This window comes from Cornus florida, unplaced genomic scaffold, assembly GCF_030987335.1.
Source record: "Cornus florida cultivar Cherokee Brave unplaced genomic scaffold, ASM3098733v1 CherokeeBrave_3.0.0_Hap2_Chr11, whole genome shotgun sequence".
NCBI lineage: Eukaryota > Viridiplantae > Streptophyta > Magnoliopsida > Cornales > Cornaceae > Cornus > Cornus florida.
Window position 1 is genome coordinate 79,109,916 of NW_026775581.1, and position 144,179 is coordinate 79,254,094.

A 144,179-nucleotide genomic window follows, 5' to 3' on the forward strand; every position below is an offset into this window, starting at 1 on the left:
TTCCTTGTCTGGGATTTTGTGTGTCCTTTAAAGGGATGAGTTGATATATGATGTTGTCATGTTCAGAAGTCTTGTGACTGTTCTTCTTTCGACCCCAAAGCCTTGTGTAGTGGTGCAGAGGGGACCAGTATTGGTTTTAAGTTAAGTGTAAAATTCAATGGGTTTTGTGTATGATGTTGTGAATGATGAGTACCCTCATAGGGTGGTGATCATTGGGTTTTCTGGTGGCAGAGTGTGGTTGCCTGTTGGCGTCGGTGTCAAAGGCAATATGGTTGTTGAGTTCTGTAATACCCCTAATTTTAAAAGGCTATTCCTGGAATTTAATTTATGGCTTATTTGCATTTTATTTGCTTATTTGCGTAATAGTTTTATGATTTATTTGTTTAATCAGTCATGTTACTTAATCTGTTTTTGGTAACTGTTTATACAATTTTATTTATTTAATTAATTGTGTTTATTTAATTGTTTAATCAATTTTATTTAATGGAAATTTAAATTTAAGGGAATTTAGTTTTCTGTTCTCTACGTGAATTTAGGGTTGCAATTTACATGGGTGGCCGACGTAGGTATATATCTTAGGTCGGTTTATGGGCCGAGATGGGCTCTGGCTTTAAGGTTACAAGGATTAGGGTTTAGAGTTAAGCTTATAAATATATTACGTGCGGTAAGCTTAGGGTTTGGATTCATAGCAGTTACTCGGAGACGTGAATTGCATTCTGTGAAAGACACAAAAATTGTGAGGTACAGGGGGAGAACAGAGGAAGATAGGAGGTGTCTCTGGGTTGAACCAAGTTACTGGGGAAACAGACTTGCAGTTTAGGACACAAACATATCACCACAGAAGCTGAGAATTTAGAGTTTCAAGTCTGAAACTCAAAAGCAAGTTCTTCTCTTTCTCCTTTTCTTTGGCTCGTGTTCTGTGCACTTAGATAATCTCTAGGGTTTAACCAATCAATAACCGGAAGATATATGTTTAATATATGTCATGTGAATGATCTGTTATGTTGAAAAATCAATCTGTTACAGTTCATGCATGTCTCGTTTCAGTTTTCGGTTCTATAAACATGTTGCTCTGTTGTAACTTTAGTCTTTCGAATTGCTTTTAAATCTCTGTAAATGAACCATGGGAATGTTATTGGGATTGATATAAGATCTTTAGGTTCAGTGGTAAAGGGGAACAGAGGGTTTGGAAGAGAACTGAAATTTTTCTTAAATTAATTTTCAGTGTTGTTCTTCAAGCATACCAATTTAATGGCTTCGGTTAATCTCTGTAATTGGTTTCAAATTATTGTAATAAAATCTTGGGGATGCTATTAGGCTTAAATATGACTCTTAAATTAGTTTTAAAACCCAACAAAAAGATTGCAACTGGCCGGAGTTGGAACAAAGGTCAGAACGAAGCTGAAACGGATGGGAAGCTCGCAGGGGGAGAGAGAGCCGGCTCTAGAATACCAAGAGCCGGCTCCCACCTATTTAGAGATGGCTCCAAGGTGGTGGTAGAGCCGGCTCTATGCTGATTTAAAGCCTGCTCTATTTTTCTAGAGCAGGCTCTTTCATTTTTTGATGCGTACAGTGTTTATGGCTACTGTTTGGGCACCTGTGGTTCTTGAACAATTTTAAAAATTTAATGGGCTTTTTAATAAATAATCTATGATGTAATTAAGGTCTTGAATTGCATCAAAAACCCTCTTGGTATTAATGGAATTAACAGTACGCTATTTGACAACTTTGCGTACAGTTAACGGTTGGAAGGAGATTTGTTGATTAATTTTAATCTGATGGTTTAGGGTGCTATAAAATGAGTTTAAATTTATTTTAGATGCACGATGAAGTCTTTTAAAGTAATATATTGGACTTGTGGCATAGTGGGGGTTCTGTGCTAAAGGATACAACAAAATATAAGTATATGACTTAGTACTCTGTTACCGGATGGAAGGAACTAGATCGCTTAGATTAATTTAGCGATTTATTGGACTATAATATTATTATAGAACTAATTTTAAATACATGATAGGGTCATTGTTTTATTAAATTTGAACTATGCATGTGTTGGATGTTAATTGTTAGAATAGTTTATTCTTCGATCCAATTACATGGGTTACTACTGGATTTTAATTGCTAGATTGCTAAGATTCCTTCTGCAATTATTGGATGGTGGTTTTTGGTCTGTAAATTATTGAACTGTTATATATGTTGTAATTTACATGGATATGGAGGATTGTATGTACCGGTATGGGACGGTGACATACTAGGGACGGTTTAGCTCAAAACGCATAAACCTAACCTAATGGATTAATGGAATGGATTGAAAGATATCGAATCTTAATTATGACTAAGTCAGATCAGCTGTAACCAAGTTAGATTTCTTCCTGGATTAACGGATGGTAGTTAAGTCATATCAACTGAATAAGTTGAGTGACTAACTAGTTGGTTTATTGTATGTCAGTTTAATAAATAGCTGAATTACATACCCTGGATTTGGACGGACTTTATATATATATTTATGGTACCACAAGTTGAGCTTGAGTCTCAGACTCGTTGGTTAGGGTGCGTATATGCGGTGGATGCGTAGCTGGTTATAATAGGTTGAGGTGTACCCTGTTAGGTCTAGGTACTCATGCCCACCTTTGGGTGCGTATTCGCATGTTGCCTTCTATTCAGGTTGAGACCCCTATTATAGACTAGTGAATGTCCCTTAGTGTGGATATATTTATACGTATGGACTAGATAGATATTGTGAGGTGTCTACGGTGTATCTGCGTATCGGGTCACTGTATGGATTGTAGTTAGATTAGAACTTGCTCGTGGGTCTGACCCACTCCTTCATTATTCTTTTCAGGTACAGGACGGTTCCAGCCTTAGAGCTTGATCGTGCTTGTCGAGGACAGTCTCACAGTCTCACCTTCATCTGATTACGTAGGACTTCTCTCGATGTTTCTAGCATTATCTATTTTTAGTTTTCAGTTTCAGTTGAACTTTTGGTTAGGGGTCCATCAGTGGATTCCCAAGTTGTTACCTTAAAGTTTTGGAGGATTGGAGTTTCAATTTTCAATTATACATGGAGGGTTTTATTATTATCATTTCTTTCAGCTTTATTCTATCTTTATTGTTTTTTGTCATCTGTTTTTTGTTTAAAATACTTTAATTGTTTGATATTCCCTCGGGTTTGGGCCTGGGCCTGATCAACCCGTGTCTCGGATCTGAGGGGTATCACAAGTTCTTAGTCTCGGGGTTTTGTGAGGTGTTCTTGAAAAGTGTGTGGCTGTGGCATCCTTCTTTTAAGGAGGGTAGATTTCGAGGACGAAATCTCTTTAAGGAGGGTAAGTTGTAGTGATTCCAATTTTCACCATTTTTTTCATTTTTTTCATTTTTTGATTTTTCGAAAGTATTTTCGTCCTTCCTCGTTTTGCGTGTCGAACACCGTGGAGTGTGCCGGTTGTGTCCGAGAGTTGGTTGGGGCGTTTCATTGAGTTCAGGGCTATTTGAAATGTAAGGGTGGTCATTCTGGCATTTTCAGTTTTTCGAGCCGGAAGGTCTCGTGTGGAACCCACTACCAAAATTGTCGAGTACGGGGGCCTTAGTTGGGTCCATTGCATCATATTTATTTTATTTAATGTGTTTTAAGTAATTGTGAATTAGATGTGTATTTATGTGTGTATGTGGTATAAATTGAAAACAAAAGAAAAGAAAAAATGAAGTGGGACCCACCACCCCCTTAAAGGGGTTAGAGACCATTTTTTGGTCTCTTATTTGCTCTCTTCTCCTGCATCTCTTTCCCTCCTCTTCTTGTTCTTGATTTTTTTTTTTCTTTTTTTTTTGGTTCCAAATTTCAATTCTTGATCTCTCTCTCAATATTTGGTATTTTTGAGTGCCGTTTGCGGCAAACTGAAGCTCACGACGAGATCTACGATTTGATCCGAGCAATTTCTAGTTTGGTGCACCTAGGAATTTCGAAATTGGGGCAAGGAATTGGGGATTTTTGCTTAATTGGAGGTAGGGGTTCCTAATCCATGAAATTCTTGTTCCCTTGTGAATTTTTCTTTGTTAATTATAGCCAAGCATGCTTAATTTGAGATGATTTCCTCTAATATGATTTAGTGGTTGTATATGAAGCTCAATATTATGTGTATAAGTTGATTTGTGTGAAATACATGCTTAATTATGATTAACTCTTGAATGATTTGTATATCTATGTGAAATTCTATGTGTAGAGGACATATGTGTAAGTGGTTTGTGAAATTGTTGTGAAAAACATGCTTATGTGGATTTGTTTTCATATATTTTGTGCTTAACATGCTAAATTTTTTATTTACTTGGAAGCATGATACGTTGTTTGTGTTATTGTAAAGCATGTTAGGTGGTTAAGCTTAAATTAAAAGCGTGATAATGAATATTGACGTGGCATGAGATGACATGATACATTCATGCATAAGCATTAGGAAGAAATGGGAAAAAGATTTGAAAAGTAAAGAAAAAAAAATGATTTTTTTTCGTAAATGTTTTGAAAAGTGTTTGCGAAAACCCGGACGCCTAGGAGGCGCCTAGTGGTCCGTGGTGTTAGTGTAATATAGAAGGGAGTATGGTTGAGCTAACTAGGCCGGATGCGAAGCCTTGGAGGTGCCTTGTGGTAGTGGATAGTTAGCCAACCCTCCACGCCTTGGAGGTGCCTTGGGTTGGATTACACTAACGGTTTAGATGTTGAAACGGAAATGTTTCGGAAATGGGGAGCGACATGAGCATGGTATTGCACTTCATTGGCCTACATGGCGTAATTGTGACTTGGATTGTTTGTTGTTGATATTATGGTTATCTTTCTCCTCCGAGTTGTATGATCCTGTTTTTTTCACTCTATTCATTGTTTGGAATTCATGGGGTCACAAGAGGTGTGCCTTAGGCACCTCCTACTGAGCTTTATGCTCACCCCTTTATATTTAACATTTTCATGGCATGGAAAAGAAGTGGCGGGAGACAATCCACCATAGCCTTAACTTGGACTAGAAGATTGTCTAATTTATTATATTTTGGTTTACTATTCTTTTGGATACATATACATATATGTATATTTTGACGTATTTGGAGATGTAATTAAAAATAACCTTATTAAACCCTTTTTGGCGTATTTTTCTTAGAACGTGTTATGTATCATCCAAAAATTTTGTTATCAATGTTGTTATTGTATTAGGTGTTGAAATGTATTTAAACATGTACGTGAGTGTAGTGGTGTGGGTGGTTGTGTATCAAAGTTGGTGTATCTCGGTTTCCTTCAGACAGTGGCATTTTGGGTGAGGATAACCCAACCAGTCAATGTAAAATCCCAAATCCCATACGTCGACCGGATGACCTAAACCAGTCGACGTGAAATTCCCACACGTCGACCGGTATCTTGGCAGTGACCATTTCCACTGTACAAGTCTTTAACCAGTCGATGTGTAGCCTTCCATACGTCGACCGGTATCCTGGCAGTGGGCTTTTCCACTATTCACGTGCTAAATCAGTTGACATGTGATGTATACACGTTGACCGGTTCCTATGTAGTAAACATTTGTGACTTATTTTTCCTATTTTGCCCTTGACCACTCACTCAAGTGTATTGTTACACATTATAAGGTTCCGTAAAATACAAAAATTATATTTTAACCATAGGATAGACTATATTGCCCCGAACTTTATCTTATTTATTATGTGATACAAGTAAATGACTATTTTGTCCTCTGAGTCTCAGACCATTAGAATTGTGACAAATGACCATCTTGTCCTTGTTGGACTTTAATATACAAATTTAACGTGAAAGGACCACATTACCCTTAGACAATTTTGGGTCAGGTAGGTACCTATCTAATGATCCGAATCCAGTGGATTTGGGTCGTTACAATATATATATATATATGTGTGTGTGTGTGTGTGTGTGTGTGAGAGGTGGTTTGAAGGTGGGCTTGAGCCCCCCCTAATTTTTTTTATTTTAGTATAAGTAAATTTAGCCCAACAAAACAAATTAGTAGGGTATTAGTCCTTTAAATATTAGCCCATCCAAATAAGCCCAAGATCTAAGTCACAATTTTAAAATAAAGACCCAACCAAACATGTCCAAGTCAAACAAGCCTTAAAACCCGACCACAGAGCCAGAACACAATTCAGAGAGCTCCCTCCAATATACCTAAATTCCTAGTCTTTTATGTGACCTAGACTCTATCCCTCTAACCCTATTTCAGTATTTTCTCTAAAAATTTTCAACTCTTTCATCTATCAATCCCTATTCTTCGTTAGCTCACCCCCCCAATTGATAATTCCTGAATTCGCCATTGCAAGTTAGCCAACCCAATTAGTACCATACGGGTGGGCTGAGTTGGCCACAAATATGGAGTGCCACGTCCCAATGGTGCTCTTATAGCTTCTGATTCTCTCATGTCATAATGATATCCGGAGACATGATAAGAAATTAGAACCAAAGAACCAACTTCACTCACTTTATTTACGAAAATGCTATACTTCACGGATTTAGATTTGTGATTTTATATAGAATTAAGTGGCTGCTTATTTGTCACGTTATTTGACTACTTTGTGCATTTTAAAGGTAATTTTTTAATATAAGAAAGAGAGAAAAAATAACAAAACTTATCATTATAAAATCGAAACCCTAATATAACTCAATAATTTGAATTCAATCCAGCCTATAAATCTTCATGTAGACTCTTTCTATTAAATTTTTAAATAATTAAAACTAGTAGGTACAATCTTTCTCATAAATAAGAACTATAATTTACATAATTCACTTAAAGCTTACTGTTAAATTTTAAAGAGATACCTAACAAAGATATACAAAAGTTGAGAGAGAAGAATATATATATATATATATATATATATATATATATATAATATGAAAAATATTAGTAAAGAAAAACAAATTATAGATAGAGAAAGAAATCCAATATAATTGTTTGTTGTGACCTTTTTCTTCAATTGTCAATTTGTTTAGTTTGTTAAAATATGACACCCAAATGTATAAAAGAATAAAGTGTAATATGTATTAAAATAGAAAACATTCATGTCTTTTTAATTATCGCTACATCAAATTTAAGATACAATTTTGAATTATAATTCGAGATGTGTAGTGATGCTCGAACGTAATACCTGTGCAATAACCATGCATCACATTTAATTTGAAAATGCAACACTCATGTAACAAGTTAAATTGATATTTACTTTGAGATTACACCACATTTGCAAGTGTTTTATCTTTCATTTTTTTTTTTTTTGTCGGAGAGGTGAAGGTTAATTCTATAATTATATACAATATATTGGTTTACATTTAAATTTGACCCTGGTTAAGCTGGGTAGCCGACTTGGTAGAAACATTTTCATGAGTCGTGTGGGAGCCTGGTTCAACTCGCTCCCATCCTCCCCTTCCTTGTCAGGTAAAAAAAAAAACATTTAAACTTGGCCCCAGAGCATTTACAAAACAATAGGCAAGAGCCCAATCATAACTAAAATTCGAACACATGACGGTTACAACATCTCTCAATCAGCCGGAGAAGCTGCAGCAGACTTGCCCTGCATTCCGATCAATCAATCAGTTCAGGCAATGCGCCTTGCATACAATAACTCTATAGTTAGATGATTTGCCTCTCCAATGCTGAGGATAATTCTGTCCACGAGGATGGAAAGATGTAAGAGGGCACAACGTGTTTGAATAAATAACCAAATGAACATTTGAAGAACAAGTGGTCATGGGATTGAGAGCATGCTGAGCAAGATGCCTATGACTCATGGGTTTACGGTCAAGGGAAGAGTCTGTTGTGAATGGCCAACCGTAGAATAAAATTGTGTTTCGGGATGGTTGTGACCAAGTCAAGTGGTGCCATGGAACAGTTGGGTGATTTTTGGTAGATTGCATTAAGAGTGTGAGCTATGGAGAAATCTCGAGAAGGATATGGAATCCATTTGATTCGATGGCTTGTGTTGGAGCATGGAGATGGGAGGGTGGATGGGTTGCCAAGCTGAGGGAAGATTCTGAGGATTGAAATGACCGTGACGAATCATCAATGAAGGTGCTGAGAGAGGTTTTTCGTAGAGGGCCAAGAGAGGACCAGCGGTCAAACCAGACATTAGTGTTAATTCCATTCCCAATTTATAGCTTGACAAGAGCGCGAATGGCAGGCCTGAGTTGAAGCGGCTTCCTCCAGCTCCAAGAACACTGACCAGGTATGTTCTCTTCCCACATGCTTCTACGTCTAAGAAGATATGTGTTTATCCACTGAATTCAAAGCATATTGTCCTTTCCAGTAAGAATATTGTATAGATGCTTCAGAACTGCACACTCATTCCATGTATGTAGATTATGAATCCCTAGACCACCAGCATTTCTGGGCAAACAAACTGTTGCCCAAGCAACCTTGGCACTCTTTTTCTCCAGCTCACTAAGTGCTTGAGAGTTGAAATATATGATATAGTGTCTAAAAGCTTGAGGCCATGAAGTCTGTTTTCTTGTTAACTAATGCACAAGAAGCCCTTGAAAATGAGGAAAAGACATATCTGATGCGCGTTAATAAAGATGATGGGGGTTGCCTTAGTATTTGATTTGATTTTAGAGACATAATTGGGATTGGTTAGAATTTAGCCAATACCAGCAAAGCAAGATAATATGAATTTCAAAAAAACTGTAGAATCTGTTATAAGACGTAATAAGAAAGTCATTACAATGGATAACGCAAGTAAACAAGTCCTGAAACTAGGGGGAGATGATAGAACAAATGGTTTGTATGAAAGAAAGTACAAGCAGTATAAATGCAGCAACAGTTGAAGCTGTTCTCCATGGAGTACTGAAATAATCATGCTCCAGTTTCGCCTTCCACTTGTGCCGAGTAACCTTGCAATATGCATTTAGTTTTTCACATGTATCATGGAAATAGTAGTTCTCGGACCACCATAACATTTCTGAGGTGAGATTGTTAAAGAGTCCAGCCACTTCAGAGCTATCGCCTAGTAAGTTCTGAATAATTCCCCTCTGTATAAGTAAATCTGCATCTTTAACGGTGTCAATAAGGTTATCCATGAAAAAAACATAATCCATTATGTAACTGTCAAGTGTATAATGACAATGCTCGAGTGCAATGAGGTTTCTCAGTAGAGACTCTGTCGAGTCGTTTATGCTGAAGTGGGGAATTTCCAGAGATCCCATAGTGTATTGTATGTCAAGTAAGTGTTTGCTTGAGCCGCTGTTAAATTTCATTCCTGCCTCCTTGAGCTCTGTCGCATTGCGTATTGTCACAAATTTGACCCCACCTATGGGCTGTGACCTTGTAGATGATGGTAAGTGGCATATTCTTAGCAAATCAAGGACATGCTTTGCTTCAGCTAGCGTTGAGATTGACTGTTGGGTGTTACTGATCAACGTTATATTTTTGAAGTATTTGATAGATAGCCTAAGGAAGGAATGTTGGGGTTTTGAATCAGAGTTGTGAATTAGGTTGAACAAATTCTCGAGCACAAAAAAAGGAAGCTGATTTTCAAGTAAGATTAGGTCTGTACGCACTGCAATTATCATATGTGGCCTATTTAAGTAATCACTTGGTTCGTTCAGCATAGAGAAATTGTACCTCCATAGAATCTCGATGATAAAACTGCCATCCAAAAGCAGCATTTCCACAAATTTATCGCTGCTAAGCTCAATTCTTTCTGCATAATAATCGCGAGCTCTCTGTTCCCATTTCTTTGTCTCTCCCATACACCTATCCAAACTCATCCCAACACGATTTAGGAATGACTGCAAGTATCTCAACTTATGCTCTTCCATAGCTTGTAAGTTTTCTTTGCCACGATGGAATGGGCCGATAGAAACTGCCTGAGGTGTGTAAGTTTTCTCTTTTAATACGCGAAGTCTCTTGGGAACTCTATAGATACAACATTCAGGTGACATAGGAGGCAGGTTCTCCATCAATTCCTTAATCGAAATTTCCGATGGAATGCCATGGTTTCCTGTGTCCGTTCTTTCCATCCTTCTATTTTTCTGGTGTAACTGGAAGAGTAATGAAGAAACAGTAAGTGCATGTATATGTTTTTTACTTTACTCTCCATTAGATGCTAAATGGAGAAATTTTATACAGTAAAATCTTGAATCTTTGTTTTGTTTTTCCAATTTTGTTAAAACTTTTGGTTTCCTATTATTGTTTCCATTTTGTCCCAATTGATTTAAGTCCGTTTCATCCCGTCCACAGCGATCATATTTATTGGCAAAGAACTCAGATATTATTAATAGCTTGAAAATTTATTTATTTAGTTATTTTTGAAACGGTTTTAAGAGAGCAGAGTTAGAAAAAGAGAATTTTTTTTAGAAGAATCCTTGTGAAATACAGTGGCGGTGATAGAAATTTTGATTTGGGGGATCGAACTAGTACCATATAATTAAAATTTGCAAACTTCTAAAGTCAACTGTAATATAATTTTCTGCATAATATTATTCTTATTAATACATATATTTAAGAAAAAACAATTCAGAAATGAGAAAAGTGCAACCGAAATAATTAGAGATGAACATTGATATGAATATATTCAAACTTCTAAAGTCAACTGTAAAAAAATAATAATGAAAAAGTATTAACTACCTCTCAAACTTCTAAAGTCAACTGTAATATAATTTTCTGCATAATATTATTAATACATATATTTAAGAAAAAACAATTCAAAAATGAGAAAAGTGCAATCGAAATAATTAGAGATGAACATTGATATGAAAAGAACAAAGAGAAGAAGAAACAATAAATTATATTTAAGAAACATTTTTTTTTTTTTGTAAAATGAGAAGTTATAAGGAATTTTTAGAGAAGAAGAAAAAATAAATTAAACTATCTTCAACAGTTGTTTAAATATTTAAAAATAAAAATCGACTACTTTGATTCCACCTTGAGAAAGATATATCATTATAATAATATTATGAAGCGAGTTTTCTCATGATAAAAGTCATGAGTTCTACACATTCAAGCACTCGATTGAGATATATTTTTTTTAGATTTGTAGAAAATCAAATAAACTATTTAATATATCTTTCAATCAGTAGTTGAATATAAGGAACTTATGACTCTTGTAATGAGAGAACTCTCTTAATAACATTACTCATATAATAATTAGAAACAAACAGAAAAGTACTTTAGTAACTTAAAGACGCAATACACGTGTATTCGTAAATTTATATGAAATGAAGGACTGATTAATTATAGTAAGGACTACTTTAATAATAAACTTATAGTTTTGTATGACAAGATTTGAGCTTTCAAAAGTAGGCTAAAAAAGTTTGAAATTTTTTATAAACTGTGAGGACTGAGGGACACATGTTATATTTATTTCTAAGATATTTTTGATTCAATTAAATAAGTGTTCTGATTTTTTTTTTGATGGCCTAATTAAAATTTTCTGAGACTTTTAGGGACCTATTTCAAGAACTGAATCAAACCCAACCTCAACAGACATACACAAAAAAAGGATGAGTTATATATATAAGAGGGTAGAACAAAAGCATACCAGATCCTCAATCCTTGTGTATGTTTATGGACTTCACAGAATCATCTCCTCCATACCATATATGACAACATTTATTAAAGGACTTCTTACTATGCCGCAACTTCTGCGCAAGAATTATATATAAGGGTAAAAAAGAGCACAGTTATTCTTAAACCTTATTCTAAGAAACATATTTTTGTACTTTTAGACTAAAGTGAATCAAATTGGTTCTTTTGCTTCTTCTTCGCCTTGAATCCTTAGAGAGGGCAACGATATGTCCTCAAGCAGTAATGCTATGTTCGGAGCACCAAATTAGTACGAATCATTACGTTATTTAATGAGTCTTTTTTATGAAAAAAAATAAATAAAAAATATTAAAAAATAGAGAGAGCAACCCTATGTCCTCGACCAGTAATGCTATGTTTGGAGCACCAAATAATTACGAATCACTATGTCATTTGATGAGACTTTTTATTAAAAATATATATATATATATATTAAAAAATAGAGAAAGGAGCTTACACTTGTTGGATAGTATAAATCTATAGATATATATATATATATATATATCTCATCCACCAATTCGTCTTTTTTAGCACATAATTAAAAACAAATGTATAGATTAATACTAATTATGAAAACTGAGTAACTATTCGAAAATCATGCTTACGCTGTTCTATAACATGAATAAATTGCTTGAAGGATTTACCCAAAAAAATAAATTGCTTGAAGGTGACATCGATCGATGGACAGTCCGAGAGGATTCAAGTATCCACATAGACGTACTAATTGAAATGCTCAAGCTCCTTTTAATGATGGCTACTTTGCAAGATGATGAATTTTGTGTAAAATTTTATATTTTTCACCAAAACTAAAAGCACATAATAAAGGAAAAGAAAAATAGGCATTTCAAGCAAAGAAAAAACACAAATATAACTCAACAAAAAAAGAAAAAAAAATAAAAAAACACATTATGATATGCATATAAACACAATTATATATAAGAGAGTATAATAAAAGCATACCACATCCGCAATCCTTAAGTATGGTGATGGACTTCACATAATCATCTCCACCAAACTATATATAACAACATTGATTTCGCTTTTAAGAAGTTCTTATTATGTCCCACAGCCTTTGTGCAATAATTATATTATAATTTATAATCATATATTATTGTAAAAAACAGAGCTCAATAATTCTTAATCCTTGTTCGAAGAAACGTATAGATTTTTGTGCTTATGGACTAGAGTGAGTCAAATTGGTATTTTTCCGAGAAAGAGAAAAATAAATAATTTTTTTTTATAGACATCATGTGTGGAGGGGGAGAGGGAGAGATAAATAAATGCTTATGTCCGTAAAAATTTTTGTGGGATTATTATATATAAATGGTGCTAATGGTTCAAATTTATCATTTGTTAAAATCAAAGCCTCATAATTTTGAAAAAAATGGAATTAACTAAACTATTGACGTGAATATGAAAAAATATTGTTCGCTCTCACATAGGTATCACTTTTAGGCACATAAGTATCAATGACAAAAAGTAGTACCTGTATGCACAAAAAGTGATACCTATGTACCTAAATGTGATACTTTTGTGAGAGTAAATAATATTTTTTCGTATTTTATTTTTTTGAAATTATGAAATTTTAATTTCATTAAATAATAAATATGTATCTTTAACCATTTATATGTAATAATCCGTAATTTTTTTTAATCTAACTGACATGTTTTTAGTTCCTCCATGATTCATGGGAAAGAAGTATCCTAGTTGTACTGTCATTATATAATTAATCTCTTTTCTTAGTGATTAATTAATACTTGTATAACGTTGGGCATCATTGTCACAAATTATGTCTTAAAATCATATTCTAATTAGGAAATTATTTTTGAATTAAATATTTTTTTTTGAGTACTTGTTAGGATACTTTTGGATGAAAGGACAAAAAAATAATTTATTTGGTTATTTTGGTCTTTGTGTTACTTCACCTCCCTATAGATTTCTGATTCTTTTTGATGATGTAGTTAGTATAAGAAATGGCTTGTTTTGTTTTAAGCATTAGACAAATATTGTTTCTCATTCAAATTTTACCCAATATATATATATATATATATATATATATATATATATATATATATATTTAAACCATTCTTCTAATTATATTCATTATTTGTTACCACATGACAAATTACCAATATTTTTGTGCTGTAAATATAGTTTTGTAAGTAATTTTTCCCTTCGCTATTCCCTTTCTCAGAAAATTGTGCATATTTTGGGGCTATTTGTTAAAAAAATATTCGAAATATGATTGAGTGAAACTAAAGTTCTTATGAGCTTCTGATTCCCTAAGTTCAAATCATAGTGATATTTGGAGGCTTGATAAAAAAAAAAAAAAAAAAAAAAAAAAAAAAAAAAAAAAAAAAAAGAAGAAGCAAAGAATCAACTTCACTTACTGTATTTAATATGTACAAATATGCATTCCCTAGAATAAGGTTTAAGAATCGACGAACACTTCACTCACTTTATTTAATATGTCCAAATATACATTTCTTAGAATAAGGTTTAAGAATAAAGAATGATGTCAATGTACATTGTACAACAAAGTATTAGACACCGAGGTGTGTATATATATATATATATATATATATTTTTCACACTTAATTTTTTATTCTTGATTTTGCATGATTTTTAATAAGAGAAATGACATAATCACTTTCTAAAATTAAAATAGAGAAAAAAAATACATTAATTTATAATAATTGTGGAGTCTCCATTAGTAAGAAAATGGAGGGTGAATATTACATCTTGTTGAGGAGGAGTGGAATTTTCGGAGGACTAGTTTGGCTATATCATCATTCTCTGTTGATGTAATGTGTCACCGTCTTCAATTTAAATGCATAACAAAGTTAATTTTGTACAGGAGATGATCCCAATCCAAAATCTAGTCTCTCAAAATCTAATTTTTTTAAGGGACTTGATATTAACACTTAATTTTTTAATCTTGTATTTCACTTGATTTTTTAATAAGAGAAGTGACTAATTCCCCTTTAAAAGTAGAGTGAAAAATACATTCTATAGTGATTGTGGTTTCTTCAAAGTGCTTTTAAAGGAAAACAGTTATTAAAGTAGTTTATCTTCAAAGTTCAAATACGGTACCAGCAAAGCAAGACAATATGAATTTCAAAACACTGTAGAACCTGTAATAAAAAGCAATGGGAAAATCGTTACAATGCATAATTAATGCAAGTACACAAGCCAGCAAAGCAAGACAACTTCATGATCTGCTTACCTCGTAAGGATACACACCAGCATATTTATATTCATTATATATATATTCCTTCCGTTTTATATTAATAATTTATTATTTTATTTTTATATGTTTTAAATTAATTATTTTTTTAAAAAAATTAAAATATTTTTTTTTATTTTTATTATTGTCTTTTATCTTTTTAAAAATTTTTAAACTTTATAACTATATATATTTAAATTAAAAAAATAATTTAATAATTTTTTTAAAAAATAATACATTAATTATATGTCACTCTTAAAACTCCCACTTCTATCCGTGGACCTATATTGTGGGAGTATATCTAATACTCGTGTATAAATATACTAAATATCAACTCAGAGAGAGAGAGAGAGAGAGAGAGAGATTTTTCAAGGATTTGGGAGATAAAAAGCTGCAGAGTCCTGGACCTCTGCTCTAATATTTGTCTGAAAAGGACCATTTACCCCCTATCCACAACAGTACTCGATTCCTTGCTGCAGACCTCAACTCTGCCAGTATTAAACCACATATGTGGCCTACACCTAATATTACTCCCCTATTTACACTCTGGTCTCACTTCCCACTCACTCTTTCATCTCTCTCCCTATCTCTCTCTATGTATCCATCATTCCCCTATCTACACCATGAGCCACTTCCCCAACATAAAAGTGGTGTCTTCTTCCCCACACCATTTATGCCATCTGCATCAAATTTTGACTCTCTAAAAATTTTACTTTAACTTTTCAAGAGTCACGTCAATAATTTCAAGAGCCACGTCAGCAATTTTTGTTATCTAAAAACATATACTCCATCAGACTCTCCGAATTTTCACTCTTCAAAAAAAAAATTAAATTTTAAGATTAAAAATAATGAATTAGAATAAGAAAATAAAAATTACAAAATCCTATGGGAATAAGAAAATGAAATTTTAATTTTAATTATTTTTTTAAAAAAAAGTTTTACAAAATTGAATTTTTTAAAAAAAATTTACAATATTATAACCTTTAAGGCACTGTAATGCACTGTTTATGACAGTAATTTAAAATTTAAAGCAAATTTTTTTTAAAAAAAATCAAATTTTAAGGAAAAAAAAAAGAAAAGGTTTTTTAATTTATTTTTGGCACAAATAATTTATTTTTTGGACAAACAGTGTCTAAAGAATATCTTTTTTTATTTACTGAATTTTATTTTATTTTTTTAAAAATAAGCTCAAAATAACATATTTTTGGTTTTTTTCAAAAAAAAACTAGGTTGCCAAACAGTGCCCTAAAGGCACTGTTGCAGCCTGAAGTAAAAAAAAAAAAAACGAAGAAAAACCGCTTCAGGGAAAACGTCGTCGCTTTGCTAAGGAAAAAGACAAAAAAAAATTTCCGCGATCGGGCTCGGGCTCGTGGAATACCTCGAGCCGGGCCGCGAGCTGTTGTGGGCCCAGCCCAATTCCGAGAGGCTGCTGGAGTGAGTTTGGTTTGTTTGGCTCGCGGAAAGGGCCTTCCGCGAGCCCACTGCGGATGCTCTTACATTTACATTTACAGTACTCTCCTGATCTGCAATTGATCTCCTCTCTCTTCCCCTACTTCAAAATGCGTCTGTTTCAGTTTCCCGTCTTGGTCTACACATCTCTGATTGCTCTACCCATCACTCTCCCCAACCCTAAAATGAAAATGAGTCTTCTTCGCCACTTTACTCCTATCTCACTACTCTCTCTTCCTGGCCATCTATATATAATCATCATCTCCTTGTAGGATTTCTCAAACCCTAACTTGTTAACAGTTCTCATTATTCTCTCTCTTTCCCTAATCTCTTCTCTTTGCTACCTCAGTGGGTCCATTGTAGAAGACTCTGTCTAACATGTTCAAAAAACTGAAAATCAAGAAAAGGGAAGACTTCCATCTCTCTGGCGAACTCACTCCCTTCACTGAAGAAAGCTTCTCTTTTCAGAGAAGAGAGTCGGAGAAGCGTTGCCGGAGGTGAGGGGACAGCGCTTTTTTTTGGGCATTGAGCTTGAAGGGGTCCTCCTTCTCGAATTATTACAATACGAATTCTCCATCTGAAAGAATCTCGACTTCCAAGGAGAAGGAAGCAATTATCTCGCTCATCCGAGGAGCATTGCTGGAGTAGACGGGGAGAGAAGAAGCTCCATACTGAACCGCTCCCTCGACCGGGGAACACTGCATCTTATCATCTCGCTCATGAGCTACCACCATTCTTCATAGGTGACCACCAACTCAAACTCGCCACCGAACCCTGTTGATTCTGTTGCCGGCTACCCATTACAGCATATGAAGTACTCGCTCCATACTTGCTTTTTGGAGTTGAAAACTAGCTGTTCTTGGGTCCGAATTGATTTCCGGCGATATGGGGTAGTCTGGAATTCGATATTCTGGGGAGAAATCAGAGCGGTCTTGGAGGGTGAAAATTGGTGGTGGTGGAAGATGGGAATTAGGGAAATTCTCACTCCATACAGCTGAAACAGCCTCAGCCTCAACCTCAGCTGAAATTCTCACTCCATATGGTAGAAGGCGAGAGAAGAAGCTTTATTCTCGTCATCTTTTGGCTTCTACTCCAGCAATACTCCTCCTATGAGCGAGAGAATTGCTTCCTTCTCCGTAGAAGCCAGGGGTTCCTTTCATATGGAGAATCCATGTTGGAAGGATTCGAGAATGGGGACCTCTTCAAGCTCAATGCCCTAAAAAAATGCCCTTCTGTCCCCCTCCCCTGCGGTGAAGCTTATCTGACTATCTTCTCTAAAGAGAAGAGCTGGTGCTTCCTTCACTACGTAAGCTGCCAAACGGACCTTGAAGAATACCGTCAATACGCTCTGCTATGCTCTGAAGAGAGGTCAGGTCTCTCTGCAGCTTTTTTATCTCCCAAATCCTTGAAATCTCTCTCTCTCTCTAAATAGATATTTAGTACTCCGTATTTATGTATTGAATATATAATGAATATAAATATGTTGGTGCGTATCCTTTTGAGGTAAACAGATCATGAAGTTGTCTTGCTTTGCTGGTATTGTTTTTGAACTTTGAAGATAATATTGAAATTCAAGTGCATTTATCAAATCATTAGTGGACCATAATCCAATAAGTATTCTTTCAATCTATGCTAAAACACCAATTGTAAATAAACATAAAAATGGTTTAGCAAAACCTAGATGAACTTGTTAATTACCAATGTGATTTGAAAAATGTATTGTCTAAGGAATATTTGTTTCATGCAGACAAATTATACATATGCTTCATGCATATGTAAAAATCATGCTACTTATTTTTCTACTTTCACAGAGGTTTGATGGATAAAAGAAGCAAATATGTAACTTTATCCACTGAAAATTGGTATAAACACATGTTTCTTAAGATAAGGTTTAAGGAATTAATGAGCTCTTTATATAGACTATTTTTTATGATTTATTTCACTTGGTTTGACTTTCTAATTCATGCAGTTTTTAGAAAGTGAAGTCTATGCGCTAATAATAATATTGTGAAGATGAGTGGATGAAGTCCATAAACATACTCAAGGTGTGAGGGTTTGCACGACTTTCTCTATAGTCTATCTCTTATTTTTCTTCATGTAATTCCCTATAATTCCTTGATATGGTTGTAGTTTCTTTTCTTTATTTATTAATTTGTTTGGGGGGAAGATTAAAAATTTACTACCTCCTTCTGATGGACAAGTTCTGGTTGGTTTCTTATTAGAAATTTACACCCTGTTTCTAATGCGAACAATATCTGTTAGCAATTTTTTTCTAGGAAACCTATTTAATTGCTATAAAACCAGTTTTCAAGAACCGTGAATCTCAGAGAATTCAAAAAATATATATTACTATAGAATAATTTTTTTTCCCCCTCCAACTCAGTATTAGAAAATATCTAACTAAATGACTTTTCGTACATTTGTTTTGTCTAAATTAATTAACAGAAAACCATGTAGAGAAAATAAAATTAATCATGCCAAAAAAGAAAAAAGCATAGAAATAGATATGATGTTCTCTCTTGGTAATATATATATACACACACACATTTTTATACTACAAGAAGCAGATTTTTTTTTTTTTTAAATGTTCTCCATCTCCAACTCTGTAATTTTAACAAAATATCATATATACATGACTATCTGACGAAGAAAAAGAAAAAGACTCCCTCACCTGGAGAGAGAGCGCGCAGTTATCATGCAGAAAGCATTAAGGTTAGCAGTGATGAATTTGTGAGAATGATTCTTTTGGGTAGCAGTTTTTTGGAGGCAGCAATTTTGTATGGTGGAAGAACCAGAGGATTACTTAAATCGGCAAATTTATATAAACAATGCATTCAAAGACATGATCTTACTTGAAAATCAGATCCCCTTTTTTATTTTCGAGGGTCTCTTCAACCTATAGCCTACCCGTGCAAGAGAACTTCTCCCTTCCTTGAGCTTTCCATCTTATACTACTCGGATTTTGTTATTTACAAAAATATGAAACCCTCATTTCTGAGTATTGAAGTAAATGTCACTTACCCTCATTTCTAACTCTTAAGGGTTGTAGAGAAAGTCAATTATGTGCCAGTTTGAAATGCAGTGGAGCTTCAGGAGGCATGAATGAAGTTTAAGAAGGGTTCAAGCAATCGTTTCCTTGACATAAAGCTTTCCATGAATGGTGTATTGGAAATCCCCCAGACAATCTTAATCTTCACTTAGAAACCTCACGGCACTTGAGCAATTTTGCCATCCATATGATAGTTACATACTAAGAAGCACAGACATGGATACGGGATATAGATACGACATGACACGGACATGGCGACACGACAAATTCAAAAAAATTAGGATACAGACACGGACACGGCGAATAGTTCTACTATTTTTCATCAACCTCAATGAACAAAATACACAAATCATAACTCATAACTAATAAACTATAAAAGAACAATGTTGCAGAGTTATAAAATTAAATAAAAAAACAAGACATTAGAATAATAACTAGTATCAATTAATTATAAGTTTAAAATTATAATGTATTGATCACATAAAGGAGTAAAAGTTGTTAAATAACTTCACATATTTATACTTTAACCCAATTTTTTTAAAAAAATTATCTTTTAGACCCCCAAAAATAAGACACGCGTGTTGGACACAACCCTTGACGTGTCGGACGCATGTCCGCGGAGTGTCCGAAAATTAAAAAAAAAAAAAAAAAAATTCTAGACACGTTTTTTGGTGTGTTCGACACGTGTCAGGGTGTGTCCGACGAGTGTCGGACACGGATTCTTCGCTCATTTTGGCGTGTCCGTACTTCCTAGGTTACATAATTGATTATATTTATTTCATGGATAACCTAATTAACACGGCTAAAGACGTGAAATTACTTATCGAAAATGGGATTTGTGAGAGCTACCTGGGCGATAGCACTGCAACAGCAAAGTCTCTTTAATAATATCACTAAGGAAGTGTCTTTCTGGTGTCCACGCTATTGCTATTACTTTTCTGGTATAAGTGAAAAATTGAATGCATATTGCAGGTTCTGTCGCACGTGTGGAAGGCAATACTAAAAAGTGATTATTTCAGCACTTCATGGAGAACTGCTTCTATTATCGCTGCGGTTATCTTGGTTGGACTTACTCTTATGCAAACTATTTGTTCTATAATCTCCCTTATAGGTTCAATACTTGTGTACTTTCATTATGCATTGTACTGATATTTCCTGCGCATTTATAGTTCTTACAGATTATGTAGTCTTCACCATTGATATTGTCTTAGTTACGGTGGCATTATCTAAATTTTCAGGCTGTTTGGGTTTCATTGTAGAAAAAATATATATATTATTTACCTTTGTGCATTTTATCTCTGATTTTCAAATTAAACATTCTAACAAATTATGTAATTTTTTAAAATTGATATTACCTCTCTTTGAAGATATGTTGTGTAAAATTATCTTTAGGTCATTGTTCATTCGACAGGAAAAGAAATTAAAATGACTATGATTTCCAAGTTGGGGCTTGAAATTTATGCAGAAATAGCTAAACTAAACTAAAATAAAATTGATTATAGGCTGGTAAAATGACATGTTCTTCAGTACTGGACTAGGCCCTAGACAAGCTTTTGCTCTTTTGAAGCTCTAAATGTGAGAGATTGAAGCGACCAAACATGATTTAGTTGAAGCTTTAGCTTGTTGAAGTTGTAGAAATGAACCATCCATTCCAGATTACTACTGATTATTTTTTATAATCTAGTCCGTGTGTGAAATTATATGTTCTATTTCAAGCTAAGACATTAGATTGTTTCACATTCAAATCTACAACAGTTCTTCTTACTATATTCATTCTTAACAATTATAGAATTAGTTACCAATTGACAAATTATGTGCTGCAAACATGGTTTTTTTAGTAAGCAATTTTTCCCATATTGCTATACTCTTTCTCAGAAAATTATATTTTACTGCTATTTGTTAAAAAAAAATGTTCAAAATATGAGCTTTTGATTCCCTCAGGTCATGATGATATCAATCTCTGGAAGCTTGACAAGGAAGAAGGAGCAAAGGACCAAGGACCAACTTCACTCACTTTATGACAAGGAAGAAGGAGCTTTTGATTCCCTCAGGTCCATTGTACAAATATACATTTCTTAGAATAAGGTTCAAGAATAAAGACACTTCAGTCCCCTTTATTTAACAAGTACAAATATACATTTCTTAGAATAAGGTTTAAGAATAAAGACTGCTCTTTTTACTATTATATATGATTGTTATTCCATACATAATACAGGGTATGGCATGGAACATCTTGAGAAGTCCTCAAGGTGAAATCAATGTGATAACAATAATGTAGTGAAGCTTACTTGGTGAAGTACACAAATATACTCAAAGATTGAAGATTTGGTAAGTTTTTATTTTATTTTATAATATTAACAAGTTTCATCTTATGTCATAATTGTTCAATTCTAACTGTCCAGTTGTATTATCGAAATTCAAGTGCATTTACCAAATCATGTATCCGGTAAGTATTCTTTCAATCTATACGATCCATGTGATAAGCTGAACTTAAGAATAATATATATATATATATATATATATATATATATATATATATATATATATATATATATTGTGATGTTTATCATGAAATATTCACATGTTGAGTATCATTTTCCCTTTTTTATTTTTTATTTATTTTTTATATCATTCCATTTTTGGGAAAAATTAGAAGTTTCCACACATCCTCTTCCATGTAACATTTTCTTCCTGCAGACGTTTTTCTCTATAAACCTTCTTTCATCACTAACACAACTTGGTTTTACTATCATCAGCTAGTGCGATGCATGCAATCTTAATTTAATAAAACATCAATTGATTAAGAAACATAAAATGGTTTTTCATGCGCAAAAACTAGATGAACTTGTTACCAATATGATTTAGAAAATGTATTGTCAAAGAATATATCTTTTATATGTAAAAATCACGCTACTTATTTTTCTATTTTAACATAGGTTTTGATGAGGATAAAAGAAGCAAATTACCAACTTTAATTTATCCACTTAAAATTAGATATAAACATATATTTCTTAATATAAGGTGCAAGAATTAATGAGCTCTTTTTATGGACTATTTATGATTTTATTTCGCTTGGTTTGACTTGTTAATGCAGCATAGAGGTTACTTAGAAAGTGAAGTCTATGCTGTTATAATATTATTGTGAAGATCACTGGATGAAGTGCATAAAAGTACTCAAGGCTTGAGGGTTTGCACAACTTTTACTATAATCTCTCTCCACATATATTTTCTTTTCGTTCTTTAATTTCCCTTTAAATATTGCTTGATATGTTTGTTTAGAATACGTTTTTTCCTCTACCTCAGTATTAGAAGACAGCTAACCAAATGAATTTTCGTACATTTGTTCTCTCTAAATAATTAACAGATGGAAAACCATATTCAGAAAATAAATTAATTATGACAGAAAAGAAAAAAGCATAGAAATATATTTCTCTATATATTCACACACGTCTTATAAGCGTAGAAATATATTTCTCTATATATACACACACGTCTTATACCATAAGAAGCACAATTTTTTAAAAGTGTCCATCTTCAGCTCTGCAATCTTAAGAAAATACCAAATTTGACTAGCTACCTTCATCTTGATGAAGAAATATAAATAGATTTGCTTACTTGAAGATGTATATATTATGGAAAATTAGTATCTCATGATGTATTACTTGCAGCTATACTTAATTATAATCAAGCCAATACAAAAGATAAAAAAGGTTTTAACAAGCTAGATTGAGGAAGAAAGAAAAAAAAAAAACACATTGAAATATTTGTCAAGGTAACAAATGCAGAACGGTTTACTCGTGTGTAATTTACCCAAACCTCAAGAGAGATCAATGTAAGTTACCTCATTTTAAAAGTAGATTCAGCGGAATTGAAGCTTTATAAGACATATTGACCTTTAAAAGAGAAAAGTACATAATAAATTATTGATAAATTTTCTGAACTTCTTTCGTTACCATGTCTTGATGGGATTTGACAATTTTTTCCAAAACATAAAAAATTGTAGATGTTATGAATCGACTCTATGAAACTATCATTACAAATGTGCCTATTTAATAAGGTGATCTAATTCACACTGAGTCAGTACTGTTATTCTTTGGTGGTAGCAGATGTTAAGAATTGGCTGAGTTTAAAAAATATATGTATACATATATATAGATCAATATTTTGTAGGAAAATGATACTCAGTCCTATTGGTTAGGCTGAGGTCATTGATGGCCTAAAATGGGACTTAAAACGGCCGTATTCACTTTAGACTATTGATTAATGTTTCACTTTGACACATAGGCCTAATTAGTTGGCCCGAATAGGATGACTTTTCATAAAGGACAAATGCGTGTTACTTAACGCCTTAATTGCCCTTTTAGTTGCAGGACAACACAAGCTAGGATGGAAAGAATTGTCGCAGAAAGCCATGAAATTGAGATAACAGAACACTATATGTCAGTTGATATTGCAGATGCTGTCCCATTGGTAAATTCAATTAGAGAAAAGACAGATAAACTCTCTCCCATATCACCTGATTGTTGTATCTATAGAGTTCCCAAAAGACTTCGTGATGTAAATGAAAGGGCTTACATACCTCAAGTAGTTTCCATTGGCCCTTTTCATCACAGTGAAGAAAATTTACAAGCCATGGAAGAGAACAAGTTGAGATACTTGCAGGCATTCCTTAACCGTTCTGGATTGAGTTTAGAGAGGTGTATTGGAGTGATAAAGGAGTGGGAAGAGACGGCTCGAAAATATTATTCGGAAAGCATTAAGCTTAGCAGTGATGAATTTGTTGAAATGCTTCTTTTGGACAGCAGTTTCATCATTGAGACCATTTGGAGGTACCATTTCTCATCACCGGAAGAAGCACAAACTAACTACTTGACGCGTCCATCTCTCAGAACTTCCACAGTAATGGACTTGATCTTACTTGAAAATCAGCTTCCCTTCTTTGTTCTTGAAGGTCTGTTCAACCTAGCTTTCCTTGTCACTCCACAAACCCATTCCTTCCTCTCGCTTGCTATCTACTTTTTTCAGGATCTTTGTCTAGTCGAAGGAATCGATCAATCGATCTTAAATTCTATTGAAGTAAAACATTTTGTTGATTTGCTAAGGTTACTTCACTTACCATCATCTCCAAGATCAAAATCATCAAATGGTGGCAAATTTGTGGCGATACGCAATGTGACAGAGCTCCAGGAGGCAGGAATGAAGTTTAGGACGGCCAAAAGCAATCACTTACTTGATCTAAGAAATACCAAGGAAGTGCTAGAAATTCCCCTCTTGACTTTAGGTGATGGAACAGAATCTGTACTCAGAAACCTCTTCGCACTGGAACAGTGTCATTATTATTATGATAGTTACATTACTGATTATATATTTTTAATGGATAACCTAATTGACACTGCAAAAGATGCCGATTTACTTATCCAAAATGGAGTCATTACAAGCTTCCTAAGTGATAGCGCTACAATGGCCGGTCTCTTTAATGGTCTCACCACAGAAGTGGCTTTGTGGATTGATAACTACTACTTTTATAATATATGTGAAAAACTGAATGCATATTGCAAGGTTTCTCGGCACAAGTGGAGGGCAACATTAACCCGTGATTATTTCAGCACTCCATGGATAACGGCTTCTACCATTGCTGCAGTTATCCTACTCGGACTTACTCTTATACAAACTATCTGTTCTCTAGTCTCCCTTTAGTTAGTTTGATCACTGTGCTTGTGTACTTCCATTATGCATTATTAATGTATCCCTTCTATTATGAATTGTAGTTGTTTCTCAGTTTCTGGTTTGAAGAGATTGTGTAGTTTTCAAAATTAACAATGTCTTTCCATGGTGGCACAATCGAATTTTTTTTATTATTTTTAATTTTTTATTATCATAGATAGTATGCTGGAAAACGAATTTATAAGGCAGAGTAAGAGAAGAAAAATATTTAATTTTATATTATTACCCAAGGCTTGGCTTGATTGATATGTCCCTACTTTTTTGATGAGTTGATGGTTGAAGCCTCAATGGGAATATATGCATCTTTAGTATATTTAAGTCATTATTAAAAATAAAAAAAATATTTCATATGTAATTTCTTTTCAGTTTATTTGAGAGACTGTGTTATGATTTTTTTTTATTATTATTTCTAATCATATTTTAGCATGAAAAGAAATATGACAAAACAGTTTTTTTTCCATTTTTATTCTTTTTTTCTTTTTCAGTTCCTTCACCATATATGTGAAATAGAATCTAGTGTTCGAAGATTTGTTACACATTGTACTCAAAACTGGCAGTAATTGTGAATTTGTTGAAACCATCCTAAGCAACCAAAGTTTACCCTAAAGAAAAATGCTGAATTCAGGACTCCATCCTGTATGGAGCTAATTTTTGGGTTGACTTAACGCAATTATGTTATTTTGGGCGGGATTTGAGCAATGGTTTTATTAACCAGAGCAACTTGGAATACAAGATAAAGGGTATATTTTTTATATTTTGTGCTTGTGTGCATTATTAGTTTAAAACCCCATCTCTCCAATTATAAAGTGTATAGTTGGATTTGTATGAGTTTGTCATTGGTGACGACACTTTTAGGGGTCACCAATGAGGTGTGTTGCATCAACACTGTTTGTCCCACGGAGGGAGGGTGGACCAAATGCCCTCCTCCTATGTCCAGGAAAAGGGTCTATGCTAGGACCTTTACTCATGCTGCCAACATCTACATGGTCGGGGGTACTACTGGTGACCTCTGGATTGATGCATGCACCACCACCATGTGAAAACCATGATAATTATTTGAAAGTTTTTGATCCCTCTCGGCGACAAGCTTTGTAGACTGAAATACCCTATGAGGTTAGAATGTGCCCTACAGATGCTACCCAACTAGACAAAAATTCAGTTACTTCGAGCATGATAGCTGAAGCTGCGTCTCATTGGCTTCAAATGAAATATTGTATATATATATACAATTTCGATGATGAATCATGGACACGCCTGAGAGATGAGTTTGGTCTCTATTGCGCCATAACTCTCGTTCTTAATCATGACATCTTGTATACCTATGGCAACGTCATACACCCACGACCGCCCCGAAAAACATTGCCACATCGAACCGGGGGACGTCCTCTGTTATGATCCCAGGAATCCAGAGAACAGACCAAAATGAGTATACTTCTCTGAAGACTCCACAGACGAGGAGTTGGATGATTTGGTTCCCCAACCTGATTGTTTATTTATTTTCTTGTGACGTTCATTATAGTTATACACCCAATAGCAATTACCTGAATGAATAATAATACTTTTCACTTTTATGAGTGAGATTAACAATACTAAACCTTGAGCTAATTTAACCCAACTGCACTAGCAAAATTATATCTAGCTTCACACGATTCAGCAAAGGATTCAACATAGCTTCTAATATATTTGTCCACCTTTTTACTTGTACTAGGAGAATACCACTTTTGATCCAAATACTACTTACTATTTAGCTAGTCTCTCATGAAGACACTGATATATCATTTGGAGTTTTCTTAATTTCCTGTTTTCCTCTCTTTATTTAATTTTCCCCTTCTGTAGCAGTTTGTTTGTTTGTTTTTTTTTTTGTTTTTTCACTTCACCAGTTTTTGTACGCTGCAACTCTTCAATCTACGTTGGGGGGGTTGAAGTTTAATTGCTACTTCAAGCTCGGGATTATTATTATTATTTCATAATTTAATTAATTAATCACTACAAAGATGGACAAAGGGAATTCTTCATAATTTGGTGGTCGTCTTGAATGTTTATGTGTGTATATATACAGTGGCGTAGCAAGGAATTTTCTTCTGTGGGGGCAATCTTTAATAGCAATAATATATATATATATATATATATATATACACATACATATAATTTATACCAAAACAATATATGTAAAAATTAAAACATTGATTCATTATATTTGTATTCAGTACATTCATAACAATTTTTTCAAATTAGTCATTACTGTTTCAAAATTGAGTTCATTTAATTAAATATACTAAAAAAAATCATATTCAATGAATCAATTAAGAATAAAACATGGAAAAAAAAAAAATAACACAGTGACCAGTTCTAATATATCACATATGTAAAAAAAATAAAAATAAAAATCCATAATAACAATTAATCTGTGATTTCATTGATTTGGGCTGCAAATAAAAATAAATTCTAAGTGTTATTTAGAGAATAATAATTAGTAACACGATTACACAACCTAAATTTTGAAAGAACAAATAATGAATCAATTAAGAATAAAACATGGAAAAAAAAAAAAATAACACAGTTACCAGTTCTAATATATCACATATGTAAAAAAAATAAAAATAAAAATCCATAATAACAATTAATCTGTGATTTCATTGATTTGGGCTGCAAATAAAAATAAATTCTAAGTGTTATTCAGAGAATAATAATTAGTAACACGATTACACAAACTAAATTTTGAAAGAACAAACAAGCTCTAAAATAATTTTGATAGTAATAACTAATAAATTTTCTAATTAAAATTATAGTATTAAATAATAATCGTAAATTTATATGATGATAAAATAAAAAAAAAATTAAAAAAAAATCAGATTACCAGTATGCTGCACTGCAATATGACTCTTAGTCATTCTGTCCACCGGTAAATGGTTGCTCCGCTTGCTTTGTTTGAATTCTGAAAAATGTTAAAAATTGAAGATATGATGGAAACAATCCATTTATTTGTGGTAAGTCAAAAGTGTGATAGAATATTAGGAAATAATATAATATTTTGAGAAAGTAGAAAAAAATATCATTTTTTAGGGAAAGTAATAAATTGATAGAATATTTACAATTATGAGATGATTATATATATATATTCACGGTTTTACACTAAATATATATATATATATATATATCAAATTTTAGAGGGGACAATAATACAAAAATAAAAATCTTTCCATATAAAATTAAAAAAATTTAAAAGTTGAGTGGGGGCAATTGCCCCCACTTGTCCCTATGTGGCTACGCCATTGTATATATATTTCGCATCTTGGATTTGGAATTGAAAAATATTTAGTTTGAAGGATGCATGTTGACACCCATTTTGATAATTGGATTTGGGTTGCAATTGGGCTTGGTGAACAGAGACATAGTAATATGGGTCAAGACTGTAAGGCTGGATGATTGACGATGTTTTAGAAGCTTGGGCCATACAAATATTGGGCTGAAGTATATTACAATTGGGTTGGATATATATAGTGGCATGGCTTGGTTGGTGAGAAGAGGTCCGATTAGGTTTATGGAGTATATGGGCCAAACTACATAGTTCGGCTTTGACTGAAGGAAGTGTTGACAACTCTACATGGAATCCGAATGGCATGCAAAGACTTATTTTGAATTAGATGATTGATAAAGTTTGTAATTTTTGTTTCATCTTTTATTTAGGTATAGTGAAGTTTTAAGGTTATCTGTAGTTTAATTTAATTTGAATTGTCGCATAGTTATGATTAGAATTTTACTACAAGTAGAATGCTTGAATTTAGGAATTTGTTTTGTATTTTATTTATAAATAAATAAGGAGGTAAGCTGTACTAGAGGTCCATCACCCTCATAATCCTTTAATTTATTTGTTTGCTTTCTCAAGCTTTTCTTAGAATAGCTTTCTTGCTATTTTTTTTCTATCTCTGTCTCTCTCAATATCTCGATCTTTCTCTCTATCTTCCTCTCTCTCTCTCTCTATCTTTCTTTCCTTATATTTCTTTCTATATCTATTTCTTCCCCCTAAATTGTTACTATAAATTATTTATTGCAAAGTCTTTTTAACTAAGGCAAGTAAAATTCATTAAGGAGTCTATTTGTTCTCTTTCTCCTATAATCGGCTGAAGTCAACCATCCTTAAGAGACTGTAAGTTGACAATTCACAATCGAACCATATATTTGGTTCTGGCACTCCCGCAACATCTCAATTTAAGATCGGCTCAAGCCGGCCGATTTTAGCATCAACATTTTTGGCACGCTCGGTGGGACCCATTAAGTGAGTAATTATAGTAAATATGCCTCCCAAGCTAAGAGGTTCGAAAGGTGTGACTACAGGTGACAATATTGACGAAGAAAACCAGCAAATCGGTGATGTCGATTCTTCTATTCCATCCGACGTCCTTTTGGGTCGGGTACTGGAATCGATTATGCAGAAAATTGATGCCCAACAAGCATAGATAGGTGAGGTAAGGTCCCAGATGAGGGAATCAAATCAAATTTTAGTTTCTCAGATACATGAGATGAGGACAATGACTGGGGAGTTAAATCAAAGGATGTATTCTCAGATGGAGAAGATGAACCAGAAGCTCGAAACTAGCATATCGGCTAATCAAAGCCGACATGATTAAGCCGAAGCATCTCATATTAATGAGTTCATTTTTCAGCGTATGTCGGCACCATTGATACATATATCCCTTCGAACAGCATCAGGAGACATCATACCGCCAAGTACAGCACTTGGCATTACAATCGGTAATGTGCCGGATCTTACAAAACAATTATGTAGTGATCCATAATTAATTGTACATTAATCTCAAGATTTGCAATCATTGAGATATTGAAATGATCTGCAAGGTTTTGTACAGAAAATAATTGTATATACAATATATGATCTACAGCAGAAATGGCTCCCATCAAATTCGAATACAAGTCAACATCCTCAAAGCTGCCTTCGTTGTTGCTGATGTAGCGTCTGCATACGTGCAGCCGCTGATGACATGTAGCGTCTGCATCAAATTCATAAATAGGTTTTGCTCAGCCTTGATACCCACCATCTTAATTATTTGTGGTACCGGCCACTAATATGTTGCCACTCATTCTTCTGTCATGTACGTTGCAATTAATTTGTGGGGTCTCAATCTTTATATCTGTTTGCTCTCTGTGGTTTTAACAAGGCCAACTCATTATAAATAGAGTTCATGTGCTGCTTTTTTTTCTCATCAGTTTTCAATTAACCTTAATTGCTTTGTTGTGGGAGCTGGAACAGGTTCATCTCTCTCTCTCTCTCTCTCTCTCTCTCTCTCTATCTCTTCGTGTTACACTTTCTTTTTTTAGTGACCCTTTCATTTTTCAATTGAAAATCACATTATAGTTTAATCTCTAAGTTTGCATAGTTTAATACTGTTGATTTGTGAAAGAATGTATATTCTGCTATTTTAACAGAACAATTATGTAGAAAAATGAATGCTTGAATTTTTATTTTTTATTTTTTTGGTAAATGAAATTGAATGTTGATTTCTTAATTCGTTCTCAATTCCAACTAGCAGTACATTCTTGGCTGTTTAACATTTTATTGTTGGTTGCTGATCTTTGTTGATCTGCTTAAGTTGATGCTGTTTATTCCTTTGTTTCCAATTGTTTGAAGCCTGTTGCTTCTTTGTCTCCTGTTGGACTTACAAGCTTACCATTCAACTAAAAAAAAATTAAATAAATAAAAAAGCATTCTGCTAACCTTTCAAAAACAAAAAACAAAAAGTTACATTTTTATATTATTTTTAGTTACAGATTTCCAGCTACAGAAAACCATTTTATTCATTCACAACTTTTTTTGTTTTTTGTTTTAATTTTGTTTTGTTTTTTATTTTTTATTTTTATTTTTTTATTTTTTTAAAGAATGTTCTGCTGCTCCATCTTGTGTTCTGCAACCAATTTGACTATATAGGAGTGATATATCCACACTTTGTAGATGAACCGTTAGATTAAATCAAAGTTTACTTATATATTATTTTAATTACAAAATTTAACTATGGAAACCATTATTCATCAAAGAAAGCAAAACTATTTTTAAAATGTTTTCGATCTTGAGCTATGCAATCTTAGAAAGTAGCAAATATATGACTTTATGGTGAAAAACATACATGAAATGGACTTCCTCCTTGAAGATTTATTATAGTATTCCATAATTAGTATCTTTCATGAACTATGCTTGATGAATACTTATGTTGTGTTTGGAGCACCGAATTGATTTTAGATTTTTATTAAACTAATTTTCTTTGAGGAAAATCAACCAATCCAAAAAAAAAACATGTAACTGAAATAATAGGGATACAGCAGCACCATCTCTTAACCCAAAATACATAATACATTTTTTTTTTTCTTTCAGAACCCTATCGAAGGTACTCTGTTAGACATGGCAAATTTAGAATCCAATTTTAAGGAAAATTATTTTTTATGAAGTTTAGAAGGGTACGTGAAAACTGATGAGTAATGTGGAGGCTAATCAATACTGTATACCAAGTCCTAATTTCGCAAATCCAACTCCGGCGTAAGTTTGCGAAAATTGCAGGGCAGAGCCCCTGCCCGAAGGTGGGGTTCCGGGGATTTTAATATCAGTTCTCTCACAACTAACCAAGAAGACAAATCAGTGTTATCATTTTTCTATTGTTTGTATCTATCCAAATAGTTTTTATTTTATTTTATTTAATGGTCCCTCCATCCTCTCCTACTCCACCCCCCCACTCTCCGCTCCAAACACTTAAAACGTAATCTTTATTTTTGATAACCAAAAGTATGTGTGTTAACGCGTGAGATATAAAAAGATAAAACAAATCATGATCGCCTTCTCTTTCCGTGAACACAACATAATCGCTGTAGATTGGAACCCCAAAACCTCCACTACGCATTGTAATATCCATATAATTAAGCATCAAGGATCTGATCTTTAATAAAAACAACCTTACCAAATAATTGAAGCCCAAATCCAGTTCGAGTATCAAGTTTTTTTTTATAATATTAGACATTTTCTTCCTATGGAGGACGTATTATTCTATGACCTACCTTCATCACATAAAAACACAACTTGGTTTTTAGAGTGCAGTACATACAATCTTAATTTAGTGAGATAAAAATGGTTTTGCAAAGACTAGATGAACTTGTTACCAATTTGATTTATAAAATGTATGGTCAAAGAATTATTTGTTTCATGCAGACAAATTATATACGTTTCATGCTGCTAATTTTTCTATTTTCACTGTGGTTTGATCAGGATAAAGCAAATAACCCATTTTGCAACTGTAACTCTGATATAAACACAAGTTTCTAAAAATAAGGGTTAACTGTTTTAACAGACTATTTATGATTTTATTCACTGAGGGTACTTCGAACTTAGAAGCTAGGTGGAGTCTGCGGATATAATATTATTGTGATGATGACATGCCAGCTGGATGCATGAAGTCTCTAAACATACTGGATGGCTATTTATTCTATTTAGGACAACTTTCACTATATATTTTCCCTTAATTGCTTGGTTTATTTGTTTCGATATCTCTTATTTTTTTTGCATTTTAATTATTTTTGAGGAAAGATTTAGGATTTACTATCTCTACGAGTACACCACTTAACAACTTATGTTTTTGAGTTAGATTGCAAAATACCAGACCTATTACAGCTAACTTGTTGACATTATACCTAATTATAAACAAAAATAAATACACAAGATAATAAATTTTAACAACTAGTTAGATTCAGGAAGAAAGACAAAACACATCTAAAAATTTGTAGTGTATTTTTATATATTCATGCATCATCATCCACCACCAAATGGAGCATATATAAAGCAACAATTAATTAATATGTCTTCATTACTGTTGTAAAGCACCAGGACAACACGCGATGGAAAGAACGGACATTACAAGCAGCAGCCATGGGAATGAGAGAGCAGAGAAATATATTTCAAATGATCCGGAGGACATCCCAGTGTTAAATTCCATTAGTGAAAAGATAGATGGTTTGCATCCTCTATCAAATGATTGCTGTATCTTTAGAGTTCCCAAGAGACTTCGTGATGTAAACGAAAAAGCATTTACACCCCAGATAGTTTCCATCGGCCCATTTCATCGTGGCAAAAAACACTTGCAAGTCATGGAAAAGGATAAACTCAGGTACTTGAAGTCATTCCTTAATCGTACTGATGGCATGAGTTTGAAGAGTTGTATAAGAGTGGTAAAGCAGTTGGAAGAGGATGCTCGAAGCTATTATGCCGAAATCATTATGCTTCCTAGTGATGAATTTGTTGAAATGATTCTTTTGGATAGTTGTTTCATCATTGAGGTCATTTGTAGGTTCAATGATTCTGATTTCGAAAAACAAAACGATTACCTGGATAAGCAAATATTCATGAATGATTTTCACCAGGACTTGATTTTAATTGAGAATCAGCTTCCCTTCTTTGTTCTTGAAAGAATCTTCAACCTATCCATCTCTTCTCCCAACAATACAACCCGTCCCTTCCTCATGCTTTCCATCAATTACTTGGAAGCTAATTTTTTTGTCAGTAACAGAGAAGAGCCATTCTCAAGTGGTGAGATAAAGCATTTTGTTGATTTGTTGAGGTTATGTCTCTTACCATCATCTCTAAGGTCACCAGCTCGCTGTAGAGTTAAATACGTGCCAATACGCACTGCAACAGAGCTTCGAGAGGCAGGAATGGAGTTTTGGAAGGGCTCAAGCAATTGCTTGCTTGACATAGCACGTAGAAGCAAGGGAGAGTTGGAAATCCCGCAGTTGACCATATGTGCCTGGACAGAATCCTTCTTTCTAAACCTCATGGCACTGGAACAATTTCACTATCTATATGATAGTTACATAATTGATTATATTCATTTCATGGATAATCTTATCGACACTGCTAAAGATGCAAATTTACTTATCCAAAGAGGAATTTTTGTGAACTGCCTGGGTGAAAGTTCTGCAGTGGCAAGTCTCTTTAATAAACTCACCCCAAACGTGACTTTATGGAGTCAGAACTATTACTTTTGTGATATAAGTATAGAACTGAATAACTATTGCAACGATCCATGTCAGAAGTGGAAGGCGACATTAAGAAGGTGGAAGGCGACATTAGGACGTGATTATTTCAGCACTCCATGGAGTGTTGCTTCTACAATCGCTGCAGTGATCCTGCTTGGACTTACTCTCACACAAACTATATGTGCTATAGTCTCCCTTTAGGTTCAATATGCATACATGTGTCTACTTCCATTCTGTATTGTACTGATTTATTTTCCCAATTACCAGCTAGTTTTAACATATTATCTAATTTATTTTCAAAATTGTTGTTGTCTTTCATTCGGTATTGTACTGATTTTTCCAATTATTAGAGGTTGACCATTCAAGCCCCAATAGAAAATTGTATCGCTGAGTATATTTAAGTAATTATTAAAAGTTTGATTTTATGTGTCATTTCTTTTCAGCTTATTTCAGAGGGTTATTTTATTTATATCTTATCATATTTTAGGGAAATATGAAAAAATTGTTTCTTTACATTTTTATTCTATTTTCTTAATCACATCCTTCGTGAAATATGTAACTCCAAAATTTAAAATTTGTCACACATTGTACTCACAACTTGCAGCAATTGCAAATTTGTTGAAACAATCCTAAGCAACCAAAGTTTAATCTAAAGAAAAATGTTGACATTTTTCTCTCTGGGCAATAGTATTTCGTTTGGGAGGAAAATGCAAGTACCGATCCATGTATGAAGCCAAGTTTTGGGTTGATTTATCACACTTATTTTTCAAATCCTTTGGGGCAAAATGGATTCTGTATGATTTATTTATTTTTTAATTTTTTCCCTGCAGCACAGAGAATTGAATTGTAAAACATAATTTTTTAAAATTCACAGAGCCGAAGAAAAAAAGGAAAACATTTTTGTAGATAATTGGAGTGTTTGAATATCCTTTCTTAAGGTTGACTGGGTCACCGTTAATAACGGCTATTTGTAATGGCAGTGGGCCTATCGCAAAAGGCTTGCCTTAGATTGGGCCTAAAACCTTCTGGTCTACTTCGTTTATCACTCAATGCCATGTTTTGACTGAGTTTATAGCCCATATATAATTGTTTGAATTTCTGGGGGAAAAAAGAATAAAAAATTCACCTCAAGGCTTCGAATTCACGACGCTTTTCAAGTTTCTAACTTGTTTGATGCCAAGGAGAAAAGATTAATGGTAACAAGTTGGGATTGTGACTGTGAACTACTCGTATATATTAAGGAATGGTCATTTATTTTTTCCGTATTTGATGAATGAATAAAAAAAAACTGACCAACAATCAATGGTAACAGTTTTTTTTTTTTTTTTTTTGAAAAGTAAGTGTAAGATTAAAAAGAAAACAAACTGTACAAATTACAAGGGGTATGCCCCAGGATAAGAATGGCCCAGAAAAGAGACCCGAAGCTCAAAGAGAAGAAACAGTTGTGGCCCATTTAGCCCAAAAAGAAGAAACAGAAAGTAACTAGCAACCATGCCCTAGAGATGGATTCAACAAAATCAAATCCCAAAATCAACATAAGAGCTAACTGCAATCAAAATCATGGCATGAATATCAACAACTTGAAGTAATCCGGCACTGGTGGTGCTGCCGGGTTGATCAGGGTGGTGTTTGGGGTTGTATCAGTGGAGAAAATTTTATTTATTTATAATCTAAACCCCTTTTCTTTTCAAAATAATTGCTGGTTAGAAAATAATTTTGCAACTATAGCATTGCTAAACACCACCAAAGTAAATATTCTAATAATTTAATTCTGTCAACCACGATTCCTCTCCTATATATTCGAATAACTTAATTCTTCTGACAACTTAAAAAGAGAGCTTAAATAATAAGGAAAACTAAATAACTTAAGTATTACTACCAATTTCATTAAATAATAGAGGGTATGAGACCTAAAATTCACCAAATTTAAAGATTATTTGCTTTCAATTGAAAAGTAATTGTTACATTTTTTTGGCATATACTATACCTAATGATCTAAATGGAATCTTTAATTTGCATTATATTATGAAATATCAAGCCCACCAAGTTTGTAGAATAAATATAAAAAGGTTAAGCAAATTGTATAAATAAATAATATATCTTTAACTAAAAAAAAAGACACTTGTATAAATAATTGGACTAAATACACTGGGCTTTAGCATTGGGCTGAAAGAAAACAAGGCCCAAAGGGCAAATAAAAGGGTACATAAATGCCAAGGCCCAAAACAAGCAACAAGCATTTGACAGAGAAGATCATTGCGGTTGATATGCCGTGTTTAGCATAAACAATCCCGACATTATATTGTATTCATCGACCACACCCGGAGCTGAGGCTTCAATCTGGACTCTGGAGGGTGCGGAGGAGGGCGCAAATTGCTCGATCCAGTGTCCCAATCGTCATGGGTGGATGGTGACAGAGTGCTTCCATTTGAGCGAGGAAAGTGAAAAGAAAAAATATAAAATACATTTCTAAAGTAAAAATATATTATATTTTTATATTCATGCAATTAATTTTGGCCCTCCAAATCGCTCTTATGGTTTAGTCTTGCAAATCGCTCTTATGGTTTAGTCGTTGCAAATGTTATAGTACAAATTAGTATAAAGAGAGTTCATTTTGAGAGAGGAAAGTGAAAAGAAAAAAATAAAATACATTTATAAAGTAAATATGTAAAATTAATATAAGTTGGAATGGGTGAGCAATGTAGCTAATCAATGATTTCCAAAGTTGATGGCAAAGCAAAAGCAAGTGTGCCCCACAATCATTTAAGCCACAATCGCACCATGAGGGATTTACCACGTCCACTCATTTTTCAGGCATGTTAATTATTGGTATCTTTCAAGAGAGCTGAGTTATTCTGGCGTTTTCTTCTCATCGTTTTTCTTTACCTTGCTTTGTTTTCTGAGAACAGGTTCCATCTCTCTCTCTCGCTCTTCATATTTATCACATCACAATTTGATCCAAGTTAACATAGTTTCATACTGTTGATTTGTTACAGATTAATATTCTGCTAGTTAAACAGAATAATTACGAGGAAAATTGGGTGTTGATTTTTTTTTCTTTTTTTCGTGCATAAAATTGAATATTGATTTCATTCTAGTAATACATATTCCATTAGGAAAATGTTAAACATAACATATATAATTTGTGATTTAATATCTGGAATTAGGTATTTCCAATTCTTAATTATTGGCTGCTTTAACATTCTACTATTTCTGTACAATAAAGGCATGGAATCAAAGTTAAATTTTTGTATTAGTTTAAGTTGCAGATTTTCAACTATGTACAGAAAACCATTATTCATGCACAACCTCCTTTTTCTTTTGCAAAGAATGTTCTGCATCTTGAGCTCTGCAAGACTGCAACCTAGTCAAGTTGTAGCACTGTGATGTGTACTGTAGTCAATATGCTTATATATATTAATCTGGCAATACGAATATATATGTATATTCACACGTGCACACACAAAATAAATAAATAAATAAATAAAATCTTAAGAACAAGATTTGAGTTGGAGAAATAGTACTATATGTATAATATAATTGCTCGGTAGTAAAGTCATTTACCAGAGTTTTTACCTAAAAAAAAAAAAAAAGTTCATTTACCAGAGTATATTTTGTGCCTAATGTGTCTTAATTGCGCTTTTTTCTATTAATGCACTAGGAAATCACATCGATGGAAAGAGGGCACAATAATACAAGAAGCCATGGGATGAATGAGAGAGAAGACTATGCTTCAATTGATATTCAAGAAGATTCTGACATCCCACTGTCTGATTCCATGAGAGAAATGATAGATGGCCTGCCTCCTCTGTCAAACGATTGTTGTATCTATAGAGTACCCAAGAGAATGCGTGAAATAAATGAAGATGCTTACACACCTGGGGAGCTTTCCATCGGTCCATTTCATCGTGGTAAAGAACACTTACAAGCCATGGAAGAGTTTAAACCCAGATACTTTCAGTCATTCCTTAACCGGACTGATCGCATGACTTTGAAGAGTTGTATAAGGGTGGCAAAGGAATGGGAAGAAAAAGCTCGAAGTTATTATGCAGAAAGCATTAAGCTTAGCAGTGATGAATTTGTTAAAATGGTTCTTTTGGATAGCAGTTTCATCATTGAGGTCATTTGGAGATGCAAATTCTGTATCGACCAAAACACCAGTTACTTAAATAGGAAAATTTGGATGAGTAGTTTAGAACGAGACATGATCTTAATTGAAAATCAACTTCCCTTCTTTATTCTTGAGGGTCTCATGGATTTAGCCTTCCCTCCTAGCCAGGGATCCTCTTCCTTCCTCCATCTTTCCATCAACTACTTCGCATATTCTGGTATTATTTTAAGTGACATGAATGAGTCAATTTCGAGTTCTGGAGTAAAGCATTTTGTTGATTTGCTGAGGTTGTGTTACTTACCATCATCTCTAAGGCCATTGAAACCATATCAAGTGCAATATGTGCAGGTACCAACTGCAACATAGCTTCACGGGGCAGGAATGAAATACAAGGGCTCAAGTAGTAATCTCAAGCTTGACATAAGACATGCTATGGGTGTTGGGATTTATATGCCCTGGCATAGCAAATTCCTATCTGGATTGTATTGACATATGTTCCTGACATATCTGAAATATTTATGATTTATATAATTGGTGAATTCAATGTATTATGTTTCGATTCACTATGAAATTGATAGTGTCCATTTAATTACAAGAAATATTTATATATATGTATGTGATGACAATCAATGCATGATATATAAATAGTAATTATAAATTGTTCATAGTCGGTAATTATGGATGGACTCATAATTAATTAAGACTTGAACTGGATCCGCGTTAGGTTGAGATATATTGCGAGAGCCGTCGTATGCAATTACTCCCTATCACCGTCATAGCATTTGACTCTTAAGCATGAGAAAAGTATAGACTCTTTTATTAATTAATAATTACTTTGATTTGTTCGGCGGATTCTTCGGGATCCTTAGACCGACACTTTGGGTAGTTATGTAATTAATAGTTAGAGGGTTATATTTTCAATATTTGCATCATTGCTACTTGTATTTATTTTGTATTGATTATGGTTGATCACAAAGTAAATTCGAAGGCCTTCGTGTGTTTTTAGACAAAATGATTTATTATATATTTATTTATTTAAATTATTATTTTTGTCAAACAAATGTTTTATTGTGATCGAGCCAGAAATAATCAAAGGTACCAAAATAAATATATTAATTAAGTAGTCGGATTGATGGCTATATTTATCCGATAACTAATTATGCATAGAGGGGTCAAAGTGCAATATTGACTTAGAGGTTATTTATTATTTAATTGGAGTTCAATTAATTTCTTTTAGTGGAGTAGAAATTAATTTATGAATTAATTGAATTGGGTCCATGGACCGGGCCAATTATTAATTCATTGTAGCCAATAAAATAATAGGCCCAATGGATTCTCACTCATAGCCCAACTTGATATTGGAATCATATTAGATTTGAGACATATGAATTAGAGATGGAGAAGGATTTGTTGTTTCCTTTTCTTTATTTTTATGTTGCCTATAAATATACATGGTCTATGTATATTTTAGGGGGTGATTTTTAATGAGAAGGAAAAAGGAATTTATTTTCTCTCTCTAGAAAATTAGGGTTTATGGTCTCATCTAATCGAGGCTCCCACAAGCCTAGTTTTCCAAAGTAATTCATGGAGGCTTATGAGTGATTCCTAAAGGCAAAATAATTACCAAGAAGATGGAGATCCAAGGAGAAGGCATCTTGCTAAGGGATCTACAATAAGTGAGAACATTCACTTTAGAGGAAAGTTTTAAAGGTTTACTCAGACCTTTGATGTAAGTATTCAATCCATTAATTGAATGATACATCATATTTTTATTTTTGCATAAAACTTGTCTCTATGTAATGAATCAAGATCTATGAATCAAAATCACTCGAAAAGTTTTTAAAACTTGCACGTTTCCCAACAGTGGTATCAGAGCATGGTTTGATTCATTACTAGAGATCATGATTTTATGAGAATTATCATTCATGGATCCAAAATTATATTCATGTATATTTTTATTGATGTATGTTGATGTATGATTTAATATGTTGATATATATTGATACATGATGATGTATGAATAATTGTGAATGAATGATGATGTATGGTTGGGCCATGGATGAAGCTTATAGGAATATTGAATGTAATTTTATCTTTGGATGAATGTAATTAAGGCTTTGATTTAGCCGTTTGAAAGTTCAATGATGTAATTTATTTTTTCCATTGTATTTCAAGTTGTAAATATTTTTAAAGCCATGTAATATTCATCAAAGGATGCTATGAAGCTTCAAGAAGGTCCAAAAGGGTTAAATTATGCTTCAGTAATTTTCTGGAATTTTTCCGAATTTTTTGGAATTCTTCTGGAATTTTTTGAAGCTTAATTTAATTTTCTGGGATTTTTCCGGATTTTTTGGAATTTTTCCGGCGTTTTTCCGGTGGCCGGAGCTTCGCCGGCGGCAAGAAGAGGCGTCGGAGGTGGCCCGGATCAGGTGTGGCAGCGGTTAGGTGAGCCTGGCGCGTGTTCCACACGCGCCAGGAATGGACTAATCAATGGGCAAGCTGGCGCGTGGATCTCACGCGCCAGCCATGGAGGTTTTGTCCTCCACGCGCGTGAAGGCACGTGGAGGCGCGTCCCACTCGCCCAGGCGCGTGGGAGCGCGTGAGAGCGCGTCCCATGCGCCCCAAGCGCGTGTCGGCCCGTGGGGACGCGTGGGAGCGCGTGCAAAGACCTGCAGCATGCCCCAGGCGCGTGTGAGCGCGTGTGGGGCCCTCCAGGCGCGTTCCAAGGGCTGTTTTGTTTCTCCTGGTGCGTACCAACCTTATGTGGGTGTTTGCAAGCTGATGGAAGATCTTCGCGCAGTGATTAGAGCAATTAAATGTTAAAAGCTGAATCCATTGGCCATTTAATTTGCTTTATCTGTCATTTATTGTTGTATGTGATGCATGAAATAATTAATTGCTAATTATTATTGTTCATGCATTGGATCCATGATATTTATTTAAATGGCTTGATTTATATTAATTAAATTATGAAAATTAATTGGATTAGATTACTAATTAATTTGAGGGCACTTATTGGGAAACGAAAAATTGTTTTTGTAAATTATTTTTAAAGTGTGCTTCAAATTAAATATTAGTGAATCGTTTAAAGTCCAAATATTTTCTAAATTTAATTGGATTAAAATCAAGACGTTTTGCATGCATTATATCATGTAAATGAATAAAATGAAAACCCTAATTATGAATGATTAAAAATTGAGTGGGAGCGGGGATTTTTATACATTGCCCCATGGCCTTTGTTATTAACACCATTGTAATTAGATCTTCAAAAATAAGGCCCCACGCATGATTTGAAGAGTCTTAATATTACAAGAATGGTTATCTCATGAAAATACAAATATTAAATGTTCATTGTAATTAGATCTTTAAAAATAAGGCCCTACGCATGATTTAAAGAGTCTAGATTATAATGACAACATATTTAATGTTTAATTTTTCGTTAGAGTTTTAATAACGTTATACACTCAATCTAAAATCAATAGTGTTAGCTTCCCAACGAAGTGGTCTATACTAGGTGATTTTAGAAAGGCAAGGCATTGTCTTAAGAGATATGGAAATGATGGGATTTGCCCGCCAATAGCAATAATGAACTTCGCCAACCGAATAAGTTATTGGCGTATTGGTTATTCGATTTTTCATGCAGTGGTTAAGGGACCCACATATTATTATTTTAATGGAAGTGCTCACCTAATAGTAAATGAATCTCAACAATAGTAATAATGAACTCCTCCAACGGGATAAGTTATTGACATATTGATTGGTTGATTTATTATGCTACAGAGTTGAGGGACCCGCATTAATTAAAAGGGATTGTTCACCAATAATGATAATGATCTCTTGTTCGATTGAAATTTATTATATTATGTGGTTAACAAACTCATTTTAATTTTAAATATGCATGACAGAATTAATAATTCACCTTGCATATTGTATGAATGCATTTATATTCAGATGAATTATGTCTAATCCATTTATCTGCTTGCTTACATATTTTATGATATTGGACCTCATTTATAATGACTAGAAAAGGAAATTAGATATTTTATTCACAACGTGGTGGTACAAATGTATTTACTACTCCTAAAACCTAATCCTTTTACTTTAAGATACCCAATAGAACATTAATGCTTTGAACAAGTGAAATAAGGCAAATGAGATGAATTGGTGCAATATTCTAGAGTTTACCTCGAATACGCTCCAAAGCTAACATTTACATTATTTTATTTTCTTCAAGCATCATGTTAAAATTTAATAAGATGTTTTGGTGAGATTAGATAGAGAGTATGCCAAAGTACTATGTCAGACTTGAATAGCATCAAGATAGCCTAAGGAACTCCAGTATGAAATCGAATTTTGAAAAATGATTGTTTATTATTTAAAAATTAGCTGGAGATCAATAGGGCTGACTTGGGTGCTAAGTTTCAAGTTGACATGATTATTGCCTTGTTACCAAATTCATTCGACTCTGTTAGAGTGAACTAAATAAGGAATTAGTTTGAGTTCACACTGGCTGATATTCTTATAGAATTGGTAACAGATGAAGGGATAATCAAAAGTATGGGCGTTCCTATCAATCTAACCTAGTCTATACCATCTTCTTCTAGGCCCAAGTGGACGGGCAAAGCAAAGAAGAAGGATGATAATATGATTAGGCTAGCACAAAACATAGGTATCTAAAAGGTTAAAGGGAATAAGGCAGTGTATGTTGAGGGCGAATGAAACTGTTTCTTTTGCCGTTAACTAAGACACTAAAGGACAAACTGTCTAAGCAATGACGTGGCATAGGAAAATATATATTTAATCATTGAGCCATGTTATGTGGTTGTATCTATTGATTCCTGATGGATAGATTCTGGAGCCACTAAACATGTTTGCAATTTATTGTAAGGATTTCAGGAATCCAGAAGCCTTGATGATATGGATATATATTTATCTTTTGACCTGATGCCAAGGTTGTAGTTAAGTCAGTGGGAGTATTACATCTGAAATTAGAGAGTATGAGGATATTAGTATTAGAGAACTATCTTTATGCACAGAAGTGAAACACAATCTCATTCTTATTTCACTTTTGGCTTATAAAAACTAGATCGTTATTTTGTAAAACTGGTTTTATAAAATTGAATAGATATGCGATTGCTTCTGGTGCATTGAAAGATGGTTAATATACTATAATCACAAGCTCTTAAGATTTGCAGGATGTAGAAACTAATGTTGCATCTTCTAGATTGAATGTTAAGAGAAAATTTGTTATTCCTGACTCATTGTATTTTTAATGTCTATTTTTGGGTTGTTATCAATTAAAATAAGATTCAAAGATTGGTCAAAGAAGGTTAATTACCTAGTGAGGCAGTGGAGTCTAAACCAAACTTGTGAACCCTGTTTTGAAGGATAGATAACTCTTAGGGCTTAATCAGCCAGATGAAATAGACATAAAGGACAATTTGAGTCGGTACACACGTACACGTGTAGTCTTATGAACATCCAATCAAGATTACTCACGTTTTGGATAAATTTACCTGTTGCGACACAAGTCTTATACTTTTGGTATATTCCGAGAGGGTCAAGACTGATGTGGAGCACAGATTAGGTAACCTTATCAAGACACTTCGATCTGATCGAGTATTTGAGTATTTCTTGGGATAGTGCAAAGACTATATGATCAATGAGGGTGTTGCGTACCAGTTTTCCGCAATTGACGCTAAATTAATTTAGGTGTCAAATAGGAATAACAGAATTCCACTTAACATGGTTAGATCTATGATCAGTAATGCCACATTATCTCTTTCATTTAAGAGTTTAGCGTTAATGACATCGATGCGCATTATGAACTGCATTCCATCTTAGTCTATCTCAAGGATACCATTGAGCTATGTTTTTGACTAAATATTAGTTTGAATCATATGCACATATGGGGTAGTCTTGCACATGTGCGTTTGATATGGACAAGTAAGTTGGAATCAGATCATAGGCATGCTAGATTTGATAGCTACTCTAAATGTCACTAGGATGGATTATTTTATGATCTCAAAGATAAAAGTTGATTGTTTTCACTCACTGTTTATCTATAGGAGAATCATATTATGAATCACATACCTAGTAGCATAATGTTAGAGAATTTGGTATGAGTACCAGATGTACCACATGTGAACACACTTATTATAGAGATTGAGAATAATATATGAATTCCCTATTGATGCGTTAGCATCATCTATTACACAGATTCTTGCATCGGTACATTGATGTAGTGGGAGGATTATCATCCAATTCGATAGAATCATGTTTTTAGGTGAGACCATTATGGACATCCCTGTTAAACATGAGTTGGACCCAGTAAGCTACACGGAAGCGTGAACCGATGTGGATACAGATCGTTTTGGTGAGTTACTATGAAATCAGAGTTGGAATCTATGTATTCTAATAAATTCTGGGATCTTGTAGAACTTTCTAGTAGGGTGATTCCTATGGAAGGCAAGTTAATCTACAAAAAGATACCAGAAGATTTCTTAGTGAATAAATCATGAGTGTACAAGGGAATGTCATTATTTTTCTTAATTCTATATATTGATGACATCCTACTCATTTATAATGACGTGGAAGTTTTGTCATCAATTAAAAGGTAGTTGTTCAATTACTTTTAAATGAAGGATTTTCAAGATGTAAGCTATATTCCTAGGATCAAGCTTTTGCAAGATCAGGTTAAAAGGAAAATAGGCTTATCTTAATAATCCTACATTGATAAAGTTTTGACCAGGTTTGGTATGCATAACTCAAAGAATGAGTTCTTGCTTTATTGATATGGATGGCTCTCTCTAATAAGTAGTTTTTCAAGACTATCAAAGGAGATTGAGCAAATGGGACTGGAACAATATGTTTCGGCATATGAGAGTCTCATATATGCCATGGTCTATACCAAACAGGACATCCGCTACATAGTAGGGATAGTCAGTAGAGATCAGTCCAATACTGGACTTGACAACTGGTCTATTGTGAAAAATATCATTAAGTACCTAAGGAGAACCAATGATATCATATTCATTTATGGATGTGATGATATGGTCCTAGTCAGGTATGCTAGTTCTGATTTTCAATCAGAAGTAGATACTATGAGGTTCATGACTCAGTGTAAGTTCACTTAATGGAAGGGAGATCAGTTGGTAGATTGTTAAGCAGATTTCAACTGCTGACTCAAACATGTAGGTGGAATATATTGCAGCCTTAAAGGCGGCAAAGGAAGCCTATTAGTTTGATCTCACTGATTTAGAGGTTGTGGAGTATACTAGCCTGCCTATTGAGCTATGTTGTGACAATAGTGCAGAAGTAGTCCAAACCAATGACCCAAGGTTCCATAGAGGAACAAGATACACTGAGAGGAAGTATCATGTTCTACATGATATTGTCCGGCAAGAAAATGCACTTGTAGTTAAAACATTGCATTGGAACACAACTTTGTTGATCCATTATCAAAGGTGTCATTGATCAATAATTTTGATCATCATCTGGATAACATTGGAGTTAGGTGCAATTTGAATTGGCTATGAGGGCAAGTGGGAGCTGTTGGGATTTATATGCCCTGGCATAGCAAATTCCTATCTGAATTGTATTGACATATGTTCCTGACATATCTGAAATATTTATGATTTATATAATTGGTGAATTCAATGTATTATGTTTCGATTCACTATGAAATTGATAGTGTCCATTTAATTACAAGAAATATTTATATATATGTATGTGATGACAATCAATGCATGATATATAAATAGTAATTATAAATTGTTCATAGTCGGTAATTATGGATGGACTCATAATTAATTAAGACTTGAACTGGATCCGCGTTAGGTTGAGATATATTGCGAGAGCCGTCGTATGCAATTACTCCCTATCACCGTCATAGCATTTGACTCTTAAGCATGAGAAAAGTATAGACTCTTTTATTAATTAATAATTACTTTGATTTGTTCGGCGGATTCTTCGGGATCCTTAGACCGACACTTTGGGTAGTTATGTAATTAATAGTTAGAGGGTTATATTTTCAATATTTGCATCATTGCTACTTGTATTTATTTTGTATTGATTATGGTTGATCACAAAGTAAATTCGAAGGCCTTCGTGTGTTTTTAGACAAAATGATTTATTATATATTTATTTATTTAAATTATTATTTTTGTCAAACAAATGTTTTATTGTGATCGAGCCAGAAATAATCAAAGGTACCAAAATAAATATATTAATTAAGTAGTCGGATTGATGGCTATATTTATCCGATAACTAATTATGCATAGAGGGGTCAAAGTGCAATATTGACTTAGAGGTTATTTATTATTTAATTGGAGTTCAATTAATTTCTTTTAGTGGAGTAGAAATTAATTTATGAATTAATTGAATTGGGTCCATGGACCGAGCCAATTATTAATTCATTGTAGCCAATAAAATAATAGGCCCAATGGATTCTCACTCATAGCCCAACTTGATATTGGAATCATATTAGATTTGAGACATATGAATTAGAGATGGAGAAGGATTTGTTGTTTCCTTTTCTTTATTTTTATGTTGCCTATAAATATACATGGTCTATGTATATTTTAGGGGGTGATTTTTAATGAGAAGGAAAAAGGAATTTATTTTCTCTCTCTAGAAAATTAGGGTTTTTGGTCTCATCTAATCGAGGCTCCCACAAGCCTAGTTTTCCAAAGTAATTCATGGAGGCTTATGAGTGATTCCTAAAGGCAAAATAATTACCAAGAAGATGGAGATCCAAGGAGAAGGCATCTTGCTAAGGGATCTACAATAAGTGAGAACATTCACTTTAGAGGAAAGTTTTAAAGGTTTACTCAGACCTTTGATGTAAGTATTCAATCCATTAATTGAATGATACATCATATTTTTATTTTTGCATAAAACTTGTCTCTATGTGATGAATCAAGATCTATGAATCAAAATCCCTCGAAAAGTTTTTAAAACTTGCACGTTTCCCAACAATGGGAGTGTTGGAAATCCCCCAATTGATTGTAAATGACTCCATAGAATCTTTATTTAGAAACCTCATCGCATTTGAGCAATTTCATTATCCATACAATAGCTACATAATTGATTATATTATATTCATGGATGGCCTTATTGACACTCCTAAAGATGCCGAATTACTCATCCGCAATGGAATTTTGGATAGCTACTTGAGCGATTGTTCTGCAGTGGCAACTCTCTTTAATAATCTCACCAAGGAAATGACATTGTGGACTCCCAACTATTTCTATTATGGTATAAGTGAAAAATTGAATGAATATTGTAGGGATCCGAAGCACAAGTGGAGGGCAACATTAACCCGTGATTATTTCAGCACCCCATGGAAAACTGCTTCAACCATTGCTGCAGTGATCCTGCTTGGACTTACTCTTATACAAACCATATGTTCTATAGTCTCCCTTTAGGTTCATCAGTATGTGTCTACTTCCATTCTGCATTGTACTGATTTTCCTAATTACTAGTTTTAACATTTTATGTAGTTTATTTTCAAAATTGATCCATGTTCTCTTTCATTGGTGGCATTATCTAAATTTTTCCTTCTATTCTAGAGACCAATGCTTATATTTTTCTTTTTTCAGGAATGATGTTCCATTTGAGTGAAAAACTCAGAGCACCCAATTCTGCACAAACTATGAGCCGGTTTGGTTTGTAATTCTTAGTACTGTTTTCAACTCTCCAAAAAACTGTACAAAAAAACTCTGCTTAGTTCAATGTTTTGAAAATTGTATTTTGAAAACTCAATTATAAAAAAATTCTATTTTTAGATAACTGTCTTTTATTGTTTTTCAATTATCTGAATTCTTGAAAACCGTTTTGAAAATTACAAACTAAGCAGTCAATGTTTCTATTAATTTAGAAATATTTTATGTTATTTCACATCATTCGAGGACAATGAAAATTTATTCTACTTGATTTCCAAACAAATCACCTTTTGCAACAGGCTAATTTTCAAATTAATATAGTTTGGTGACAAAGTTGTCAGCAAATAGTCATGGGTGATGCGAATCATGCATTTGATGTCTTAAGAAAATGATTTTTAACCACAACAAATTTTGATACGTAAAGCAAAACATTGATTACCCCTTGTTGAGAAAGTGGTGTTTTCTGACCATCATTTTGTTAAAAATTTGTCACAAAGGGTTTTCTTTTTCCTTTTAATTTCCCAACTGTGATACTCCCTAATTTTAGAATATGGGTTGATCAAATTCGCGCACAAAATTAAGAAATATCAAAACAATTAAAGTATTTCAAACCAGCACAGATTACAAAAAGAATTAGAAAATAAAAAATAAAAATAAGAAAACTAATAAATAATAATTTTATTAATACTTCTCCAAAATTACAATTCAGGAATCCCGTAATGTAAGGACCCCTAAAAATACTATCCAATAATCCAGTCAACTATAAATAAAATAAGTCTATCATCCTCCTTTGGAAATAAAATAGAAAAAATGGATAAGTCCTCGGATCCTCAACTTTGAGACTTGGACCTTCTGATAACCTGAAAAATAAATCGTGAGTTAAGCCCACGAGCAAGTTCTCTCTACCAGACCTCTGAAAACCAATAAAGAAAATATTTCTGACCAAAACTAAACCTAATAATTTTTTTTATCTTTAATAAACAATAATATACACATATATAAATAATTATATATAAATACAACAGTCACATCTACTACTAGATTCATTAATTCCAAAACAATTACCAATGATTAAATAATAATCATTTCTAAACCAATCCACCATTTTTTTTAAAGAAAAGTTCATTAACCTCAATTCCATCCTAAACAGTTAATTAAACATTTAAACAATATAATTAAAGAATATTATATTTAATTCAAAACCTAATAATGATTTAATTATTTAAATTACACATCCAACTTCTAGGCTTTGACAATCGTCCATGTCTTCACCAACGTTATTTTGTTAATATGTATAAAATAATACACTAACCTAGATTATTCTAATTTAAGAATATCTAATCCTAATCCAACCTACACATACGATAACCATAGATGAAATTTTAATCATCTAACACATAGCCAATTCAACCATGCCATTATAAAAATATTTATTTATATACTGGCAACTCAACTATGCCTCCTTAAGTATATTTATTTTTACATTGGCAATTCAACGATACCTTCACAAGTATATTTATTTATACATTGGCAATTCAACCATACCTTCACAAATATATATATATATATATATATATATATATATATATATATATATATACTTTTAAAATAGCAACTCATCCATACTTCCTATGTATCTATTTTATTTATACAAATACCTAGGCAATATATTTAAGCCTTTGCCAACTCATCCATGCCTATAATTCAACTATGTACCAAACCTTAAAATTAATTTAACAACGAAACAAATCATACATAGGCATTCCCTGCATATTATATGCATATCGTTAATTTAACAACGAGCCTAGCTATCAAGATATATCAAAATAAGAAAAATAATATTAATCATCTTAAATAATATATACATATACACATATATTATTTAATATATATATGTGTATAATACATTTCTTAATAATCCTTGATTATTTATGTGGCGACCTTGTGGGCGGGTGTGTGTGAGCGTGTGCAGGGGGCACTAGTAGGCTACCACATTGGGCGAGCTACAGGTGCACAATCCCACATCGTCTGGGTGTGGATGGGGTAAGTACTATATGTAGATTCAATACCCTTCTATGACACAACGCGTTTTAAAGCCGTGATGGCCGTGAACCCATCAGAACTCTGTAGTTAAGTGTGCTTAGCTTGGAGTAGTACCAGGATGGGTGACCCCCTGGGAAGTCTCTGGTCTGGGTGAGCCAAAAGCGGATAATATTGTGTCTGGCCAGGGTGAGGGTCGTTACAAATGGTATCAGAGCCTGACCCAGCCAGAAGTGTGGCCAACGAGGACGTTAGGCCCCAAAGGGGGGGTGATTGTGGCGACCTTGTTGGCGGGTGTGTGTGAGCGTGTGCAGGGGGCACTAGTAGGCTACCACACTGGGCGAGCTACAGGTGCACAATCCCACATCGTCTGGGTGTGGATGGGGTAAGTACTATATGTAGATTCAACACCCTTCTATGACACAACGCGTTTTAAAGCCGTGATGGCCGTGAACCCATCAGAACTCTGTAGTTAAGCGTGCTTAACTTGGAGTAGTACCAGGATGGGTGACCCCCTGGGAAGTCTCTGGTCTGGGTGAGCCAAAAGCGGATAATATTGTGTCTGGCCAGGGTGAGGGTCTTTACAATTTAAAACCATATATACATATATATCAATAATTATATATATATATATACACACGTCCATCCATATAACTCATAAATTAATTAAACCATATATACACATATATGAATAAATATGTAAATATATGTACCTTCTTCCATTACCAATATATTAATTTAATTATATTTATGCAAATTAAATGTTACTAAATATCGTCATAAATGGTTTCCCATAAATACTCCATTTCAGTTTAAACAATTTTTTGATATCGTCTTAGTAAAACATAAATATCTCCTAGTAGGATGGGAATCTGATAATGAAATTGGTACCATTGGAAGAAAGACAAAAAAATCCTTAAATTTGAGCTTAAGAATGACCCAATTTCGATTTAAGATGACTAAGTTATGACCGTTTCAATTTCAAGTGTCGAAACAGGCCAACAGGGACTTCCCTCGCGTGCCCACGCGTTTACCATGCACTTGCACGTGCTGGATTCAAGTTCTGTGTGTGTTGACGCATTCTAATTGGCTGGAGTCTTTCAGCTCCTATGAGCTCGCCCACACCAGATTATAGCATTGATCTCACATGAATGCACTTACACTAAATTAGCTGACTTGAGCTCACATGTATATACCCACACCAGATCAACTGCCAATTAATCAAGACCCATCTGAGCCCAGATTCCATGCGTACCGTAATAGCATGCGCCGCATCACACCGGATCGTTTTCAGTCATCATCTCAATGCACTAGCGGCCCAGATCTACATGCACACCAATATACTATACTCGCACCACACTAGATTATTCATCACCTTGTCTAATGCGTATATATATATATAAAAACTCCCTCCTTTCCAATATAAGTGTCCTTATTCGGAACTGTGACTCACAATGAATTTTAGTTCCCAATGAGGACACTTATACTGGGACGGAGAGAGTAATATATATTTATATATAATTTTCTAACAATTATAGGTAAATAAAATATAATAAATTCCTAAAAATATAAAAAAAATACTAGAAAATTCTAGAAAATTACAAAAAATTTCTAAAAATTTTATAAACGCTAAATAACCCTCATGGGTCACAGGTCAAGCATACAGTTGATTTTAAATATATACAACTTATATATATAATTAAAATTCAACAATTTCAAAAATAAAAATAATAATAAATCATGTTTTTAATACTTCGATTTAATCCTGATTTAATCAAATAAAATTAATCTAAACATTGATACTCAAAGTGAAATCCTTATGAGTTCTAGTAGGAAAGTTATAGAAAAACTCGCCTGAAGGTTTCGAAGCGAAACAGACGATTCAGACCTTGATTGTCTCTTTCAATTTCAGCGTTCTCTTTCTCCGACTCGGCGTCCTCTTTATCAGCCTTATCTTCTTTTTCTCTCTCTGTCTCTCTTATTTTTCTAACGTGTAAAACTTTTTAATCCTAAACTTTATATGTATATTTATACACATTAAAATCCAAATCATATTCCTACTAGGACTATCAAATAAAAGAAATAATAATTATTAAATAATATATATACACACATATATTATGTAGTATATATTTGTATATTTCCTTTCAATGTAAATCCTTAACTAATTAAATCATAAACATATATACATATATCAATAAATAAATAAATAAATAAATATATATATATATATATATATATATATATATATATAATTATGCAAATATAATTATTTAAATATCCTTATAACCATGGGCCCTTATTAATTAACCTAATAAGGCTTCCTTCAAGCCTGAGACTATATTCATTGGTCACACTCCTCTTAAGCTCAATCCAATTAAAATTAACAATTAAATTAAAACTAATAATTAAAAATAATTAACAAATAATTCACACAAGTATAAATACATACAAATCAAATAACCAATTCAATAATAGCATTCCACAAAACAAAATACCATAACAATTCAACAAATATAATCATGAAATATAATCTAATTAAAATAAGACAATTAATCTAAACATTCAATTAAATAAAATAAATCATTTAAAAATAAAATAAAAATAATTAATTCTAATTAAATCAAACAAATTATTGAAAAATAAAATAAAAGTAATTAATTTTAATTAATAAATCCTTTAAAATATTGAGGTATTACACCAACCCTCCCTTCTTAGCGAAAGGTCATGATTTAATTAAGAAAGAAAACGCATTCGACTTTTGTAGATAAACAGTCCTTAAGACATCAAATGCATCATTATGACAAATATACTCACAATTAATAAGTTTGATCCATAGAGCTTGTCAATCATAAAAGTTTGTTAATTCGTTTATTTCATGAAAGCATGAATAGGCTTAGTCTCACTTCGCATTTATATTGATTATTGAGTGATGTTTGAATTTATAAGTGGTTACAGAGAAATGGTTAAAACCTTCAAAACTGAACGACTTAGGGAGGTTCTGCATGAAAGTCAACCAATCATCAAAGAAAGGATGTCAATGAAATAATAAGGAATACAGTAGGATCATCTTATAACCCAAAATACATAATACTCATTTTTTTCAAAACTTACAGAGGGTACTATGTTTTAGTTTGGATTAATAAAACCTATAAATGATTATTTTAGATAAGATTATAAAAATATTTTGTCTGAACACTCAACAAAGTAAGAAACAACAATCTGGCATGGCAAATTTAGAAGTGAAAACACATTACTCTACTGAGAGTACAAGTTATAGCTATTAATTTAGACCAACAAATAACCAATGGTAACAATTAATCTTCATCCATAGAATAATATTCAAAATTTTGTGCTGCAAACATTTTTTAATACAAGTAGCTAGTTAGGTAATATAGTTAGTAAAATAAGGTATGGAAAAAGATGGATATGAAAACGTAATAATTTGATATTTTTTTCTAAAAAAAAAATATGAAAACGTAAAAATACTAGTAGTATGGATTTGTACATGCATAATACTTTGGATGAGCTAAATATTCGGGATGAAAAATTCGATTATTCACATCTTATCATTTTTTTATATATCATATCTTTGTAAAGGCAATAAAGAATATGTAATAAATTATAAAATAAATATATTCCAATTGATAATGTCACAATAACCATAGAAGAAATAAACTATCAAAATATAATTAATCAATAACCTTAGGTCAGTGATCAACATCACAAATTAAAAAAAAAAAAATTATAATTCAAATAATCAACTATGTTTACCTAAAAAAGAAAATATTCTAAATTTAGAGCCGGCAATTTAACCAAGAAAAATCTTTATCATTGGTAACAATATCACTAGAACTGTCATTCGTTGGCTCTAAGGAATAATCTGACAGAATTGAGAATGGATGAATTGTTTAATTCCACACACCATTCTTTTCATTAAACAACAAATGAATAAAAACAACTGAGAGTAACAAAATGTTTGTTACAGATCCTATAAACTAGCGCTGCTATGTACAACTAATAATCAATTTGAATAATACAAAATAAAGATAAGGATAAGTAAGTTTCCTCTGTTATGCCCCCTCAAGATAGAGCTCATGAGAGAAGTCTAATCTTGAACTTGAGTTGAATAAAGCGTTGTCGAGGAAGCGGCTTAGTAAGAGCATCAGCAATTTGATCTTCAAAAGACACATGAGCAACACGAAGAACATCATTTTGAACCTAGATTTTGGAGGTGGAGGGATCAAAACAATAGTAGGCAGTTTGAGTTAAAGAATACCCAATAAAGACACATGGTTTTGAACGAGAATCTAGTTTGTGACTTGTATATGGTCTAAGCCAAGGGTAACACAGACATCCAAAAATTCGTAGTTTGGAGTAGTTGGGAGTAGTTCCAAAAATATTTTCATATAGAGAGGAGAAATCGAGTGTGGGTGTTGGCATTCGATTTATTAAGTAGATGGCTGTGGCAAATGCATAAAACCAATAGACTAGAGGAAGTGAGGCATGGGAGAGTAATGCTAAACCAGTTTCAACTATGTGAAGATGTCTTCTTTCAAAAAAGCCATTGTGCTCAGGTGTGTGAGGTGATGTAGTGAGATGAGAAATTCCATTGGTTGCAAGAAAATTGGCAAGGGCAATGCAAGGGCAGTGTCTTGATATTTTTATCAAATTACTTTTCAACAATGGTTTTAAAGCAAATAAAAATAGCTTTAACTTCTGATTTTTGCTTAAGGGGGTAAAACCAAATATATTTTGTGAAGCGATCAATAAATATTACATAGTATTTAAATCCATCAGTTGAAATTATTAGTGAAGTCCAAACATCTGAAAAGATAGTTTCAAGAGGTTGAGAAGAGACAAGTGTGGATGTAGAGAATGACAATTTATGGCTTTTATTGCAGAGACAAGCATTGCAAGAGAAATCTGATGACACAGAGGAAGTTAAGCCGAATTTATTACTGGAAACAATATGTTTCAAAATGGAAAAAGATGGATGTCCTAGTCTATGATGCCACGCAGAGGAGGAAGTCTTTATGCTGGAAAAAGGCAAGTAATGGGGATGAAACTGGCCACTCATATACACCATCTTTAGTTTGACCCTTCAGCAGTGTTGCCCCCGTGTGAAGTTCCTTCACAAGAAAGGCAGATGGTAAGAATTCAATTGAAACATTGTTTGTGTTACAAAATTGGAAATTTGAGATAAATTTTTTTTTTCATATCAGGAACACAAAGAACATTGTTTAATTGAAAAGTATTTTGAGAAGTTGTGAGAGAAGTGGAACCAGTGTGGGTAATGGGGAGGCTCGAGCCATCTCCGATCATAATGTCATCCGAGCCATTGTATGGAGCATACATTGAGAGATTGTTCAAATCAGCAGTGACATGGTGAGAGGCACCACTATCCAAGAGCCAAGATGGATTGGTAGAAGAACTAGCAGCATAGTTGTGATACCCCCGGATTTCCGGATGCGGGTTGGCCAAGCCCACGGCCGATTACCCGAGGATATTAAACCAATTAGCAATAATCGAACACAGAATACAATTAAGAAAACAGGAATAAATAAATTGTTAAAAAGAAACTAGAATAATAATCCAAAAACTTCATAATAAAATTTTATTAATAAAGAATTATTCTGATACACCCAGCTTCTCTATTTCTACTACAACTCGGGAATCCATCTAGTGGACCCCTAAAATATCTCACTGAACTCAAAAGACTGGAAATGAAACCCAAGTCTAAAACATGAAATAAAATCCTTGTCATCGGTGCAGTGAATGACTGTATCTGCTCAGCACGATCCAGCTCTAAGTCTGGAACTAACGAACACCTGTAAAAATAAGAGTGGGTCAGGCCCACATGCAAATTCTTCTCTAACTACAATCCAAACAGTGACTCGATACGCAGATACACCATAAATATCTCAACAATAGCTATCTGGTCCATACATATAGATATATCCACACTAAGGGACATTCACTGGACTACAGTAGGGGTCTCAACTTGAATAGAAGGTAACATGCGAAAACGCACCTAAAGGTGGGCATGAGTACCTAGACCTAACAAGGTACACCTCAACCTACTATAGCCAGCTACGCATCCACTGCATATACGCACCCTAACCAACGAGTCTGAGGCTCAAGCTCATCTCGTGGTACCATAAACATATATATAAAGTCCGTCCAAAACCAGGGTATGTAGTTCAAATATTTATTGAACTGACATACAATAAATAAGCTAGTTAGTCTATCAACTTATTCAGTTGATATGACTTAACTATCATCCATTAATCCAGGAAGCCACTCAACTTAGTTGCAGTTGATTTGACTTAACACAATTAGGATTCAATATTTTTAAATCCATTCCTTTAATCCATTAGGTTAGGTTTAGGCGTTTTGAACTAAACCGTCCCCTAGTATGTCACCGTCCCATACCGGTGCATACAATCCTCCATATCCATGTAATTGACAGAATATATTTATTCAGCAATTTAAATCCAAAACCATGTAAAAATTATAGACTATCAATAACAGTACAGCAATTTAATAACTAAAACCAAAAGCCAGGTAATTGCAGAATAGTTTATACAACACTACAACAATTACAGTTCAAAACCATAATCCAATTACTTGTATGATATCTAAGATCCCACAATTAACATCCAAACCATGTAAATTATAACCTATAAATAACAGTATAGCAATTTACAATCCAAAACCATCTCAAATAATTACAGAAGACTATTTATAGTTTCAGCAATTTAAATCCAAGAGTTAAACCATGTATTTGCAGGAAACGGTTTAAAGGTTCAACAACTAGCATCCATAGCATGCGTAGATCACATCTAATATATCAATGACTCTATCATGCATTAAAAATAAGTTTTTAAATCACATTATAGTCCCATAAATTGCTAGATTAATTTGAGCAACTTAATTTTCTCCATCAGGTAACCGCGTGCTAAGTTGTATACTGATATTCTGTTTAATCTGTTAGCACAGAGCCCCAATAAGCTACAAGTCTAATTGTTATTCAAAAGACTCCATCACACATTTAAACTTTAATTTAGAACTATATTATAGCCCCTTAAATTGTCAAATTAAAATTAGACAATAAATTTCCTTCCAGCCGTTAACCGTACGCAAAGTGGCTAAATAGCACACAGTTATTTTCGTTAATACCAAGAGGCTATTTTATGCATTTCAAGACCTTAGTTACATGTTAAAATAATTATTTAAAAACCCATTAAATTTCTAAAACTGTTCAATAACCCAAAATGCCCAAACAGTAGCTAAAAATTACAGTATGCGTCAAATTGAGAAAGAGCCTGCTCTTGGAAAAATTAGAGCAGGCTCCATTTCAGCTTAGAGCCGGCTCCATACAACCTTGGAGCCGGCTCTAATCAGGTGGGAGCCGGCTCTTGGTATTCCAGAGCCGGCTCTCTTCCCCCCTGTGAGCCTTCTCTCCGTTCTGCTCCGTTTCAGCTTCTCTGCTCCTTCACCGGCTTATTCCTATCAGTCTGTAGGATATTAAAACTAAACTTAGATGTCTAATTAACACCCAGTAGCATCCCATTAGTTCATTACAATCATTGGAATCAATTACAGGAATTTAAATTTGAACTAAATTTGCTACTGAACTGAAACATGCTTAAGGAACTAAACTGAAATTAATTTGAAACAACAGTTCCACTCCAACCCCTCTGTTCTTCCTCTAATATAAATTTTTAAAGGTTTTAAATCTCATCTAGTATTAAATTAGACTTTCATTTATAGCAGTCAAACTCAATACCATGTTAAAACAGTGACGACTTTTTTACTCTAAAAACAGAGACGATGCAACCATACATGATACAATTATTACAGATAAATTTCACGGATAACAGATAACCAAACTTAACATAGAATAGTCATGCATGGTTAAATTAATGTCCAATTAATCCTTAGAGATTATCTAGGTGCACAGAATACAGGCCAAAGAGAAAGAGAAAGAGAAGAACTTGCCTGTGATTTCTGTAATGAAATCTCGGCGTCGTCTCTAAGTTTCCGGCAACTACTAACTTCCTTCAAGCCTCCTATGGGTGTGATTTAATCCACCACAACCCTCCTTTGACCCTCTCTGTTCTTGTCCTTGGTAGCTCTTACAATTGCCTCTGTTCTCTCAACTCTCTTTCTGTTATGTTCTATTTTCACTGTGCCGTGAATAGGGTTCTTCCAAAACCCTTAGTGAAACTCATACATGTATATATATAGGCCTTTAGAAAACCCTAATTAAACTATATATATATAGGCCTTTAGAAAACCCTAATTAAACTAGAGCTAAGGCAGAACCCTAATTAAACTAGAGTCGGCCCATAAACTTAAGTCACATACACATTAAATACTTATATGACGGCTCCAAGAAACCCTAACTGAAAACTGTTAATTCAACTTCTACTTAAGCACTTATTAAAGACAATTAAATAATTAACCAAATAAGGCATTTAAAATACAATTTAAAATAAAACAAACAATACAATTAACTCAGATAACTAAACAAACCATAATTCAAATAAAGAAAATAATTAACCAAATAAGGAAATACAAATACATAAGTAACAATTTACAAATAATTAAATAAAACAAACAAAATACAAAAATTACAAAATAAATAGACAAAAATGCACATAGAATGAAATTTAAATCCCAATTTTATTCTTTTTAATTTTAGGGGTATTACAATAGTGTGCCTGTGGTTGCCATGATGAAGTAGGATGATTAATTGGAACATTAGAGTTGTTGTTGGGTGATGAAATTGGTACCAGCCGAAATGAGGGACATTTTTTTTGCAGTATGACCCTGTAGTCTGCAAATTTGGAAAAATCCCAAGTATGGACGAGAAGGATGAGTTCCTGCAGTTGAGGTTAGTCCGTGTGATACCCCCGGATTTTCGGATGCCGGTTGGCTAGGCCCACGCCCGATTTCCCGAGGATATCAAACCAATTAGTAATAAACGAACACATAATATAATTAAGAAAACAGGAATAAATAAATTTCTCAAAAGAAACTAGAATGGTAAACCAAAATTGAAAACTTCAGAATAAATTTTTTATAAAGAAAGTATTAAGCTGATACATCCAACTTTTCCAATTCTAATACATCTCGGGAATCCATTTCTAATGGACCCCTAATAATAAACTGTAATACCCCTAATTTAAAAGGATAGTCTCGGCATTTATTTATTATTTTTGTTGTATTTTTGCATGATTATTTGGTTTAATTGTTTTATTTAATTGTTTACCTGTGTGACGTGTATTTAATTGGTATCTATTTATTTGTTTAAATTGCATTTTATTGCATTTTATTTTATTTAATTGATTATTAAAGGTTTTAATTTAGGAAGTAATTTAGGAAGTATTTTAATTAACTATTTTATTTTCATAATTGAGGGTTTAGTTTCTTTAGCCGACACAGGATTTAATTAAGTTCTATGGGCCGGTTAGGATTTGGTTAGGGCTCTAATTAATTTAGGGTTTTGGTATAACTCTATAAATATATGGGTATACGTCTGCCGAGGGTTTCTAAAACCCTATTCACCATATTCCCGTATACAGTAAAGAGAGAAGTTGAGAGAACAGAGCGTCGTAACGGTCTGTCAAGGAGAATAACAGAGAGGACCAAGGGAGGTGTTTGGTGGATTAGATCAGAACCAGAGGAGGCTAGAAGGTAGTCAGTGGTTGCCGGAAAGCTTAGAACAACGGCGTCAAGGTTCTGTTTATAAAACTGTACAGGCAAGTTCTTCTCTTTCTCCTTCCCTTTGGCTTGTGTTTTGTGCACCTAGACAGTCTCTAGGAGATTAATTGGCCTTAAACTGAACCATGCATGTTTGATATATGATTTGCTTGATCGTTTTATCTGTGCAAAATTTATTTACAAAATAATTATAGCGCGTATGTTTTCTTGACTCTGTTTTGGCATAACGTCCCACTGTTCTAATTTTTATTTTGAATCTTACTGAAATCAACCAAGGTCAGACTGGATACTAGACGTAAATTAAGACTTCAAATTTAAATTGGAGAAAGAACAGAGGGGTTGGGATAAAACTGATCTTGCAATTTAGTTTCAGTGCCGTTCTTCAACAACGCTAGTTTAAATGGCCTGATTAAACTCTGTAATTGCTTTCAAAACTATGGTAAACAATCTTGGGGAATGCTTCTAGACTAAATTACGAGTCCTAAGATTAGTTTAGAGACTAACAGAGGGTTAGGAATAAGCCGGAGAAGGAGCACAAGAGCTGAAACGACGCACCGGGGACGAAGGCTCTCAGAGGAAGTGAAAGCCGGCTCCATGGAAATGGGAGCCGGCTCCCACAACAAAGTGGAGCCGGCTCTAGGGAGTCCTAGAGCCGGCTCTAGGCTGGAAAAGAGCCTGCTCCAAATTCTGGAGCAGGCTCCCTTGGTATTTTTGGTTTATTTTACGATTTTTTTTAATTTTCTACATACTATGTTCACTGTTAGAGCATGGAGACTGTTGGAATGAATTTGGAACTTTACAGAGGGATCAAGGAATGAATTTTGAGTGTTATTAAGACCCTAAATTGAGTAAAGTTTAATTCTAAGTTGTCGAGACAAACAGTGTAAAAATTAAGGCACTTAACAAATGGAAGTTGAATTAATTGTTGAATTAAAATTCAGCAATTTGATGGAACATAATGTGTTTATAAAACTTATTTTAGAATGCATTCAAGTGCATGATAAGGTCATTTAATTATTAATTTTGATCTATGCATGCTTAGGAGGCTAGTTGCTGAATTATTAACTTGTTTACTGCAACTATATGGTTAATGCTTGGATTTAAACTGCTGAAATATTTAAACAATCTTCTGAATTGTTTTAGCAATTTATTGGTTAATAATAGGATTATTTAACCTATTCACATGCATGATGGAGTCCCTGACATATTAAATTTGGTCTATGCATGCTCTGGATGTTAGTTGTTGATTTGTTAAATCGTCTCCTGCAACTATATGGTTAAATGCTTGGATTTAAATTGCTGAAGTTTTAAATAGTTTTCTGCAATTGTTTGGATGGTAGTTTTTGGTCTGTAAATTATTGAACTGTTATATATGTTGTAATTTACATGGATATGGAGGATGGTATGTACTGGTATGAGACGGTGACATACTAGGGACGGTTTAGCTCAAAACGCATAAACCTAACCTAATGGATTAATGGAATGGATTGAAAGATATCGAATCCTAATTGTGACTAAGTCAGATCAGCTGTAAACAAGTTGGATGACTTCCTGGATTAACGGATGGTAGTTAAGTCATATCAACTGAATAAGTTGAATGACTAACTAGTTGGTTTATTGTATGACAGTTTAATAAATAGTTGAACTGCATACCCTGGATTTGGACGGACTTTATATATATGGTTATGGTACCACGAGTTGAGCTTGAGTCTCAGACTCGTTGGTTAGGGTGCGTATATGCAGTGGATGCGTAGCTGGTTATAATAGGTTGAGGTGTACCCTGTTAGGTCTAGGTACTCATGCCCACCTTTGGGTGCGTATTCGCATGTTGCCTTCTATTCAGGTTGAGACCCCTATTATAGAATAGTGAATGTCCCTTAGTGTGGATATATTTATACGTATGGACTAGATAGATATTGTGAGGTGTCTACGGTGTATCTGCGTATCGGGTCACTGTATGGATTGCAGTTAGATTAGAACTTGCTCGTGGGTCTGACCCACTCCTTTATTATTCTTTTCAGGTACAGGACGGTTCCAGCCTTAGAGCTTGATCGTGCTTGTCGAGGGCAGTCTCACTTTCATCTGAATACGTAGGACTTCTCTCGATGTTTCTAGCATTATCTATTTTCAGTTTTCAGTTTCAGTTGAACTTTTAGTTAGGGGTCCATCAGTGGATTCCCAAGTTGTAACCTTGAAGTTTTGGAGGATTGGAGTTTCATTTTTCAGTTGTCCATGGAGGATTTTATAATTAATGTTTCTTTCAGTTTTATTCTATCTTTATTGTTCTTTTTGTCATCTGTGTTCGTTTTAAAATACTTTAATTGTTTGATATTCCCTCGGGTTTGGGCCTGGGCCTGATCAACCCGTGTCTCGGATCCGAGGGGTATCACAGTTGGTATCAGAGCACTCCAGGTTCAAGTGTCTCTAGGACGTTTCGTTTTAAGACTTCCGCATAGCGTTTTGTTTATATAGAGCTTATGTTTAGGATTCATTGAATTCTTTTACGGTTCGTTTAAACTCGTACTGATGTCTGTCTTTCTATGTTAACAGCATGGTTAACACTGGAAGAGGACATCACATGAACAGTCGACAGAGGAGAGCGGCACGTAGACAGCAGGAACGTCTACAACGTCGACAAATGGAAGAAGAGCAGCAAATGCCAGGGTTTCAGGAGGAGCTGGAGGAAGTTCAACAGACCCAGGGTCAGGACAGAGATTCAGAGATTCTTCCACACCTCAATGACCTTGTTGCTCGGGCTATAGAGGCTGGGGTAACAGCTGCACTCCGGAACCAACCACAGGTTCAGCAGGCACCTGTACCAGCACCAGTGGTTCATACGGATTCTTGGGGAAAGGCAAGGAGCTCTTTCACAAAGGGGAGTCCACCTGTGTTCTCAGGCTCCACCGATGCGAGAGCAGCTCACCAGTGGAAACAAGACATTGAGCGTCATCTTCGTTTGGTTCAGTGCACGGAGGTTCAAAAGCAGATGCTTGCTACTTTCAAGCTAGTTGGGGATGCACTACAGTGGTGGGAGTCAGTTACCACCCCAGAGGAGAGGATGACATTGTCTTATGATGAGTTCAGTGTTCGCTTTGACGAGAAATATTTTCCCTATGCAATCAGGGCAGCTATGAAGACCGAGTTTCTAAGTCTGCAGTAGGGAAACATGACAGTGGCGGAGTATGAGCAGCAGTTCACACGCTTGTCTCTCTTTGCACCGGAGGAGGTGGATACAGAGGAGAAGAAGCGTAACAGTTTCGTTAAGGGACTGATGTGGTCTGTCAAGAGAGCTATTACAGGTAGTCCAGCCTATACTACCTATGCTCAGGTGGTAGACGCCGCGCTACAACAGTATCAGTTGACTGTGGACATCAGACAGGCTCGTGGTGAGAAGCGGGGTGATAAAGACTCTGCTAATCAGTCAGCTGAAAAGGGGAATGGCAATGGTCACCGGCAGAATGACAAAGGCAAGTTCCAAGGGCAACAGCCTTGGAAGAAACACAAGGGTGGTTCAGATGCTCATCGGAATGGGGCACCTATTCAGAGGCAACAGAATGGAGGACCACAGGCAGGACAGGGTCAGCCACAGGCTAACCGACAGAGGAGGCCATTTGGTACTTTCCAGGGTAGTTGTTACACTTGTGGAGAGTATGGTCATACCACCAGGCAGTGTCCTAAAGCAGGACAGGGACAGGGACAGTATGTGCAGCAGGGACAGAGGGCGCCAGTGCCTCTACCAGCTCCACAGGTTCCACGGATTCAGGGACAGACACATCTGGCTTTACCGGCACTGCCGCAAACTCAGGGATAGGCACCACAGCAGTTGCACTATGGCAGGGTGTATAACCCCAAGCCACAGGATGTTCAGGTACCTCAGACTATTGAGGGTAAGTTTCCTATTCATGGGTTACATGGACGTGTTTTATTTGATACGGGTGCTACACACTCATTTGTAGCTAGGACTTTTGTTGCTTTATCTGGGATGCGGATGAGGGTATGCACTAGACCTCAGGGTATTTCTACACCATTGGGTGATACAGCTATTATACATGAGAGTGATGGGCCTGTGACACTAGATATTGGCAGACTCAGGTTTCTAGCCAATCTACTGGTCCTGGATATGCACACTTATGATGTGATACTTGGGATGGATTGGTTGTCTCACTACCATGCCCAAGTTGATTGTTTTGATAGATCTATTATTTTTACCATACCTGGTCAGGATATGTATGTAGTAGCTATGCCACGTTCTAAAGGAGGCGGTAGCACCTATTTGTTCCATGTGGAGGAGGAAAAGGATGAGGGGATTACTGTGTCATTGGATAACATACCAATTGTACAGGATTTCCCGGATGTATTTCAGGATATTCCAGGGTTGCCACCTAGTCGCGAGATTGATTTTGTGATAGACTTAGCTCCAGGCACTGCTCCTATTGCTAGGGCACCCTATAGGATGGCACCGGTAGAGATGAGAGAGCTGAGGGATCAGATTCAGCAGTTACTCAGTCAGGGTTTTATTCGTAGGAGTACATCACCTTGGGGAGCACCGGTTCTGTTTGTAAAGAAGAAGGATGGTTCGCTTCGTCTGTGTATAGATTACAGGGAGTTGAACAAGGTTACGATTCGTAACAAGTATCATTTGCTCAGGATTGATGACTTGTTTGATCAGTTAAGGGGAGCCACATACTTCTCCAAGATTGATCTGCGTTCTGGGTATCATCAGCTGAGGGTTAGGGAGCAGGATGTTCCTAAGACAGCGTTTCTCACGAGATATGGTTCTTATGAGTTTCGGCTTATGCCGTTTGGGACGACTAATGCACCTGCAGTGTTCATGGACTTAATGAATAGAGTCTTCTGGGCTTATTTGGATCAGTTTGTTATTGTCTTTATTGATGACATCTTGATCTATTCTCAGTTGGAGGACGATCATGCTAGACATCTTTGTATAGTCTTGCAGACGCTTCGTGAACACCAGTTATATGCCAAGTTCGAGAAGTGTGAGTTTTGGCAGCGGGAGGTGAAATTTCTGGGTCACGTGGTGTCAGAAAAGGGGATAGCAGTGGATCCGGCCAAGGTTTCAGCGGTGGTTGAGTGGGGACAGCCTACATCACCTACTGAGATTCGGAGTTTTCTCGGTCTGGCCGGATATTACAGGAGATTCATCCAGGGGTTCTCCAAGATAGCAGGACCACTCACTCATCTGACCAAGAAGGGTGTACAGTTCGTGTGGGATGAACACTGTCAGCGAGCTTTTGATGAGCTGAAAAGGAAGCTGACTTCTGCACCGGTTCTGGCTACTCCGCAGAGCGGGATAGAGTATCTTGTTTACACGGATGCTTCATTGCAGGGTCTTGGATGTGTATTGATGCAGGAGGAGCGACCGATTTCTTATGGATCTCGGAAACTTAAGCCTCATGAGCTTAATTATCCAACACATGATTTGGAGTTGGCAGCAGTGGTTTTTGCCTTGCGTATTTGGAGGCATTATCTGTTGGGTGAGTCCTTCAGATTATTCAGTGATCACAAGAATCTGCAGTACTTGTTCACTCAGCGGGAGCTGAATATGAGACAGCGCAGATGGTTGGAGTTTGTAAAAGACTATCATTTTTCTATACAGTACCATCCAGGGAAAGCGAATGTGGTGGCGGATGCACTCAGTCGCCGACCTGTTGGTAGTCTTTCTGCTCTATTCGCTATTGAGTGGAATGCTTTGAAGAATGTAGATGAGTTGTTAGACGCTTTTATGGCTTGCATGGTGGTTACACCTTCCATCATTCGCAAGGTTTTACAAGCACAACTCACCGATCAGCAGTGTGTCGACAAGGTAATTTGAGGAAGGATGTGATGACTGAGACTCACCACTCTGAGTTCTCTGTTCATCCAGGAGGCGATAAGATGTATCAGGATATGAAACGGCAGTTTTAGTGGGCAGGTATGAAGAGGGACATTGCTCTTTTTGTTTCTCAGTGCAGTGCTTGTGAGATGGTTAAGATTGATCATCAGAGGCCGCCAGGAGCTCTACAGTCACTACCAATTCCGGAGTGGAAATGGGAAAGCATATCTATGGATTTTGTGGAAGGGTTGCCAAATTCTTTCAAGGGGCATAATTCCATATGGGTTATTGTGGATAAGTTGACCAAGTCAGCTCATTTCTTGCCTATTTGCACTGACTATACTTCAGAGCAGTTGGCGAGGCTTTACATTTCAGAGATTGTGAAGCTACATGGCATTCCATTGTCTATTATATCGGACAGGGATTCGACCTTTGTATCTGGATTTTGGAAGAGTTTTCAGCAAGCTTTAGGTACGGAGTTACACCTTAGTACTGCTTATCATCCTCAGACTGACGGACAAACTGAGAGGGTGAATCAGATTATGGAAGATATGCTTCGGTCGTGTGTCCTGGATTTCAAGGGCCACTGGGAGGAATATTTGCCACTTGTGGAGTTTGCTTATAACAATAGTTTCCAGAAGACTATTGGGATGGCACCTTTTGAGGCGTTATACGGTCGACCGTGTCGATCACCTGTTTGTTGGATGGAGGTTGGAGAGAATCGATTCTTAGGTTCTAAGTTCATCAAGGATACCTCTGAAAAGATTGCTCTTATTCGAGATCGCATGCGTACTGCCCAAAGTAGGCAGAAGAGCTATGCTGATCGTCGCACTCGTGCTTCGGAGTTTCGGGTTGGAGATCAGGTTCTTCTCAAAGTATCTCCTATGAAGGGTGTAATGCGCTTTGGGAAGAAAGGGAAGTTGTCACCGCGGTTTGTCAGTCCATTCATGATTACGGATCGAGTGGGAGCTGTGGCTTATCGGTTGGCACTTCCGGATAACTTGGATCGCGTTCACAATGTATTCCATGTGTCCATGTTGCGGAAATTTCTGTGAGATGCGGATCGGTATCAACATATCGATGTTGGGGAGATTGAGTTGCAACCGGATGCAACTTATTTGGAGCCACCATGTCGTATTGTTGACCATCGGGATCAAATCCTTCGCAATAAGGTTATCCCTTTGGTTCGTGTGCAGTGGAGCCATCAAAATGAGGCTGAGTCTACTTGGGAACGGGAGGATGTCATTCGCTCGCAGTTTCCTGAAATATTAGAAGAGGGTAAGGGCGAATTCCGAGGACGGAATTCCTTTTGTTAGGGGGGAAGAATGTAATACCCCTAATTTAAAAGGATAGTCTCGGTATTTATTTATTATTTTTGTTGTATTTTTGCATGATTATTTGGTTTAATTGTTTTATTTAATTGTTTACCTGTGTGACGTGTATTTAATTGGTATCTATTTATTTGTTTAAATTGCATTTTATTGCATTTTATTTTATTTAATTGATTATTAAAGGTTTTAATTTAGGAAGTAATTTAGGAAGTATTTTAATTAACTATTTTATTTTCATAATTGAGGGTTTAGTTTCTTTAGCCGACACAGGATTTAATTAAGTTCTATGGGCCGGTTAGGATTTGGTTAGGGCTCTAATTAATTTAGGGTTTTGGTATAACTCTATAAATATATGGGTATACGTCTGCCGAGGGTTTCTAAAACCCTATTCACCATATTCCCGTATACAGTAAAGAAAGAAGTTGAGAGAACAGAGCGTCGTAACGGTCTGTCAAGGAGAATAACAGAGAGGACCAAGGGAGGTGTTTGGTGGATTAGATCAGAACCAGAGGAGGCTAGAAGGTAGTCAGTGGTTGCCGGAAAGCTTAGAACAACGGCGTCAAGGTTCTGTTTATAAAACTGTACAGGCAAGTTCTTCTCTTTCTCCTTCCCTTTGGCTTGTGTTCTGTGCACCTAGACAGTCTCTAGGAGATTAATTGGCCTTAAACTGAACCATGCATGTTTGATATATGATTTGCTTGATCGTTTTATCTGTGCAAAATTTATTTACAAAATAATTATAGCGCGTATGTTTTCTTGACTCTGTTTTGGCATAACGTCCCACTGTTCTAATTTTTATTTTGAATCTTACTGAAATCAACCAAGGTCTGACTGGATACTAGACGTAAATTAAGACTTCAAATTTAAATTGGAGAAAGAACAGAGGGGTTGGGATAAAACTGATCTTGCAATTTAGTTTCAGTGCCGTTCTTCAACAACGCTAGTTTAAATGGCCTGATTAAACTCTGTAATTGCTTCAAAACTATGGTAAACAATCTTGGGGAATGCTTCTAGACTAAATTACGAGTCCTAAGATTAGTTTAGAGACTAACAGAGGGTTAGGAATAAGCCGGAGAAGGAGCACAAGAGCTGAAACGACGCACCGGGGACGAAGGCTCTCAGAGGAAGTGAAAGCCGGCTCCATGGAAATGGGAGCCGGCTCCCACAACAAAGTGGAGCCGGCTCTAGGGAGTCCTAGAGCCGGCTCTAGGCTGGAAAAGAGCCTGCTCCAAATTCTGGAGCAGGCTCCCTTGGTATTTTTGGTTTATTTTACGATTTTTTTTAATTTTCTACATACTATGTTCACTGTTAGAGCATGGAGACTGTTGGAATGAATTTGGAACTTTACAGAGGGATCAAGGAATGAATTTTGAGTGTTATTAAGACCCTAAATTGAGTAAAGTTTAATTCTAAGTTGTCGGGACAAACAGTGTAAAAATCAAGGCACTTAACAAATGGAAGTTGAATTAATTGTTGAATTAAAATTCAGCAATTTGATGGAACATAATGTGTTTATAAAACTTGTTTTAGAATGCATTCAAGTGCATGATAAGGTCATTTAATTATTAATTTTGATCTATGCATTCTTAGGAGGCTAGTTGCTGAATTATTAACTTGTTTACTGCAACTATATGGTTAATGCTTGGATTTAAACTGCTGAAATATTTAAACAATCTTCTGAATTGTTTTAGCAATTTATTGGTTAATAATAGGATTATTTAACCTATTCACATGCATGATGGAGTCCCTGACATATTAAATTTGGTCTATGCATGCTCTGGATGTTAGTTGTTGATTTGTTAAATCGTCTCCTGCAACTATATGGTTAAATGCTTGGATTTAAATTGCTGAAGTTTTAAATAGTTTTCTGCAATTGTTTGGATGGTAGTTTTTGGTCTGTAAATTATTGAACTGTTATATATGTTGTAATTTACATGGATATGGAGGATGGTATGTACCGGTATGGGACGGTGACATACTAGGGACGGTTTAGCTCAAAACGCATAAACCTAACCTAATGGATTAATGGAATGGATTGAAAGATATCGAATCCTAATTGTGACTAAGTCAGATCAGCTGTAAACAAGTTGGATGACTTCCTGGATTAACGGATGGTAGTTAAGTCATATCAACTGAATAAGTTGAATGACTAACTAGTTGGTTTATTGTATGACAGTTTAATAAATAGTTGAACTGCATACCCTGGATTTGGACGGACTTTATATATATGGTTATGGTACCACGAGTTGAGCTTGAGTCTCAGACTCGTTGGTTAGGGTGCGTATATGCAGTGGATACGTAGCTGGTTATAATAGGTTGAGGTGTACCCTGTTAGGTCTAGGTACTCATGCCCACCTTTGGGTGCGTATTCGCATGTTGCCTTCTATTCAGGTTGAGACCCCTATTATAGACTAGTGAATGTCCCTTAGTGTGGATATATTTATACGTATGGACTAGATAGATATTGTGAGGTGTCTACGGTGTATCTGCGTATCGGGTCACTGTATGGATTGCAGTTAGATTAGAACTTGCTCGTGGGTCTGACCCACTCCTTTATTATTCTTTTCAGGTACAGGACGGTTCCAGCCTTAGAGCTTGATCGTGCTTGTCTAGGACAGTCTCACTTTCATCTGAATACGTAGGACTTCTCTCGATATTTCTAGCATTATTTATTTTCAGTTTTCAGTTTCAGTTGAACTTTTGGTTAAGGGTCCATCAGTGGATTCCCAAGTTGTAACCTTGAAGTTTTGGAGGATTGGAGTTTCATTTTTCAGTTGTCCATGGAGGATTTTATAATTAATGTTTCTTTCAGTTTTATTCTATCTTTATTGTTCTTTTTGTCATCTGTGTTCGTTTTAAAATACTTTAATTGTTTGATATTCCCTCGGGTTTGGGCCTGGGCCTAATCAACCTGTGTCCCGGATCCGAGGGGTATCACATAAACCAAGCTGAAATGAAAGCTACTTAAAGAACTTCCAGAGTAACCCATGAAGAAAAGTCCTACATCGTCAGAAGAGTGAGTAGTAGTCTCTGCTCAGCACGATCAAGTCTAAGTCTGCGACTGATGGGTACCTGAAAATTAGAGATGGGTCAGGCCCACGAACAAGTTCTAACCTACTATAATCCAAGCAGAGACTCGATACATATATACATTCTAACCAACTCAACAATAGTTATTAGTCTATACGTATGTATATTCACACTACAGGACTCTCACTGGACTATGGAAAGGGTCTCAACCTGAATAGAAGGCAACATGCGAAAACGTACCCATAGGTGGGCATGAGTACCTAGACCTAACAGAGTACACCTCAACTTCTCATATCCAGCTACGCATCATACTACATATACGCACCCTAACCAATGAGTCTGAGACTCAAGCTCATTTCATGGTACTATAAAAATATATTTAAAATCTATTTATATCCATCCATAGGAAATCCAATAAATCGTTCAACTTATTCAACCGCACAGACTTATATAAGAGATCCAATAAGTCGTTCAGCTTATTCAACCACACAGACTTAAATATAAGGAGAATTATGTTTTTATAATTCGTACCCTTATTCCAAAATAGGTAGGACTGAGTATTTTGAATCAGTCTGTCCTTAGTATGCTACCGTCCCATACCGGTGCATACAATCCATAAAATCCATATAATTGATAGAACAGGTAAAGTTGTTCACTAATTAAAATCCATAAGGTAGGAATTAGCGTTTTGAGCTAAACCATACCTAAGATGTCATCGTCCCATGCCTGTGCATACAATCCTCCATATCCATGTAAATTACAACATATAAATAATAAGCAAGTAATTTACAGTCCAAAACCAAATATCCATATCATTGCAGAAAAGTAATTAAAGTTTCAACAATTTAAATCCAAGATCTAAACCATGTAATTGCAAGAAATGGTTTAATAGTTCAACAACCAGCATCCAGAGCATGCATAGATCAGTTTTAATAAATCAACAATTCTATTATGCATTTAAATAAGTTTTATAATCATGTTATAGTCCAAACAATTGCTAAATTAATTTAAGCAATTTAGTTCTTTCCATCCGGTAACATGATTCTCCAATAAGATTAAAATACGGAGAATAGGTATAATCTATTCTGTAATCCACTATGAGCATAATAATAACATTATCAGAATTAACATGCTCACTTTAAACTATTCCAAGATATTCAATAAGTTTATAAGACACAATACTGTATATTTAGCAACTAGGTTTCCATTAAGTATAACAGAGTAACTAAGTTCCAGTAATTGATCATACATGTCATACATATACACATCAATTTAGCTCCAAGATAGCGCAACAGAATATATCAATTCACATGCTTCATTTTATACCAAACCAACACTAACTGAAACAAGTTAAATTCTATACGTCAGATAATCCGTAGCTAGCAGTATTTAAAGCTTAAGCATACTTGTTCCTACCACAGTTCTATGATTAACAGGGTGTAACCATCCATAATAATATGCCAAATCTATTTTTAAGCAGTTAAACTCTTCATCTCCAATGACAGTATCCGGATTTTCATATACCGACTTATGTTGTGTATCACCCTGAACAATGGTGTTTTAATATACAGTAATCAACTTTTAGAAGTTATAATATGGAGTTAGATCATCTCAAAACACCTCAATACATCTCCTACCAGAACTTAAAAATCCCAAAATTTGAGCACCACAGCCCAAACAATCACCCCAAAACCCAGAAAACTGAAGAATTGAAGAGAGGCTGCTCTAAACAAGTTGGAGCCGCCTCCAACCAAGATGGAGCCGGCTCCAAATCACTTGGAGCCGCCTCCAAGGCACTTTGAGCCGGCTCCATGTTTTCATGGAGCCGCCTCCAACCTCCTCCCCTCCTCTCGGCTTCTTCTCTTCAACTACGTCTTCTCCGGTGACGTCTAGTTTGATCAGTCCTCAGCTCTAATGATTTTACTAAGTAAAACTAAGTTCCAATGTCCTAGATATTGTAAAAACCATTAATCTTAGATCCACTCTATTTAGAATAGAAAAATTCAAGAAATAAATAAAACAAGCAAATATGAAACAAGCAAACACATACAGTTGCAGATGCACCTAAACATATAAACCAGATTCACATTCATACTTTCCAGTGTTACAAGCTAATTTAATTCTTTGTATATCAGCTCACATGCATTATACATCCAGTTACGTGAATTATTTTATGAGTTGAACACGAAAAACCATAAAACAAGCAGTATAACTCATGGCTACCTTCAGTGGAAAATAACAAAGACATGTAATCCAGTTTACTTTTAATTCTTATACATTCCTGGAGTTGCATTAGACATGCAAAGAACACAAGTCAACGGGATAGAGTTAGGATTAGAACTTGCCTTTGAGATTTCGGTTCAAAAATCCCAACGTCGTCTTTTAAGTTTCTCCGGCGAACTAGGAAATCCTCCTCTGTTCCTTACCTGCCTCCACTGTCGTGAATAGGGTTCTAAAACCCTAGGTAGAACTTAATACCTATATTTATAGGTTTACACAAGACCTAGGTTCAATTCAAACCCTACACTAAATCCTAGTCGGCCCATAGAAAACCCTAATTAAAATCTACGTCAGCCAAAATACGTGACTTCTCAAAGAACCCTAAGTACTGAATGTATTCAAAAAAAAAACTCATTTAACTTAATTACCTAATTAAACAATTCCTTACAACAGTGAGATCAAAATAAAACAAAAATACAAGTAAGCCAATTAAATACAAATTAAACATATAATTAAATTAAACTAACCAGTCAATTCACACATCACGTAATTCAAATTTCACACATAGCCACATAAGCACCTAAAAATAATAAAATAAATGCTGAAAACAATAAAATAAATAATAAAATTCTGATTATATCCCTTTCAAAACTAGGGGTATTATAGTTCGCCATTTGTTGATGTGAAATTTCGATTGTTGTTGGAGCGCCAGGAGGTATTGTTGCTTCCGGAGCCTGATGGTGGACGCCAATTTGTTGTGTTTCTGCTGGTGGGATTTGCAGTAGCAGGAAAGTGAGATGGTGCTATTTGTGTGGGCAACAATGATGCTTCAAAGTTAAGCAATTTTTCATGAAGCTCTTCAAAGGAAATTGAAGTATCCCTGGTTTGGACAGCACAAACCAGTTCCTTGTACTCATCACCATGCCCATCGACAATTTTTTCTGTAAGATCCTCTGTATCAAGTGGTGCTCCAAGAAGAGCAAGTTCATCAGCTCTTGCTTTTATTGTCTGCATAAATTCAGTCACACTTTCAGACCCCTTTGTGATCTTCTTTAGTTGACTTTTAACCTGTTTGATGCGTCTACGAGAATGCTTGGCATATATGTTGGCCAAGATGGTCCATGCTTCACAAGAAGTTTTGGCTTGAGCAATGAACGGAATAATGGTTGGGGAGATGGAGCCAATGATGGCATTAAGGATTAGCTGGTCATGTCGAATCCAAAGAATATAATTTTGATTTGGTCTGGTGGTGCCTTCCTAGGTGAGGGTGGCTGTTGGACATGGTTTTGAGCCATCAATATAGCCTAGTAGGTCATAGCCAATGAATAATGTTTTAAATTGTAGCTTCCAGGAGATGTAGTTGCTGGATGTGAGTTTAAGAGGGGTTTGTGCAGCCACGTTAATGGTGATGAGGGTGGTATTAGTTTCATTGGTGTTTTGAATGGTGATTGGGGTTGTGTTGGTCATGGCTGCTAGAAAATGAAAAGAGAAAAAAAAAAAAAATAGGAAGGAGAAATAGGATCAGCTATCACTTAGAGACGCTCTGATACCATGATAGAATTGAGAATGGATGAATTGTTTAATTCCACACACCATTCTTTTCATTACACAACAAACGAATAAATACAACAGAGAGCAACAAAATGTTTGTTACAGATCCTATAAACTAGCGTTGCTATTTACAACTAATAATCAATTTGAATAATACAAAATAAAGATAAGGATAAGTCAGTTTCCTTTATTATAATCCTCCCATTCTTCATGATAAACATATTAAAAAAAAAAAAAAAATGTCACTAAAGTTTGTCCAGATAATTAATTGACTCAAAATCGTGTGCTTCTTATGTCTTGAAATTTCCATCATCATTGTGTTTTCCTTATTATCCAACATTGCATGTGCCAACATATTCCTTCTATACATTATTAGAAAGAAAAAATAATTAGGTTATTCGAAAATATAAAAACACGAATTAAATGGTAACCCAAAAATATTAAAAATAAAATAAATGCGTGATTCAGAAAATATAAAAATACGAATTAAACAGTGACCCAAAAGCATTAAAATGAATAAACGTGTTATATACTAGTCAAGGGAAAATAATAATAATAAAAATAAACTTATTTTACCATATTTTTCAAACTTAAACGACAAACAAAAATATTTTACAAAATTTCGCATATAATTAGCGTCTTATTAGCGAATTTACTAATTAGGCTAGGTAATTTACCCATTGTCCATACCCTTTCTAAGAAAATAGTATTTTGCTGCTATTTGTTAGAAAAATATTCCAAATATACTTAAAGTGAATCTGAGCTTCTGATTCCCTCATGTCAGAAAATATCTGGAGGCTCCATAATAAAATAGTTTATAATATTTCAGGGTATCATACCCACACATCCTAACCGTTGGATTACTCATTAGGTGAATCCCACTATCTCATTCAATAACGCACCGGTATATAAGTAGACTTTCACCTTCCGTCACTACATTTATTGAAGAACTATACATTTCTTAAAATAAGGTTTAAGAATAAAGATACTTCACTTACTTTATTTAATAAATAGAAATATACATTTCTTGGAATAAGGTTTAAAAACAAGGACGCCTTTTTTACTCAACTTCTATAATAACATTTCAAGCATCGTGTCCACGCATCCCAACTTGTTGATCACTCATTAGGTGAGTCCCACTACTTCATTCAATAACTAAGTGTCTTGAAGTACTGATGTATTGGAGACTTACCTTCCGTCACTACATTTATTGTAGAACAAATATACATTTCTTAGAATAAGGTTTAAGAATAAAGGGTCACTCACTTTATTTAATAAATACAAATATACATTTCCTGGAATAAGGTTTAAGAACAAAGAGGCCCTTTTTTACCATTATATGTACGATTGTAATTAATACACAGAGGATATGGGCGGCCTGGACAGCATCCTGAGAAATCCTCGGAAGGTGAAATCAGTGTGGTTATAATAATGTAGTGAACCTGAGACTTGGTGAAGTACACAAAATTTCTCAAGCATTGAGGATTTGGTAAGCTTTTATTATTTTAACAATTTTTTATTTTTTTATTGTTTAGCATTTGCTTAATATATATATTTCTTCTCGCGTAATTATGCTAGGCATCAAGCATATTCTTTTACTTTTTCAAGATATCCATCAAAAAAATTTAATGTGAACTCATAATACCTTGTTAATTAAACCATACAAAATTTTTAAACTAAAATAATACTCAATTGATTAGGGTCCATCAAGTTTCATTTTATGTCATAAATGTTCAATTCTAACTGTTATGTTGTACTATAAATAAATTTTCTTATTTAAATAATTTATGAAAAAAATTCATATTAATTTGATGACATATTCTCCATTAAATTTGCATAAATTCACATCTAATTTTTGAAATTAATTGTTTAGATAAAAATCTCTAGTAGAAAGTTTTTAAAAAATTTAATAAATATTTTAATTTTTCATGAATATATTTCATGAAAAATATGGTATTTTTTATGTAAGTAATTTATTAATTTTTCATCAATATATATTGTATGAAAAAGAAAATATTTTTCTACGGTAATAAGTTCAAACTAGTCATAATAAGTTTGATTATAAATAATAAAATATTAATAATAAGTTATTCATTTTAAAAAATGGTAGTTACAAATCTATTTTTTTTTTTTTCATTTTTATGATAAATTGATTCTAATAATAAAATTAGATAAATAGTATAATTAATATTTAGATAGGAGAAAAGATAATAAAAATAATTGAATAGCAAATTAAAATTTTAATAAGAAGCGTTAAAATAATATTTTGTGATGAATTTATATTTAATTGTAACAAATTAATAGTTCAAGGGGACAATTTTTATTTTAGAAAATTACTTGCAAAAAAAAATAACAATTCCAGTGATTTTCTTCACGCTTTACCTAAATATTTTTAAGTGGGAGACCAATGTTGCAAGTCAATGATGGTTAGGTAGACAGTCAATTTCTTGGTGTCTCACAAAAGAATTATTTTTATTTTTTTCTTTTTAGTACCATATATATGTACCATGAGGGCTTCACCACGGCCACTCATTTTTCTGGCATGTTAATTATTGGTGTCTTTCAAGAGAACTGAGTTCTTCTGGCGTTTTCTTCTCATCCTTTTTCCGTTACCTTGCTTTGTTGTCCGAGAACAAGTTCCATCTCTCTCTCTCTCTCTAGCTCTCTCGCTCTTCATATTTATCGCATCACAATTTGATCCAAGTTAACATAGTTTCATGCTGTTGATTTGTGAAGGAATATTCTGCTAGTTAAGCAGAATAATTATATTGAAAATTTAGTGTTGATTTTTTTTTCTTTTTTCGTACATAAAATTTAATATCGATTTCATTCTCGTAATACATATTCCATTAGGAAAATGTTATTAAACATAACAAATATAATTTGTGATTTAATATCTGGAATTAGATATTTCCAATTCTTAATTATTGGCTGCTTTAACATTCTGTACAATAAAGGCATGGAATCAAAACCATTATTCATGCACAACCCTTTTTGTTTTCAAAGAATGTTCTGCATCTTGAGCTCTGCAAGACCGCAACCTAGTCAAGTTGTAGCATGGTGATGTGTACTGTAGTCATTATGCTTATATATATTAATCTGGCAATACGAATATATATGTATATTCACACACACAAAAGATTGAAAAAAAAAAAAAAATCGTAAGAACATGATTTGAGTTGGAGAAATGCTACTATATGTATAATATAATTGCTCGGTAGTAAAGTCGTTTACCAGATCATATATATATATATATATATATATATATAGTGTATATTTTGTGCCTAATGTGTCTTAATTGCGTTTTTTTTCTATTAATGCACTAGGAAATCACATCGATGGAAAGAGGGCACAATAATACAAGAAGCCATGGGATGAATGAGAGAGAAGACTATGTTTCAATTGATATTCAAGAAGATTCTGACATCCCACTGTTTGATTCAATGAGAGAAATGATAGATGGCCTGCCTCCTCTGTCAAATGATTGTTGTATCTATATAGTACCCAAGAGAATGCGTGAAATAAATGAAAATGCTTACGCACCTGGGGTGGTTTCCATCGGTCCATTTCATCGCGGTAAAGAACACTTACAAGCCATGGAAGAGTTTAAACCCAGATATTTTCAGTCATTCCTTAATCGTGCTGATCATCGCATGACTTTGAAGAGTTGTATAAGGGTGGCAAAGGAATGGGAAGAAAGAGCTCGAAGTTATTATGCAGAGTGATGAATTTGTTAAAATGGTTCTTTTGGATAGCAGTTTCATCATTGAGGTCATTTGGAGATTCAATTTCTGTATCGACGAAAATACCAGTTACTTAAATAGGAAACTTTCGATGAGTAATGTAAAACAAGACATGATCTTAATTGAAAATCAACTTCCCTTCTTTATTCTTGAGGGTCTCTTCGATTTAGTCTTCCGAGGATCCTCTTCCTTCGTTCATCTTTCCATCAACTACTTCAAAGTTTCTCATATTATTCTCAGTGACATGAATGAGTCAATTTCAAGTTCTGGAGTAAGGCATTTTGTTGATTTGCTGAGGTTATGTTACTTACCATCATCTCTAAGGCCGGAAGCATATAAAGTGAAATATGTGCAGGTACCAACTGCAACAGAGCTTCAAGGGGCAGGAACGAAATTCAGGCGCTCAAGTAGTAATCTCTAGCTTGACATTGTTGGGATTTATATGCCCTGGCATAGCAAATTCCTATCTGGATTATAGTGACATATGTTCCTGACATATATGAAATATTTATGATTTATATAATTGGTGAATTCAATGTATTATGTTTCGATTCACTATGAAATTGATAGTGTCCCTGTGATTACAAGAAATATTTATATATATATATAAGTGATGGCAATCAATGCATGATATATAAATAGTAATTATAAATTGTTCATAGTCGGTAATTATGGATGGACTCATAATTAATTAAGACTTGAACTGGATCCGCGTTAGGTTGAGATATATTGCGAGAGCCGTCATATGCAATTGCTCCCTATCATCGTCATGACATTTGATTCTTAAGCATGAGAAAATTATAGACTCTTTTATTAATTAATAATTACTTTGATTTGTTCGGCGGATTCTTCGGGATCCTTAGACCGACACTTTGGGTAGTTATGTGATTAATAGTTAGAGGGTTATATTTTCAATATTTGCATCATTGCTACTTGTATTTATTTTGTATTGATTATGGTTGATCACAAAGTAAATTCGAAAGCCTTCGTGTGTTTTTAGACAAAATGATTTATTATATATTTATTTATTTAAATTATTATTTTTTCAAACAAATGTTTTATTGTGATCAAGTCAGAAATAATCAAATTTACCAAAATAAATATATTAATTAAGTAGTTGGATTGATAGCTTTATTTATCCGATAACTAATTATGCATAGAGGGGTCAAAGTGTAATATTAACTTAGAGGTTATTTATTATTTAATTGGAGTTCAATTAATTTCTTTTAGTGGAGTAGAAATTAATTTATGAATTAATTGAATTGGGTTCATGGATCGGGCCAATTATTAATTCATTGTAGCCAATAAAATAATAGGCCCAATGGATTCTCGCTCATAGCCCAACTTGATATTGGAATCATATTAGATTTGAGACATGTAAATTATAAATTGAGAAGGATTCGTTGTTTCCTTTTCTTTACCTTTATGTTGCCTATAAATATACATGATCTATATATATTTTGGGGATGATTTTTAGAAGAACGAAAAAGGAATTTATTTTCTCTCTCTAGAAAATTAGGGTTTATATTCTCATCTAATGGAGGCTCCCACAAGCCTAGTTTTCCAAGGTCATTCATGGAGGTTTATTAGTGATTCCTAAAGGCAAAACAATTACCAAGAAGATGGAGATAGAAGGAAAATGCATCTTGCTAAGGGATCTACAATAAGTGAGAACATTCACTTTAGAGGAAAGATTTAAAGGTTTACTCAGACCTTTGATGTAAGTATTCAATCCATTAATTGAATGATACATCATATTTTTATTTTTGTATAAAACTTGTCTCTATGTGATGAATCAAGATCTATGAATCAAAATCCCTCGAAAAGTTTTTAAAACTTGCACGTTTCCCAACAGTGGTATCAAAGCATGGTTTGATTCATCACTAGAGATCATGATTTTATGAAAACCATCATTTATGGATCCAATTTTGATATGCATATATATTTATTTATTAATGTATATTGATGTATGAATTAATATATTGATATATATTGATATATAATGATGTATGTATAATTATGAATGGATGATGATGTGTGTTTGGGCCATGGATGAAGCTTATAGGATAATTGAATGTAATTTTATCTTTGGATAAATGTAATTAAGGCTTTGATTTAGCCGTTTGAAAGTTCAATGATGTAATTTAATTTTTTTCATTGTATTTCAAGTTGTAAGTATTTTTAAAGCCATGTAATATTCATCAAAGGATGCTATGAAGTTTCAAGAAGGTCCAAAAGGGTTAAATTATGCTTCAGTAATTTTCTGAAATTTTTCCGAATTTTTTTGGAATTTTTTGAGGCTTAATTTAATTTTCTGGGAATTTTTCTGATTTTTCTGGGAATTTTTCGGCGTTTTTCCGGTGGCTGGAGCATCGTTGGCGGCGAGAAAAGGCGTTGGAGGAGGCTGGAATCAGATGTGGTGCATAGAGGGTGAGCCTGGCGCGTGAGGAACACGCGCCAGGAGGTGGCATTTGCATCACATGCTGGCGCGTGCATTGCACGCACCAGCCAAAGTTGTATTACCTCCACGCGTGTGGAGGCGCGTCCAACGTGCCCTGGTGCGTGCCTGCGCGTGGGGGCGCGTCCCATGCGCCCCAAGCTCGTGCCAGTGCGTGGGGGCGCGTACCTTCACCTGGTGCATGCCTTAGGCGCGTATAAGCGCGTGTGGGGCCCTCCGGCCGTGTTCCAAGTGCTGTTTTGCCTCCGCAAGCGCGTACCAGCTCTATACAGGTGTTTACAAGTCGGTGGTGGACCCTCGCACAATACTTAGAGCAATTAAATGTTAAAAGCTGATTCCATTGGCCATTTTATTTGCTTTATTTGTCATTTATTTAATTATGCGATGTATGAAATGCATGGAATAGATAATTGTTAATTAGTTATTATTCATGCATTAGATCCATGATATTTAATTAAATGACTTGATTTATATTAATTAAATTATGAAAATTAAGTGGATCTGATTACTAATTAATTTGAAGGCACTTATTGGGAAATGCAAAATTATTTTTTATAAATTATTTTTAAAGTGTGCTTCAAATTAAATATTAGTGAATCATTTAAAGTCCAAATATTTTCTAAATTTAATTGGATTAAAATCAAGACGTTTTGCATACATTATATCATGAAAACCCTAATTATGAATGATTAAAATTGAGTGGGAGCGGGGATTTTTATACATTGCCCCATGACCTTCATTATTAACACCATTGTAATTAGGTCTTCAAAAATAAGGCCCAACGCATGATTTGAAGAGTCTTAATATTACAAGAATGGTTATCTCATGAAAATAATAATGTTAAATGTTCATTGTAATTAGATCTTTAAAAATAAGGCCCTACGTATGATTTAAAGAGTGTAGATTATAATGACAAGATATTTAATGTTTTATGTTTCATTAGAGCATTAATAACATTATACACTCAATCTAAAATCAATAGTGTTAGCTCCCCAACGGAGTGGTCTATACTAGGTGATTTTAGAAAGACTAAACATAATCGGGAATCATTTCATATAGATAGACAAGACATTGTCTTAAGAAATATGGAAATGATGGGATTTGCCCGCCAATAGCAATAATGAACTTCGCCAACCGAATAAGTTATTGGCGTATTGGTTATTCGATTTTTCATGCAGTGGTTAAGGGACCCACATACTATTTTAATGGAAGTGCTCGCCTAATAGTAAATGAATCTCAACAATAGTAATAATGAACTCTTCGAACAGGATAAGTTATTGACATATTGATTGGTTGATTTATTATGCTACAGAGTTGAGGGACTCGCATTAATTAAAAGGGATTGTTCACCAATAATGATAATGATCTCTTGTTCGATTGAGATTTATTATATTATGTGGTTAACAAGCTCATTTTAATTTTAAATATGCATGACAGTATTAATAATTCACCTTGCATATTGTATGAATGCATTTATATTCAGATTAATTATGTCTAATCCAGTTTATCTGCTTGCTTACATATTCAATGTAATTGGATCTCATTAATATTGACTGAGAAAGGAACTTAGATATTTTATTCACAATGTAAGGGTACAAATGTATTTACTACTCCTAAACCTAATCCTTTTACTTTAAGATACCCAAGAGAACATTAATGCTTTGAATAAGTGAAATAAGGCAAATGAGATGACTTGGTGCAATATTCTAGAGTTTACCTCGAATACGCTCCAAAGCTAACATTTACATTATTTTATGTTCTTCAAGCATCATGTTAAAATTCAATAAGATGTTTTGGTGAGATTAGATAGAGAGTATGCCAAAGTACTATGTCAGACTTGAATAGCATCAAGATAGCCTAAGGAACTCCAGTATGAAATCGAATTTTGGAAAATGATTGTTTATTATTTAAAAATAAGCTGGAGATCAATAGGGCTGACTTGGGTGGTAAGTTTTAAGTTGACATAATTATTGCCTTGTTACCAAACTCGTTCGACTCTATTAGAGTGAACTAAATAAGGAATCAGTTTGAGTTCACACTCGCTGATATTCTTATAGAATTGGTAACAGATGAAGGGATAATTAAGAGTATGGGCGTTTTTATCAATCTAACCTAGTCTATACCATCTTCTTCTAGGCCCAAGTGGACTGGCAAAGCAAAGAAGAAGGATGATAATAGGACTAGGCTAGCACAAAACATGGGTATTCAAAAAGGTTAAAGGAAATAAGACAGTGTATGTTGAGGGCGAAGGAAATTGTTTCTTTTGCCGCTAACTATGACACTCAAAGACGAACTGTCTAAGCAATGACGTGGCATAGGAAAATATATATTTAATCATTGAGCCATGTTATGTGGTTGTATCTATTAATTCCTGATGGATAGATTCTGGAGCCACTAAACATGTTTGCAATTCGTTGCAAGGATTTCAGGAATCCAGAAGTCTCGATGATATGAAATATATTTGTACTTGATCCGATGATAAGGTTGTAGCTAAGTCAGTAAGAGTATTACATCTGAAATTAGAGAGTATGAGGATATTAGTATTAGAGAACTATCTTTATACACAGAAGTTAGACACTATCTAATTCTTGTTTCACTTGTGGCTTATAAAAACTGTGTTGTTATTTAGTAAAATTGGTTTTATAAAATTGAATAGATATGCGATTGCTTCTGGTGCATTGAAAGATGGTTAATATACTATAATCACAAACTCTTAAGATTTGCAGGATGTAGAAACTAATGTTGCATCTTCTAGATTGAATATTAAGAGAAAAATTGTTATTCCCGACTCATTGTATTTTTAGCATCTATTTTTGGGTTGTAATCAGTCAAAATGAGATTCAAAGATTGGTCAAAGAAGGTCAATTACCTAGTGAGGCAGAGGAGCCTAAACCAAACTTGTGAACCCTGTTTTGAAGGATAGATAACTCTTAGGGCTTAATCAGCCAGATGAAATAGACAAAAAGGACAATTGGAGTTGGTACACATTGACACGTGTGGTCTTATGAACATCCAAGCAAGATTACTCACGTTTTGGATAAATTTACCTGTTGCGATACAAGTCTTATACTTTTGGTATATTCCGAGAGTGTCAAGACTGATGTGGAGCACAGATTAGGTAAACTTATCAAGAAACTTCGGTCTTATCGAGGATATGAGTATTTCTTGGGATAGTGCAAAGACTATATGGTCAATGAGGGTGTTGTGTACCAGTTTTTCGCAATTGACGCTAAATGCATTTAGGTGTCAAATAGGAATAACAGAATTCCACTTAACATGGTTAGATCTATGATCCGTTATGCCACATTATCTCTTTCATTTAAGAGTTTAGCGTTAATGACATCGATGCGCATTATGAACTGCATTCCATCTTAGTCTGTCTCAAGGATACCGTTGAGCTGTGTTTTTGACTAAATCTTAGTTTGAATCACATGCACATATGGGGTAGTCTTGCACATGTGCGCTTGATATGGACAAGTAAGTTGGAAACAGATCATACGCATGATAGATTTGATAGCTACTCTAAAGGTCACTAGGACGAATTATTTTATGATCTCAATGATAAAAGTTGATTGTTTACACTCACTGTTTATCTATAGGAGAATCATATTATGAATCATATACCTAGTAGCATAGTGTTAGAGAATATGGAATGAGTACCAGATGTACCACATATGAACACACTTATTATAATAGAGATTGAGAATAATAAATGAATTCCTTATTGATGCGTCAGCATCATCTAGTACACAGATTCCTGCATCGGTACATTAATGTAGTGGGAGGATTATTATCCAATCCGACAGAATCATGTTTTTAGGTGAGACCATTATGGACATCCCTGTTAAACATGAGTTGGACCCAGTAAGCTACACGGAAGCGTGAACCGATATGGATACAGATCGTTTTGGCGAGTTACTATGAAATCAGAGTTGGAATCTATGTATTCTAATAAATTCTGGGATCTTGTAGAACTTTCTAGTAGGGTGATTCCTATGGAAGGCAAATTAATCTACAAAAAGATACCAGAAGATTTTTTAGTGAATAAATCATGAGTGTACAAGGGAATGTCATTATTTTTCTGATTCTATATTTATATATGACATTCTACTCATTTAGAATGATGTGGAAGTTTTGTCATCGATAAAGAGGTAGTTGTTCAATTACTTTTAAATGAAGGATTTTCAAGATGTAAGCTATATTTCTAGGATCAAACTTTTGCAAGATTAGGTTAAAAGGAAAATAGGCTTATCTTAATAATCCTACATTGGAAAAGTTTTGACCAGGTTTGGTATGCATAACTCAAAGAATGAGTTCTTACTTTATTGATATGGATTGCTCTCTTTAGTAAGTAGTTTTCCAAGACTAGCAGAGGAGATTGAGCAAATGAGACTGGAACTATATGTTTTTGGCATATGGGAGTCTCATACATGCCATGGTCTATACCGAACAGGACATCCGCTACATTGTAGGGATAGTCAGATGATATCAGTCCAATCCTGGACTTGATAACTGGTCTGTTGTGAAAAATATCATTAAGTACCTAAGGAGAACCAATGATATCATACTATGAGGTTCATGACTTAGTGTATGTTCATTTAATGGAAGGGAAATCAGTTGGTAGATTGTTAAGCAGATTTCAATTGCTGACTCAAATCTGTAGGTGGAATACATTGCAGCCTTAAAGGCGGCAAAGGAAGCCTATTGGTTTGATCTCACTGATTTAGAGGTTGTGAAGTATACTAGCCTGCCTATTGAGCTATGTTGCGACAATAGTGCAGAAGTAGTCCAAACCAATGACTCAAGATATACTGAGAGGAAGTATCATGTTCTATATGATATTGTCCGGCAAGAAAATGTACTTGTAGCCAGAACATTGCATTGGAATATAACTTTGTTGATCCATTATCAAAGGTGTCATTGATCAATAATTTTGATCATCATCTGGATAACATTGGTGTTAGGTGCAATTTGAATTGGCTATGAGGGCAAGTGGGAGCTGTTGGGATTTATATGCCCTGGCGTAGCAAATTCCTATCTGGATTATAGTGACATATGTTCCTGACATATCTGAAATATTTATGATTTATATAATTGGTGAATTCAATGTATTATGTTTCGATTCACTATGAAATTGATAGTGTCCCTGTGATTACAAGAAATATTTGTATATATATGTAAGTGATGGCAATCAATGCATGATATATAAATAGTAGTTATAAATTGTTCATAGTCGGTAATTATGGATGGACTCATAATTAATTCAGATTTGAACTGGATCCGCGTTACGTTGAGATATATTGCGAGAGCCGTCGTATGCAATTGCTCCCTATCATAGTCATGGCATTTGACTCTTAAGCATGAAAAAATTATAGACTCTTTTATTAATTAATAATTACTTTGATTTGTTCGGCGGATTCTTCGGGATCCTTAGATCGACACTTTGGGTAGTTATGTGATTAATAGTTAGAGGGTTATATTTTCAATATTTGCATCATTGCTACTTGTATTTATTTTGTATTGATTATGGTTGATCACAAAGTAAATTCGAAGGCCTTCGTGTGTTTTTAGACAAAATGATTTATTATATATTTATTTATTTAAATTATTATTTTTTCAAACAAATGTTTTATTGTGATCGAGTCAGAAATAATCAAATGTACCAAAATAAATATATTAATTAAGTAGTCGGATTGATGACTTTATTTATCCGATAACTAATTATGCATAGAGGGGTCAAAGTGTAATATTGACTTAGAAGTTATTTATTATTTAATTGGAGTTCAATTAATTTCTTTTAGTGGAGTAGAAATTAATTTATGAATTAATTGAATTGGGTCCATGGACCGGGCCAATTATTAATTCATTGTAGCCAATAAAATAATAGGCCCAATGGATTCTCACTCATAGCCCAACTTGATATTGGAATCATATTAGATTTGAGACATGTAAATTAGAGATTGAGAAGGATTCGTTGTTTCCTTTTCTTTACTTTTATATTGCCATACATGGTCTGTGTATATTTTGGGGATGATTTTTAGAAGAAGGAAAAAGGAATTTATTTTCTCTCTCTAGAAAATTAGGGTTTATATTCTCATCTAATGGAGGCTCCCACAAGCCTAGTTTTTCAAGGTATTTCATGGAGGCTTATTAGTGATTCCTAAAGGCAAAACAATTACCAAGAAGATGGAGATCCAAGGAGAAGGCATCTTGCTAAGGGATCTACAATAAGTGAGAACATTCACTTTAGAGGAAAGATTTAAAGGTTTACTCAGACCTTTGATGTAAGTATTCAATCCATTAATTGAATGATACATCATATTTTTATTTTTGTATAAAACTTGTCTCTATGTGAGGAATCAAGATTTATGAATCAAAATCCCTCAAAAAGTTTTTAAAACTTACACGTTTCCTAACAGACATAAGACATGCTAGGGGAGTGTTGGAAATCCCCAAATTTACTGTAAATAACTCCACAGAATCTTTATTTAGAAACCTCATGGCACTTGAGCAATTTCATTATCGATACAACAGCTACATAATTGATTATATTCAATTCATGGATGGCCTTATTGACACTGCTAAAGATGCCGAATTACTTATCCAAAATGAAATTTTGGATAGCTACTTGAGCGATTGTTCTGCCGTGGCAACTCTCTTTAATAATCTCACCAACGAAATGATATTGTGGACTCCCAACTATTTCTATTATGGTATAGGTGAAAAATTGAATGAATATTGTAGGGATCCGAAGCACAAGTGGAGGGCAACATTTACAAGTGATTATTTGAGCACTCCATGGAAAACTGCTTCAACCATTGCCGCAGTGATCCTGCTTGGACTTACTCTTATACAAGCCATATGTTCTATAGTCTCCCTTTAAATGACTTCCATTCTGCATTGTACTGATTTTCCTAATTACTAGTTTTAGCATATTATGTAGTTTATTTTCAAAATTGATCCATGTTGTCTTTCATTGGTGGCATTATCTAAATTTTTCCTTTTAGTCTTGAGAGCAATGCTTGTAATTTTCTTTTTTCAGGAATGATGTTCCATTTGAGTGGAAAACTCAGAGCTCCAAGTTCTACAGAAGCTAATATTTCTGTTAGAAACATTTATGTTATTTCACATCATCTGAGCACAATGAAAATTTATTCTACTTGATTTCCAAACATCTAATGTTTTGCAACAGGCTAATTTTTAAATGGGTAAACTACAATTACCTTCGTTGAGGTTTGGACTAATTGTAAAAAAACAGAGATTTGTCATTTTTTTTTGGCAAAGACCTCCAATGTTAGATTTTATGATGAATTTACTTATCTCCTTATATTATTAAAATGATAAAAATATTTAAAATAGTAAATGACCTTTTTGCTCACTAATAATTACCCAATAAAATATATATGTATATATAGATACACAAACATATAACCCAATGCCATCACTGACCTGTTTTTTTTTTTTCTCCTCCCTCTCCTCTCCTATGAAATAACAGAAAAAAAAATTGCATGTGAACCAAACTACCCCTTAGAAGTTCAAAACCCATATATTTCAGTTTATCTATCAGTCTGCAAGAATCAAAAGTTCAAAACCTATTACCTATATCAAAACCCATATTGGCTTATATCATTTCAGATTGTTCAAAAAACCAAAACCCATTTCTTTTAGTTTCCATCACCCGCTGTTCCAGTTCAGGTTCACCGTTCACAAGCTTCAGCCACTGTCTCTCAACTCTCAAGCATGCCCCCCTCTCAACTCTCAAGCTTCGCTGTTCATTTTAGGATTGCAGAGAAGGGCATGGACGGCAATAGAGAGAGAAAGAGAAAGAAGAGAGAGGAGAGAGAAAGGAGAAAAATAAAAAAATAAAAATTTTATTTCGGGTTTTGAGTTGGGTTCGGGTTGAGCTCGAGCCTAACTCGAATATGTCTGAGTTTTAACAAAACCCAACCCGAACATGATTTGTGAATATAAGCCCCAATTTCAAAATTTTTGGGTTGGGCTGGGTTAGCCCGCCCAAGTTGCAACCCTAGCAAATAGTTATGCTGGATGAAAACCATGCATTTGATGTCTTAAGAAAATGATTTTTTACCGGGACAAATTTTGATAGGCAAAAGTAAAATATTGCTTACCTCTTGTTGAATAAGTCATGTTTTCTGACCATCATTTTGTCAATAATATGTCACAAAGGGTTTTTCTTTTCCTATTTATTTCCCAACCCTTGGCGAAAGGTCATGATTTTATTAAGAAAGAAAACACATCCACGTTTGCAGAAAAAAAGTCCTTGAGACATCAAATGCATTATCATGACAAATATAATCATAATAAGTTTGATCCAGAGGGCTTGCCAATCATAAAACTGTTAATTTGCTTGGTTAAGAACAGTTTATTTCACGAAAGCATAAATACACTTAGTCTGACTTCGTATTTAAACTGACTACCGAGTGATCTTTGAATTTATAAGTGATTACAGAGAAATGGTTAAAACCTTCAAAATTGACAGACTTGGCGAGGTTGGGACACAAAAATCAACCAATGTTCAAAGAAAGAATGTAACTGAAATAATAAGGAATACTGTAGGATCATCTTATAACCCAAAATACATAATACCCCTTTTTTTCAAAACCTTATAGAAGGTACTCTGTTTGAGTTTGGATTAATTAATATAACCTATAAATGATTATTTTAGATAAGATAAGATTACAAAAATATTTTGTCTCAACTCTCAACAAAAAAATATTTTGTCTCAACTCTCAACAAATTAAGAAACAACAATCTGAAATGGCAAATTTAGAAGTGAAAACACATTACTCTAGTGAGAGTACAAGTTATAGCTATTAATCTAGACCAACAAACAACCAATGGTAACAAATCTTCATCCATAGAATAATATGAAATGAGTGAGAATACCAAGTAATTATCATCCAGAATTGACTACTATTGCTATAACATATAAAACTTATTAAATCTTAACAATTAATATTGTTTTAATCTACAGAATAAGTTATTCGAATATAATTTAATTAATCGATTATTCAATTTGTATGTTAATTCATTCCTAACAATTACATAGGTTTAAAATAAATGATTTGATAGAAAATAAGTTTGCATAGCTTCTAAGTGAGAAAACCCCTATTGGGCTTTTTATATACAATTTTGGTTTTTCTTTAATTTTTACTTCCTTGTACCATGGTGATGAAAGTTCTCTTTTTTTACGTGGTAATGGTTAGTGGGTTTAGTAGTTAGAGGGGGAAGGGGAAGAGTTAGTAATTAATAACATGGATGGCTCGAACATTGGTATTCACACCAACCCGTGAGACTCGCCCACCACCTGGCCTACAAGGCACATCCATGAAAGTTATCTTATTGTTTAGCAAGAGATGGATTACTTTTGTGGTCCCTAAGTGACAGAGATTGGGCTATGTATTTTTTTGTTTTGAGTTAGGGTTTAAAAATAAAGAAATATAAGTGGGAGACCAAGGCAGCAAGTCAATGATGCTTAGATGGACCATAAATGGTAGCTGGTAAAACATGGCCACTCATTTTTGTTGAATGTTGGATGCAGTTAATTATTGGTGCCTCACTCTGGCTATCTGTGTCTCTCAAGAAAGCTGACTTCATCTGCCGGTTTCTTCTCTAGATCCAGCTCAGGTTCTCTCACTCTCTCTATGTTTCAGTTTCTTTGTTCAATTTCCATAAAGACCACATTATATTTGAATCTAAGTTTGCATGGTTTCATACTTGTGATCTCTATTTTAACACAATAATTATAAACGGAACAAGTGGGGGGGGGTTCCAACTCTTAATCCTATTACTACTATATGATGATGAAGACATATGGATTCAAATTTTATACCTTGTCTTAGTTCTTTTTTAAGAATTTTCTGCATCTTGAACTCTGCAACCTTGTGAAAATACCAAATATGAAACATAAATTGGTGATAATTTATTAGATGGACTTCCTCACTTGAAGATGTATTAGACAATAAATTTTTTATTTTTTTATTTTTTATTTGTTGGCAAGAACTCATCCACACATTTATCCTTACTATCCACAAATCATCTCCATTTTGAGAGATGCAGAAAATATCACTAGGCTACACAACATTTAGTGTATTAGACAATAATTAGTAAGTACTAAGTCACGGTGCAGTATATTTTGTTGGGAATTTACAGAAATTCATTCATACACAATAACATAAATATAAGACGTCTCATTTAATACAAAAACATGTTCAAAGATAGAAGTCTTATAACATGAACTCAAAAGATATCATTACACAAATCACAATACTTTCAATAATATAATGAATATTACAACAATTTTAATAAGTTGAACGAAAAACATTTTGCAATAATGAATGAAAGAATGGCACGGAATATTATTTGATCAACACAGACTTTCTATATGATTTGTCATAATTACAGACGACACCCTTTCTGTTTCGAAAATTACGCGAACCTCCCTTACTTTTGAAAATATCCTATATGAACCTCCCTTATGTGTGACGGACTGTTAAATACACCAACGGAGCTGTCAAAATTACTGAAATACCCTCTCCTTGACATCTAAAATTACTAAACTACCCCTCTCAGTTATTAAGTAGGCATGACATCAGCTTGTCATATTCTCCAAAAGCAAAATTTCAATGAAAATTTTCATGTGTATGTACAGAATAGAGAACACCATTAGCTTTGAACTGATCATAATGGATCAAACAAATCGATACCAATATTATGATTCAAAACCCTAATCACCTCAAATAATAGTTTACTTGAACCAAAAAAACATAAAAATTGGTTGAAAAGGAATACTGAATACTAATCTAAAGAGACTACCACTGAAAATAGAAAAAGTGGTCGTCATCAATTGAGCCAAATTAGGCTCAATTGGAAAATAATTCTTAAGAAATTAAAATTATAAAATCCTCTAATCGTGTCCAAAATTCCATTTAAAAGTGGTTGATTGCCGCATCAATCTTCTTGAGCCCTCTTTCGTTGATATTGCATTCATGAAGATTGTCTTAAAATCCGTAAACTTTAAGAAGAAAGTTATGATCAAAACTGCCGCCGCCGCCGCAATTCCCACTCTCTCTGCTTCCTCCGATGAAGAAGTGGTCGCCAATATATTGCTGGATCTTCTGATTCTCATAGAGGCCCGTTTGCGGTGGGGCACCCAAAGGAGGAGATCGGCGCCGTTACTGCCTCCGCCGCGGAGAACAGAAAGAGGGCCCAAAGTCATGGTCGAGTCTACGAGTCCAGCTATGCCTCTTTCTTTCCCGCCGAGTGAATCCGACGAAAGGCCCCAGCAGCACAAGAACCCTCCGACAAAAGGGTATTTTTCTTAATCCTTACATCCTTCTTGACAAAGCAATTCTCAATAAAGACCCAATTTGTTCTTTCTCCTTAAAGAATTGGGCAATTCCCATCAAAAAAATTCTTAAAAATAATCACTTTTCCATTCTGGCCACTAAGCAGTTCCAATCTCCGATCTCGGTGAGTCTTTGCCTTTGCAGCTTCATCGATTGCCTCTCTAATTCATCCATCTGTTTCAAAATTTCTGTAACAACAAATCACACACACACAGTACATTAGTCTACAACAAACCCAATCGCAAATGTCAAACCCACAAACCCAATTGTTCGCAGCCATCGTTCCTTTTACCGGAATCGCGCAGAATTAAAGGGACCTAAACTTCTCTCTGGCCGCCGTCCTCGTCATAACCACCGTGTCTTCACTGTCGGCAAAATTTCTAATTTCTGGTATTTGCTGCCGATCAGAAGCTTGCTTGTCCAATTTTTCCTAATATATATATATATATAATACTCCGTATCAGTATATATATATATATATATATATATATATTTAAAATATAAAATGAAATTATATAGATAAGGGTATTTTAGGAATTTTAGTAAAAATAGTAGATGACATCATCAATTTCCGTCGTTGACTGGCGTTGACCGTAACGGAAGGGAGGTCCGTGTAGGATATTTTCCAAAGTAGAGGAGGACCGCGTAATATCTGAAACAGGAAGAGTGCTACCTTTAATTATGGTAAACCATAAGAGAGGTCTGTGTAAATTACCCTTAAATAAAATATTATACTTGTATAACAGTATAAATAAATTAAAGTTAAATTAGATAAGAGTAAGAAAAATTAGTCTTTGAACTTGAGAGGAGTGTTATGCACTATCCTAAAATCGATACTTCCACTCCACGTGCGGGTGTCATCTTGTTTTATATGTGCGCCTAATGTAATGTGTCTTCATTGCTCTTCTAATTCATTATTAATTAGGAAAACAGAACGATGGAAAGAAGGGACAATACAACAAACCAGGGGAATGAGAAAGAAGACTGTAGTCCATTTCCACTTTGTTAGTTGTCCCCTTCTCACTTTGTGGTCCATTTCCTTTCGTGTCTGATCTGTTTTTACTATTTTACCCTTAACCGCTTACTTGTAAACTCCAATTGCAAAACCTCATCTCTCTCAATCATTGATAGACACAATCTTTCATTCGAGGAAGTTGGATAATTTAGGAAGACTTTGAGTAATTTAGCCTTGGATTTTGGGAAGGATAGAAAAATTTTCCTCAGAAAATGGAAAAAAATTAAAATAAAATAATAATAATAATTGGCGGGAAATGAGATAGTGAGCAAATATGAACTAGTCTTCTGAAATTCAATCCATGTCACGACAGGTTTCTTAAATAATCTCACCTCAGATGTGTTATGAGAAATTAATTTGCAATGACAGGTTGCTTTAATAGTCTCACCTCAGATATGTAATGGTAGACTCAGAATTACTATCATTATATATGATATTTGTGAAGACTAGTGGAATGCATATTGCAAGGTTCTTTGGCATTGGTGGAAAGCACCTTGAAACAAGATTATTTTAACACTCCGTAAGAGAATTATTTCAACAATAGCTACAAATTTGCTTCTTAGCCTTACTCTTTATAGTTCCGAACCCCAATTTCTTCTAGTTTAATGGACATTAATGTCCTGACCTTCCTAAATATATCTTTAAGCTCTATACAATACTTTCTTTCTTTTTTTCCTAGTTGGTACTCATACATATATGTCTCTTCTGAGACTTGAACCCCTAACCTCCCATTGGAAAGTAAGAGGTTAATATCGCTAGACCACTGGCTATACAATACTTTAATCATAATGAGCTTATGATGTGCTTATTTAGTCTTGAAATTCAGAGAACGAATATGAGAATTCAAAATTCTATTCGATATTATTCACGATGGTATTACATTCAATTTATAGAGTAATATCTAGCTAACATAGGTAACTAAATATATAATAATCAGGAAACTAATTACCTACCAATTAGCCCTAAATCAATAAGAAAATAGTTCAATCTTACAGCTGTACAATAGGTAAAATCTCAACACTCCCCCTCAAGTTGGTGCATAGATGTCACACATGCCCAACTTGTCTAAAATTTTTGAAAACACTTGATTTGAGACTTCTTTGGTGAGAATGTCGGCTAGTTGATCTTCAGATCGAATCTTAGGCAACTCTGCAATTTTTCCATCCAACCTCTCCTTAATGAAGAATCTGTCTATTTCGACATGCTTTGTACGATCATGTTGAACTGGATTATGGGCAATATCACATACTGTTTTATTGTCACAATATAATCGAATCGGTTGCCTAGTTAGATAACCCAAATCCCGCAAGAGAAGTCTTAACCACAAAGTTTCACAAAGTCCAAGGGTCATACCTCTGAATTCAGGTTATGCACTCGAGCGAGCAACAACATGTTGTTTCTTGCTTTTCCATGTAACAAGATTACCTCATACAAAAGTGAAGTAACCAGAAGTAGATTGCCTATCATCTATTACTCCAGCCCAGTCAGCATCAGTATATGCATCTATATTTTGATAACCAGCATTTTTAGTGAACAAAATTCCTTTTCCAAGAGCAGATGTCAAATACCTCAAAATGCGCATAACTGCATTCATATGTTGCTCTCCAGGATCATGCATAAACTGGCTAACAATGCTCAATACATAAGCTAGATCCTGTCTCGTGTATGCTAAGTACATCAATCTCCCTACAAGTCTTTGGTATCTTCCTTTATTAGCAGGTACTTGGTTGGACTCAACACATAACTTCAGTCCTTCTTCCACTGGTGTCTCAGCTGGTTGACATGCTGTCATACCAGTTTCTTGTAATAGATTTAAGGCATATTTTCTTTGAGATAGAAAGATTCCTTTATTAGATCGAGATACTTCGATCATAAGAAAATATCTCAAAGGACCTAGATCTTTCATTTCGAATTCTCTGGACAAATACTTCTTAAGAGCCTTCATTTCTTCAGGATCATTCCCTGTAACCACCATGTCATTTACATATACAATGAGTGCAGTGATCTTACCCTATTGTTTCTTTAGAAATAACGTGTGGTCTGAATTGCTTTAACGATAGCCAAAGGCTATCATAGACTTTGTGAATCTTCCAAACCATGCTCTTGAAGATTGTTTCAACCCATATAATGATTTCTTTAACTTGCAGACCTTCCGACTATGCTTTTCGGGTATCACGCATCCTGGTGGGAGATCCATGTAGACTTCTTCAGATAATTCACCATGCAGAAAGGCATTCTTCACATCGAATTGTTGCAATAACCAATCCAAGTTCGCAGCTAAAGATAACAAGACCCGAACTGTGTTGATCTTGGCTACAGGTGCGAACGTCTCTGTGTAATCGATTCCATAGGTTTGGGTGTAACCTTTCGCCACCAATCTTGCTTTAAAGCATTCAACTGTGCCATCGGCTTTATACTTCACAGTGTAAATCCATCGATATCCAATTGGTTTCTTTCCTGGTGGAGGATCAATGAGTTCCCAAGTTTCATTTTTCTGCAAGAATTTCATCTTCTTATTCATAATTATCTTCCACCTATGGTCAGCTAAGGCTTCCTGCACACTGTTAGGAATAGATACAGTATGGAATTGATTTACAAATGACAAATTTGATTCTGACAAACGATGGTCCGACACATAATTGCTCATGAGATACTTAACTTTATTAGAAAGTTTGGGTATGTGGGTTTAGGAATACCTCTAGTGTGACGCGGTAAATCAGGAACATCCTCAACAGGCAATTGGTCTGATATATCAGTGCGAGGGACTCGAACTCGGACGATGATGGAGTTGGCGCCATACTTTCCATTTCTCGGCATTCATCACCACTATGATCCAAACTTATACCACTTGAATCCAATTCGCCCGACTCCTGATTGGTTGGTCCAACTTGTGAGTCATCAACACTAGAATCGCCGTCCTCAAAAGTGTGATAATCAAAATCTAGAGTCTGAATTTCATTCTAGTACTCCCCCTGAAGTTCAGACTCAGAGGAAAAATACATCAAGTCTTTATGGAAGACAACATCCATTATGATAAACATTCGTCGAGTGGGAGGGTGATAACAGTGATACCCCTTTTGCTCGAGGAGTTAGCTTGTTGCGTTGATGCTTATGGAGGTGAACAAATGCTACACAACCAAAGACATGAGGAGGTAGATTGGCGACGGTTGGGGCAACAATTACGTCAGTGAGAGCCTACAATGGTGTTCAGAAGGCAATAGAGCTAGAAAGTACTCGATTGATGAGATATGCTACAGAGGTAAGTGTTTCTCCCCAATACGATAATGGCATATGCACTTCTGTCAATGAAGCATGAACAACCTCCAACAAGGGTTGATTTTTTCGCTCTGCAACCCCGTTCTGCTGGGGTGTATTGGAACAAGTGGTTTGATGAATAGTTCCATATGCTTCCAAATACTGCTGAAAGTCAAAACTCTAATATTTTCCATCATTATCACTACGGAGAACCTGAACATGTGCATTGTATTGAATTTCAATCATTTTATGAAACTTCTGAAACAATAAGTTCACTTCACCTTTGGACTTTATCAAGCACAACCTGGTCATCTTGGTACAGTCATTAATAAAAGTAACAAACCAACGGGATCCACCTAAAGTAGTGACTTTGGACGAACCCCACACATTAGAATATATAATCATAAAAGGAAGTGGACTTTTATGCAAACATAATGGATATGAAACACGATGGCTCTTTGCTAGTTCACAAACATCACAGCGGAAACTAGAAACATCACATTTTTCAAACAAACTAGGAAATAATTTTTTCAGATAACCAAAAGAAGCATGCCCGAGACATCGATGCCACAACCAGATTTTAGATTTGTTTCTCTCCCCCTCAGAACCATCCACTGTTAAGGCTTGTCGTAACTTGTCAGAACTTTTGGACAGCAAGTCCAAGTAATACAGTTTCCCTCGCCGAATACCACAACCAATCGTCTGCTTTGTTTGGATGTCCTTAAACACACAAAAATCAGGCCAAAAAATGACAACACAAGATAAAGCTGTGGTTATTTGGGAGACTGACAAAAGATTAAAATCTAAAAAGGGAACAACTAAAACAGAATCTAAATGCAGATGATCAGTGAGTGTCAAAGATCCTTCCCTAATAACTAGGGTCGAAGTCCTATTGGCAGTAAAAACAAATTTGTGTGAGGATAAAATAAAAGGTGAAACATGTCTAGAATCAAATGTCATATGATCTGTGGCACCAGAATTAATTATCCATGCACTATTAGCAACATGTGTAGAAATATTGAAATTCTTACCACAAATATCTGTTGTCTTAACAACTGTTGTAGTGGAGGGCTTTGTTGAATTCTTCTTCCAATGGCGAAGATCCCACTATTTCAGATATCCCACAAGTTTGAAACAGCGACTTTTGGTATGACCAGTCTAGTTGCAATGAGTGCATTTGGAGGTAGACTTGTGTGCTCTAGATGATTCAATATTTTTTTCACGCATTTTTTTTTTTTTTTTTTCGGAACTGGTTTATCACAGAACCAGTTTTCAAATGAGGATACAAAAAATTGGTTTAGTTTTGAACTAATCCAGAATTGGAATAGGAGTACACTTGTGGCCAAACGGTTTTGAATTTTTTTTTTTTTTTCAACTTTTTTTTTTTTGATATATATATATATATATAGATATTAAAAATGAAACAAAAAATTTCAAGAACAAATCATCTCTGTTAAGAGACAAAAACAAAAAAGAACAAAAAAAACTTAGATGAGAGCCGAGATGGCAGATTCGGCAAAGGAAAACGATGGCCGTGGAGAGCAGCCGGCGATCTGATGATGGAGACGGCGACTAGTTCAGTTCAGCAGCAGAAAGGCGGCTGGTTCAGCTAAGGTGGATACGGTGGCAATGATGGAGAAAATCCGGCGAGGAGAAGAATCGGCAAAGCTATGGACAGCGGTTCGGCAGGTCGTCGCTGCAGATCCGGCGACGACTGATAGCGATGCAGATCCAACGTGGGCGAAGGACGGTGATTTTGATCCGGCAATGGCGATGCGGCTTATGATGGCTCGGCTTGTGAAAGGGAAGATGATTTTAGGTTGGCAGATTGGTGAAAGGGATGATGGGTATAGATGTATGGATGACTGTATGGGTATGTATGTATGAGTCTTTAAATTGTGTTTGGGTATGTATGTATGGGTCTTTGAAATAAATTCAAAAAGATTCAAAGCTACGGTTCAATGATGGTTCTGATACCATCTTGAAATTCAGAGAACAAATATGAGAATTCAAAATTCTATTCAATATTATTTACGATGGTATTACATTCAATTTATAGAGTAATATCTAGCTAACATAGATAACTAAATATACAATAATCGGGAAACTAATTACCTACCAATTAACCCTAAATCAATAAGAAAATAATTCAATCCTACAGCTGTACAATAGGTAAAATCTCAACATTCAGCAATCTAATCAATCTGGTTTTTTTTTTTTTTTTTTTTTTACAAACTAAAATATATATTTACCCCCTTTGATTTCGTATTTTTACAAGATTAATATAAGCACTTGGCCTAGTAAGTTGCACAATGCGGAATGATTGTGGAATATAATATGGATTAGCATCTTAGAGGGAGTGAATAGGTTCAACTTGTTCTTTTATCCAATTTTTACTTAAATTAAATTTATCGAAATAAAAATAAATTAATCAAACCACAAAGCAAAAATAAATGCTAGTAAAGTTAGAGTGAAACCGGATTTTAGCGAGGAAACCAATTGAAAAAACCTCGAGAATTTTTTAGATGTTCCGAGCATAAACGATCCATTATATTTGAAGCAATGTACACCGAACTTTAACTCAGGCTCACACCCCTTCACTCTACCAAGACCCAACTTGCTGAACACTCCTGGCTTTACGACTCCCCCGTCCAACAACTCTCGACTTCAGACTTACTCCTTGAACCTCGTAGAAAGATTGCCGGTAGATCAACAACACTCTGCGAATGTCTTGACTCCTTTAAAGTGTGATCTAAACACTTTTCTTCTTCAAATCTGAATTTATTGTAAAAAGGGATGAATTCTGCTTTCTCTGATTCGATCAAAATAAGAACAAAACCTTAAATCACTCATGTGCATATTGTTTATGCTCTCAATGAAAAATACACAAAAATCTCACAAAGATGGCTCTCAATTAAATCAGAATTTTATATGCAAAAAGCCGTAAAACCCTAAAACATGTTTTTATAAACTTTTGAAAACCTAATTTAACTTGGAAAACAAGTCAATTTCGTTCATGACCAATATAGTAAAAGTCTATGCACAATAGGAAGTCAACAGATAGTAGGAAACTAAGTTACCAAAATCCGCTGAAGACTTTGAACTGGTTTAAGTTGGCCAGTGAGTTTTCGAGGAAAACAACTTTGTCACTTGAACCCATTCAGGGTGGTTGAACCAGTTCAAGTTGGTTAGACTTGAAAAACACTAAAAAGTGTCAAAAGTTGAACTTGGTCAAGAGACTTGAACTAGTTCAAGTTGGATAGAATGTAAAACTTTCCAAAATCTTAATTTTAAACCTCTCAAGTGTACTAACACACTCTCTTACCTTTCTAAAGCGTTGTTCTCATCATCCTGGAATGTATAGAAGAATGAATACGATCACTTATTCAATTCCGCTTCCGATATTGATTCTTGACAAATCGAACTGAAAATTTACAGTTCGATCGGACTCGTTTTGACAACGAAATATGTCAATTACAAATTTATATCTCATATGAGTAGGAGACCAATGTAGCTAGTCAATGACGTCCACTGTTCATGGCAAAGCAAAAGCAAGTGTCTCCCCTAATCATTTAAGCCACAGTCGCATTTTCAATTATTTGTTTAAACACTACGCATGTAAAGGAAAGCTTTCTCCAATTAATTGGCTATTATGTGTGTCTTTGAAATTTGAAGAGAGCTGATGAGTTTATCTGCCTCTGCTGCACCTTAATTGCTTTGTGGTCCGACAACCGGTTCTCTTTCTCTCTTCGTACTCCAGTTGTTTTTCAAATTTCCATTAAAAATCACATTACATTTTGATCTATGTTTGAATAGTCTCATTTGGTTGATTTGTCAGAGAATATTTTACTATTTTAACGAAATAATTATGAAGAAAATTATACGTTGATTTCATTTCGATTAATACATGTTTCTAATAAAACATATGCGGTGTTCCAATTCTTAATCCTTGTCAATTTTACTCATATTTTATTCTTGATTGTTTACCATTCTGTTGCTACAATACAATGAAACCTAATCTCGAAGATAGATTGAATCAATGTTTACATCTTATACGTACTAATGTTAGTTACATATTTTCAACTATATATGGAAAACCATAATTCATTGAAGAAATTAAAGACCAACTTCTTCTAAAATGTTGTGTCTTGAACTCACTTGAAGATGAAGAAGAATAATTCATCGAAGAAAGCACAACCTTATAAAAATATCAAATACATGAAGAAACATAAGTATAAGATATCAAATATGACTATCCTCACTTGAGGATGCATGTATTAGAGAATAATTAGTAATATGTCATGGCCGGTGACTTGTAGTCCACTATTATGTTTGTATATGGTATGGTAATAGATGGGGCCAAAACAAATCAAACTACCAAAATGCCCTCCAATCATTAAAACAATGCCCACCTTGTCCCAACAAATATTTTCTCCAACTACCTCGTCACAACATACATATTTATATATATATATATATATATATATATATATATATATATATAATACCTTAATGGCACACATCAAATAAATAATGCAATAAAATGTATTGGTCCCACGTAAAATAAAATAATACCCAAGAAACAAATAAATAATTAATTAATTAAAAATCCAACACACTACATTTTTATTGTCACGCATGGACCTGGCGGTCCGACAGTGACAGACCTCCTCCGATGCAATATAAGCAAAAATCTTGTAGTATTTGATAGCCATAGTTAAATTAAAGGGGAGTGCCCCTTCTTGTAAGGCATAGTTGTTGTGGTCGTCCCTGCATCAAAACATACCCGAATTGTTGATCAGGGAGATGCAGCTTCCTCCTACGTTTAGTCGGCATACTGTCTCAAGTGTAGTGTCAAGATCAATAGGGAGTTCAGTGCAGTGAGTTCGTTTAATTTCATTATATTTAGTTGCAAGGTTTGAAAGAGGAAAATAGAACATATCACAAAAGGAAATAAAGGAAAAAGGCCATTAGTGGTTGCAAAAATTAGGGAGGACAATTTAGTCTTTTATTTTATTAAGAAAAGAAGTTGGAGTATTAGAGGAGATTGTTGGAGGACAAATATCAGCTCCTTAAAAAAAAAAAAAAATTCTCGTATCACCAAAAGTTTTGAACAAATTAAATTTGGATAAAAAATAAAAATAAAAAACAATATTTTGTAGTCTGTCTCTCCATATGTCACCAAATGGATGATAAAAAACAATGCGCTTAATTACAGCCTTGTAGTTGCAGGACAACACGAGCTAGGATGGAAAGAATTGTCACAGAAATCCATGAAATTGAGATATCAGAAGACCATATGTCAGTTGATATTCCATTGGTAAGTTCAATTAGAGAAAAGATAGATAAAGTGTCTCCTATATCACCTGATTGTAGCATCTACAGAGTTCCCAAGAGAGTTCGTGATACAAATGAAAAGGCTTACACACCTCAAGTAGTTTCCATTGGCCCTTTTCATCACGGCAAAGAAGACTTACAAGCCATGGAAGAGAATAAATTGAGATACCTGCAGCCATTCCTCGATCATGCTGGGTTGAGTTTAGAGAGTTGTATAGGAGCGATAAAGGCGTGGGAAGAGGAGGCTCGAAATTATTATGCAGAAAGCATTAAGCTTAGCAGTGATGAATTTGTGACGATGGTTCTTTTGGACAGCAGTTTCATCATTGAGAACGTTTGGAGGAACGAATTTATGCCGGACGAACAAACTGATTACTTGGGTAAGCCAATTTTTGTAAGTGCCATACGTACCGACTTGATCTTACTTGAAAATCAGCTTCCATTCTTTGTACTTGAAGGTCTATTCAACCTAGCTTCCCCTATCTTCCGGAAACACCATTCCTTCCTCCAACTTGTTCGAGGTTATTTGAAAGATCTTATGCTAGTCGGAGACGTCAAAAAATCAATCTCAAGTTTCAGTACTGTAAAACATTTTGTTGATTTGTTAAGGTCATGTCACTTACCATCAACTCCCAGATCAGCAACCCCATTTAGTGTCAATTTTATGGCTATACACAATGCAACAAAGCTACATGAGGCCGGCATGAAGTTTAAGAAGGCCAAAAGCAATCACTTGCTTGACATAAAACATACCATGGAACGGCTAGAAATCCCCCACTTGACCTTATGCGATTGGACAGAATCTCTACTTCGAAACCTCGTTGCACTGGAGCAATGTCATTATCTGTATGATAGTTACATAGTGGATTATATTTTTTTCATGGATAACCTAATTGACACTGCTAAAGATGCGGATTTACTTATCCAAAATGGAGTTGTTAAGAGCTATCTAAGTGATAGTGCTACAGTGGCCGGTCTTTTTAATGGTCTCACCACAGAAGTGACGTTGTGTCATGAGAACTACTACTTTTATGATGTATGTGAAAAAATTAATACATATTGCAATGTTTCTTGGCACAAGTGGGGGGCAACGTTAAAACGTGATTATTTCAGCACTCCGTGGAGAACGGCTTCTACCATTGCTGCAGTTATCCTGCTCGGACTTACTCTTATTCAAGCTATCTGTTCTCTAGTCTCCCTTTAGTTTCAGTGCTTGTGTACTTCTATTATGCATGGTATCCCTTTAGTTCGTCTACTTGTATGATGCATTAATTGTACTTATTTTTCCATTACCGGTTCTAAAAGATTATGTAGTTTTCAACATCCATGTACTTCGATCTATTATGCATTATTGGTGTATCCCTTTAGTTTGTTTTTTTACACTTCTATTATCAATTGTATTTGTTTCTCAGGTTTATGGTTTTAAGAGATTATGTAATTTCCAAAATTGGCAATATCAGAATTTTTCCTTTTTTATTATTGTAGAAAATAGGCAGGAATACGAAAATGTGAGGCACAGGAAGAGTTAAATATTTAATTTAATTTTATGTTATTATCCAAGGCTTAGCTTGATTGGCATGTCCCAACCATTTTAAGTTTGATGTAAGTTACTATTAAAAGTTTGATTTTATATGTCGTTTCTTTTCAGCTTATTTCAGAGTTTTTTTAAAACTTTTTATTTCTTATCATATTTTAGGGAAATATGAAATAACTGTTTCTATAATTTTTTATTCTCTTTTCTTTATTACTTCCTTCCTAAAATATGTGAACGGAATAAAATCTAGCGCTCGAGAATTTAAAATTTGTCACATTGTACTAAAAAATAGCAATAATTGTAAATTGTTGAAACGATCCTATAAGCAAACCAAAGTTTAGTTTGAAGAAAAATGCTGATATTTTTCTTTTTGGGCAATATGTTCGTTTGGGAAGAAAATTCAGGTTACCAATCCCAAAAAAAAAAAAAAAAAAAAAAAAAAAAAAAAAAAAAAAAACTTCTGTCATAGTGCTATTAAAAAATTGTTATTGATGAAAAACATATTAATTGTTTTTTTTTTTAATGAAATTATTTTTAAATTTATTTGGTAATAATATATTTTTAAAAAAAACACTTGTATTGCTAGTTTTACAATAATATCTCTTAATATAAAGGTACCAAATTTGATAATAGAACTTTATAAAAAAGTGGCTAAATTTTTTTTTGTAAGAAAGTAAAAAAAAATTGTCAAAATAATTACCTAAAATATACAACCTCTACTTATAATAAAGTTTTAAAAATTCTAAATTCAACTTTCATTCAAAAGTTTTACCAGGCGAAAGTGGTAATCATTAAAAGCGAACTTTTAAGCTGTTGAAAAACAATTCAAAAAAAGGCTCTGTTATGAGCTTGGTAAATCTGTTCTATGATAGATTGGGCTTGTCTGTTCTTAATATATAGACTGGGCTTTGTTTGTACGGGTGGAAATATATAGTCTTCCTTGTGGGTTGGGCTTCATTGGACCAATGACTTATACCATACACTTATGGGCCTTTGTACTTTTATACATCAATATACTTTGATTAACTTTTTGGAAAAGAAAAAGAAAAAACTCTTCCACACTTCATACTCTTGGAGAGAAGAAAACGTAGATTTGTAGAACGATTATTTATGTTAGGGGTCCAACTTGAGCCTGCCAATTTGAATCTAATTAAAGCCCAATTCGATTTTTCACGGGTTTAGATAATTATTTTTATAATTAAGATTGGTGTCATCAACCCAAGCCCAACCTGAACCCAAATTCTTAAAATTATTTATATAATTATTTTTACAATTATAATTGATATTAATATGAACTTAATTAGGGTTGGGCTTAAAAAATTACGATTTTTTTATTTTATTTTATTTTTTTATTTTTTTTTATTTAAGATTATTCTAATATCAAGGTAACTCAAGATCACATTAAATTTTCTGCGAGAAGATTGGTCAATCATGAATAACTCTAATTAACTCAACTTTCTATCTCAAAATCTCAACCTGAATTTAAAAATTTAAAGAAGGGTTGAGCTCGAGTTGAATAATTAAGGTTAGAGGTTGAGTTAGGCCGGATTAGACTAGAATTACACAATTTATGTCATATTAGACTTGAGTTTTATCTCCAATTCGCTGAAGTTACAATCCTATTACATGCATTGAGAATTTTGAGATGAGTAACCTTAGAATTAATGAAAAATACATGTACAAAGAAATATATATATTAAAATTAAAAATTTAAGTGGTGGACCAATGTTTCAGGTCAGTGATGTGGTGATGATGATTAGGTAAACCGTTCATATATAAGGTTTTTATTTATTTATTATTATTTTTTTATGGCAGTAATAGATGTTAGCACCCAATCAGATTTCATGGGATCACACAAAAATCCAGCAAGGCATGAGCTACCCGATTACGAAATCGCCGAGAGAGACACTACTATGAGAGAATGTAGGCAACTTTATTGCTGACTGAGTTAATTTCAGCTGGACTCTAAAGCATTCACATTCAGTTTCGCATCAGATTTAAAGCACACGTGCTGGTAACCAAGAGAGCGAGCCCAAAAGACTACAAGGCAAAAGGAAATGGCCTCAGCCACCAATGCCGATGAAGAAGGAAACTGTTTAAACACCGCGTCATGAAGGATGGTTCATATATAAGCTTGTTTGGTCAATTTCTTAATTCCTCGAGACCACTCATTTTTCTGCCACTTTACTGTTAATTATTGATATCTCAATCTCTCTCTCAGTTGCAGTTTCTTTCTTTAGTGGCGGTTTCTAATTTCCATTAAAAATCAGATCGACATTTTTATCCAAGTTTGCAAAGTTTCGTACGGTTGATTTGTGAGAAAATATATATTATGCTATTTTAACAGAATAATTATGGAGAAAAGTAAATGGAGAATAATTGTGTTTCAATTCCTCTCAATTATAATCAAAATATATTTGTTGGTTGTTTCCATTTTATTACTACCATATATAATCAAGCCTCATCTCATATAGGTGCAAATATTAAAACTAAAGGATACAATATTAATGCATAATAGGACTGGTTAGTAAAATATGGTACCCAAATAAATAAATAAAACCGAATAGGATAAAAAATTCGACTATAGACCTATTATTATTTTCTTATATTTAGGAATGTTACTAAATTTCCAGATTAACTGGTTCAAAATCTTGTACCTTTAAGGACTGTTTGGGGGATGCTCTATGTTGTGATGGGTTGTTCCCTACCGTGCAAATGGACACTATTGAGGACACCAACTTGTTTGGAGATGGGCTGTATTGTATTGAACAGCGCAAGAACAATTTCATAGAATGGGCCAATTTTCGAAACAAAAAATTGGTGTTCCAAAGTGTACCCAAAATATTGGCGGCCCACTATTCACTGTAGAAAGGAGAACAACAGCCCAAAGTGCAGGAATTTTGAGAACACATATTTAAGAATCGGTGGAACATTGCCCTAAATGTGAACTTGCCTCCATCTCTATTCTCGTTCTAAACTGTGAACTTGCCCTAATTTCTGAAAAAACACTGTGACTTGCCCTCTCTCCTTGCAACTGCAAGCTATAATATCTACAAGAATCAGAAGTTCGAAACCCACCTCCATCCCTATTCTCGTTCTCAATTCTGAAGTTGCCCCCTCTCTCTCTCCAACTGCAAACTACAAAATCTAGTAGATCTGTGAACTTGCCCCCCCCCCCCCCCCTCTCTCTCTCTCTCAAGAACCCCATTGATTCATACATAGATAAGCTCAGACTTAGCTTTTTACAGCTAATTGAAAAGGACCCTTTTGGCTCTCTGATCTTATTTGACTATTTCTATTCCTCCTTCTATATCAGTTCTCTCTAGGTAAACAGGTAGATCAATCCAAAAATTACCGAATACGATTTGTGCATTGCTAAAAATGATCTCTATCTCAGCTCTGCGTTTTCCGACGAACCCCACCTCTGCGTTTTTCGGCGAACCCAAAGCTTCGGCGCGTACATCTGTCACTCCGACGAGCTCTTGTGCTCTCTCGTCTACCGATTCCGACGAACCCCACATCTGCATTTTTTTAACTGAATTTTTGTTTGATTCAAATTCTCAAATCTCTTGCAATTTCTTCACCTGCTATATATATATATATATATATGACCGGTCCTTTACAAGGGTCGCGATACCAAGTCAAGCTTGAAGAGTTGTGAATTTAGGAGGTGGCCAAGTTTTACATTTATAGAAAGCCACTACTACCTTTCTCTATATAAAATATAGATAGGGCGAGTAGGGATCGTCCCAAGGGATTCGATGGTGTATCAAATTGTGAAACTATGGTAATTAGGGTTAGTAGGTCGAGTGATCACACAATTGATTAGTTGGTTGATTAAGCTAAATTGAATTTAACTAAATAAAATAATATGAAGTAAACAAGAGAGAGAGAGGTCTTGGGGTGTAGAGATCACAACCAAGCAATACTTTTCTATACTACTAACAAGTGATCAATTGAGGGTAATGGATGTGTTGCAATATGATAAGGGTGTGTGTGCATTAGGTTGATTCAATTGGCAAGGATGACAAATCAAGCAAGTATTGTCTAAACATCATGTGAAGAGCACAATATATCTAAACAATAGAGCATATATTGTCTAGACAACATGGGGATAGCACAATAGATCAAAACAAGTCATTAATCCTTCATTAAGCTCACAATCCACATACAACACAATATTAGAGAAATATGCTATTTGGACTCACAAGCATGGAACATCAAACATCAAGAGTAGATTGTCCTCCCATCTAACATTACACTACCATTACACTAAATCTACACTACTAGCATGAAAATAAAGCTATCTAGACTAGGGGAGAGGCACAAACTATCAAGAATAGGCATAAACCATCAAATGAACCAAAATAGCATTCATTAAGCATATCATCTTGATAATCTCTAGATCTATAGCATCAATACACATAGACATGCATCAAAAACACTAAATCTAGGGATAAGCACATGAATATCCTACTCTAGCATACATAGACATATGGATAGAATAGAATAGTCAATTGGAAGCATTAAACCATACAAACCATGAAATAATCAAGATTTATATATACATGAATATCAAGATGTATCATACAACACTAATCCCTCAATAATACACAAGATTAGAGTTTAGAAAGCATGCTTGGGGCTAACTCTAGCCCCAAGAGGATGTCTAGCCACTCATGGTAGTGATGATCCAACCCTCAAGGGCTAACTCCATGGCTGCTCTTTGTTAGTGAATATCTCCTCCAATGGTGCTCTAGCTTCCCTCCTTCCTCCTCTCTAAGAAAAGCCTCTAAGATCAATTTTCAATGTGTGACAAGAGACTCCCTCAAAAAGTGTATCATATTCCTTATATAGGTAGGTCAAATACACCCCATGATGAGCTGTGGTCGTACAAGGCATATTCTCTAATCATTGGATGAAGGACGGAATAAATGAGCTGGACTTTAACTTTTTCTCGCTGGAGGAAGTTCGATCGATCGAACCTTAACTTGGATCGATCGAAAATGGGTTCGATCGATCGAACTGCATCTTGGATTGATCGAAGTGGTCTGACTCCTCCTGATAATGACAAGGTTGGGATATTTTCAAGATATTTATGGGGAAAAAGACAAAAGTGGTTGGTAGGCGTACAGCTGTGGATAAGATCAATCATTTGAATAGGACAAAATAGGGTTCGATCGATCGAAGGTGATGTTCGATCGATCAAACTTGGAATTTCAGCAAAGGCCAAGGTTGGATCTATCGAGAAGTACTGTGATCGATCATAGATGTTCGATCGATCGAACTCTAAGTTGGATCGATCGAACTTTTCAGCTGCACAACTTGATTCCTTTTTGCTCATTTCTTTCTCCACTTTGCTCCCTCCTTTGGTTTATCTCAGGATTGCTTCAATTAAGCTCTTATTTGGCTGAGTTGGCTAAATTTTGGGATTAGTGCCTGAAAATATAAATAACACGTAATAAGTCTAAAACGGCAAAGTAAGATAGATAAAGGTACTAAAATGCTTAAGCTTAACGGGTTTAAATGCGCACTTTTCAGTGCTCATCAATATATATAGCAAAATAGCTTGAATCCTCATTTTTTATATTTGTCTATCTGAAATTTTAAAAAAATTGTTAGATAATATAATATATAACTTATTATTAGATAATATAATATATGATAAAATTTGTTTTTCTATATATATATATATATATCAAAATAGCTTGAATCCTCATTTTTTATATTTGTCTGTTTGAAATTTAAAAAATTTAAATTTAAATGGAGAAAGAAAATAATTGTGACTTATTATTAGATAATATAATATATGATTAAATTTGTTTTTTTATTTTTAGTAAAAAGGTGCTATGAAGAAGCAAATTTTCTATTTAAAGGTTTGTATTGGTAATTTTTTAATAAAAAAAAACCAACACTCGTACTAATTTCATGCAATGAAATTTATTGGTAATATTTATAGGTTTTTATTGGTAATTTTTTAACAAAAGGAACCCAAGAATTTTATTTGGTAACTTATAGTTTTGGAATTTGTCACTTAAAAAAAAATATATTACATGATTTTTTTTAGTGATTTTAGTTAAACTTTTACTATTACAAACATGTTTTGTTTTCATATTTCTTAAAACAATATACATTACCAAACATGTTCTACCATATTTTTTTTCAAAACATGGTAACACCATTTTCGTAGGGAACACGATTGCATTTAGCATATACAACAAGCTTTTTAAACCCCTAGGTTACCCCTAGTGGACGAGTAAAGTCTCGTGAGGGTTTCCAGAAATGGTACCCACAAACATTAAGCTCATTCTTTCAAAAGAGGCACCAATATTGCAAACAAGCATTGGGAGAAAACTACCTCAAGTATGCAATTTTTCAACCGTTTCTATGCAATCTCCCAAAATTTCAATATCAAGCAAGCAAGTATGGTCCTCCACATATTAAGAAAATGATCATGAAAATCGAAACAAGTCTAGAATCCATGTGAGTGGTCCGGTATCAAGTGTGTTGCTATCTTAGCCAACTAGAGAAGTAATCACATCCTTACCCTCAAACTAGCACACAAATCTAGTACCGATCATCAAGATAAGAGAGTGGACCTTTTATTAAAGCTTTATTGTTCTAGGTGCGCTTATTCTTTTCACTCATTTTCTTCTTTTTTTTTTTCTTTTTTTTTTATTTTATTGAGGATCAAAGATGGAAATATTGTGCAATGTGTTGATCTCTTAAGTTTTCTAGAAGATTCATGTAGCGAGCCTTAGGTCAATGACTCCCAAACCAGATGGCTTTAGGGCATTAGGTGTTAAGACACCTCTACGGACTTACAAACTCAAATCAACTAGGTTACAAATCAAGACAACAACCATCTAATCATTTCCTACTTCTCACCTTTTGGGAGAAGTCCTCACTTTTATTGCTTTTGTAATTTTTTTTTTTTTTTAATCAATTATTAACCTAGAGTTTGGGCCCTCCACCTTTCGGCGTGAGAAGTTCACTACTTAATGAGGCAAGAATCCCGGCTACTCAATGAAAAGGGGTTGTTATCCACCTTTATCAAGAATGAAAGCTTTCAATGCACTACTAGCCCAATTGGGATATAACCAATTCAATAATCAACAAAGCATGTACCCTACAATTGAATGCTAGCGTGCGCCGGTGCTAGTGTAGAATCTTAGAATGAATCTCAAAACAATCACAGAATCAAGATGATGTGTACCACAAGTGCAAGCATGATATTAATTTTTTTTTTTTTTTTTGAAAAATTTACTCCTAAATGGCATTCAAAAAGCATACAAGGAGTATTGGACTCTCAAGTCAAGCAATTTTTAAATTTTAAGCAATATAGTCCTCAAAAGATCAAAATCATAGCTAGAAATGGACTAAGTATAGATATATCCCTCAAATACACAAGACATACTCAAAATTTGAATTTTAAAGCAACACTGAAACATACACCAATACCCCAAAACTTAAACTGCACATTGTCCTTAATGTGTGAAGAGAACAAAGGAAAGAGTATACCAGTGCTTTAGACATGAATGATCGGGATAGAAGTATCCAAAATGGGTGGCATGGCCCCCCCAAACTTGGGATAAACTATGGTCCTGAAAAGTTTGCACTCGGATAAACTCATTAGATAACAAGATAGGATAATCAGTGCACAGTGGACATGCAAGTGTAAAATGGGATAAATAGAGAATAGAGAGAGAGGTGTAAGAGTGGTCTTAAAAATTGGGCAGCATTCTCTCACGGAAGTCACTGTGGTGTACCTGATGGAGTCAAACATACAAATATGAGATACTAAGAGACATCCATAATCAAAAATTAATATATAGAGAATATAAAGTGCAGGTACATCAATAAAATAATAAAGCCGACAGACCGGCCGCAAAGTATAATACAGTAACAGTAACAGTATAATACAGATCCAGAATAAAAGAAATGAAAGCATAGAACAACTGGAAGTGGAGTCTCAGGAGGCCTGATCGTGAAGATCTGTAATGGCTGGAGGTGTAGGTGCGGGTGTAGGTGCAGGGAGTCGGCTGAAGAGATCGGCAAAGCAAGCCATGATATCCGCCCTGAAAGAGGTGAACTCGGTGGGCAGTGATGTCGGCTGGCATTGCTGCTACGTCCTCCTCCAGTGTCTGCAAGCGTGCTCCGAATCCGGGAGTGGGAACTGGAGACTCAGGCAGAGATGCCTCTGAAGAAGACTCCCGAACTCGCTCCTGAGCAGCGGCTCGATCATTGGTATCATCGGCATCAGCATCATCTGCAGCATCGGCATACTCCTTCGCAGGTCGCTCCTGGTCAATGTCCATGCGATCTGCAGCCGGACCGACTGGTGCGTCGTCCGCTGCGATATCTGTGCCTGGGCTGCCTCCTCCTCCTCTAGTTCAGCTGCTGCCTCTACAGCTGGCTCCTGAAGACTCCGAATAAGAGCATTGTAGCTCTTCTTCCAGTCGCTCCTCCCATAAAAGCTGGACTGTGCAAGGGACTCCTCATCTGGTGGCACTCTGTAGCGCTGGTCAAGAAGGATCTGCGTGATGAGGTGTCCGAAGGGCAGGACCTTGGACTGCTTAGGGTCCTTCCTGGAAATGAAAGAATCATACAGCAACCTCATCACGCTCCAGATGAGGACTGGGATAGATACCCAGCAGCCCGTGTAAAAAGTGTAAAGAGCTGTCAAGTAGTCATGACGCCTCTGGATCTTGTGGCCCGCCATGTAAATGTTCTGGAAGAGAACTGTGTCGATGAACCAGAGGTCGTCAGGCAAGAAGGTCCTGGTGGCGAATGTCTGACCACCGGCATGATGGCCTGTCAAGGAGACAGCCATGTCAGAAAATGAAGGCCTATGCAGCCTCGGGTATGTCTCTGCAAGCTCAGGTGGACACCGGTGTGGGCACCGGCAAGCACGGGCCAGAGTGTCAACTGTGATGACAATCTCATGGCCGTCCACTGTAGTGATCATCTCCGCGGTAGATCGTGGCGAGGGCCAGAGATGCTGAAAGAATAGCCGCACCAGTCGCGGGTATACAAGGCCGGTGACTGGGGCAAGGATGGCTGAGAGGTCCCGCTGCATGATATCCTGATAGCCAGACCGGGTCAGGATAGACTCGGAGAAGTACTCAGTATCGAAGTACGACTCCTGAGCCACGGTCATGGCTGCATATCTCGGCAGCAACTGGTCACGGCGCTGAGCCGGTAGAGGTGGCTGCGGTGATGGCATGGCGGCTGCATCTGCCTGATGGCGCGCAGGAGAAGGTGATGGTGTGAAGGCTGGAGGAGCCTGGGATGTAGATGGCACGTGGTCAGCTCCCTCCTCAGCCTCGTGGGATGGGGACTGAGGGGGAGTAGCCTGTGCGGGCTCCTCCTGAGCATGAGATGGCTCTGCAACCATCTCTATCCTGGGCCGTATATGTCTGCGGGGTCGCTGTGGCCTCGAAGATCGCCTGGCTATTGTCTTGAACCGCGGAGGCATGATCTGTAAAAAGAAAAGAAAATTACAATATATAAGTCAGTGCCAGATATATAAGAATTTAAATGCATAATAGAAACATGTATGTCAAATAAGATAGACAAAATATGGATGACATGAATCTATGATAATGATGAAATGTGAGTCATGCTAAGCAATGTAGGTATGAAATGCATCCAATGTGGAATATCACAGGCATTGTGCATATAAAGATAGCATGAAGACGACACAAGATGAATGGAGTGTGTATGTGTGATCTTTGAAAGCTCGATCGATCGAACTTTAAGTTCGATCGATCATCGAAAATTTTCGATCGAAGCATGAAAGTGCACAAGATTGGATCGATCGAAGGTAGTGAAATGAAGTTCACTATTTCGATCGATCGAAGCACAAGTTCGATCGATCGAACTGTGCGAATGCCGAATTTGAAAAGTCACAGATCTGTGAGATCTAGAGTACGGGGCCCATACAAACGTGTTTATGGGCCCATCTACACACCATTCATACAATCAACAACACCCAAACACTCCCCAACTTCAAATCAAATCTAAAACCCCCAATTTTGGTTCGGCCGAATGCATGTGTGTATATATAGCATGTAATCATGAAATTGAAGCTTCAACAATGAATGATTCATACATATTAAACATGATTTAACATAAACAATCAATAACATGCATCAATTTAAGCTTGGAATCAAGAAAATTGCATTCGGTTTACCTCTAAACCGAGAGAGATGAGATGAGAGAGAAGGGGCAAAGCCGCGATGAAAATGGAGCTTATCCTTGGCGGAATTGGCTCGCCGGAGATAGGGAAGATGATTGGGATGGAGGTTGGCCGGATTGAGCTTGAGATTAAGAGAAAGGGAGACTTAGGGTTAGGGTTTGTTTCGAGGTTGGATCGATCCAAGTGTATCGATCCAACTCAGTTTTATTTTAAAAACACGATATGCAGAGTTCGATCGATCGAACATTAAGTTCGATCGATCGAACCTAGGTCTCCACTCTAAATTTTTTTTTTTTTGAATTTGAATTTTGAATTTTGAAAAATCAAAGGAAATTAAATTAATGAGATGCAAATTTTGATCGATCGAAGAAAGATTTCTATCGATCGAAGAGGATAAAGAATGTACAAGTTTAAGGGCTCAAGAGTTGACACGTGTTGGAACCTTGGATCGATCGAACTTGGAATTCGATCGATCGAACATGAAAAATTTTGAAAAGTCCCGAGAGCATACATTTTTGAAAAATGGATGAGACCTGAAAATTTTTCTAAGTGTTGGGACTCATGATCGATCGAACCACATGTTGGATCGATCGATCGAAATGGTTTACGATCGATCGAACTTTGAAAAATTTGGAGATCCCGAGAGCATGCATTTTGGAATTTGGATGCAGGTCCAAAATTTTTCTAAGTGTTGGGTGCAAAATGAGAGCTGGATCGATCGAGTCCATAGTTGGATCGATCGAACCAATGTTCGATCGATCGAACCAAAACTTGGATCGATCGAAATTATGCCTAAATGCTCAAAATGACTTGAATGCTCATGCAATCCCTTACTCAGTTCCTTCCAATATATATGAACCATAAAAAACAGTATCTAGACTTCGCAAGAATCAAAATACAAGATAGAAATGAGGGAGGAATAGGGTTTTGACATCCTACGAGTTTCGGTGCTAGTTTTTAACGTCTCTAGCAAGACCTAGGGTTCTTTTAACCCGGATCAAAGATCTTGCAATGCATCCCCTCCTTTTTGGGATGAGAGATGTTTCGAGTCACTCCCAACAAATGGTTCTTGGAAGAACTTGTTGGGGTAAACTTAAAAGACGTCTTGAGTTCCTTATCAAAACTTTCCTTGGGCTTCCACGCCCTTTCACAACAAGAGTTCAAAATCACTTTTCTTGCATGAAATGCTGAAGATGAAGATGAAGGCTTTGAAACATTGTTCATACACAAAAGCTCATTCCTTTCACAAGCAAGATCATAATATTCCTCTACCACATTAACCTCTTCCTCATATTTGTCAAACGGATTGGGTTTGGGGTTAAAGATGTTCAACTTCACTCTCATGTGCCCAAAGGAAATCTTCATTATCCCCGTCCTACAATTTATGTTGGCATTTGAGGTTGCTAAGAAAGGACGGCCAAGGATAACTGGAATTTGGTTCTTTGGATTGGGCACCGGTTCCGTGTCAATGACGACAAAGTCAACCGGGAAGAAGAACTTATCAATCTTAATCAACACATCCTCAATTATCCCCCTAGGCTTCTTAATGGATCGGTCAGCAAGTTGTAAAACCACCGACGTCGGTTTCAATTCACTTAGGCCCAATTTGACATAAACCGAATAGGTAAGAAGGTTAACATTAGCCCCTAAGTCAAGAAGTGCCCGGTTGATGACATGTTCACCAATGATACAAGATGTTGTAGGTGCACCGGGGTCCTTAAACTTTGGCAAAGTGTTGTGTTGTAGAATGGAACTCACTTGTTCGGTTAAGACCACTTTCTTTGATGTTTGGCTCTTGTTCTTCCGCTTTTGGGTGCATAAGTCCTTCAAGAATTTGGCATAAGCCGGAATTTGCTTAATTGCATCCAAAAGTGGAAGATTGACTTTGACTTGCCTAAACATATCCATTATCTCATTGTTCTTGGTCTTTTGCCTTTCTTTTGAAATGGACCCTTTCAAGGCATCTGGAAATGGAGCTTTTTCAAAAACTCTTTCAGCATTTTCTTTCAAAGAATTCTCAACATTGGACTTGTTCAATTCATTGGATTTCAAATCACTTTTCAAAGAAGAATCAAGAATAACATTTTTCAAAGAACTTTTCTCAAAAACATTTTTCAACACTGTTTTCAATGAATCTCTTTGGAAATCATCTTTCAACTCACAATTTGAGGGCTTCTCATTCTCAAGATCATGCACATGCAATGAAGGAGGAATAGTGTGTGGAATGGGACGGGTGACAACTTGAGGTTGTACCGGTTCACTCTCTTCATTAGGCATTCTAACTTGATTGTCTACTACCCTACCACTTTTCAAGGTTGTTACTGCATTGACATGCTCAACATTATGCCCTTCCAATGAGGATTTGGTTTCTACAACACATTGTTGTTTAATTGGGGCATTCATGTGCATCTTTCTCTTCTCTCTAGCATTAAGTGTTTCAGCTATTTGCCCTACTTGGGTTTCTAGCTTGGCAATTAATTGAGAATAAGAATGCAACAATTGAGTATTTGCTTCCAGAGTGCCCAAAGCATTTAAAACCTTTTCCTCAAAAGCGGAACCTCTAGGATTTCCTTGAGAATATGATTGGTTAGGAAAATGAGAACTAGCAAATTGATTTCCTTGTGAGTTATATGGTCTTGAACCTTGGGATCCTTGGTTTTGAAGTGGAGGTGGAATGTATTTCCCTTGAAAACCGCATTGGGAAGAGTTTGAGCCCTCCCCTTGGTTTTTCCAAGAAAAATTAGGATGATTCCTCCAACCGGGATTGTAATGGTTACCATAAGGATTGTTCCCTTGGTTCACAAATGTTGCATTAACTTGCTCAATGGGTTCATTTTGAATTTGTCCATGAGGACAATTAGAAGTAGAATGAAGAACACTAGAACAAGTCATACATGATTCATTTTGAGCTCTAGGAGAATGGTTAGGAAAGGAAGACACTTGATTCACCAAGTTTTGATTGATCAATTGATCAAACTTTTGAGATAAAGACTTCATCTCGGCGGTTATATCATTTGAGTGGTCAACTTGATGCAAGCCAACACTCTTCCTACCTTGAGAATTTCTACCATTCCTAGATGACAATGTTCTATGCAAAGAGTTTTCACTCATGCTCTCATAAAGACGCCACACGTCTTCCTCTTGCTGGTCTATATAAGAACCTCCCATTGAAGCATCAACCATGCCTTTATAATTGTCCGATAAGCTTTCAAAGAAGAATTGGACCAATTGCCATTTAGGCATGTCATGGTGAGGACACTTCCTAAGCAATTCATTGAAGCGTTCCCATGCCTCGTGGAAAGTTTCTCCCCCCCCCCCCCCCATGTGTGAATTCTCTAATGGCAGTTCTCATAGCATTGGTCTTCGAAACCGGATAGTACTTTTCAAAAATTCTTGTTGCATTTTTGCCCAAGAAGTTATAGAAAAAGGCCTAAGGTTGTTAAACCAATACTTCGCCTTATCTTTAAGGGTGAATGGAAAAAGTTTCAGCCTTAAAACTTCTTCCGGCATGTCCGTGTATCGAACAGTAGAACAAACTTCAAGAAACTCATCCAAATGCTTGTAAGGTTCTTCACTAGGAAGTCTATGAAAGTTAGGTAGCATTTGGATAGTTTGTGCTTTAATCTCATAATGGTGTGCTCTAAATGGTGGCAATTGAATGCATGTGGGTGCATTATACTCATTAGGCACATAGTGATCTCTCAATGCGAGTGGTGGATTAGCAACTTGAGGTGCAACATGGACACCTTAGTTATATTGAGCTTGATTAATGATGGGGGGTTGTGGTGCATACATTGGCCTTGGAATTCCCATTGGAATTTGTCCTTGTTGTTGAGGAGGTTGATGAATGTATGGCCTAGGCATGCCTAATGGAACTTGCATATTATCATTTTGCACATTAGGATGAAGGATGCCTTGTTGGTCTATGTGACCAAGGTCTTCAACATGATCATCATTGAGAGCGTCCATTGGTAGATTGGTTCTATGTGAACTTCCTCTTCCCCTTGGATTCCTAATAGTGGATTCTAAATGCAAATAAAGAGGGACAAGAGTAGGTCTCAATGAACGACGACCATGCATGCACAATGCAACACGAATAAGCAACTTTCTTAACAATGCAATTAAACTTCACAACCACAATTTTCAAATGCAATGTATGTCAAATAAATGCCTCCACGTGGGCCTCCGATTTATCTAATGATGCTATGCAATGCCTCCACGTGGGCCCCCGATTTAACTAAGGAGATTGAGTAAGAAGGTCTCACAATAGTCCTTTAGCACTTCAACTCCAAAATTAAAAGCTTAGCTTAGCAATTTATCATTTTAAGCATTTTTCCTTTGCTTTACTTTGCTCCTTAACTTCGAATTACTTTGCTAGCTCCTTGCTCAATGCACCTAGTCAATGGAGAACAAATTCAATAAGCAATCAAAAACAGAAAATAAAAAGAAATTAAAGACACGATCAAAAGAGTACTAATCCTAATTGAATTTCACAATTCGACGTTGCCAATTTAAAATCCCCGGCAACGGCGCCAAAAACTGACCAGTCCTTTACAAGGGTCGCGATACCAAGTCAAGCTTGAAGAGTTGTGAATTTAGGAGGTGGCCAAGTTTTACATTTATAGAAAGCCACTACTACATTTCTCTATATAAAATATAGATAGGGCGAGTAGGGATCGTCCCAAGGGATTTGATGGTGTATTGAATTGTGAAACTATGGTAATTAGGGTTAGTAGGTCGAGTGATCACACAATTGATTGGTTGGTTGATTAAGCTAAATTGAATTAAACTAAATAAAATAATATGAAGTAAACAAGAGAGAGAGAGGTCTTGGGGTGTAGAGATCACCACCAAGCAATACTTTTCTATACTACTAACAAGTGATCAATTGAGGGTAATGGATGTGTTGCAATATGATAAGGGTATGTATGCATTAGGTTGATTCAATTGGCAAGGATGACAAATCAAGCAAGTATTGCCTAAACATCATGTGAAGAGCACAATATATCTAAACAATAGAGCATATATTGTCTAGACAATATGGGGATATCACAATAGATCAAAACAAGTCATTAATCCTTCATTAAGCTCACAATCCACATACAACACAATATTAGAGGAATATGCCATTTGGACTCACAAGCATGGAACATCAAACATCAAGAGTAGATTGTCCTCCCATCTAACATTACACTACCACTACACTAAATCTACACTACTAGCATGAAAATAAAGCTATCTAGACTAGGGGAGAGGCACAAACCATCAAGAATAGACATAAACCATCAAATGAACCAAAATAGCATTCATTAAGCATATCATCTTGATAATCTCTAGATCTATAGCATCAATACACATAGACATGCATCAAAAACACTAAATCTAGGGATAAGCACATGAATATCCTACTCTAGCATACATAGACATATGGATAGAATAAAATAGTCAATTGGAAGCATTAAACCATACAAACCACGAAATAATCAAGATTTATATATACATGAATATCAAGATGTATCATACAACACTAATCCCTCAATAATACATAAGATTAGAGTATAGAAAGCATGCTTGGGGCTAACTCTAGCCCCAAGAGGATGTCTAGCCACTCATGGTAGTGATGATCCAACCCTCAAGGGCTAACTCCATGGCTGCTCCTTGTTGGTGAAGATCTCCTCCAATGGTGCTCTAGCTTCCCTTTTTCCTCCTCTCCAAGAAAAGCCTCTAAGATCAATTTTCAATGTGTGACAAGAGACTCCCTCAAAAAGTGTATCATATTCCTTATATAGGTAGGTCAAATACACCCCATGATGAGCTGTGGTCGTGCAAGGCATATTCTCCAATCATTGGATGAAGGACGGAATAAATGAGCTGGACTTTAACTTTTTCTCACTGGAGGAAGTTCGATCGATTGAACCTTAACTTGGATCAATCGAAAATGGGTTCGATCGATCGAACTGCATCTTGGATCGATCGAAGTGGTCTGACTCCTCCGGATAATGACAAGGCTGGGATATTTTCAAGATATTTATGGGGAAAAAGACAAAAGTGGTTGGTAGGCGTACAGCTGTGGATAAGATCAATCATTTGAATATGACAAAATAGGGTTCGATCGATCGAAGGTGATGTTCGATCGATCGAACTTGGAATTTCAGCAAAGGCCAAGGTTGGATCTATCGAGAAGTACTGTGATCAATCATAGATGTTCGATCGATCGAACTCTAAGTTGGATCGATCGAACTTTTCAGCTGCACAACTTGATTCCTTTTTGCTCCTTTCTTTCTCCACTTTGCTTCCTCCTTTGGTTTATCTCAGGATTGCTTCAATTAAGCTCTTATTTGGCTGAGTTAGCTAAATTTTGGGATTAGTGCCTGAAAATATAAATAACACGTAGTAAGTCTAAAACGGCAAAGTAAGATAGATAAAGGTATTAGAATGCTTAAGCTTAACGGGTTTAAATGCGTACTTTTCAGTGCTCATTAATATATATAGCAAAATAGCTTGAATCCTCATTTTTTATATTTGTCTATCTGAAATTTTAAAAAAAAATTGTTAGATAATATAATATATAACTTATTATTAGATAATATAATATATGATAAAATTTGTTTTTCTATATATATATATATATATATCAAAATAGCTTGAATCCTCATTTTTTATATTTGTCTGTTTGAAATTTAAAAAATTTAAATTTAAATGGAGAAAGAAAATAATTGTGACTTATTATTAGATAATATAATATATGATTAAATTTGTTTTTTTATTTTTAGTAAAAAGGTACTATGAAGAAGCAAATTTTCTATTTAAAGGTTTTTATTGGTAATTTTTTAATAAAAAAAACCAACACTCGTACTAATTTCATGCAATGAAATTTATTGGTAATATTTATAGGTTTTTATTGGTAATTTTTTAACAAAGGGAACCCAACAATTTTATTTGGTAACTTATAGTTTTGGAATTTGTCACTTAAAAAAAAATATATTACATGATTTTTTTTAGTGATTTTAGTTAAACTTTTACTATTACAAACATGTTTTGTTTTCATATTTCTTAAAACAATATACATTACCAAACATGTTCTACCACATTTTTGTTCAAAAATTCTCAGAGCAAATTTGGAACACCAAACATGTTTTGTTTTCATTTCAGAACATCACACTACAAAACACTTATTCTGTTCTAGGCTAGAACAATATATTACATCACACTACACTCCCCAAATGGGTCCTTAGTGCCTTGAATTTTTCTATCATCATTGTGTTTATTCTTACTATGTAAGATTGTCCAACATTGTAGGTGCCAACCTATTCTTCTTCTCTTTTTTAATTTTTTAATTTTATTTTTTGCACAACTCCCCAAACATTCCAATTTTGCTAACATTAAGAAGAACGGCTAGTCGACTCAATATACGTACCTTTGTAGAGAAAATAATTGTATATACAATGATCTACAGCAGACATGGCTCCCGTCAAATTCGAATACAAGTCAACATCCTCAAAGCTGCCTTGGTTGTTGCTGATGTACCGTCTGCCGCTGATGTCATGTACCATACGTTCATAAATAGGGTTTGCTCAGCCTTGGTTGTTGCCACTCATTCTTCTGCCGGCTTAGTGGGGTCTCAATCTTTATATATATCTGTCGGCTCTCTGTGGTTTTAACAAGGCCAACTCATTATAAATAGAGTTCATCTGCTGCTTCTTTTTCTCATCAGTTTTCAACTACGGAGCACAGACACGGACATGAGATACGGGTACAATACGACACGAATACAACGACACGATAAATTTTTAAAAAATAAGATACGGACACGGCATGAATACGACAATAAGATAATAATATAATTTTTATTATATATATAAAAAATATTTACTTTTATTTAATTTCTTATATATATTAATAAATACAACCCATATAAATTATATATATAATATTTACTATTTATAAAATTATATATATATATATATATATATATATATATATATGTAAAAGAAACAACACTGCCTCTCACCTAACCCCTCTTTTTCTCAATCTCTCCTTTTTCAGTGACCCACGTGAACATGTCTGATCCCCCTCTATCTTCACACACAATCTGATCCCCTTCTCTAATCCCCCTATCTTCACACACAATTTGAACACAAAAGCAAACACGTCTCTGCTTCTCTGATCCTCATCTATCTTCACAATTTGAGATCCATAAACACAACATCAAAATTGTGTACCCCATCGTTCTGATCATTCTCTTAGGTCTTTCAATCTTCACAATTTTTACACACACACACACACACACACACACACACACACACACACACACACACACACACACATATATATATATATATATATGATACCATGTTAGGTTTGGCTCCCTTCTCAACTTCTTCCTCTCTGGCTCTCTTTTTCCTCTTCCTTCACCACTTTAGGAAAAAGAGGCACAGTGAAATATCTCAGTCCTCAGATAAGAATGCAAAAGAAGAGGCACAGTGGATCAGATCGGTGCGTGTCCGATCGGTGTCCGGTGCGTGTCCGATCGGTGTCAGGTCGTGTCTAATCGGTGTTCGGCTGCATCAAATATATTAAAATATGCGAGACACAGTTAGAGAGTGTCAGACACGTGTCCGAGCCTGGGATACGCGTGTCCGACACTGGTACGTCGACCCTTAGAGCCGTGTCGGTGCTTCATAGGTTTTCAATAATTAACCTTAATTAATTAAATTTTTTTTTAAAGGTAAATAAGATTATATTCATTAAAACCAAAGGTACAAACATAATTAGCCCAGGCTAACTAAATAACAAAGCCCAGATACAAGGCCCAAATAATAATAATCCCAAGCAACCAAATTATATAACAAGTAGTCCAAATGTTGCCCACGCCCTTATGGAGCAACAGAATGCCAGTTATCCGAAGCAGGATGCGACATTGAGCAGTGGCAAGGGGAAGATTTCCTCTTCCATGGTTAGCAGTTGCAGTTGTCTGGAGGTTTTGCAAGTGGTTGAAAAACAGAAGCAGAGAGTTCCCATTCTTCAATTATATGCCTGGAGGCTAGAGAGTCTGCGTATTTTGAGGACATGAGCTTCAGCCTTATCAAGTCAATAATTTGTTGAAGCAGAGCATTTTGGGATAACGATAACTTTTTAAACACCCTTCGATTGCGCTCCATCCAGATGTTATACACAAGAGAGGCTAGAGCAAGTTTTGCAATTGAACTGCAATGGACACCAAAGTTGGATTTCCAGTGATGAGATGCCCAGAGAATAAGATTATGCCACGATGATGGATTGATAAAGAAACCACATTTTGCTTAAATGAATTAACCACAATGGTCTTGTGAAGTCACACTTGAAGAATAGGTGGTCATGGGTTTCTAACTGGGAAGAGTTACATAAGGTACAAGTAGTGGCATTGATGTGTGATGTGCACCTTCTATTCAGTGTAGGCAGTCTCCTTTAAATAGCAACCCATAGTGTAAATGAGTGCTTTGGGATGGAATTGTTAGACCAGACTAAGTGAGTCCATGGGATGCTTGGCAAATGTTTGTTGAAATGGTTGAGTGTATGGGCAATTAAGAGCTTTCCATTTGGTGATGGAATCCATTTCACTTTGTCACAGTTCTGTGGACATGGCAAGGGGGTGTTGTTGGCCTATAACAAATTTGGAAATAAGTTTGTAATAGCAGGTGGGAACATCCAAGTGGAATTGATGATGAATGAGCTCAGTTTAGTTTTGGTGTCAAGGCCAGTGTCAGTTATTTGTTGTGGGGTGAGGAGGAGGTGGAGTGGACCTAGGCTACACCAATTGTCAAACCAAAAATTGGTTGAAGTTCCATTACCAATTTCAAGCTTGACAACAGGCTTGATAGATGACCTTAAGCTGAGAAGTCTCCTCCAACTCCAAGAGCATTGTCTAAGGGTGTTGATTTCCCAAATACTCCTCCCTTTGAGTAAGTAGTGATCAATCCATTTGCCCCATAACATTTGCTTAGAGCTAATGATGTGCTAGAAATGCTTCATAACTGCAACCTCTATCTCTTCATGTTTCAATATCTTTCTTTAGTGACCCTTTCATTTTTCAATTGAAAATCACATTATAGTTTAATTTCTAAGTTTGCATAGTTTAATCAGTGGCGGACACAAAGGGGGGCTTGGGTGGGCATATATATATTTAGTATAGTATGTTCAACCCAATTTTTTTTAAATTTTTTTTTTTTTTAATAATAGTAGTAGCCCTTCCTTTTAACCCATTCAAAAAAAATATGCTTATGAAATTGTGTTATTAAATTTATGTTCAACCCCCCCCCCCCCAATTGACAATTCATGGATTCGCCCTTGAGTTTAATACTATTCATTTGTGAAAGAATATATATTCTGCTATTTTAATAGAACAATTATGTAGAAAATTGAATGCTTGAATTTTTTTATTTTTTACTTTTAGTAAATGAAATTGAATGTTGATTTCTTTTCGTTTAATACATGTTTCTAGGTAAGTATTGTTGAAAAACATATGGAGTGTTTCCAATTCTTAATTCGTTCTCAATTCCTACTAGTACTACGTACATTCTTGGCTGTTTAACATTTTATTGTTGGTTGCTGATCTTTGTTAATTTGCTTAAGTTGCTGATGTTTAATCCTTTGTTCCACTTGTTTGAAGCCTGTTGCTTCTTTGTGTCCTGTTGGACTTGCAAGTTACATGCTTACCATTCAACTTAAAAAAAAATAAATAAATAAAGCATTCTACTAACCTTACAAAAAAAAAAAAAAGTTACATTTTTATATTAGTTTTAGTTACAGATTTCCCACTATAGAACACCATTTTATTCATTCACAACATTTTTTGTTTATTTTATTTAAAAGAATGTTCTGCTATCACTTCAGCATCTTGTGTTCTGCAATCAATTTGACTATATAAGAGTGACATATCCACACTTTAGAGGTGGACCGTTAGATTAAATCAAAGTTTACTTAAAATTTCAACCATGGAAACCATTATTTATCAAAGAAAGCACAACGTACTATTTTTAAAATGTTTTCGATCTTAAGCTATGCAGTATTAGAAAGTAGCAAATATATAACTTTCTGGTTAAAAACATACATGAAATGGACTTTCTCCCATGAAGATTTATTATAGTATACCATAATTAGTATTTCTCGTGAACTATGCTTGATGAATACTTATTTTGTGCTTGGAGCACAGAATTGATTTTAGAATTTTATTAAACTAATTTTCTTTGAGGAAAATCAACCAATCCAAAAAAGAAAGCATGCAAGGATACAGCAACATCATCTTGTAACCCAAAATAAATAATACCCTTTTTTTTTTTCTTCATAACCTTATTGAAGGTACTCTATTCGACATGGCAAATTTAGAATCCAATTTTTAGGAAAATTATTTTTTATGAACTTTAGAAGGTTATGTGAAAATTGATGGGTAGTCTGGAGGCTGATAAATACTATACGCCAAATCTCAATGTAGGTGCAAAATTTCGCCCAACCAATAATGATTAGGAGAAATAACACAACTCACTCAATAAACAATAAAAATAAACAAGAATAGTATATAGAGAGGCGTAGAATTGCTTTTTCTCTTTATTGGAGGTCTATGCCTCTATTTATATACAAAAGTTAGAAGAATTATGGTAGGACTCACGTTACTTGTCCTCTAATTCTTTCCATATATAAATTTCTTTACAAATAGAATTATTTCCTCTTTATAATTCTTCCCTTACCAGATTTTCCTTATACAGAACTTGCTTCCTTTAGTGAATCCTTTTCCTTGCAGGACCGGCTCCTTCTTTAAATGGATTTGGGCCGCATTTAACTTGGTCCACATGACTCTGTTCATGGGCTAGAAGTTTGTCATTAGTGACATTGGGCTTCTGGCATCTTGATTCGGGCTTTAGTAAAGCTGGTAGTTAGATAACAGTAGTTTTGGGCTAATGACCAACTCAACTTGAGCTTTTAACGAGATGGACTTTGAACTTTATCGAAGATAAAGTTATATTTATGATGACATGGACTGCTTTTATTGAAGGGAGATTTTTCCCTCCACACTTTGCCCCCAATTCCCTCTTTAATTGGATTGCGGCTCCTATTAAAAAGGGAGTTGAAGTTGCACGGTTGTCTATTTTACAAAAAGACGGTTCGAAGATTGCCCATTGCCATTCTGCCTTAAGAGATTCCATAAGGGTTACTTTTGCTCTCACTACGTTTCTTGCATTCTTCACTCCGTCGTCTTATCAGGTTAGTTCTTCATCTTTTTCTCTTCGATCTTGCATTATGAGTACTTCGACTACTCCTGAACGTATAGAGATCGTAGATTCTGAGTCCACTCCCTCGTATTCCCCTAATCTCATTAGGGTTCCCCCACCTAGGGTTTCGAACTTCCTTAAACCTGTAAATGACTCGGCTAATCAGCCGGGTGCTTCCCCGATCCAGGCTGAAACATCCACCTCTGGGTCGGACAATATCCTCACTAAGGAAGAAAGAAATGCAATTTTATCTATTCGTCGCATCCCGTTCTCTATTGAATCTGTAATGGAAGAAATCAAGATTCCCAACGGGGTAAAAATTACAGAATACCCCAAAGGCGCTGATTTTTGCGCTGGTGAGGGCGTCGGAGAAGACAAGTTGCTCCTCTCTGTTGGGCACCTCAACACTCTTAGGTTCCCCCTTCATCCTTTCTATCACTTAGTCTTCAACAAATTGGGGATTGCACCCCGGCAAGTAAATCCTAACTTCCTTCGAGTAATCTCAGCACTCCTCATTCGCCGGTGGCAGGAGAGTCTTGACTTGACTCTGGCTGACTTGCTGATTACTTATTCTATTTCTAAGCATGGAACCGAACCTTGTCGTTTCTTTTTCACTTCCCCCTTGCACCAAAGGATATGTACAGACCTCTCTACTTCTGAGAAGAAGTGGAAAGAGAGGATGATAATTGTTAAAGGGAGATGAGCCGTGCCCCAATCGAGCAAACTCCCAATCCCTCGCAAGTTCGGGAAGTTAGGTATAAAACATCCCCCCTTTCTTCATGAAGATTGCTCTGGTTGTTTCCCATGTCGAGTCTTATTCTTTCGATATATTTACGAGTTTCTTGGTGTTTTTTCAGCAACATTTCCTACTTCGGCTGCCAAGAAGAGGTTTTCCTTCCTGAAAAGGCAGGTCTGGAGCAACCTTCCCTCGGTCGAGAGCTTACTCACTTCTGTGAGTCTTAAAGCAGTTGCTTCCAGAGCTGTAGCCGCTGATCTCATGGACCTCTCACTTCGATCATTTGACAACTTGCCCATGACTGAGGAAGAAAAACAGAGAGCTGAAGCCTTGAAGAGGAAAGCTGCAGAGAATGTTCCGCTGACTATATTGCGTACAAATGAGCAGGAAAAGGAGATTGACGAAGTCCCTTTGAACAAAAGGGCAAGGCTGAACCCTTCTTTAACCGCGAAATTCAAGGGTGCTTCCAACCCAAAAAGCAAAGGGAAGAAAACATAGGAGATTAACCCTGAGGATGAGGCCAGCGCTTACGTCCTTGCCGAGGCTGGGGCACCTTGGACTCCTTCTTTTTCGAGGGCTGACAAGTCCATCCTCCATGTTGGTGATTCTATGATCACTAACCCATCTGCAGCACTGGCCGTTGCTCGGGGAATGTGGCTCCCCATGGATGAAAAAATTATCGGCAAAATGGGGTTGGAACAGCTACTCCCATCTGCCCCTGTTCGAGCCATAGAGGTTTGCTCCTTTATTCATTTCCATTGTCATAATTGTCTTACAAACTTTCTTACATTGTTATTATCTCATGACGCAAGGCTTGTATCATACTATGGCCCTCTGTGCTAATGCTGAGGCTCAGTCTCTTTCTCTTAAGAAGTTGGAGAAAGACCCTAGTAATTCTGAGAAGAAGGCATCCCATGCCATTGCTAATGCACAAATTGCATACGAGGCTCGAGATGTTTAAAAGAAGCGTCTGGCTGCTTCTGATGCCAAAGTTGAGTCGTTGGAGACTGAAGTTCAACACTTGAATGACGCCCTTAGCACCTGCATCGTTGCCAGGAGGGAAATGTAAGGTCGTTACTCCAGTCTGGTGCGCTTGTCAAGTGCAAAAGCTTACCGGTCCGGCTTCAATCAAGGCTCAGGCCCCAAATTGATGGATCCTGATGCCTTTGATGTGAACATGAGGGTGTCCTTCCCTTATACAGAGGGTCCGAAGGCTCAGGAGGCTGAGGTGCTTTTTGCTGAAATGGTGAAGGCTCACCCGAAAGATCCTCCGAGCTCATCAACTCCTATAACTCCTGGTCCTTCAATTCCTCCACCTGCAAGTCCAGCTGTAGTAGATGCTTTTGAATCTGCCCCGTTTGATCCGAAGAGGAAGTAGGATCAAGCAAACATATATATATATATATATATATATATATATATATATATATATATATATATTTTTTTTTTTCCCTCCTTGTAATGAAACAATTTTGAGAATGAATGATATATCCTTGTTTCTTAAGCTGTGTTTCTTTTATTCTGCTTCGACTGAGTATGCTTGTATGCTTCTAATATTGCACTCACTCTGTTGAGAGATTTTTTTTTTAATAGAAGGAAGGTACTCTTCTTGAAGGTTCCTTATTTGTTTTAGTCCAAAGCAAAATAAATAAGGGGTTTTCCAAGCCAGACACTCAGTGTCCAAGGTGAGGTTTTTGCCGAGCCGGACACTTAGGGTCCGAGGCGAGATTTTTGCCGAGCCGGACACTTAGGGTCCGAGGCGAATGAATTATTCCCCGGCGCCGAGCCTGAAGGAGGTTTTGCCGAGCTGGACGCTTAGGGTCCGAGGCGAGATTTTTGCCGAGCCGGACACTTAGGGTCCGAGGTGAGATTTTTGCCGAGTCGGACACTTAGGGTCCGAGGCGAATGAATTACTCCCCGGCGCTGAGCCTGAAGGGAGGTTTTGCCGAGCCGGATGCTTAGGGTCCGAGGCGAATGAATTACTCCCCAGCGCCGAGCCTGAAGGAGGTTTTCATACATATATTCTTTTCTTCATCGTTTTTTTTTTTTTAAACAACTTGCCAAGGACTCAAAAATGATAGGAGGCCAAGAAAGCGAGTAACAATAGTTGCGAAGTTTCCTATTTGTTTACTTTGGAGACTTTACTCCATTGATACCCCCTTCTTGGCAACTATATGTCATGGACTACGCATATATTAACCATATTTCCTTTTTATTTTTATCCGATGTGGGACAAAGAGCTTTAACCATAGGTCAAAACGCATGGTTTTTAATAACTTGCTTCCAACATTGCTTTGCATAAAAGCATAAAATTGTGTAGTATGAAAATTTCTTTGCATAAAATTTTAAAATTTCAAATTTCTTTCTTTGCATAAAAATTTTCAATTTTTTTTTCTTTGCATAAAAATTGCTTTCTTTGCATAAAAATTGCTAATGCATACTGCGATTCTTTACATAAAAATTGCTAATGCATACTGCGACGCAAAATTGAATAATCATAGAATGATGGTATGACCCCCATTTTTATGGAAAGAAACAAATAGAAGCAAAATAAAGTAAAGCATGGCTAACTGTGGGCTTACGCAGCCTTATTTGTGAAGAATTCTTAATAAAATTGACAAACTTAACTAATGGAAATACCGTTTAAGGTGTATTGCATTCCAAGGACGCACAATGGGATGTCCGTTAGCTTCGGCCAAACGATATGCTCGCTTCCCCACTACTTCGGAAATCCTGTAGGGTCCGGTCCAATTAGGTTCCAGTTTCTTTACATGAGCTATCTCTTGCTTCAGAACCCCAATCGCCTATCGCAAAGCTCCGGAATCTGACACGTTTGTTATAATTGTTGTGCAGCATCCCTTTTTTCATCGAGGAGGTCGAGACTATGTTCGAGTTGCTGACTATTGTTTCCTTCAAGCAAAAAGGATGTCCGAATGGTTGGAATCGCTGCTTCGGTTGGAATCACTGCTTCGGAGCCATAAGCCATGGCAAAGGGACTCTCCCCCGTAGGCCACCGTGGTGTGATTCGGTACGCCCAAAGCACCTGAGGGAGATTCTCGTACCATTTCATTTTGAGTTTCTCCAATTTCTTCTTTAAACTACTGAAAATGGTCTGATTAGTTATTTCAACCTGTCCATTCCCTTGTGGATGACTAACTGCAGCTAACTTTTATATAATTCCATGCTCAGCAAAGAATTTTCTTGTACTTCTATTGTCGAGATTCTTACCATTGTCCATCATAATAACTTTTGGGACCCCAAACCGGCAAATGATGTTGTTCCAAAGGAAAGTTTTTACCTGCTCATGGGTCACACTTGAGTAGGCCTCGGCTTCTACCCATTTAGTGAAATAATCTGTAGCCAGTAGCACGTACTCCTTTTGTTCCACAGTCTTGGGTAACGGGTCCACCATATCAATCCCCCATTATGCGAATGGCCATGGATTTGCCATTGCATGTAAATCTTCGGCAGGTTGATGCTTCATGGGACCGTGACGTTGATATTTGTCATACCTCTGAGTATACTCTTCTGCATTCTGAGCCAAGTACAGCCAGAAGTAACCTTGAGTCAGGACTTTATGCGCGAGGGATCTACCCCCAGAATGGTTGCCACAATCTCCGTCATGGATTTGTTTCAACACCACAAGAGCCTCAGTAAAGCTTAAACATTTCAGGTAAGGACCTGAAAATGACTTTCGGTATAACTGATTATTAATGATGGCATATTTAGCTGCGGTGAGACGGAGCTTCCGTGCTTCGGACTTCTGGTCTGGAAGAACTCCATGCTTGAGGTAGGCTTCCAATGGATCAATCCAGTAGGGTTCTTGAGGAATAAATAGAATCACCATTACTTCCTGCGGAGGATTAATACTGGGCTCGTCCAGGACTTCAATCGGCACAATCCGAGTCAGATCTTCGTTTGAGGATGACGCTAATGTGGCCAATTGATTTGTTTCGGCATTCTCAACACGAGGTACCTGATAGAATTCGATCTAATCGAATCCCCGTGCAACATTCTCTATAGCTTCTTTATATGCTTTCATTCTTTCCTCTTTGGGATGGTACTGACCTGTCACTTGATTTATAACAAGCTGTGAGTCACTAAAAACCTTTAAGCAACGTACCTGGAGGCTGCTAGCCAATCGAAGACCAGCAAGTAATGCCTCGTACTCGGCCTCATTGTTCGTAGTCGGGAACTTCAAACAGATAGATTGCTGCAGCTTAGTGCCTTTGGGTGTTGACATTACAACACCTACCTCTGCACTTGCTTGATTCGAGTAGCCATCGACTCGAAGTTCCCACTGTGGTTCAGGGTGTACCGGCTCTTCGGGAGTGTCTTCATACTCGAGAAGAAAGTCTACTACGGCTTGTCCTTTGTGCGACACCTTTGGCTCATAAGTTATGTCGAAGGAACAAAGCTCGATAACCCACTTGGTAATTCTCCCAGATAAATTGGGCTTAGAGAGTATACCCCGTATAGGATAGTTGGTGAGTACCACAATGCTATGAGATTCAAAATAATGCCGAAGCTTCCTCTTGGCATAGATTAAGGCTAAGATGACTTTTTCTGCTTTACTATATCGCGTCTCAGCATCTGTCATGGTCTTACTTGTGTAGAAGACTGGATATTGTCTCTTTCCTTCTTTTCTAATCAATACTGCACTTGTCGTTATATTAGAAATTGCCAAATACATAATAAGAACCTCCCTGGGTTTTGGAGCGGATAGAATTGGTGGTTCGGCCATGTAACCTTTCAATCGACTGAGGGCCTCCTGCTGTTGAGGTCCCCATATATCTTTATTCTTAGATCGTATAGCATTGAAAAATGGTTTGCACTTATCTGACAATCGGGGATATAATCCAGCTGAGGGCTGCGATCCGACCAGTAAGAACCTGCACCTCCCTGCGATTTTTTGGTTCCTGATTCTGGATTAGGGCCTTAGCCTGAGCCGGACTTACCTCTATCCCTCTTTTATTCACTATGTGGCCGAGGAATTAACCTGATGATACCGCGAAGGAGCACTTGGATGGATTCAGCTTCATGTTGTACTTCTTCAAGGTATTGAAAACTTCCTGTATATGCTTCGGATGATCTTCTTTCTTCACAGTTTTAACCACCATGTCATCTATATATGCTTCAACTGTCTTTCCCAGCAGATTATCGAATATCTTGTTGACAAGGCGTTGATAAGTAGCTCCAGCATTCTTCAGTCCAAAGGGCATGACCCTGTAACAATAAGTCCCCTTTTCTGTAATAAAAGCCGTTTTTTCTTCATCTTCGGGGTTCATAGGAATTTGATTGTATCCTGAGTATGCATCTAGGAATGTCAGCCTCTCGTAGCCGGTGGTAGCATCAACCATCTGGTTTATCTTGGGCAGAGGGAAACTATCTTTAGGGTAGGCTTTGTTAAGGTTGGTATAGTCTACACAAACCCTCCATTTTCCATTCTTCTTTTATACGACCACCACGTTTGACAACCACTGTGGATATTGCACTTCTCGAATGAAACCTGCTTGCAACAATTTGCTCACTTCTTCAGCTATAATGTGATTGCGTTTAAGGGTAAACCTTCGGTGTTTCTGCTTAACCGGTTTGAACTCCAGATCCACCTTCAAACTATGGCAGGAAACTAAGGGATCGATCCCTACTATGTCCGAGTGATCCCACGTAAAGGCATCTGTATTGCTCTGGATAACCTCAATTAATGCCTCATTTTCTTCGGATGTGGAAGAAGAGCCTAGATAAGTAACCTTCTGAGGGTCGCCGAGGATAACTTCTACGGCTTCGAGGGTCTCCTTGGTGGGCTTCGCAATTTCCTCTTCCTCCTCTACCTTAAGATACTTGGGCAGAGGGCTCTGTAATTTCTATTTGGGTACAGTTTTGGAAACCATACCTGGTTGTTGTTGAGTCGACACCCTCTTCGCTTCAACTAGTGTCAACATATAGCATTCATTCGCTGCGACTTGATCGCCCCACAGATTAATTACTTCTTTTCCGTCCAGAGATAAGCACCGCATCACCTGGTGAAGGGACGGAACTCCTCTCATCCGATGTATCCAGCCTCTTCCCATAATGAGATTGTAAGAATGATGGATCTCTGTTAAAACAAAGTTCTCCTTCAGAGTCATTTTCGCCGTGGTTATAGATAAGTCTATTACTCCAAGGGGATCTACTCTTGTGCCATTGAATCCCATCAACGGGCTGGAGGTAGGTCGAATTGATGATGACGGGATCTCTAACTGATCAAAGACCGTCTTTGTGATTATGTTGGTGCTACTTCCTGGATCTACCAAAACCCTCCTGATCATACAATTGGCCACTAAAATACTGATGACCAATGGATCCTCGTGGGGGAGTTGCACTCTGGATAGGTCGCCATCTCCGAATCCAATACTGATGCTTCCCAAATTGATAGCATTGACTGAGGATATCTTCCTGAGCTTGTGGGTCGCCCTCAGTCTGGATCTGTACACCTCCCTGGACTCTTGATCATCTTCAGACTTGCCATGTATTGCATGGATGACTTTTACTTGCGTACCTTTGACCTTGCTGGGATAGACCTCGCAGGGCTTTGTATACTCCTTTGTCATGAGGTAATCCGTCAACTCACCTCTGGCGATCATATTCTCTACCTGTCGCCTGAGGGATCTGCAATCATTAGTTGAATGCCCATAATCTCGATGATAAGCGCAATGCTTGCTTTTGTCCCTTTGCTCCAAGGGTTACTTTATTGGCTGCGGAGTTGTGAACTTCGTCTTATTCTCTTGGAAGAGCCGAGCCGAGGTAGTTCGGAGAGGTGTAAATCCTTCTTCTACCCTTTGTTTCTTTTCAGGTGCGTGGGTGACCGGCGTTGAGGAACGTTGGCTTTTTTGAATCTTTGGAGTTGGAACTCTTTCTCGAGGCTTGTTTTCCACTGTCACGAGGGTGGCGTGCTGCGCTCGGTGGGCTATATTTTCCTTAAGCCGAATATAGATCTGGGCCCTGGCATTTAGAGTCTGCATGTCGGGAGGAGAATACTTGACTAAGGAAGTGTAGAACTTCGTCCCCTGAATCATCGCGAGTTTAAATGTCTCTATAGCAGTTGCGGGATGACAATCCGCTATTTCTGAGGCCTCCATGTTGAATCTTGACAAGAAATTCTATAATGTTTCCCCCCTTTTCTGCCTTACGGTGAAGAGGCTGGCAATGCTCTTCTTTTGCTTCTTATTTACGTAATACTGTGCCAGGAATATGGTGCATAGAGTTACGTAATCCGGGATGGACTTATGCGGTCTATTCCTGAGCCACTCTAGTGCTGCTCCTGTCAAACTGGTAGGAAAAACTCTGCACATCCAAGGGTCATTACGATCATCCAAAGCCATCTTTTGAGCGTAATGATCTAGGTGCCGAGAAGGATCCCCTGTTCCATCAAACTGGGTGAAAGAAGGCATGCTAAATTTCTTGGGCCTCTCAACCAGATACACATCGTCAGTGAAAGGAGTTTTGACCAAGGAATTTTTGTGTTCTCTAGCCATCTCGGCAGGTGTCTGAATCTTCAGGAGTCTCTTCTCGCCAAAGGCATCCTGAACACCTGCACCATCTGGGATTCCATTGGACCACACCGTACGCTTATGGCTGGATTCGATTTGCTCATCCTGCGTGCGACGAGGGATGTTATCTAAAGCCGCAGCCTCGGATCTTGCCTTCCGTTGTTGCTGAACCTCATTTGGCTGAGCCTTATTGGGTCGTGCCCCATTAGGTGGAGCCTCATCAGGCGAAAGTCCAGTAATTGGAGGAATATTCTGACTAGGGGGTGCTGCTGTGTCACCCACTGGTGGCGATGGTGCCAACTGAGCCAGCGCCGTTTGCAGAGTGTTATTCTGCTGTTGAAGCAAGGCGATCTGAGCCACGTTTACTTCGTTTGCCTGACGAAGTACGTTAAATTGGTGTAGAAACTCTTCACGCATCTTTTGCATCAACTCCGTCTGTTGATTCGCTGAAGATCCTCCGTTCGACATTCTTGATGGTAGCTGCAGGATTCACTTGTGAAACAAAAACAAGAATGGGAATATATTTGCACACGTTTCCCACAGACGGTGCCAAAGTGTAGGTGCAAAATTTCGCCCAACCAATAATGATTAGGAGAAATAACACAACTCACTCAATAAACAATAAAAATAAACAAGAACAGTGTATAGAGAGGCGTAGAATTGCTTTTTTTCTTTATTGGAGGTCTAAACCTCTATTTATATATAAAAGTTCGAAGAATTATGGTAGGACTCGCGTTACTTGTCCTCTAATTCTTTCCATATATAAATTTCTTTACAAATAGAATTCTTTCCTCTTTATAATTCTTCCCTTACCAGATTTTCCTTACACAGAACTTGCTTCTTTTGGTGAATCCTTTTCCTTGCAGGACCGGCTCCTTCTTTAAATGGATTTGGGCCGTATTTAACTTGGTCCACATGACTCTATTCATGGGCTAGAAGTTTGTCATTAGTGACATTGGGCTGCTGGCATCTTGATTCGGGCTTTAGTAAAGCTGGTAGTTAGATAACAGTAGTTTTGGGCTAATGACCAACTCAACTTGAGCTTTTAACGAGATGGGCTTTGAACTTTATCGAAGATAAAGTTATATTTATGATGACGTGGACTGCTCTTATTGGAGGGAGATTTTTCCCTCCACACTCAATTTTGCGGATCCAAATTCGGAGTAAGTTGGTAGGAATTGCATTGAAGGGGCAAAGTCCCCTACCTGAAGGTGGGGATTCGGGGGATTTAATATCAGTTCTCTCACCACTAACCAAGAAGACAAATCGGTGTTATCATTTTTCTATTGTTTGTATCTATCCTTTCTGTGAATAATTTTTTTTTCTTTTTTAATGATCCCTCTATCCTCTCCTACTCCACCCCACACTCTCCACTCCAAAAACTTGGAACGAAATCTTATTTTCTGATAACCAAAAGTATGTGTGTTAACATGTGAGATATTAAAGATAACACAAATCATGATCGTCTTCTCTTTCCATGATCACAACATAATCGCTGTAGATTGGAACCCCAAAACCTCCACTACGCATTGTAATATCCATTCAAGCATCAAGGATCTGATCTTTAATAAAAACAACCTACCAAATAATTGAAGCCCAAATCCAGTCCGAGTATCAAGTTTTTCTCTTTTTTATTTTTTATTTTTAATTTTTATTTTTTAATATTACACATTTTCTTCCTATGGAGGACCTATTATTCTATAACCTTCCTTCATCACATAAAAACACAACTTGGCATTTAGAGTGCAATACATGCAATCTTAATTTAGTAAGACACCAATTATTTAAGAAAGATAAAAATGGTTTTGCAAAGACTAGATGAACTTGTTACCTATGTGATTTATAAAATGTACGGTCAAAGAATTATGTGTTTCATGCAGACAAATTATATACGTTTCATGCTGCTAATTTTTCTATTTTCACAGTGGTTTGATCAAGATAAAGCAAATAACCAACTTTGTTCACTGTAACTCTGATATAAACATATGTTTCTAAAAATAAGGGTTAACTGTTTTAACAGACTATTTATGATTTTATTTCACTTGGTTTGACTTATTCATTCGTTCACTGAGGGTACTTAGAACTTAGAAGCTAGGTGGAGTCTGGGTTATAGTATTATTGTGAAGATATATGACAGTTGGATGCATGGAGTCTCTAAACATATACCCCAGATGGTTTCCATCGGCCCATTTCATCGTGGCAAAAAACACTTGCAAGTCACGGAAAAGGATAAACTGAGGTACTTGCAGTCATTCCTTACTCGTACTAGCATGAGTTTGAAGAGTTGTATAAGAGTGGTAAAGGAGTTGGAAGAGAGAGCTCGAAGCTATTATGCCGAAATCATTATGCTTACTAGTGATGAATTTGTTGAAATGATTCTTTTGGATAGTTGTTTCATCATTGAGGTCGTTTGTACGAAAAATGATTTCAAACAAATCGATTACCTGGATAAGCAAATATGGATGAATAATTAATTTTCTCCATGACTTGATTTTAATTGAGAATCAGCTTCCCTTCTTTGTTCTTGAAAGAATCTTCAACCTATCCATCTCTTCTCCCTACAATATAACAGATTCCTTCCTCATGCTTTCAATCAAGTACTTGGCAGATTATCGTTGTGTCAGTAACAGAGAAGAGTCATTTTCAAGTGGTGAGACAAAGCATTTTGTTGATTTGTTGAGGTTATGTCACCTACCACCATCTCTAAGGTCACCACCTCACGGTGGAGTCAAGTACAAGCCAATACACAATGCAACAGAGCTTCAGGAGGCAGGAATGGAGTTTAGGCATAGGAAGGGCTCAAGCAAGCGCATGCTTGACCAAGCACATAGCAGCAGGGAAGTGTTGGAAATCCCGCAGTTGGGCATATGTGACCGGACAGAATCTTTCTTTCTAAACCTCGTGGCATTGGAGCAATTTCATTGTCCCTTGGATAGTTACATAATTGATTATATTCATTTCATGGATAACCTTATCGACACTGCTAAAGATGCAGATTTACTTATCCAAGATGGAGTTTTTGTGAACTGCCTAGGTGATAGCTTTGCAGTGGCAAGTCTCTTTAATAAACTCACCCCAAAAGTGACTATCTGGACTCGGAACTATTACTTTTGTGATATAAGTGAACAACTGAATAACTATTGCAACGAACCATGACACAAGTGGAAGGCGACACTAAGACGTGATTATTTCAGCACTCCATGGAGTATTGCTCCTAGAATCGCTGCAGTGATCCTGCTTGGACTACACTTATACAAACTATATGTGCTATAGTCTCCCTTTAGGTTCAATATGCATACATGTGTCTACTTCCATTCAGTATTGTACTGACTTTTTTTCCCAATTACTGCTAGTTTTAACATATTATCTAATTTATTTTCAAAATTGTTGTTGTCTTTCATTCTGTATTGTACTGACTTTCCCAATTACTAGAAGTTGAGCATTCAAGCCCCAATAGAAAAATGTACTGCTGAGTATATTTAAGTAATTATTAAAAGTTTGATTTTATGTGCCATTTCTTTTCAGCTTATTTTAGAGAGTTGTTTTATTAATTTTTTATTTGTTATCATATTTTAGGGAAATATGAAAAAATAGTTTCTTTACATTTTTATTCTCTTTTCTTAATCACTTTGTGGAGGGAAAAATCTCCCTCCAATAAGAGCAGTCCACGTCATCATAAATATAACTTTATCTTCGATAAAGTTCAAAGCCCATCTCGTTAAAAGCTCAAGTTGAGTTGGTCATTAGCCCAAAACTACTGTTATCTAACTACCAGCTTTACTAAAGCCCGAATCAAGATGCCAGCAGCCCAATGTCACTAATTGTAATACTCCTAATTTTAAAAGGATAGTCTCGGTATTTATTTATTTTTTTTTATTGTATTTTTTTAATTGTTTAATTGATTATTTGACTAACTGTTTATGTGTTTAATTGAATTAAGTGTTACTTGATTAATTGGCTACTTATTTATGTGTTATTTGTATTTTGTCTAGGTGTTATTCGTATTATTTGTTTAATTAGATTGTGTGCTTAAATGATGTATTTGATTAATTGTAATTAATTGTAAATTAAATGATTAAATGTTTTATTTTATTTTATTTTATGGTTATGGTTAGTGGTAATGGGTTAACTAATTGGGTCTTATGGACTACTTGGATAGGAGGTTAGATGAGTATGGATAATTACCCATAGATAGTTCTATATGTATATATATAGATATATATGTATATACATATATATAAAAAGGAAAGTAATTTATTAATATTATAGTAACTTTAGTATTAATAAATAATCTGATGTATATATTTTATATATTTATATAATAAGGATACGTAACATGTTTTAAGTTACCTTTTAAATATTATGGTAACTTTAGTATAAATAAATAATCTGATGTATATATTTTATTTATTTAATGAGGATACAGATAGATTATATACGTAACATGTTTTAAGTTACTTTTTTAATATTATGGTAACTTTAGTATAAATAAATAATCTGATGTATATATTTTATTTATTTAATGAGGATATAGATAGATTATATACGTAACATGTTTTAAGTTACCTTTTAATATTATGGTAACTTTAGTATTAATAAATAATCTAATTTATATATTTTATTTAATTAATAAGGATATACATAGATTATATACATAACATATTTTAAGTTACCTTTTTAATATTTTTATTTTTTATTTTTCTTTATTAAGTTGACTTGGATTGGGAAAAGGAGTACAACGAATCCTAATACAGGCTCTAAGTTTTAAGAGACGCAACGCGGAAGTCACATAACGAAAGACACTCCTAAGGACACTTGAACCTGAAGTGCTCTAATACCAACTGTGATACTCCCGAATTTCTGAATGCGGGTTGGCCAGGCCCACGCCCGAATACCCGAGGATATCAAAACAAATTGATAATAAACGAACACAGAGTACAAAAGAATAAAGAAGAATAAATAAAATGCTAACAAGAAACTAAAATGATAATCTAATAATAAACCTCATAATATATTTCCATTAATTAATAAACTCTTCTGATACAACTGATCCTCCAAAATACAACTCGAGAATCCATACTGTGTGGACCCCTAGAAAATCTAAACTAAACAAATGACAGTAATCTAAAACAGGAAACTGAATCATAAAGGAACTCCTATGTAGCATCGGAAGAATGAAGTAGACTGATCCCCGCTCAGCACGAACAACCTCTACTCGTGACGAACACCTGAAAAATAATGGTGGGTCAGGCCCACAAACAAGTTCTACTCTACTACAGTCCAAGCAGAGATCCGATACACGTATACATCCTAATCAATCCAACAGTAACTAGTAGTCCGTATATATATATATATATACACATTAAAGGAACCTCACTAGACTATAGGGTTGTCTCAACCTGAATAGTAGGCAACATGCAAAACGCACGTATAGTGGGCATGAGTACCTAGACCTACCAGGGTACACAACTACACTATATCTAGCTACACATCCCTGGCGATATACGCGCCCTAACCATTGATCCTGAGACTCAAGCTCATATCATGGCACCATACTTATATATATAAAATCTAGTAACCATCCTATCCAGTATAAATTAATCCTCCATAAGTCATTCAACTTGTTCAGCTCACCTGACTTGAATATAAGTAGGACTTAACATTTTAGTTAATCCATTCCCTTATATAATAAATTAATCATCCATAAGTCATTCAACTTGTTCAGCTGACCTGACTTAAATATAAGTAGGACTTAACATTTTAGTTAATCCATTCCCTTATATAAAATAGGTAGGACTTAACTAATAAGTTAATCCATCCCTAGAATGCCACCGTCCCATACCGGTGCATTAAATCACACAATCCAACAATTGATGTAACAATTAAGGAAATGCATCAAACATTCCATAAATAACTATGATAAATATGATATCAAGTTATCACATAATAGGAATGACTTGTTATTTCTTTAAACTTCCTATATCATATGTCCTACACAAACTGAATCTTATACATGAAGTCAAGTCAGCTGAACAAGTTGAATGACTTATGGAGGATTAATTTATACTGGATAGGATGGTTACTAGATTATATATATATAAGTATGGTGCCATGATATGAGCTTGAGTCTCAGGATCAATGGTTAGGGCGCGTATATCGCCAGGGATGTGTAGCTAGATATAGTGTAGTTGTGTACCCTGGTAGGTCTAGGTACTCATGCCCACTATACGTGCGTTTTGCATGTTGCCTACTATTCAAGTTGAGACAACCCTATAGTCTAGTGAGGTTCCTTTAGTGTGTATATATATATATATATACGGACTACTAGTTACTGTTGGATTGACTAGGATGTATACGTGTATCGGATCTCTGCTTTGACTGTAGTAGAGTAGAACTTATTTGTGGGCCTGACCCACCATTATTTTTCAGGTGTTCGTCACGAGTAGAGGTTGTTCGTGCTGAGCGGGATCAGTCTACTTCATTCTTCCGATGCTACATAGGAGTTCCTTTATGATTCAGTTTCCTGTTTTAGATTACTGTCATTTGTTTAGTTTAGATTTTCTAGGGGTCCACACAGTATGGATTCTCGAGTTGTATTTTGGAGGATCAGTTGTATCAGAAGAGTTTATTAATTAATGGAAATATATTATGAGGTTTATTATTAGATTATCATTTTAGTTTCTTGTCAGCATTTTATTTATTATTCTTTATTCTTTTGTACTCTGTGTTCGTTTATTATCAATTTGTTTTGATATCCTCGGGTATTCGGGCGTGGGCCTGGCCAACCCGCATTCGGAAATTCGGGGGTATCACACTAATGACAAACTTCTAGCCCATGAATAGAGTCATGTGGACCAAGTTAAATGCGGCCCAAATCCATTTAAAGTAGGAGCTGGTCCTGTAAGGAAAAGGATTCACCAAAGGAAGCAAGTTTTGTGTATGGAAAATCTGGTAAGGGAAGAATTATAAAGAGGAAAGAATTCTATTTGTAAAGAAATTTATATATGGAAAGAATTAGAGGACAAACAACGCGAGTCTTATCATAATTCTTCTAACTTTTGTATATAAATAGAGGCCTACACCTCCAATAAAGAGAAAAAGCAATTCTACGCCTCTCTATACACTGTTCTTGTTTATTTTTATTGTTTATTGAGTGAATTGTATTATTTCTCCTAATCATTATTGGTTGGGCAAAATTTTGCACCTACACTTTGGTGCCGTCTGTGGGAATCGTGTGCAAATATATTCCCATTCTTGTTTTTGTTTCACAAGTGAATCCTACAGCTACCATCCAGAATGTCGAACGGAAGATTTTCAGCGGATCAACAGACGGAGTTGATGCAAAAGATGCGTGAAGAGTTTCTACACCAGTTTGACGTACTTCGTCAGGCAAACGAAGCAAACGTGGCTCAGATCGCCTTGCTTCAACAGCAGAATAACACTCTGCAAACGGCGCTGGCTCAGTTGGCACCACCGCCACCAGTGGGTGACATAGCAGCACCCCCTAGTCAGAATATTCCTCCGATTACTGGACTTCCGCCTGATGGGGCTCCACCTAATGGGGCATGACCCAATGAGGCTCAGCCGAATGAGGTTCAGCAACAACGGAAGGCAAGATCTGAGGCTGCGGCTTCAGATAACGTCCCTCGTCGCACGCAGGATGAGCAAGTCGAATCCAGCCATATGCTTACGGTGTGGTCCAATGGAATCCCAGATGGTGTAGGTGTTCAGGATGCCTTTGACGAGAAGAGACTCCTGAAGATTCAGACACCTGCCGAGATGGCTAGAGAACACAAAAATTCATTGGTCAAATTTTCTTTCACTGACGATGTGTATCTGGTTGAGAGGCCCAAAAAATTTACCTTGCCTTCTTTCACCCAGTTTGATGGAACAAGGGATCCTTCTCAGCACCTAGATCATTTCGATCAAAAGATGGCTTTGGATGATCGTAATGACCCTTGGATGTGCAGAGTTTTTCCTACTAGTTTGACAGGAGTAGCACTAGAGTAGTTCAGGAATAAACCGCATAAGTCCATCCCGGATTACGTAACTCTATGCACCATGTTCCTGGCACAGTATTGCGGAAATAAGAAGCAAAAGAAGAACATTGCCAGCCTCTTAACCGTAAGGCAGAAAAGGGGGGAAACATTGCAGGATTTCTTGTCAAGATTCAACATTGAGGCCTCAAAAATAGCGGATTGTCATTCCGCAACTGCTATAGAGACATTTAAACTCGCGATGATTCATGTAATACCCCTAATTTTAAAAAGGATATAATGAAAATTTAATTAATTATTTATGTGCATTTGAAATTGATAAATTGATTATTTGTTTCGTGTGCATTTAAATATGATTATCTAGCTAAGTGGTTAATTATTTTACTTGTTTAAAATTGGTATTGTGTATTTGTTTTATGTTATTTTTTTTATTTTAACTTAATTACGTGCAATTGGGATTTATTTTATTTATTTGATTAGTTGGTTTTTTTTTTATTATTACGTGTTTTTAAATGGTTTGTGTGACTTATTTGATTTAAGTTATATGTTTGTAGTTATATTTACGTTTAGGGTTTTGGTGTTAAGTATTTTGGTTGGCCGACTTATACTTGGGCTGGAATTAGGATTTGGGTTTTTTGCATGAGTCTATATATATAGAAAAATATTTGTCTGCAATGGTTTTGGAGACACCCTTTTCACGTAATAATCTGGAGAGGTAAACAGAGGGAAACTAGAGAAGAGAGAAACAGAGAGGTTTGAGGGGAAAAAAACACAGAGGGACACAGAGAGAATCAATTAAGCTTTCAGCTATGGACTAAAGGTGTACCATAGAGGAAGGAAGAGGTTGATGCTGAGATAGAACTGGAGCAGTAGGAGAGTTGCCGGTAGTCTACAGTTCGTCGGAGAATTTAGCAACGGCGTTGAAAGGTTTCAAACCGAAACCTAAAGGCAAGTTTCAGACTATCTCTTTCCCCATAAACTTGTGTTCTGTGCATCTTATATAGACTCCAGGAACTTAATTAAACTATTAAAAACGGATTTTATGCATTGCTAGATGATTTCTGAAATCTGTTCTGTGTTTTTAAAGTTTAAACCCGTTGTTGCTTAAACTATTCTGTTGTGCGTTTAATTTCTGTCGTTTGATTTACACTGGAGTATGAGAGGTTCTAGGACTATAAAAACTTAAATAGAATCCAAACAATGCTACAAAAGTTTGGGATATGACACTGGACTTCGCCGGAAGCGAAGAAGAACTGAATTGGTTGTTTACATAAACTGTTTTGTCTTCAAATTAGATTTTTGCCTAACTATTCTTAGGGAAATCAAAGGAGTTTCTAGGAGTATTAGGGCTTAAATTGAACTCTTAAAATCCTTAAGAAACTTAGGACAGACAGTTGGAACTTCTGTCGGAAGTAAAGACGAAGCAGTGAAGTAGAGAGGGGCTCTCAGGGGTGAGAGCCGGCTCCTAAATGGTGGGAGCCGGCTCCCATGAAGAGAGAGCCGGCTCTCCATGAGGGAGAGCCGGCTCTAGAAGCCTAGGAGCCGGCTCCAATAAAGGGAAGCCGGCTCCCATGGGAAAAAAACCCCTACGGGTGTTTTCTGCAATTTTTCTAAAGTTCAGGGGCTTAAAGGTAATTACAGGAAAGTGATGGGGGGTTTTAATGATTAAAATTAACTTGTTAAATCCTTCAAATAGTTGGTTTATGCTAAGGTGCTAAACCTAAATGCATGTCATAAAACATAAGCTTATAATAGGCCTACTGTCAAGGAAGGAGGAATGGTTGTTTTGCTAAGTTGTTTTGACAACTTAATTTGGACTGACATTGTAATTATTGTTAGAATTTATATCAATGATATATTTAGCATAGTTCAGTTCCAGGAATGTTGGTTATGACGTCATGTACTCGTATCTAATAAGTTGTATATTGTCGGGAGTAGTGGAAGGTTAGTTGCTAGTTTCTTGTTAGCAAATTAAATGAAACTGGTATAAAATACTTTTTGAAGTTTCATATGATGTACTTAAACTTTGGAGTGTCATTATATCCGACACAGAATTTATAATGGGGAATTACATAGATGCCATGAGTTTTAATTATAAATTTGCATGCCGTAAAGGATATGGGAGGATTTAAATGCTAGTCATCATTTTAACATTTTAAATGAACTAGTATGGATGTGTTGTTTTGGAATTCTAGTATAATGTGCAGTTTAAAATTCTGACATTCATTATATTATGTTATGAAGGATAATTGCTGAACTGTCTTAATTTCTGTTCTGTCAATTACATGGAAATGGATGGTTTAAATTGTTTATTCTTATTTTAACAATTTAAAAGGAGGTTCTATGAATATAATCATATACTGGATGCATGATAGGAGCTTATCTATATCTGATTTATATTATGTTGGTTCTGGATATACTTGATGTTCATTTTGAGTTTGCATCATGTGTGGATCATATGTATTATATGTACCGGTATGGGATGGTGACATATCAGGGATGGATTAGATCAAAAAGCTAAGTCCTACCCCTTTCATACATACGGAATGGATTAACTAAAATAGTTAAATCCTACATGGATGCATGTCCTGTCAACTAAAACAGTTGAACGACATAACGGATGTTTGTTTTATTTTTCTGCATTAGGAAAGAATTTATATATATATATATTTATGGTACCGTGATACGAGCTTGAGTCTGCTGATCACGGTTAGGGTGCGTATATTGCAAAGGTTGAGTAGCTAGATATAGCTAATGTTCCCTGGTAGGTCTAGGTACTTGGCCGCTGAAAAGCGTGTTTTATATGTCACCTTCTACCCAGGCTGAACTATGTTATAGGCTAGTGAGCATCCTATAGTGTGTATTTATATATCTATGGACTATTGTAGATATTGCCGAGCTATCTAGGATGTATCTGCGTATCGGGTTTATGTACGGATTGTAGTAGGATGGAACTTGCATGTGGGCCTGACCCACCTTTATTTTTCAGGTGTTCGTGAGTAACAGGTTTAGAGCTTGTTCGTGGTGATGCAGATACAGTCATTCACTCTTCCGACTAAATAGGATTTTTCTTTCTGGTTTTAGTTTTGGATTTTATTCTGTAAAGTTTTATCAGTTGAGATTATTAGGGGTCTACTAGTTGGATTTCCGAGTTGTACGGATTGGAAAGTTTATTTATATTAAAAATTTTATTTTGGAGGTTTTACAATTAAAATTCT

General features: G+C 35.5%; 8 protein-coding genes and 1 long non-coding RNA gene across 20 annotated transcripts; 5 read left to right on the forward strand and 4 right to left on the reverse strand.

Annotated features, from left to right (window-relative positions):
• Positions 1-8,664: 8,664 nt before the first annotated feature.
• On the reverse strand, positions 8,665-11,642 carry LOC132280749 (UPF0481 protein At3g47200-like). The gene is made up of 2 exons (XM_059782480.1): positions 11,512-11,642; positions 8,665-10,012 (listed from the first exon to the last, which is right to left on the reverse strand). Exon 2 carries the CDS (start codon positions 9,989-9,991, stop codon positions 8,726-8,728), a length of 1,266 nt encoding a protein of 421 aa, XP_059638463.1. The 5' UTR covers positions 9,992-10,012; positions 11,512-11,642; the 3' UTR covers positions 8,665-8,725.
• A 4,658-nt stretch (positions 11,643-16,300) lies between these two features.
• LOC132280748 (UPF0481 protein At3g47200-like) lies at positions 16,301-25,319 on the forward strand. 6 transcript variants are annotated; one of them, XM_059782475.1, is made up of 4 exons: positions 16,301-20,341; positions 21,221-21,330; positions 21,495-21,607; positions 21,682-25,317. In XM_059782475.1, the coding sequence occupies exon 4, from the start codon at positions 23,666-23,668 to the stop codon at positions 24,974-24,976; it is 1,311 nt and encodes a 436-aa protein (XP_059638458.1). In that variant the 5' UTR covers positions 16,301-20,341; positions 21,221-21,330; positions 21,495-21,607; positions 21,682-23,665; the 3' UTR covers positions 24,977-25,317. The 6 variants fall into 6 exon arrangements, with proteins under 6 accessions (XP_059638458.1, XP_059638459.1, XP_059638460.1 ...); XM_059782476.1 differs by having other exon boundaries at positions 16,301-18,275; positions 20,252-21,330; XM_059782477.1 differs by having other exon boundaries at positions 16,301-17,598; positions 18,200-21,330.
• A 4,879-nt stretch (positions 25,320-30,198) lies between these two features.
• LOC132284018 (UPF0481 protein At3g47200-like) lies at positions 30,199-104,621 on the forward strand. Of its 7 annotated transcripts, none has more exons than XM_059786078.1 (3): positions 30,245-30,269; positions 89,306-89,391; positions 100,609-102,097. In XM_059786078.1, the coding sequence occupies exon 3, from the start codon at positions 100,631-100,633 to the stop codon at positions 101,921-101,923; it is 1,293 nt and encodes a 430-aa protein (XP_059642061.1). In that variant the 5' UTR covers positions 30,245-30,269; positions 89,306-89,391; positions 100,609-100,630; the 3' UTR covers positions 101,924-102,097. The 7 variants fall into 7 exon arrangements, 4 of the variants coding, with proteins under 4 accessions (XP_059642063.1, XP_059642060.1, XP_059642061.1 ...); XM_059786079.1 differs by having other exon boundaries at positions 100,615-102,097; XM_059786080.1 differs by lacking the exons at positions 89,306-89,391; positions 100,609-102,097 and adding an exon at positions 32,877-34,462 and having other exon boundaries at positions 30,199-30,269.
• LOC132283639 (UPF0481 protein At3g47200-like) lies at positions 36,857-38,909 on the forward strand. The gene is made up of 2 exons (XM_059785624.1): positions 36,857-36,939; positions 37,692-38,909. The coding sequence occupies exon 2, from the start codon at positions 37,704-37,706 to the stop codon at positions 38,505-38,507; it is 804 nt and encodes a 267-aa protein (XP_059641607.1). The 5' UTR covers positions 36,857-36,939; positions 37,692-37,703; the 3' UTR covers positions 38,508-38,909.
• Positions 74,910-86,626, forward strand: LOC132285572 (UPF0481 protein At3g47200-like). Its single transcript, XM_059787766.1, has 3 exons — positions 74,910-75,031; positions 76,869-77,265; positions 86,163-86,626. Exons 2-3 carry the CDS (start codon positions 76,881-76,883, stop codon positions 86,624-86,626), a joined length of 849 nt encoding a protein of 282 aa, XP_059643749.1. The 5' UTR covers positions 74,910-75,031; positions 76,869-76,880.
• Positions 90,430-91,537, reverse strand: LOC132284020 (uncharacterized). Its single transcript, XR_009472189.1, has 2 exons — positions 91,405-91,537; positions 90,430-91,300 (listed from the first exon to the last, which is right to left on the reverse strand). It is a non-coding gene; the product is annotated as an uncharacterized LOC132284020 (long non-coding RNA).
• Positions 104,622-130,888: 26,267 nt separating the features above from the next.
• LOC132281367 (uncharacterized) lies at positions 130,889-132,553 on the reverse strand. Its single transcript, XM_059783078.1, has 3 exons — positions 132,162-132,553; positions 131,329-132,083; positions 130,889-131,262 (listed from the first exon to the last, which is right to left on the reverse strand). The coding sequence occupies exons 1-3, from the start codon at positions 132,551-132,553 to the stop codon at positions 130,889-130,891; spliced, it is 1,521 nt and encodes a 506-aa protein (XP_059639061.1).
• Positions 132,554-132,574: 21 nt separating this feature from the next.
• LOC132281369 (uncharacterized) lies at positions 132,575-133,432 on the reverse strand. Its single transcript, XM_059783079.1, has one exon. It carries the CDS (start codon positions 133,430-133,432, stop codon positions 132,575-132,577), a length of 858 nt encoding a protein of 285 aa, XP_059639062.1.
• Positions 133,433-135,135: 1,703 nt separating this feature from the next.
• Positions 135,136-136,120, forward strand: LOC132281370 (UPF0481 protein At3g47200-like). Its single transcript, XM_059783080.1, has 2 exons — positions 135,136-135,369; positions 135,473-136,120. Exons 1-2 carry the CDS (start codon positions 135,136-135,138, stop codon positions 136,118-136,120), a joined length of 882 nt encoding a protein of 293 aa, XP_059639063.1.
• The last annotated feature ends 8,059 nt before the right edge of the window (positions 136,121-144,179 follow it).

What these genes read in the sequence shown, in the direction of transcription:
- LOC132280749 (XM_059782480.1), bottom strand. Translation starts at nt 9,991, where the DNA reads ATGGAAAGAACGGACACAGGAAACCATGGCATTCCATCGGAAATTTCG.
- LOC132283639 (XM_059785624.1), top strand. Translation starts at nt 37,704, where the DNA reads ATGGAAAGAGGGCACAATAATACAAGAAGCCATGGGATGAATGAGAGA.
- LOC132281367 (XM_059783078.1), bottom strand. Translation starts at nt 132,553, where the DNA reads ATGGAGGCCTCAGAAATAGCGGATTGTCATCCCGCAACTGCTATAGAG. An exon ending in ACAACTCCGCAGCCAATAAA is followed by an intron (nt 132,084 to 132,161) that starts GTAACCCTTGGA and finishes TAATGATTGCAG; the next exon opens with ATCCCTCAGGCGACAGGTAG. An exon ending in GTCGACTCAACAACAACCAG is followed by an intron (nt 131,263 to 131,328) that starts GTATGGTTTCCA and finishes ATCTTAAGGTAG; the next exon opens with AGGAGGAAGAGGAAATTGCG.
- LOC132284018 (XM_059786080.1), top strand. Translation starts at nt 32,894, where the DNA reads ATGGAAAGAACGGACATTACAAGCAGCAGCCATGGGAATGAGAGAGCA.
- LOC132285572 (XM_059787766.1), top strand. Translation starts at nt 76,881, where the DNA reads ATGGAAAGAGGGCACAATAATACAAGAAGCCATGGGATGAATGAGAGA. An exon ending in TCGAAGTTATTATGCAGAGT is followed by an intron (nt 77,266 to 86,162) that starts GATGAATTTGTT and finishes GTTTCCTAACAG; the next exon opens with ACATAAGACATGCTAGGGGA.
- LOC132281369 (XM_059783079.1), bottom strand. Translation starts at nt 133,432, where the DNA reads ATGTCGAACGGAGGATCTTCAGCGAATCAACAGACGGAGTTGATGCAA.
- LOC132281370 (XM_059783080.1), top strand. Translation starts at nt 135,136, where the DNA reads ATGGTTTCCATCGGCCCATTTCATCGTGGCAAAAAACACTTGCAAGTC. An exon ending in ATAGTTGTTTCATCATTGAG is followed by an intron (nt 135,370 to 135,472) that starts GTCGTTTGTACG and finishes ATTGAGAATCAG; the next exon opens with CTTCCCTTCTTTGTTCTTGA.
- LOC132280748 (XM_059782479.1), top strand. Translation starts at nt 23,666, where the DNA reads ATGGAAAGAATTGTCGCAGAAAGCCATGAAATTGAGATAACAGAACAC.